This window comes from Acanthochromis polyacanthus, chromosome 12 (assembly GCF_021347895.1).
Source record: "Acanthochromis polyacanthus isolate Apoly-LR-REF ecotype Palm Island chromosome 12, KAUST_Apoly_ChrSc, whole genome shotgun sequence".
In the NCBI taxonomy this organism is placed as follows: Eukaryota; Metazoa; Chordata; class Actinopteri; family Pomacentridae; genus Acanthochromis; species Acanthochromis polyacanthus.
Genome location: NC_067124.1, coordinates 1,099,907 through 1,241,129, shown reverse-complemented (window position 1 = coordinate 1,241,129; position 141,223 = coordinate 1,099,907). Strand labels below are relative to the sequence as shown.

Below are 141,223 nucleotides of genomic sequence, written 5' to 3'. Positions count from 1 at the left end.
GGCCTAAAGATCAGCGGCTGAATGCTGAAGGTCACGGAGGTCAAGACATGGAGGCCGCCCAGAGCTGCTGACTCTAACAAGAGCTTCGGTGTCCACACTGTCCTCCACAGCCCGTCTGAGGAGGGACCTGACGGCTCACCGCGAGAAATCACCCAACTGCAGGGCGATCAAATGACTTGTCAAAAGAAATAGAGAATCTCACTGAACTACAAATAGACAGACTGGAGCTAAGCAATGCAAACGACCTCAGGAGCACTTAGAATCATGTAAACACATCCATCCCTATTGAAGCGTGCCATACAGCAGCAGGACTGGCATAATGGTATGGGCAAATTGCCTTAAGAATTAAGAAATTGTAAAGTAAATGGTCTATTTTGATTATTTTTCTGCTCTCTCAAAGAAATTTTCCAACAATTGAAACATGCTGGCCTTGCTAATTCTCCACTTCTCTAAAAAATCCATTCATGAGCCATGAAGGAGGTCACACTGTGGTCTTGGGATACAAGTCTTCCTTTATCTCACTGCAAATAAAGCACACCACCGCTTCAAGGTTTGAGCCACAACAAAATTTCCAGTAGAGAAAACTATATCGAGTATAAATTCAGATACTTTTGACCATAACCAAAGATATTAGCAGATAACCTGGCAGCACTTGCAGAAAATGTGCTTCGTAGGTGGCATAGAGGTGAGAGGTGCTGAGGCTGGGCTGTGTAATCCTGAGTAAACATGTGTGAGGTGGCTCAGACGGGTTGGGGGCGTTGTTATTGTAGCCCACTGGGATTCTTTCTGGTCATTTAGTTCTGCTAATAGCCTCTCTGCCATGCCAAATCACCCATCTCTCTAAATATTCAGACACCCAACATCCCCTCAGGGGACAGAAGAAGCTCTTTAATTGATATAGTGTGCGTCCCCAAACCTTTGAGTTTGGAGGAAGAAGGAAACTGGTGTAAATAGAAGAACAAAAGGCTGTGGCTCAGAAACAAGCATTTATCTTCTTCTCTGTGTTGCTGGTGTCACACTCAGTGTCCCTGCTGCCTCAGATCTAACGCTGGCTGTGCCCTAACTAGACGTACAGTTATGGTTGACTTCATTCCTCTCAAGTTTTTATCGCCAAGCCGGAAGAAGAAGAAGAAGGAGTTCATACACTTAAAATGTGATAAGGAAAGATTGCTCCTCTTCTATCTGCTTGTATTTTTTTGACATGTGAGGAATAGAAAGCTGGCAAAGAAAACTCTGATGTACAATAAAGCAAAATCACCAGCAGGAATTAATATGCTGCATTTTTTTTTTGGGTACAGACTTTTGTTTGGCTCATCGGCTTATCTGCGACTGTTTAACGCTGCTTATTACTGGGTGGAACTGAAGCATAGAACATTCATCCCTTCAATAACCTCTGAGCCATACGAGAGGCGTTATGTCTGGAACAGAGCACAGCACGAGCACCACGACGCTCTCTCACCGCAGGTTGTTTGACTAAATGACACAAAGACTTTATTAGACTTGGATTTGGAAGCTCAGAAATAATTTAGGAAGGTCCTGGTTTTTATTTTGAAGACAGTGAAGAGAAATTTGTCTACGACTTGTAAAAACTCCTACAGAATATGATTCAAGCCAGCTGAAAATAAGATTACTACTCAAACGCGCATTAAAGATTTTATTGTATGTTTTGAAGTGATCTGTGTGATTCCTTGTAAATGATCTTGCTCTGGTAAGAAGGAATCTATTGCCTGTCTTTGAACTTGTTGAATATAATTCAATAATCACTTTGAAATCCATCCAGTGTTGTTTTCTCCTTCTATAACTTTTAATGTTTCTGTAGCCCACAATAAGCATATGGGTTTGGAGCACCTGACTAATGCATTGTAGCAGAAGTAGGTGATTTAAATACCTCTAAGATCAGTAAACTCTTCATCATTTCAGGCAGGGAGGAAAAGGAAACATCTTAAGACATATTGTTGAGCTAGTTCACAGAAAGTCTCCAAAGATTCAAAAACACTGTGTCTACTAAAGGGTAATTTTGGAGAAGTCTGAACAGAAAAAGCACAAAGCATCTCGACCATTTTCATTTGATGGAAGGTTGCATTGAGACTTTCTACTTCACAGAGCTGGAATGAGCTGGTACAGGCTGGTCTGAAGTCATGCTCGGGGCTTTTTAGCAAGAAGCAGAAAAAGTGGAACATTTAGTGGAATGCTAATTGCATTACACAAAGACAACGTGAACATGTTGAACAAGCAGCTATATTAACCTTGATCCATGTAGTTTAACACGTCAGGGCTCATTCATACTTATTAATACGCTGCAGCTGTCAACTAGCCTGATGTGAACCTCCCTGGAAAGACGAAAACCACAACAACTACAATATATATGTCCTTATATTCATTTGAACAAATATAATGCTTCTGTAAAATAAAATGTCATCTATAATAAGCTGTAACTGTATCATACAGCTCAAATAGAAGTATTCTGCCGATTTTGGTTTAGACGAAACCGGTTCCAGCATTTCAGTAATTATGAAAAAAAGTAAATAATACACTATGCTTTATTCTGCAGCTAAAATTGATGGGCATGTCTTAGTTTTGCAGCTAAGTACTGGACAAATTAAAATTCTGACATAATGGTAGCACTAGAGGAAAAGTCAATGGATCACCAAAGGGTTCATCCTCCGGGAACCACAAACGTCTGTACAAATCTTTGTTCCAAGTTAATATTACATTAAATTAAATGAAAACCTTTAACTTCTGGTGACATCACATATAAGGTCAAGAGGATGTATCCTCAGCGGACATGAATATATGTGCCACATTTCATGGTAGCCTGTCAAATACTGGTTGAGATGTTTCTCTGTTGGCCAAACTGGACTGACCAACAGTGCCAAAGAAAGCAACACTTCTAGAATTACCAAAAGGTTACAACTGCTGTGAAAGGGTTAATCTGAAGCGGGCACGCCTCTGATTTAGCATTACATCCCTGCATTGTCAGATTCACCAGAGACAGCTTTGAAAAAGAGGAAAAAATGGTGGAACAGGTGCCTACATTACCCACAATGCAACCACTGGAGATTCAGATCATCAGCTACAAAACAAACAAGTGAACTGTTGTGTCATTTATTGCAGGTCCAATCTATCTCCTCAGCTGATTCACCAGTCCAACGCATTTTTCATGTAAGCTTTGCATTCTACATTTGGAAATGATCTACAGTAACGAGTAAATAAACATGCATGATTTCCAAATTAACATATCTGAAGTTAAAACAAGTTGGACAGCATTTCCAGTTATTACGTGTACATTGTGTGGTGAGAGGTCCTCCCCCCCCCACCACACACATGACTCCTCAATATTTATTTGCCCCCTGAAGGCTGAAACAGGTCACAGTGTCAGAATGCTCATTTGAAAATCAGGGCCTGGTATATTTTTCACACTTCTCCATGAGCTGCCTAATTTACCATAATTGCCAAATTAACTGGTCAGTAATTTCATTTTAGTGATTAATGTTTTTTCACGTCTCATTCCTTCACTTGGCTCCATATTGTTAGACAGAAAGACGAGGCCTGTTTCCAGTGTCATGTTCAATAAAGCGGCCTGGGATGGGACCCAATTAATACCATGTAGCTGAACCCTCAAACAGAAAACAGGAGCCTAACAGGGACATTTCCTCAGGACATAATTGAGTCTGATTAGATCAGCTTTAATTTGAGCAATGATGCCTGCAGGGTATACGTTTGTCTTGAAGGTATGGACGTTAAACTAAGAAAAAGGGATTACTAAACATCCCAATAAAATCTGCACCTGTAAAATGATGGAAAAACATCCAAAGGCTGTAAAATTTAAAAAAAAAAAAAAGTAAATTCATCAGTGTTTATTGGCAGAGGCATCTATGGGCTAACCTGTGTCACTGATTTTTCTATTTTCTCATTTAGCTGGTTTTGGTGGCAGAAATTTCACTGTTGCTATTTCAAAACCTGATCAAATTAAAATATTTCACATGGCTCAATACCACAAAGAGAAACTGAGAAATAACAATGACCTGGAGGAATTTCTACATGTCAAGCACTACAAAATTTGGTAATGTAATTTGCTAATTATTTTTTTAAACATGAAATTTATTTTAAAACTTAGGACTTAACAGAAAAAGATGCATAATAAACCTAATGTGAGTGTGAATATGACTGCTTGAAGTATTTGACAGTATAGAAAATAATGTATAAAATTCACTGACCAACTGGTCCTATTTCTTGGTGTGTTAATATCTATGCTACTTAAGGATGACTGCATCAGAAATAATAATAATCTGATATAATATACAGATATTCGTCTTTTACTTTTTTATAGAAGTAAAGGACTGTAGTTCTTCCAGATTTGACAAAGACAACGGAGAACATGCAATAGGTAAAGTCTAAAAGATTCAAATCCTCCGTGGTTTTTTTGTAAATGTAAAAATAATGCATTACTGAAAATCTTGCACATGCATTGCTGCACATGCTGATAGGTTTCCAACCCACAGTGTTCCAGAAATTGCATGCTTTTCTGCTGTTCTTCTGCTTGCAGACCTGCAGAGTCCCAACCCCAACCCTCCACCTCTTCCTCTGTCTGTCACTCAGATACTCTAATAGCTTTTCTTCTCTCTGCTACTCTTTCCAGTATCTCTGCGCTGCGGTCCTTCCTTCGGTTCTTATTATCCAGGGCCAGTCCACACTCTTGAAATTGTAACCTTATGATCCTCCAGGCCAAACTTAATGGGACACCAGAGTCCCAACCCGCCCCAACCAGCCCAGTGGATTAGTGCTACTCGGATCTGATCATATCCTGGTCCGTCACAGAGGCGCTTCAGACCCACTAACTGCAAATCTGAGGAGGCACCTCTGGGTCCGAGACCTGCCTGAGTTTACCCATAGCCTCGGGTCAAGTGGCTTCGCTGACCAGCTTCCATGACCTCAGGGAACTGAAACAGCAGAGAGAGGAGACGACCGACCCAGAAAAACCAGCATGTCCGACACATGATGGTCACATGACGACCACTCCTGCTTTTCTGTGGGCGAAGGCCTAGACTCAAGAACATCTGGATCACATCAGGGCAAGCAGCAAGAGGCGTGTCTATGACTGAAGTAGGGCTGGTCAACAGAGGAAGAGGAGGGAATGAAAGCAAGGCAGAGACATGGACAGATAGAGAGTGAGAGGTGATTCTTTCTTAACTGTGTTTGAGCGTTGATAATGTCAGATGTGTCATTTTAAGTGCGCTCGGTAAAATGTGCCTTTTAAAAAATCCACAGAATTTACTGAACAAGTGCTCCAGTTTAGTTCAGTTTCTCACCTTTGGCCTCTGTTTCCCCTGAAATGCTTGTCAAGGTTTGAACTCTAGCAAATGGTAAATGATCTGCATAGATTCTCTTATCTAGCTCAGTGCTTCTCAAAGCACTTTACAATGTCTCTCATTCACACACACAGAGCTTGCCTGCCACTGGGAGCAACTTCAGGTTTAGTGTCTTGCCAGGAGATTGAGATTAGCGCTCACCCACCTGAGCTACAGCCATTCCCGATGTGCAGTTTACAAAGAGAATGGTAGCAGATACCACTACAAGCTCAAAAAGTTTGGAAATTGAGGGCACTAAGGGTCAGAGAAAGACAGCCAGTGTCTCTGTTGGAGTCACAGCTTTATTAGTTTATTGGACCTGGTTACTAACTCTCATTGATTCATTTTAGATCAGAAAATGATAAGAGATGGCTAATTTTGGAGATGGTTCAGAGTTAGATCGCCATCAAATGTAACACCCAGGTTCTTACCATGTTTTCTTATACAGGCTGAGAGGTGATATTTTGGGTGGTAACAGTGCTACGATGTGGAGGCCGAAGAGTAGGATGACTGTCATGTCCTCATTTAACTCATAGAAGTTATGAATCATACACTCTTTAATAACATGGAGACAGTTTGAGTCACATTACGTAGCCTGATTTAAATGTGCATCTGAGAGCTCCTTGCATCACAGAGCACTAAAGCATAAGCTACAGCTATGTTTTAGGCAAACTGTTCCAGCTGATGATCCATGTGGGATATAAGAACATTTAAAAAGCAACACTGTATTTGTATTTTAAACAGAACATCATGATATGAAGTTCACCTCAGAAAGCAACTCACATACTCACCGTAGACCCCAAACTGCTGATCAGTCCAAACAATGACCTACTGGAGAACAGTTCTCCTCTAGTCTCAACATCCACTCAGCAGTCACAAGTTTCTCTCCAGGTGTTCCATGGTCCACATTCCTGACCTCCAATCACATCAAACGGGATCTCTCCAACTTCAAATAAGTCACGAAACAGCCATCACTGCACATAGACGTGTCAGCCGGATCCACCACGTGTCCTCAGGGTCCGTCAGTTTCTCACATCCCATTCATTGTCTTTGTGAAACGCAATGCATTGCATGCTGGTTGCTTTGTGCCGCATCGCCCCAGAGTTACCTGCAGCTCATTTACATGAAATAGTTTGATTTGTATTCGATGGAAATTTTGTGCGGAGAGTGGAGGTCCGACGCCTTGCAAAACTTTCGCTAAACATCTGAACTAACTGTCATTGAACAAAGCTGTGCAGTTGCTAAATTTGTCCTCATTTTAGTTCAACAATGGCTAGTTTAGACATTTTCCAAAAGTTTCGTGAGGTGTCAGACCTCCCCTCCCTGTACTGAATGTGCATAAAGTAGAAGTCAAGTCTATTTTATGCAAATAATCTACGGGGCGACGCGACGCACAATAGCCCAAAATGCACCGCAACGCAAGCAGCATTTCATGTTGACAATGCATAGGATGTAAGAGATGTGGATCCTGTGGACACGTACCATCAGCCGCCTCTGTCGCCTCCAACTCTTGCCAGCCCTCCATGGGTTTCTTGCCGGACCATTGGACCTCTTCAGGACCAGAAACCACAACAAGAGGCCGGACTGTGGCTCATCTGCACAGCACTTTGAAGAGAAAATCCACCTCCTTCAGCCCTCCGAATACAAAATAGTTTTTTTTAGGCTGTATTCAACATCAACTCCAGCTCACTCCAAGACTCCTACGCTTCCGGCTTCCTCACCTGAACTGTCCATCTTCAGGGTTGTGAAGCCTGATGTCACAGCACTTCCACCTCCAGGTCCACAGCTAGCATTGCTAACTCCCTCTGGTAGGAACCAGGTAGTATTTGGGTAGTTTTTGGCATTTTCATTACCTGCTGGCCTGCTCCACTATATCTGAGCTTTTAATCTCACCACAACATTCTTTTCATCCCTGCACTTGCAAGCTTTCCAAAATCCCCGTGCACACACATCTTTCCATCCCATCATTCAAAATAGACCAGCCCTCAGTAGATGGCAGAACCACGCCCAGACCTGTAACTCCACAACTGAGCAGGGGACCTTAGACCGATCTTCAGTGCCAGGTTTGATTATCCTGACTTCAGCACTTGCAGAGATATCGAAACGGACATACACACATACATACTTACCCAGCCAGCCAGATACCTAAGCGAATGCAGTAACCCCACTGATGTGTACGTCAGGCGTGGTTAATAACATGGCTCCTGCTCCAGCCCTCTCTACAGCAATCCAAACGCCCCATCCAACAACCCAAAGCACCCTACCTTAGTCTAACCTCAGCTGCCTCCTCCCCCTGCATTTCCTACTTTTCTATCCTTCCCTCCCCAAACTCCCTTTCTTAAGCTCTATGTCGGATGCTCACCAACAACTACAGACTCCTCTATGTTCTCCATCTCTTTCCTTGTTGTCACCCCTCCTGTTAGGGTAAATGGAGGAGCTCAGGTGCAGGAAACGACAGACAATAAGTTTTTAAATGAATGAAATTTAATGAATCTTGCAACGAACTACAAATCCCAAAACGGGACGAGTAACAGGAAGTATCTTGTGTAACACAAAACAGAGGTTGCGCAGACTAGTGGCTCAGAGAACTAATCACCAGAGAAATAAACTCCAAACTAAATTCCTCAACAAGAATTACATACATTTCACCAACAAAGCTAATCTCCTAGCGCTTCCAATGTCACTAAATCTCAAGAATACTTATAGTGAAGTTAACACACAGAAATGAACAATACTAACTTGCTCTCTCTCAATAATGCTCTGCTCTGACAACCAGCTGTCTCATCTCAACTACTACTACGCAGGTTAACGTTACTCAACTCAGGCAAACAATTAGTTTTTCTCTCAGTACTTAACAACGGAAGAAACGGGATGCTCGGACTGGGTTCCAGGGCTGATTGATGGTTTGTAGTCGGTCGACAGTCCATATGGTTGCAGGAGCGGAGCAACCATCGATGTATTAAAGGGACGCCGAATCAACAGGAATGTGTCTGCCGAACTTCCTCAAGCAACGGCAGAAGAAACGTAGTTGGAACAAAGGCAACCATCGATGTGTGGGAGAAACGCCGGATGGCCGAAACGTCTCTGCCGAACTTCCTCAAACGAGCAGACGATACGTAGCTGGTGGCTGTGGCGAGGCAGGAACTGGGACGGCTGAACCGGTGAAGGAATGGATGTTGCTATTGCTACGATCCGGCGCTGAGGAGCAGGCAGCATCTGCTTATGAAGGAGATGGTGATGATCTGATGAGCTGCTCTCAGCTGCTTCCCCGCCCAGCGATCATGATTGAATAAAGAACACCTGTTGCCACTCCTGCCTGCTGAGCCACACCTAGAGAGAGAGAGGGAGAAAAGCATACACAACAAAACCACAGAATCATGCTCAATTAGGCCCAGCTGCTGCTGGCCTGACACCTCCATCTTCATATCCACACCTCGGGCTACCAAAGCCTTCTAAGTACTTGCCATTCCACTCTCCAAGGACAAAACCTTGGGGTGCACAGTTCCATAGAGCTTTTAGGCATCACCCTCCACTCTATCTCATTCCAGGCGTCTCTTTTAGAATCTGCTCCTCCATCTTCTAAACTTGTCCAGAATCAACATTTTCTTCTATTTGACACCAACATCCACTACCCCTTCATCTTTCATTCTCACGTGAAGGTTTACAAAAACAGGAACCTGCCCACACTGCAAAGCACTACTACTTTCGACCTTCTCAACCATTGCATCCTTACTCTACGCTCAGGTTACTATTCCCCCCCAGTCAACCTTATCTTAGAATTCGTGTCCTTTGTCGGCATCCTAAGGTGTTCTACATCAACAACAGCCATGTACAACCTGTCACTCCATCCCAGTCTGTCAGACTTCATGATCCACACTCCTAACTCTCATATTCACACTCCGCAGAAGCAAAACCGACCAACTCGGACCATCTTGTCTCATCTCCATTTTCCAACTAGACTCTTGTCTTAGCCCATTCAAAGTGCTGTTGAGATATGTTCATTCCAGATACACTGCAAACACCTCAGCTCTGGAACCACTCCTCCTCACTGAAACTGGTAAAATGACAGCCAGGCTTCGGTTCAGCAAACATTTCGGATTAATTCTTTACATCACGAGTATATCACTGGAGCACTATTCAGTCCATTCCTTCTGTATCTCTGACCAAATGATTAAAGTTCTCAGCTGCTGGTCATCCTAAGCGTAATGCTTCTAACCTCAACTATCTCCATCAAACCCATGCTTGGTTTGGCTCCATATAAACACAAATTTTGTGGTCTATAATAGGTTTCCCTATACCTGTGACAGAACCCCTATGCTGAGTGTTCCATTACCAAGCCTTTGATATTTCATCACCTCAGAGCACCCATCCAGACCATCCTCTCTATACACCCACATCCCCATCCCCATCACCCCAACACTTCCTTCTCTCATTAACCACGCCTGACGTACACATCAGCGGGGTTACTGCATTCGCTTCAGCATCTGGCTGGCTGGGTAAGTATGTATGTGTGTACGTTTAAACTTGCAATAGTCATCATTGTTGCATGACCCTTGCTAGTGAAATGCAAAAATGTAAGATGAGGCATTTATTGTCTTCCACCATAATTACATTTGAATGCTTATCATCACACAGAAACTCTAAGATGAGGACCAATGTTAAAATACAGGTATGGAAAAAACCTTAATAGATGGTAGTACCACACAAAGTCCTCTCTGCAGCTTGGCTCTAAACGTAACACTACATTAGTATTATTACTGTATCTAAAAATTTGGTTGGCCAAATATGCTAACAATTGTTGCTTATGTTACAGCAGAAACACACTGTGAAATCAGATCCTTTTAAAGCCTTTCCAAAAAGCTTCAAAAAGTGGTCCATCTCTCAGGATACTCTCCAAGCTTTTCCTCAGAGTCCAAATCTGAACTGTATTATAATCAGTGAATCATGTGCTGCTTTTCTTTATATTGCTTTCTTACCCAGAAAGAAAATTTAATCTCAGTGACAGTTTTACCTGGACACACAAAGGAAAAGAAAACAGAAAATAAGAATAGAGAGGCTGTAGCTTCATTAAAGAGGCATTTCAGAGTTCTTATTAAGGTGTTACATTTCATGAAATTGCAAAAGACAGATTAGGGTCAAAATCTGCAGAAAAGAAAACTGAAATATTCAGACTTATTTTTTGTCTTTAACATGCGTAAACTGATAAAGCTGTATCTCACGAATTCCTTAATGCAACTTGAAAGTATCTTTTTTGTTAGACACGAAAATATCCCCGTCTTTTAAACTCTCCCAGTTAATAATGCTGAAATTATACATTGTTCTTCTCATAACCAGTCAGCATGTCTGGATAAATGGTGTCTCTTAATATAAACACATGTATGTAGCATAGAATCTGTTTTAGATGTTTTGCAGCTTTGAGCCTGTTCATATAAACCGTCGTTTTGTCCGAACATTTGCGGTCCATTTCCTAACAGCTGAGCAGATGCATCCATGACATCAGACACTGCAACAACCTGCCTATGGCTCTGTATACAGGCCCGATGTACAAACAAGGATAAATCAGACTTGGTAAGAGAGAAATAAGATACATGAGGAGAGTATGGAAACCGAGAGAGCGAGACGAGGCTGAGGCTCTTCATTGCGCTTGAGAGGAAACAGAGGCACATATCTGAGTCCAATCGCAAAACTCACTTAAAGACAGCGTCAAAAGAATTAGATCCACAACATCAGAGCTCAGCGTATTGGAAGCCAACGGGTTGACAGGGAACTAGTGAATTTGTGGTGGGAGCACAGCGGCTGAAATATCCGGCAAAACTTGTATGTTGACTAGTCTTTTATCTGATTGGATTACTGTTACTTAGACCACATGCAATGAAGCATGAGTAATGCAAGGCTCTTTTTTTAGACTGACTCGCTCTCTCTCGTTGTGTCGAAGATCCTAGTGGGTGGAGGGGATGGACGAATGTAGACGCAGTGACCTATATGAAGGCTTATAAGCCTCATTTGGAACTTACAGGATTATCATATCTCTGTTTTCTCTGCCTCAAGGCTCATATTAGGGCCGCGTTGGTCAATCAACACAGGGGTTAAATACATTAGTGAGCCGATGCGTACCATTTTAAAAGCTAGTAAATCAACGCTCGCTGTGTCCATCTGATTCTGCATTTTAGATTAGATATGTTTCATATTTAATCATCCACATTTATTTAAAGATAATGAACAACATCCCACTTGAAAATGGTATTAAGAGCACCTGCAGTTTGAGAACCAGCCAAAAAAGAAAAAAACATCAGACATGTTTGAGGTTACACTCAATACTTTTGCCATTCATTTCTAGAGCATACTCCCACCTTTCAACAGATAAAGCTTTGCTTTTTAAAAGCCTACCTCCCTTTTCATCAGCTTTGTCATTGTGAGACGACATGGTCATGCTAGGCTGTGTTTTCAATTAGTTACTGGCTGTTTACAGGTATTGTGTTCGTGGCTGTTGGGCCAGTGGAGCCTGGCCTAGAGGCCATTGTGCCCATCCACAATAGATAATGAGCTATCCATCTATATGCAGCAAGCAGAAGATGGGCACACTAACACACATGCAGACATGCACACAGCATGATTTTACTAAGACAGGGACACAAACACTCAGCCAGTGTTGTCCACACTCCTCATTGATTGATCTATTCTGCTCGTATTTATTTTCTGTCCTGAAATAATCCTACCTGAGTGTTTGCAGGGAGATTTGGATCTGGAGTGGAGGGAAGTGCAGGGAGCATTCAGCACAAGGTCAAGAGCCTGATCAGGTGCTCTTCACAGGTCCGTGAGACATTCAGTGACCGACACAACAGATGATTGTTTTAAACAACCTTTGGGCTACAAAAATGTGAGACATTATACAGCTGCATCACAAACATGGCAACGGCACTGTGTGGTTTTATAGCGGGGTCCCACTGGTGAGTTTGTCTAATTGTTTTTAAACGTCTGGGCTCTGGTCTTCAGTTCAATATTACCTGAATGACTTAAACCAGCAATAGCTGAGTTTTTTTGCCACTTGGGGGCAGCTGAAACAAACTGTGTACACAACACCAGCATAGAATCATCCTGAAATGGCAAAAGAAGTTGTTAATTCACTCAACAGACAGCATTTATTTGCTTGTGGCCACCCTTCACCTTTCTTTCTATTCTGTATTTTCTTTGTACTTCATTGTTTTACATTGGGTTTTCCCAACAGCTAGCAGCAGTAACATTATTTTTGTCAAGTTAGTATTTAATTTCATTGCTTAAATAAGGCTTAAATAAGATAAGTTCCACCTGTCACTCCTCAAGGACGTTCTGATCTTTGGCAGCTGATTCTAATTTTATGGATTTAAAGTTTAAATGTGCAAATGTGTGCTGATTTTTTTCCCATTTATTTATTCATTTTAATAAAAGATTACAACAAAATGTCAGCTTTATGTGTCCTTTCTTTGAGGACATCTCTGCTCAAACGGAACCTGAAAACCATATTGTTCACTGCAGCTTTCTCCTAGATGCTCAATCAATGTCTACTTTTATGTTTTATTTTTATGATTTTAATGTATGTCTACCTTGAAATCATTTTTCTCAACGTATTTCTTTGCCATTTTCAAACATCTTGAACTGCCTTGTGCTTGAATGCCTTGCCTTTAATTTCTAAGCACTGCTTTAAAAAGGATCAAATGTTTGCTTGATCAAAGATGTTGAACTCCATTAATTGAATTTCCATAGTATGTAGTTATTGTTTTACATGCCTCTGTTTATGGTGACCATAGGTGCATGTCCTTTGTGGCTCTGTTAGGTCTACAGGGTCATCAGGGTCACTTCAGCTTGTTCAAACAATCCACAGGTCTATCACAGAAAAACAGCATTTACCCAACAAAGACGGAGTTGGGAAACGTATGACTGACTGGGATATCTGGGCTCTGTTGATTTTGATATGTGACATTAAATTACTGGACTATCCTTTTAAAATGCAACCATTAAGTTCCTTTTAAACAAGACAAACTGGCCTTAAACTCCCAGATATTAACACTAAATTGACCTCAGGTTTTCCGGCGCTCATCCTGAGCACCACTTGCACCACAATGTCAGAGGAAAGTGACGCTGCCGTCTGCACAGCACTATCCCATAGTGATCAAAAAGACAAAATACAGCCTTTGTAGGTTCTTTAATTTATCCATCAGGTAGACAAACTCAGGTGGACCCTTGAGCAGTTAAGGAGATAACACAGTAGGTGGATTTACATGCCGCAACTGATGCAAAAAAGGGACCACCTCACTGACGGTGGCCACATCAAAGGCAACCTGGTTATTAATGGGCAAGGAGAGCACTGGAGGCTGCATTACCATCACACACATTTACAAAGCCCAACACACACACTGATACGTGGACGCGCACCAAAAGCACACAAGCTAAGAGGGACAAACGACTTTCTATACCCATCACAACCAGAAGCTGTTGTTGCCGCTCACAATTAATTAGGCAACTTATTGAGCTCAAGATGCAATATGCATGTTAATTTAATGGGTTATGTCTGCTTTCAGAAAAAAAGGGAAAACGCTTTGATGTTCACAAAACTTGGCAGTAAATCACTGGCAGCAAACAATTACAGAATTAATGAAGATAGAGAAAACAATAGCAAAGGCTATTGTTGCAAATGCACGCATGTTAATATCCTAAAACACATGCATGTTAAATGTGAGTTCAGACAGAGTGTGTCTCAGAGTGTGTTCAGGTTTTTATCACTGCTCTCTTACTGGTCATGAGTGCATCAAGTGTGATGGTGGTGCATCAGCTGGATTTATTTTGGAGCAAATCCATGCTTCTTCAATGCAAACTTTCAAAACATCCATTCATCAGCTACAATTCAAATGACATAAAAAGACACACACATATGATACATAATGAATTAATTACAGGCATGTTTGTCTACCTGTCCACACAAATATGGTATTGTCATTGCTGCCTCTTATGTGGGGATGTTTAAGCTGGTAAAAATAGAAGAACAACTTCTACAGGCATACAACTAAACTAGATGTCACATTAGAGGTTACCACATGTCTTCACAAAACAAAAACGGATACATACATGATAGAATTTTGACAAAAGTGAGCTAAATGTGAGTCATACCTGTCTAATCTGAGTGTGCGCACACATGTGTTTTGAACAAAGTGACCAAAAGTTCTTCATTTCAATGTTAATATGGGAAAATATATATCGTCCAGTGCAAATGTTCCAATCCAGTGTCATTAAATAATGTCTTTGGACTGACTTGTTTGCATGGTGGAGCAGAAGTGAGTGATTTAGGTCACATGCAAATGTCTTGCTTGTAATGTTTTCAGCATGTGTTGATCCATCTGGAGCTCGAAGCAGAATAATAAGCACAAGCCTGGCTAGCATGTGCCGACATTCAAAAGGCGGCAAATACATGCTCAACCGCTAAAGGCAACATGCTGTAGAGCAGCTTAACTAAACTAGGTTAAAACATGTTACATCTCCATTCTCTTGAATTTGTAGATGCATCCTTGTAATAACAACCAAAAACCTCAACCTGTCACTTGTTGAATTCCACCAAAAATGCAGGTTCTACTCATCAAACCTACTTGTAATTTCTCACAAATGCTGCAAAGTGCCTATTTTGCGACAATGTTGTTGTTTTTTTCAGTTGTTGAGAGCTGCAGGGAGTGATGTCTGTGCGCCCCGTGTTGCAAGAAAAATTAATTAAACACGACTTTGGGTCGTGATCACACATGTCATGTTAGATTTCAGTGCAAGAATCCCCACGCTGAGCGCAAGGCCTCATCTAATTATGGAAAAATCATCAAGGCGTTGGCGCTCTCGCTTGGTATCTGCGCGTGGTACCCGCCTGAGAAACAACAGGCTGTTGGAAACCTGCGCCCACCATTGCCTCTCAGGCTAAAACCTGTGTGACGTGCAGGCCTCATGAACCGCCTGTGAAACAGACACGTCTCTTTGGATTACTGACAGAATCATTCAGGAGGACGAGGCTGCTGAGCAGAGGTGGTTTCTGGATGATAGTCCTCATTCAGTCGACCACCAGCCAGGCCGGGACCTGAATCTGCTGAGAGCCCTGCAGTTTGGTACTATTTGTGGAGTATTAAGATCACAGATAGTACCAAATTGCAGGACTCTCCACTGGGTCATGTTACTTTCCATCATATTTCTGTAAGTCCTTGCTTCTGACATGGTGGCTGCTATGAAATTTTGATTTGTTTTCACAAAGTTGTGCCTGATCAGCGAACAAAAGCAAAGTTAGCATGAATGAAGCAATTATGAACAGTGGAGAAAACTAGTCTCATTTATTTTTCCACTTTCTTATTATAGGAAGGTTTTGCACAGAGATCTTTACAAATCATGAATAAAACTAATTCAAAAGGACATAGAAAAGCTACATGCTGGCTACATCCTATTAATATTTACCGGTCGCACTCAGTCACTATGCCTAAACTTTTCATACAGCCACCTTCAGCACAGAAGCATATTGGTCTTTGAATGAGAATAAAGAGAGACATAGTGGGGCACGAGAAAATCCTTGAAGTGTAAACTGTTGTCCAGCCAAATACAGTGCTGCTTTACAATTCAAGTAGAAGATGTAAGGGGGAGGAAACAAAAACAGGTTTTCCAGACCCTCTTCCAGCTAGCTTAGACTTTCTTTAAGTGCCAAGGCTTGTGGTTCTGTCAGACTGTGGAGTTTTATTCCGTTTACTTACAGATACTTCAAGGTTTTTTTTTTTGAAAAGAAAAGGTTACTTGAAATATTTTCCTTTATTTATCCAGTTTTTGGATAACGGGTTAATATGGATCTTTTCTGAAAGATTACTAATATGAAGAAAATACATGGCACATTGCAAAACCATGTATATACACTACAATATATCAAACAACTACAGCTCACAGAGAAGTGGTGACACATTCGAAAATGTGACGGCTGTTTAAATCCAAAAGCAGGAACTGTTATTAGAAAGCTTACAAAGTGTGAAAATCTTAATTTCTACAAAACACTGACATATATTAATCTGAAAAACACCTTTTAGTCATGAAGACAAGAGTTACAACAATATGTAACAGTGTAATGTAGTCCATTTAGGTAATTATTAACAATTACAGCTTCCACATTGATTCAATTTAACCATCATAGTCTCAGCCGATAATAGGCGCTTTAATTCTGATCCACTGGCCCTATAATGCACAGAGCAGAACAATAGTTTGGTCATTATTTTACGTATATAAAGACATAGCTGGTGAAATTAGCCTGGAGTAGTGAGTGGGGTATTATTCCATTTATAGAAGTAATTATCTTGTGTCATTATTTTAATGCATTGACACTACAAGTCGCAGTGCACATACAGGAAGATGAAATGACAGCAGGAAATGTGCTGGTGAGGAGAAATGACAATATCTGCACCACAGTGGCTTTTGTGGCCTTTTTACTGATCTCTGCTCAAAGAATATATTAGACTGCCCTCTGCTGGTCCTTATTACTGTGAGCAGCTTCACTGAGTCATCTGAGGACAGTAATTATGATGTGGCTTCTTTTTTTAACGATATATTCATAGCTGGTGTCGGTCCCGGCCTGAAATATTTAACCTTCACTGCAGTCATCAGCACAGAACGCCATCAAACTAATAGCTTTCATCAAGTCATTAAAGTACAAGGCTGACTGATATGCTCAAATTAAACCAGGAAAAATTAAATATAAAGGAGAAACTGTGGGTCCTGTGAGGAATTAAAGTACTGCTGGCTGGTTGTGTTTCATGGTGAAGTGTCAGACAGGCCACTGAGAGGATGAGGGTCAACAGACTCACACAGGCGACTTTCCCTTGGGGGGGTTTACTGATTGGCTCTGATCAAAGGTCTTAGTAAGATACCATTTAATGCGAGACTGTAAACAAGGTCAAAGGGATGTTGGGTTACAGCTGCCAGTCACCCAGCAGCCTGTCTGGAACCAGCAAGGTGCCCCCCACAGGGCTGCAGGGGGAGGCGGAAATGTAGGAGTCTGACAGTAATTTTATAGCATATACGAATAAATACATCTATCCATCTATCTATCATCTATCTATCTATCTATCTATATATATATATATATATATATATATATAGATATATATATATATAGATAGATAGATAGATAGATAGATAGATAGATAGATATATGAAAAATGAATAACAACTAATTGGGTCCCGTGCAAAAATGTTCTCAATAATTGAATTTAAAATATATATGTATATATTCTATCACTCAAAGGTTTTGGGTCATCCAGGCAATTCCATGTTTTCCATGAAAACTCACACTTTCATTCCTGTGCTGACAACTGCAAAAGAGTTTTCTAATCATCAATGAGCCTTTCAACACCATTAGTTTTCATTGTTAGCTAAAATACAAAAGGTGAAATTAGCCAAATATAAATGATGGTTGAAACCTACTGCTAAAAGCAAAAACGTTCCAAATGTTTAACACTCGCTAACAGTAATTATAAAAAAATATAAAATAAATATAGCTGCATTAAATCTCCAGTAGCTACATTAAACAGTTCCGCTAACTAAAGACAATAAACACTTAAAGTTTGGAAATAAAATACGGTTGAAATAGAGAGCTAAAAGTAAAATGGTAGTTGATGCTAGCTTTAGGTATGTGATGAACAGTGAAGTAAAAAAATGTTAAAATGCATAAAAAATGTGTGAAATGCATAGCTGGGTAGTACAGCTAGCAAAACATTCATCAAAAAGCTATTCAGATAGTTAGGTAAAAGAGAGCTAAAACTAATAACTTGAGCTTGAAGTGCTTTAACTAGCTAGCTATGTGGACAAGTAGCTAAAATTGACATCTATCTAGTAGGAATATTTATCTTGTAAAATGGTACAAAAGCAATTGCTGAAGTCATACAGTTGATTTCCTTAAATTAATGGATAAATAGTTGATATGAGGTTAAAATATTTAGCTGAAACCATCTTCACCTAATCATGGTTTGGCCAAAAAGTTCAATTGTAATAATAATGTTGGAACATTTACTTTTTTAATATGCGATTTAGACTTTGTTCAAATGAACTCGTGTGGATCCTGACTGTCAACGAGTACCTGAGCTTTTCACAGCAGTAGCAGTCAGTATTTGATACCAAAACACTCATCAGGTAACACCTTCATATCAGTCTCCCCTTTAATCATTTCTGTCTATTAACCAGTCTTGTAAAGCAGAGATACATTTATTCTGATACTTGCATACACAGCGAAGGGAAGGTAAATTCTTTGTTGGAAGGATCTAACATTTATAGCCCAGACAGCTAAACTGACAACAGGATGGTGCTGACATTGAGACATATTGATCATCAGGTCAGAGCGCTGGTTGCCGGAGGCTGATTTGGGGATGTAAAGCGAGGGTGAAACAAAGAAAGTGAGCAAAACAAATGATTGTCTCTCAGAATCTGGCCTGGGGTGAGACGCTCAGCGCTGGACGCTGACTGGTTTGGTTGCTTCTCTATTGATTTCAGACTGGATGGGCTGCAGGCCAGCCAAGGCCCCTGGAACTCACTGTCTGGCTGGTGTTTGATTAAATAATGTAAAATCATCCTCTGGATAACTCAGACAGCATCAGAGGGACACAGAATACATAGTGACCCAGTAGCTGAGTGGTTATGTGGACCATCTAGACACATATGTCCTGAGCAGTTTGAGTCCTGACCGGCTGCTTATCGTCTGCTGCATCCTCTCTACATGGTTGTAACATAAGAGCTGAAAAACATAAAATACGCTGTTAAACCAGGAAGCTGTTTGATTCATAGGATGCTTTTACTGTGGCGTGCAATAGAATCTGAAATAACGCAGATTGCTGTTACTGATGAAGCTTCAAAATAGCTTAACTAGTTAATCAGATTCCTGTTCAAATCTGATAACATTCAACTTCTTAAAAACACTCAAAGTGATCATAGAGTTGATTTTAAAACCATACTAAATAAAACGCCAAAGTGTCCTGCAATGACAGCAACAGATCTGTGGAGGGAGCCACAGCACCATGAGACACATTTCAGAATCACCTTGCTGTCATATTCTCAAGATATTCAGTGTAAAGCAAACAAAAGATGAGGTATAAACACTAACAAGGCAAATCACTGGAAGACCAAGTTATTAATCTATGCGTTCTGTCCAAAAATACAGAAAGATACTACAGTGTGTCTTTGGTATAAGGATTCTGTGAGAAACTCAACAGAGGCTGCTTCAGAAAACATCTAAAATCCAAAGTCTAATACTCAGTGTGTCCTTGTTGTTATTTAGAACAGATGCAACAATCACACATGGAAAATATTAATCAAAATCATTTTTATTTGACAAAGCGCTTTTTGGATGGTAGTGGACACATTCATTAAGTAACTTCCTATTACAGTACGTGAGACGCGTTCTTTGGATATGTTGTTGTAAAATGATGTGATAACAACCGTCTGTTTTACTCTGTGTCTCCTAATTTACAAGTTTATCTCCTGTCACTGTTTTTAAACTGTAAAATCTTTTAAATTCTGTTTTTTACATTTTTTTTACCTGCTATGCTTAAACTACTAGAAAGGAAGATAACTCTACGTGTGTTGTTACCATTTATTTCACAGCAATATTAAAGAGAAAATTCTAGATTCTTTTTTATTCCAACATCATGCCTTGTGATGACATTGGATGTCAGTCGTTGAGTCGCCTCTCCAGGTCTCACTCTGTCTCTCTGTCCAGTGCATTAAAGTTTGCATGACTGCACCATCATACTGTCCTCTGGCCAGCGGTACGAGTCAACAACAAACTCATCGTAGTCGGTGCTGTAGCAGAGTGAATGAATGTGCGCTTGTTTGTCGGACGGCTCGGGGCGAAGCGTGGCCATGTTGTGCTCGTAGGCGTACTCCATGATCTGTAACACACAGGATATGGAAAATAGAGTTTCTTAATCCTCTGTCTAACAGTACTCAGATGTGATGAGCTGCTGGATAGTGATACTGTGCACTCAGTTGTCACCTTGACGGCCAGTTTGAGGGAAACGTCCCTGATGGAGCTGAGAGGAGGGTACAGCCTTCCCTCTGCCAGGTCCTTCTCTGTCACCAGGTGAGCAAGAGCCTGATGAACAGAGAACAAAGAGCTCATGTTGCAGTAGAGAACACATGGAAGTAACAAGCTGAGGAAAGCTGTGGAAGTCAGATTACTCTCAGAATGTTTTGTTCTTCATTTTATCAGTGCCTTGGAGCTAATGTTGATAAAAAACTTGCACAGGTGTACCCCTGTAGATGACCTGGTGAAGCATGAACAGTGACCAGGGTTTGATTCTGACACACGGCATGATTTGCTGCATGTCAAGCAAAAATATAGAAATTTACTATTGTAATATATAAAAGCAGGTAATGTAATATGCTTCTATGATGCCACATGATATGCAGTAAATAGCTAAAAGACTTAGAATTATAACATTCTTTCTATAATACAAAACATCTATATACACTACATGTAGAGTCACTTAGAAATGTCCTTATTTCTGAAAGAACAGCAGTTTTTTTTTTCAATGAACATAACATTAAATGAATAAAGAAATCCAGTGTAGACATAGTTAATGTGGTAAATGACTATTGTAGCTGTAAACGGCTGATTTTTAATGGAATATCTCCATAGGGGTACAGAGGAACATTTCCAGCAACCATCACTCCTGTGTTCTAATGCTACATTGTGTTAGCTAATGGTGCTGAAAGGCTCATTGATGATTAGAAAACCCTTGTGCAGTTATGTTAGCACATGGATAAAAGTGGGAGTTTACATGGAAAACAGGAAATTTCCTGAATGACCCCAAACTTTGGGACGGTGGCGTAGGTCTTTTTTTCTTCAGATTTCGAACCAAAGGAATCAGGTAGCCTTCAAGTTCTTACATTTGCAGTAAAAACAGCATAAAAAAGTAGAGGAAGGTGCGTATACGCTGTATGCTTCACCTCTGCTGCAGTAAGGAAGACCTCCTCAGTAACGTGTTGTATCGCACATGCAGTGATGCCCAAACCCACACCGGGGAAGATGTAGGCGTTGTTGCCCTGACCGGGGTAGAACGTCCTCCCATCAGGCAGGGTGACGGGGTCGAATGGGCTGCCGCTGGCAAAGATGCCACGCCCCTGCAGCACAGGGAGGTTTAGTGAAGTTTATAGCTCATGTTTTCATTAGACATGAGCAATAAAATCCTTCACAGTCATGACCTGGAATGCAGCTGTACCTCTGTGAGTGTGTAGCACTGCTCAGCGGTACATTCGGCCTTGCTGGTCGGGTTGCTGAGGGCGAAGATGATCGGGCGTTCGTTGAACGAGGCCATGTCCCTGATGATTTGCTCGGAGAAGGCTCCAGCAACAGCCGCCACACCTGAGATAGAAAACCATGAGTGGGCCACATATTTCATTTCTACATTGCTTCTTTAGAAGAGTTTCTCGTCGTGTTAACACAGTGAAATTCTGTGGATCATCTTCTGCATTTTCCATTTAACATTAAAGTCTCATTTAAGTCTGCAAATCCATCAGCGTCGTCTATGGAAGACCACGTTGTACCGATGATAGCTGTAGGTTTCAGTTCCTGGATCACATCCTCCAGTTTCTTCATGTGTGGATGATCGTGAGCAAACCTCTCCTTCTCATGGGTCAGGTGGTCTCGGCCCTACAGAAAGATCACAGATATTAACACTCAAATGCTGGACAAAGCATGTTCGTGTTTACGGTGCGCTGCTTTTTTTCTGCCTTGTTTCTACTCTACTTCATCATTCATTCTGGACATCTACAAAGCTCAGATTGCCGTATTCTTACCTGCATGTGTACATGTGTTTATCCATGTGTGTTTAGTAAGATACCTTCACAATGAGACCTTTGGAATCGACCATCCAGATTTTTTTCAAACATTCGTCTTTAGCCAGTCCTTCTTTCTCCATGGCCATCGTGATCAGCTCGGCAATCCCCATCGCTGCCTGGAGGTAAGACCACAGGGAGGGTAAAAGAGGAGTCACTTCATTACACGTTCACACCATCTTAAGCCAGGCTTAGTTTAAAATTCATCTTCTGAGCCTCTTCTTTAAAGTGAGATTGTACAACATTGAAAAGTTTTTAAAAAACGTTCCTCCTCTTCCAAATAAAAAACGACCCTGTAAGCAGTAAAATGCACTCTTGTTTAACACAGTGTAGTCTGCATCTGCTTTATTTACCCCCATAGTAAGTATGAATGAAAGAACACTCCACCTACCTCCCCTGCCCCTTGGAACACAATGGTATGGTCGCACATTTTGCTTTTTGTGATGCGGAGGGCAGCCAGGAGTCCAGCTACTGCCACAGCAGCGGTACCTGAGGACAGAGCCATGTTTACCACTTAAAGCGACTTTTAATGACATTCTCCACAGGGTTCTTAAGAACAAAGCTGTCTTGCACACTCAAGAGTGGCTAAAGACTAGAAAACAGTAGGACAAATACAGAATATGTGAGCTGAAAATGACAGGCATATGTTAAGGAAACTAATATTTTAATATTTTGTGGCAGAGTCACTTATATTCAGTCAAAATAAATGCAAAAACTAAAAAAAACTGTGCTGTCTGGTGCTGATACACACTTAGAAAGGCTAGAGCAGCCTTTATGCTTCCTAAGAGGGCAACATGAATCTACAATGCAGTCACAAAGCTTACTGACGTGACCTCATGACACTCATTTGATGTGAACTAAATAAAGTTAAACATGTCCAAGCAAATGCAGGATGTGACTATTTAGTCGCATTCTGGGACCCTTTTTGGAGGCAATGATACTAAATTTGATAAAAGGAAACACCAGGGTGACTTATAAATCTTTCTGTACTTTTGAAAAATTAATTCATAATCATTTATCAGCAAGCATATGTGCCTGTAAGTGTGTAAGTGAGACAGACTTGTGTATTTAAGCACTCGTGTTATTGTTTGGCCATTTGGTGACACTTAAACTATTGATTTGTGTTTTTAAAAGAAAGGATCATTCAAATTCTCCTGTTCCACCACATGCCAGAGGAAAAAGTAAGTCTTTGTTGACTCTAATGATAGTGAACAACAATGCAGGCTCCCCAGACCCAAAAAAAGACAACAAAAAGACCCCAAAAGTAGCTCCTGTTCATCTGATCTCCTTCAAACTTGTCACTGAACGTCCGTGGGTCTCCAGTAATGAGTCTATGCCCCCCAAGTTTGAAGTGGATCAGCTTAAAGGTTGTCCAGATATGCAAAGACCACACATACAGAGATTTTATTGTGTATTGAATCTTATCAAGAAAATGAAATGAAACACATGAAAACAATGTTTATCACAGTCTCAAGGAAGTGTGTTTGGTGTAAAGAAGACCGTCAGGCTCTCTGCTCTACTTCTATTTGTTTTTCTGCTTCTTATCGGCTACACTGATGAAATGTCACATATTTGTGTCAGTTTGCACGTGTGTGTTTCTGTTTCTGTGTGAGTTTACCTTGAATGTCATCGTTGAATGTGCAGTACTGGTTGCGGTACTTAGTCAGCAGACGGAAAGCGTTAACATTTGCAAAGTCTTCAAACTGAATCAGACAGTCCATTCCATACCTGGAAACACAAAAGCTGCATTTAAAGGGAGAAAACAAAGCTAATCGACTTAATGCTGAGGGAGAGCAGACTGCTTTCAAAAACACCATCTCAGTCCAGGTGGGGGTGCTCTCCTACTATACTACAGCTGACTGATGAGCACAACGTTACAACAATGAATGAAATTCAGGTTTTAAACATGAAAAGCTCACTGGAAATAGGAAGAAATATGTCTTTTGTTCCACATGAAGTAAAAAAAAGCAAATGAAAGCCACTGAACTGTGCCCACTTTTTTATTTCTTAGTTATCTGACAAACTGACACCTGTTTCTCCAACTTTACGACAGCAGCTCATAATGAGCTTCAATGAGGGAGGCCAAACATCTAATAAAGGAGCAGAATCACAAAAAAGTCAAATCTGAGGGAGGAGCACACAGAGGCCACCCAGTAAAACCAGCAGCGCCCCGTTTTACAAGATGCTGCTCAGACCACCTGACACATACAACCAGTACAGCCACACAGGAGCAAAAAGCTGCTACAAAAACATCGTCCAGCAGCAGCAGCGTTATGAGTCTGCAAATTAGATTTAGCAGCTACAAAACAGAAAGTTCAGGTGCTTTTGTTCAGGAATTCACTGGATGTTTGCACAGAGGCGGCTGCTGCTGTGTCTCAGATGAGAAAAAATGAATTTTAATCTGTAGGAAAAGGAAAGAATGACCTGCTGAGGGTTTTCAGGATGACAAAGCCAAAGCACGGAAAATACTGTAAATTACTGGAGACTTCTGCCACAGCTGTCACTGCAAAATATCTACCTTAGTCATTTTGTAATATTTACTGAAATCCAATTCACTGCCCATCTTCAAAGAAAATCAACTTTTGTTTTATGGCTTTTCCAATCACCTCATGCCCCTTCTGCTGTCCTGTCCCTCATCCTGAGCCTGCAGGTCACATAATTAGTTTACAATGGAAACTGGAGCAGGTTCAGGATTTCAGACAGCAGAACACTAAAGCAGGCATCTTTATTCTTCTGTCTATCCAGCAAGGAGTACACCGGTACTACTAAAAAAGTACTGTGATATATTCCCATTAGAAATACACTAAAGATACAAACTAAACTAAAACCTGTTTTACCAATACTTTAGTTGATTCGCAGTGTTTTGCTAAAAGCACCATTTCTGATAAAGTGTCACACGTGTCTGTGTGAGTTGCAGTTTTTTTCTCTCTGGCATCTTTCAAGGACCCAAGACCTAAATCAAATGTATGTATGCATATATATATATATATATATATGTATATATATATATACACATATATATATACAGTAGCTGTGTTTTTATCACTACCATGAAAAACAAATAGACCATTTTGTGTTTATTTTCACGTTACTCGTGTTCTGGAGCCGCTACAGGAGTAAAACACTTATTCAACCAAGAAGCAGGACTGTAAAAACAGGGTGATGAAATTAGATTTAAGACAATTCTTTGCACAGTTTGATCTGTCTCTATAACATCATTACTTTGGTATGCACACATATTTGACATGCATCATTACAAAGCTCCAGATCTTCGCTTTTCTTCTGATCTCTGTTGCTACAGAATAATGGGTGTGGAGACGGAGCTCTATGTAAACTCTAACTACGATTAAGTTTGAGTGCAAATTCAAAATACTTTTCCTTGTCGATGCTTCGTCACACAGACAAACAGCTGGCATCACTGGAGAGAATAAGTTGTACAGCTTCATTTGTTAAACGCTCTACAAAAAGTGAGAACGAGCCGCACCACGAGAAAGCTGGCAGCTGCTACCCTGAGCTGTCCAATGACATGAAAAGTCAGAAGTTGTAAACATGGAATTCACTTTGCTACAACGTGACGTGAGTCTTTGAAGTTACTATTAAAATTCTGTAGTTTCTGTAGATTCAGCAGCATATGTGGGTGAACTGCACTAAAGTTCTTTGAGTGATGTGAACTAAGATTAGGTACATTTATTAGGTCTATTTCACATCTATGAAAAATGGAACGATAGGCCGAGACCTTCTGAATCCTGCATTAAAAACACGTTTCATGTTTCAGTAAGTGAGTAAAGAAGAAAACTGGGGACAGGCCAAGCAAATAGACTGAAACGACCTCGACACCTGCAGCCTCGTCAGGCAACAGAGAAACAGTGAGACATGCTGAAGAGACCCACGCTTTTAAATCCCTTCTCATGAAATTGTTCTCCACAGCCAGCCATTTCACTGTCTAATAACTTTCTCTTTTTTCTGTTTCTTTTTCTGCCTTTTCATAAAACCCCACCTCAGACCTCATAAGGAAAACGATCCTTGTTTGCACTGTTATTGGACAACTCTCTAAAGCATTTCCCACTTGTTACAGTCACTGCTAAACTGCTTAGATTTTCTCCAAGAAGGAGGGTGAAGCTGAGCGGAAGCAAAGCAACAGGAAAGAAAGTACAGGATGAGAAGCGACCTGAGTTCAGCTGTAATAAAACTTAACGTCCTGATGAGCGAGTGCCATCGCTGGGTCACTGTTTATTCTTCCGTCTGCCACACTGCGAGACACAGATTCTTAATACAGAGACTGACAGCGTGGCTGACTTACTGCCAGCTCTGCAGTGGTGTTGAGGAGAGAAATGTGTTTTCTATCAAGCAGTGAGCGGCACTGAAGCACTGAGGGCCTGTGCAAAGAGGAGGAGTAATGAGGCCAAGAAGGGAGCTATAAACTTTTCATTGTGTTTGGGCTTTAGGAGACAGGAGACAGGCGAGGATGGATGTGGCTTTACCCCATCACCAGTGCAGCACCTTCTGGCATGGTTTGGTTCAAGTCACTACTGGAGGTCACACCAGTTCATGGAACCAAGCTGGTCGTGCAAATATTCCAAAGAAGTGGATCTGGGACTTTAGTCTCCTGGAAGATCAAAGTCATGCTGACATGCTGCAACTACAACTCTCACCATACAGTCAAAAGAGAGGATTATGTGGCCTGAAAAACACTGAATTGATTTTTTAAAACCAGACGAGAAGAAAGATCTTCTGGGACATTTGACATGCTTCTGAGTAGGACTGAGCTGTGAACACATCCATATTTATGGGCATCCGCTGACCGTAAACTATAGAGTGACACTGTGGTTGTGGCATTGCAGAAAGAAGGGATCATCTCCCCACTGCAGAAAGCTCTTTCGTTCCGTGGCCTGCACCAATAAAGATAGTGGGGGAGTGTTTTTGACAATATGTGTGTGTGCTTTGCCTAGAACAAAGCTCCCGTTGGAGGTTATTTGTGTTCAGTGTCCCTATTCTGCTTGGAAGTCTGCGTTCTTTCCTTGACAACCCTCTGAATGGAACGCCAAAATCTGACAATGCACCTCTATGCCAGAAAAAAAAAAGAACGCACAAAAAACTGGACACAAAGAAGCAGGATTTGCTTTTGTGTCTGTGCTCCAGTATGAAGGGCAGTAACAGAAGCAAGTCAGGGCACACCCCAGAGATGAAAAGCTGTGACCATATTCCTGACTGTGTGGAGCTGTGAAAAGTGCATTAATATCAGAGCAGCAGAACGGGAAGATGCAGAGATTTTAAGTGCACAAAACACACTGAGATTGCAATAAAAAAGTGCAGATGCTTGAACTTCTATTGCAAATCCAATGTAAATAAATGAAATACATTTCTGTTCAAAAGGTTGGGGTCACTGAGAAATGTCCTCATTTTTGAAAGAAAAGCTATTTTTTTCAATAAAGATAACATTAAATGAATGATAAATCCAGTGTAGACATAGTTAATGTGCTAAATGACTATTGTAGCTGTAAACAGCTGATTTTTAATGGAATATCTCCATAGGGGTACAGAGGAACATTTCCAGCAACCATCACTCCTGTGTTCTAATGCTACATTGTGTTAGCTAATGGTGCTGAAAGGCTCATTGATGATCAGAAAACCCTTGTTCAGTTATGTTAGCTCATGGATAAAAGTGGGAGTTTTCATGGAAAACATGGAATTGTCTGGATGACCCCAAACTTTTGAACTGTAGTGTAAGTCATTCATTCAACTCTATTAGTAACACTTCAGATAGAGCCAATAGCTGCTAGCCAAACAGCCAACTACTTAATTACTCCAGTGGCTACTTTATTAGGTCATATAAATGTCGACTCCAATGAAACTGTCTTCATTAACAACTTGCAATCGGCATCATGTGTATATTTGACAGTCACTCACTTTCACATCAAAACACGGGAGCATGATGGTGGAGAATTTTTATTTTTATATTTACAAAGCTATTCATTCCTTTAACCAGGAAGTCTCTTAAGATTAAAATATTTTTTGGATAGGAGACCTGGCCAACAAAACTGACAACAAAACCCATCATTGACTGTCCACACAGGGGACATCCTCATCGGAGAGGCGACCTCAGGAAGCACCAAAGTCAGCCAAAACTGCTGGAATTTCAGACACACAGACATTTATGGGCTGAATCAATGAATGAACTGATGAATTATCTTCATTTACACACTACAACTAGATGCATTGCAAACACACACTAAAATATACAGTGTTGTAAAACTAAACAGCAGAGAAGAAAATACAGAACAAAGATGCAAAAAAGAAGCTAGAGACAGTGAAGGTGGCAAAAAGTTAGTCAGAAGACGGCGCAGTTTTAAATCTTAACTATTCATAGACTGTGTGGGCTAAAACGCTCTAGAAACCTAATTCTCTTTTACAATAACTCACTATGTTTACAACTGGGAGGGCAAACTCATTAAAGTGTACAGTTATTAAGTGGAGTGTACTTGATGGAACAGTGGGATCAGAATGTGTCCGAAGCCATCCGGTGTGGGCTTTTATGGCCACATTTTTCTAACCCTCCTATTGCTGATAAACAATAAAAATGTAGAATCTAAGTCACTGGCTGGGAAAACTTTCACTAAGTTCAGGGCTAGATGGGAAGTCTTGAAACTTTAGACTTATCTGTGTTATGTAAAACAGAGACTTTGTTCCACATGTCATAGCTGCTATTAAAAAGAATTACAGACTGAAACCCTGCCATCTACATTTGGCAGTGAGATCACTTTCACTCTCTTTGTCCGGTGCTTTGTCAACAGCAGTGTGTGTTTAGAGAGCTCTGAGACCAAGAGCCTGGTGGGAAAACAGTCTGAGAGAACAGGTGAGAACAGGCGGAATAATCCGGCTGACCCCAAACTTTTGAACAGTTGTGTATGAAAAATCATTTTCCTTATACATGCTATGCATTCAAACCATCGGAGCTGTCAGATAAAATCTGAGCTACCATCACAATAACTGGTATCAGTTTGGTCCTGACTCTGAGTTTAGCTATGCTGGATGGGAAGAACAGAAGAATGAGGAAAATGTAAAGAAATGTTTTTGTTGAATTTACAAGAATTTGTTTTAAAGAGAGTAGATTTTTTAAAACATTTTTTAGGTGACAATTATGTGCAACTTATTAAAAAGCATGTTTGAAACAATGTAGTTATTTTCTTCATTCAGTGACTATGAAATGCTTGCAGTGTATCAATTAAAGCAGAAGACAGGAGGCAGAGGGAATGTGCAGCTGAAACACCTTTGTTTGTTTATTGCAGGTCATATTTTCATTGCTTACTTTATATGTTATTATAAATCAGATTTGCTTCATTGCATGCAGGCCTAGTCAAAACATCCTTTTCGGATTTATTTTCTGTTCAAAATGAGCTTGAATCTGTCTGCTTTGAAATGAAGTTCAGTTTGATCAAATTACTTCACCCTTTATTTTTGACATTATGCACAAGACGGCTGCACTAACTGGTTTAGCGCTGGCTAACAGCAGCATCAGGCTCTTTCACATAAAGCTGTGATAATGTTAGCACAGACAGTCTGACAGTAGCTTCCTCTGGCTGGTTGGTTCTGACAGTCACATCTATGTCTCTTCATGCTACACTGAGTACAGCTACTTCAGTCTTACTTCCTTCATAGAAGCATATTTAAATCCCACAAAAGTCACAGAAACAATCATAACCTGTTTAAACGGCGCCTCTTAAGCCACTAACTGTGTGTGCAGTGCTTGTATGGACTAACTGAATCATGAGGGTTCACTTACTGCTGTGATCAATTGAATGTTACACTTCCTCTTACTAAAAGAAAAGTAAAAAAATAATCAGCAGCTACAAATGTACAGTGATGCATGATTGTTAAGTCAGTCACCCTTCTTTTCCCATTTCAGACATGACGTGGCATCCTACGCCTTTATTCTTCTGCTGCGTTTTTAAACATGCTGGAAGACAGAATCCTAGCAGACTGACGGCGTCATCACCCTTTAAATACTGACAAATCTTCATTAGTGTTCAGAAGTGATCACTTTTTAAAATTCTGACTGAGTCGCACCCACATGGGGCCAGTAAAAAGAAAAAACAGACAGACAGACAGAAACCTCTCATGAGAAATAACCAAACTTTTCTAACTTTGAAGAGAATTTGTTCTGTTTGTGCAAGGCCACACTCTTTCATGGTAAAAACCCTGACTGAGAAAACAGATTTTCAGAGTCCATTTGAAGGTTGCGTATTAGTGTGAGCTTTGTCTGAAAGCCAGTCTCTCTTTATTCACTCACACAATATAAATTACCATATGAAAGAAGGTGTTTTGATCGATTTGAACACTGGGGACTTCCAGAAAGAGAAAAATAACCAGACCGGCAGACAAGACAGCAGTGTAACCTTTCCTACCACGGGACTGTTGAAGCCATTCGAGCCACTCTGGTAGGACAACACACAGCCCCGTTGTGCCTAACACTTTTATTTTGCTGTGATTTATGATGTGCACCAAAAAATACTGCCAGTGGAAGAAAAAAACTTTGACTTATTGTCTTCTAGAGCAGTCCTGACAGAGTCTCTTTCACTTATTGCTAAACCAGTCCCATATAATGAGAGTAAATGCTTTAAATATTTTCATCAATGCTTGAGACATGAGAAAAGAGACACTTTCCCATGTGGGGGATCACTCAGATGTTTGGTGTTATGTCTGGGAAATGAACAAGTGACCCAGCTCCTTCAGGAAACACAATCTGGCTTCATCTGTGACTTGATGAAACCTGAATCTCCAGCTAAGAGGAAATAGGTGGATGTCAAATATACCTCCAGCCCTGAAGGAGGGAGACTGACAGCAGAGCTGAAGGTATGAAGAGATTCTTTTGGTTGGATTGTATTCATGAGGACCGCAGAGAAACAGGAGGACCTCAGCAAAAAAAGGTCACAGACAAGGGTGCTCTGTCCAAACACAGCTGTCCAACCTGTGTGCATATATGTGTGTGTTTATGTACACACACACACACACACACACACACACACACACACACAGGCTGTGTGTTACCTCTGTCCCTACGGGGGCTTCATGGCTGAGGACTTAATAAATAAATCCCCAGCCGCCGCCCCCCCCCCCCCCCCCCCCACACACACACACACACACACACACACTCTCCAGAGAGGCAGCATCTCTCAGCACACATTATTTCTCAAATCCCCGAGCCGTCATTAAAGAAAGACACGTTCTGCATTCTTTCCTCCTCTCCTCTGTCATTTCTTTCATCCATTCATCCATTCATCCATCCATCCATCCATCCATCGGCCTGATCCTGATTCTCTTAGTGCCAAAAGTTTAAAATAGTTGAGGGCATTCATTGCATGCTACTCTGACAGCCTGACCTGTCAAACATTGTACAACCTTACACAACACGAGCAGCTGACAGCACGATGCCAAATGTTTCTGAGTGAATTATGTGTCTGCAAGTATATGTGCAGCATATTTTGAACACCAAAATGTACTTTAACATGCCAAAAATCTACAATGTTTAAGGTAAAAATGGTGATATTTTACATTTTTCTGAATATTAGCAATTCCCTTTATAGACCAAACTGACCAATGGCAAACCACCTCTTTATAAAGACTTCCTGTGTAGACAAAAATCACTATCGTCACCCAAAAACTGCTAAAAACACACCAGTGAACCCATCAATGCACTGGTTGTCACATTCCTTCATTGCACTACAGCATGTTTTAACTTGATTTAAAACAGGAGAGCCTAAAGTGTCTACAGCTTAAAATGGTCTCCAAAAAATGCACTGTGTACTCCTGTTTGAGTGATGTGTGCTACAAAGTACATCCAATGTTTTAAAAAATAATACAGCTACATCTCTGGAACACATGTGTAAAGAGGAGGGAACCAGAGGGCTAGTGAGTGAGCTACATAAACTGGGTGAGGAGACAGAAATTAGTGAAGGACAAACACACTGTTGTTTTATGTGATTTTTATGGGATTTGCCATAAAACACTGAACAATTCTAATTTAGTTTTTTCAAAGGAACAGCTTGGCAGTGCATGACTTGAAGTTGTTTAAGGTCTTGCCAAGACGAAGAGATCGACACAACGTCTGTCAACTAAAAACACAAACTACAGGCAGAAATGTTGCATGCATAAAGGTTGAAACAGGAAGTGTCAAGATTAAGAAAGGAAAAATAATTTTTCTTTGTTTGGTTATTATAATGCTAATAGATTAGCAACATGGTTTGACTTCTGTTGATTAGTGTGGATACTAGAAAACAAAATGGATTTGTTATGTGTCTTTTACATTACTATTTTGTAACTAAGGTATTCACATTAGTATGAAATAAATAATCAATGACAGCATTTTCAGTATATTTTAAACTTGGGACTATGTTTACCATCTGTCAAATTTATCCTATCAGTGCAGCATGTACACTACCGTTTGAAAAATGTCCTTATTTTTGAAAGAAAAACTGTTTTTTAAAAAATTAATATCACTTTAAATTAATCAGAAATCCAGTGCAGACATAGTTAATGTGATAAATGACTATTGTAGCTGTAAACGTCTGATTTCTAATGGAATATCTCCATAGGGGTACAGAGGAACATTTCCAGCAACCATCACTCCTGTGTTCTAATGCTACATTGTGTTAGCTAATGGTGTTGAAAGGCTCATTGATGGTTAGAAAACCCTTGTGCAGTTATGTTAGCACATGGATAAAAGTGGGAGTTTTACTGGAAAACATGAAATTGTCTATCTGAATCCAAACTTTTGAACAATAGTGTACACTGCATCTGTACAGAACTAGGGATATACAATAAATTATCATTACAAGTCTATTTATGATGATGCACTTGCACTCCATGGAGACTTTGGGCAGTGCACCAACATGCTAACAAGATTAGCCTTGAAGTCTGGGAAGACAATGGGCCAGTTTTATCCATCCATCTATTGTCTATACATCACTTAATCCCCATCAGGGTCGTTAGGGGCTGAAGTCTATCCCAGCTGACTGAGGATGAAGACAGGGGACACCTGGACAGGTAACAGTCTGTCACAGGGCTACACATACAGACAAACAATCACACTCACATTCACACCTACAGACAGTTTAGAATCACCAGTTAACCTCAGCATGTTTGTGGACTGTGGGAGGAAGCTGGAGAACCTGGAGAAAAGCCACAAATGTACAGGAGAACATGGAGACTCCATGCAGAAAGATCCCAGGAAGGCCGAGACACGAACCGGGGATCTTCTAGCTGCAAGGCGACAGTACGAACCACTGCACCACTGTGTAGCCCACAATTTCATGAGGAAGTGAATTATTATAATTTAGATGTGTGAATGTGAATAAGTGTGAATAAGACCATAAGTATAAACTCACACTACGGTTGAGTAGAATTTTATTTGGCCTTCTTGCACAGCCAGAATCTGCAATTTCTCTGCTCGCACTAAGCAGGTAAATACACCACCATGTAGAGTTCACAATAAACTCAATCATCAAACCCCCAGTCACTTCTTTCTAGTGGCAATTAATTTAAAAAAAACTTTATCATGGCTGTGTGCTCAGTGTTGCCAAAAACAGAGAAATGTAATGTTATACTGTGCAATTTTTAAAACTAAGATTGTAACGCCAGCTTTAACAATGGATTTAATAGATGTTTTTTTATTTTATACTTGTATACTCCAGTAAACACCTCACCCTTCTGTGAGCATGCCACATTTGAGTGTTTTGACTGTTACAGTAAAATCACAGCCAATTAGAGACATTTGAATATTGTCATTTTGTAAAACAAAAGTATAAAAAATGTTGTGCATTTTGGTAGTTTTATCTGGAGTACTGACAACTTGCTGAGTGATGATTCCAAAACTGAACAGTTACTTTTGGACAGAGTTCAGTCCTATACCCAGCTGGGAATTGTTTGGTTTAGGTTGGTTGTTGCGTTTTCTTTCCTTTTTCATTTTTGTGTGTTTATTATTATGTAAAAATGGCTGCATCACAATGACCCACTGATGTTTTAAGTTCTTACAGTGGAGATCAAAAGTTTGGGCACCCCAGGTAAAAATTTGTAGTAATGTGCATAAAGAAGCCAAGGAAAGAAGGAAAAATCTCCAAAATGCATCAAATTACAGATGAGACATTCTTATAATATGTCAAAAAAAGTTAGATTTTATTTCCATCATTTACACTTTCAAAATAACAGAAAACACAATAATGGCATCTGCAAAAGTTTGGGCACCCTGCAGAGTTAATACCTTGTACTGCCCCCTTTGGCAAGTATCACAGCTCGTAAACACGTTTTGTAGCCACCTAAGAGTCTTTCAGTTCTTCTTTGAGGTGTCTTCACCCATTCTTCCTTACAAAAGTCTTCCAGTTCTTTGAGATTTCTGGGCTGTCTGTCACGCATTGCTCTTTTAAGGTCTATCCATAGATTTTCACTTATGTTTAGGTCAGGAGGTTGTGAAGGCCGTGGCAGAACCTTTAGTTTACACCTCTTGATATAATCCACTGTGGACTTTGAGGTGTGTTTAGGATCATTATCCATTAGTAGAAGCCATCCTCTCTTTAACTTCAGCTTTTTCACAGATGGCATCAAGCTAGCGTCCAAAATTTGCTGAAATTTTATTGAATCCATTTTTCCTTCTATTCGTGAAATGTTCCCTGTGCCACTGGCTGCAATACAACCCCAAAGCATGACTGATCCACCCCCATGTTTACTGCTGGACAGAGGTTCTTTTCATTCAATTCTGTGCCCTATCTTCTCTAAACGTACCTTTGCTCATTCCAGCTAAAAAGTTCTACTTTAACCTCATCAGTCCACAGAACTCGTTTCCAAAATGCATCAGGCTTGTCTATATGTTCATTTCCAAACGTCAAACGCTGATTTCTGCGGTGAGGACGTAGAAGAGGTTTTCTTCTGATGACTCTTCCATGAGTCATTCCGTGCAAATCTCCCTCTTCGTCCTGGAACTGTGGCCTCTATATAGTGGAATAGTGCAGCACAACTCCAGTGTCTGCCAGATCTTTCTGGAGGGATCATGCAGTCAAACGTGGGTTTTCACTTGCTTGTCTCACAATCCTGCCAGCTGTTCTGTCTGATATTTTTCTTGGTCTTCCAGATCTTGCTTTAACTTCCGCTGTTCCTGATGACTGCCATTTACTACTTAGATTCCACACAGAGGATATTAGCATCTGAAAACGCTTTGCTATCTTATAGCCCAGTGGTTCTCAATCCTGTTCCTCAGGACCCCATGTCCTGCATGTTTTAGATGCTTCCCTGCTCCAACACACCTGATTCAAATGATCAGCTCGTTGTCAGGCTTCTGCAGAGGCTTGATAACGAGCTGATCATTTGAATCAGGTGTGTTGGAGCAGGGACGCATCTAAAACATGCAGGACATGGGGTCCTGAGGAACAGGGTTGAGAACCACTGTTATAGCCGTCTCCTGCTTTGTGAGCGTCAACTATGTTCAGTTTCAGTGTTCTAGACAGCTGCTTAGAAGAACCCATGGTGCTGATTGTTGGGGAAAGGTCAGATGAGTCTGGGCATTGAAAACCTTTGAGACTGACATTACCTGGTCTTTCCAGATGATGACTGTGAACAATCCATGACAGTGTCAGGTCTCAGCTTTCCAAAGGGGGTATTAACTCTGCAGGGTGCCCAAACTTTTGCAGATGCCATTATTGTGTTTTCTGTTATTTTGAAAGTGTAAATGATGGAAATAAAATCTAACTTTTTTAACATAATATAAGAATGTCTCATCTGTAATTTGATGCATTTTGGAGATTTTTCCTTCTTTCCTTGGCTTCTTTATGCACATTACTACAATTTTTTTACCTGGGGGGCCCAAACTTTCGATCCCCACTGTAAAATATGGTTGATCTGAGATGTACAAACAAAAAAGTAATGGAGTTTAATTCCTTAAATGTATCGTTAATTTTCCTGTGACAGACTGGTGACCTGTCCAGGGTGTCCCCTGCCTTCGCCTGAGTCAGCTGGGATAGACTCCAGCACCCCCCATGACTCTAGTGAGGATAAAGCGGTGTATAGAGGATGGATGGATGGATGGATCTTTAATTTTCAAATACTGTGACATTCATATATGGTTCTCAGAATGTTGAACTACTTTTACTTTCACACTATGTAGTTTTCTGACATGCACCTGGGAAGTTAATTTAAATCACAGTCCAGCTCGTCTGCACAACAGTCATTTATATGCAAATAAGACAAAAGTACCCTGTTCAGTGAGCCCTGAACAGTGTATAAAAGGAAGTTTATAACCCTCACATTGTGTAGTGGAATTCTTACAGAGAAATCGGCACACGCCAACAAAAATAAATAAAAATTTAAATGTGACAAAATGAGTGAAAATTAAAGCTCAAGGTTTCAAACCCACAGCAGAGCCTTGGCTTGTTGTTTTAGAGGTGATGTCGTTGTGTTCTTAGACAATGTGATGATTTCTTTCATTTCTGTTTGAAGACTGATCGTTCACCAGCAGCTGATTCTCTCTTTGAGATGGAAGTCTGGCCTGAAATCAAACATTGTGTTGCATCACTAACTGTGTGCCTTTAACGAAGAAGTATTTTTAAATGGTGGATTAACGAATCTCTCCAGACTTTCTTCTCATTGATGATGAGTCATCCTGGGTGTATTTTAGTAAAAGTTTAGTTTCTTAGAAAACTAAACATGAATATTACTTAAACGACTGCAGAGCTGTAATCATTCATTGAGTCTCTGAGCCCATAATTATTCATTTTCCGCCAATCTGGCTCCTTCTGGGAAAAAGCATCGCTGTTCCCTGTAGTTGAGAAGCTACCCGGTTATTAGAGTCATGGCTTCCTGTTGCCAGCTGGAGGGGGACCAGACCCAGACTTCTCCTTCTGGACTCCAGTCTCTGGGTTAGAACGAGGCCTAACCAGGCCCATGTGTGTGTGTGTGGCTGTGATGGCTCCATGGCACACCGACACAGACATGTGGGTATGCATGCTAAGCAAAGGTTTACAAAAGCAGGTCTGAGGTAAACACTAGCCCCAACAAGAAGCAATGAGTCTCTCCTAAATTCACCTCAGAAAAGTGGGAAGAAGTTCAGATCAGTCCATGCAAACCAAATAAGTGACAATATGGAACATTAAATGCCTTCCACTGTCTCCTAGTCAAAGAGGTCAAAGCTAACCGCTAACAAGGAAATGCGCATTCCCTTTGATTGAGGATGAAGTGATCAGATGCTTTCTCTGGACTGGACTACTGGAGTAAATAGAGAAAATAAAACATGTTCTTCAAATAACAATAGGTCTCTCACAATTCAAGTTCAATGCAAAATATTTTCACTGAACTTTCATTATAACTATTTACAGTTTCACTGTGCTTGAATTGCAAAATGAAGAAAAAGACAGAAAATAGCAAAGGTTGAAGAGAGGAGAGAGGCCACAGAAAGCCTCAGAAAGAGTCCAAAGGTCAGGATGTTTTTTGCTGAAAAAAAACTTTGTACAGTGTCCACTTTAAAACCAAACTATCCAAATGCAACAGCCCAATGTCACTGCTTCAGCACTGCAGCATAAAGTATCCAAGACCTGAGTCCTACAGAAGGTAATATTGACTTATGAATTTAACATAAATCAAAATGATGTGGGATGAAGGCTGGTAAAGTGCAGAGTTGAGTACGGAAGCCTTCAGATTCTGTCAACAGCAAGCAACTGACTGACTGAAGCTGACGTAACTATTAGCAATAACATAAATACAGGTCAGATCTGTCTGACACAGTGCTAAGCAAGTTCACTTCAGACCTCTTCTAGTCTGGTCTAACAGTATCAAATTGCTGCTAACAACAGATATTTTGTCACAGGTGTGGTCAGTTTTAGTATCCCTGCTCTTGGTCTAGTTGTGGTGGTACAAAATTTAAGCAATTAAAAACAATATGTTTCCTAAAACAAACCTAATTATTTATTCATTTTTAAATTTCTGTCTCATTTTCTCTTTTGGACATTTACTATTGCATTTTAATAAAGTACGAAATTTTCTTTTCCGATTCCTTCCTTAATTGATGGAATAATTTGTAGAACACCTGTAGCCATCTCTGGTTACAGGCTCAGCCCCATTCCCTAAGCACATTTCTAATTATTCTGTGTACAACCAACAAAGAAGCTCCCCTATCATACCTGAAAAAAATTAATGAGCTCCATTTCTGTGGATTAATAAGTGCTCATTTCATTGTGGTCAGTTTCAAAATAGAAGTCTACCTACAGTTCAGTCTTCCTCCAAACCGTTGCTTGTCTCTTGGTGATTTGTCTGAAGGAAACCATGCCAATTAAATTAATAGCTCTAATGGCTACCAAGGCTCTGACCACTTTTCAGTAAGCTAATTTCACCATTCGGCCGGTAAGTGCAGTTTTCATTATTATTTCTTAGCAACCAAAACTTCAAAGAAGTTCAAAGAGGGTAAAACTGAATAAGTGGTGACTTAAGTTCCAGACCTCTGAATCCCACAAATTTTGGCTGCATGCACTGCGTGCACTGACTATGCTAAACTGCTTAACATATTTCTTTTAAGAAGAAAACCGTGCACTGTCTTGCCTGAAATGACCATAGCAGACAGCAGAGAGGAAGTGGGCAAATGATGAATGGAAGGTCAATGCGATCGTACCTGTCTGATACAGCCTTCATAAATTCATCCAGCAGGTCGTCGTAGGCCTGGCCTCGCACTCTCTTATGCCTCAGTCCAATGTAGAGAGGATCCTTCAGAAGTGTCTGCAGAAGCACATGGAGGCAGAGGTCAGAGCAACACGTGAGAGACGAGCACAGAAAACCGTAGAGAGGCTGAAGCTACACACGTGGACAAAATTGTTGGTACCCCTCAGTTAAAGAAGGAAAAACCCACAATTCTCACTGAAATCACTTGAAACTCACAAAAGTAACAATAAATAAAAATTTATTGAAAATTAAATAATCAAAATCAGCCATCACTTTTGAATTGTTGATTAACATAATTATTTAAAAAAACAAACTAATGAAATAGGGCTGGACAAAAATGATGGTACCCATAACTTAATATTTTGTTGCACAACCTTTTGAGGCAATCACTGCAATTAAACGATTTCTGTATTTGTCAATGAGCGTTCTGCAGCTGTCAACAGGTATTTTGGCCCACTCCTCATGAGCAAACAGCTCCAGTTGTCTCAGGTTTGATGGGTGTCTTCTCCAAATGGCATGTTTCAGCTCCTTCCACATATGTTCAATGGGATTCAGATCTGGGCTCATAGAAGGCCACTTTAGAATAGTCCAACGCTTTTCTCTCAGCCATTCTTGGGTGTTTTTGGCTGTGTGTTTTGGATCGTTGTCCTGTTGGAAGACCCATGACCTGCGACTGAGACCAAGCTTTCTGACACTAGGCAGCACATTTCTCTCCAGAATGCCTTGATAGTCTTCAGATTTCATCGTACCTTGCACACTTTCAAGACACCCTGTGCCAGATGCAGCAAAGCAGCCCCAAAACATTACTGAGCCTCCTCCATGTTTCACCGTAGGGACAGTGTTCTTTTCTTCGTATGCTTGGTTTTTGAGTCTATGAACATAGAGTTGATGTGCCTTACCAAAAAGCTCCAGTTTGGTCTCATCTGTCCAAAGGACATTCTCCCAGAAGCTTTGTGGCTTGTCAACATGCATTTTTGCAAATTCCAGTCTGGCTTTTTTATGAGTTTTTTTCAGCAGTGGTGTCCTCCTTGGTCATCTCCCATGAAGTCCACTTTGGCTCAAACAACGACGAATGGTGCGATCTGACACTGATGTACCTTGGCCTTGGAGTTCACCTTTAATTTCTTTGGAGGTTGCTCTGGGCTCTTTGGATACAATTCCAACGATCCGTCTCTTCAATTTGTCATCAATTTTCCTCTTGCGGCCACGTCCAGGGAGGTTGGCTACTGTCCCGTGGGTCTTGAACTTCTGAATAATATGAGCCACTGTTGTCACAGGAACTTCAAGCTGTTTAGAGATGGTCTTATAGCCTTTACCTTTAAGATGTTTGTATATCATTTTTTTCGGATGTCCTGGGACAATTCTCTCCTTCGCTTTCTGTTGTCCATGTTCAGTGTGGTACACACCTTTTCACCAAACAGCAGGGTGACTACTTGTCTCCCTTTAAATAGGCAGACTGACTATGAGTTTGGAAACACCTGTGATGTCAATTAAATGACACACCTGAGTTAATCATGTCACTCTGGTCAAATAGTTTTCAATCTTTTATAGAGGTACCATCATTTTTGTCCAGGCCTGTTTCATTAGTTTGTTTTTTTAAATAATTATGTTAATCAACAATTCAAAAGTGATGGCTGTTTTTGATTATTTAATTTTCAATAAATTTTTATTTATTGTTACTTTTGTGAGTTTCAAGTGATTTCAGTGAGAATTGTGGGTTTTTCCTTCTTTAACTGAGGGGTACCAACAATTTTGTCCGCGTGTGTAGATGAGGCAACTGTGCCAAATACTGAACCTATGAGAAACTCACTTAACAATGCATTAAAATGAACTCAATAGGACAGCTTACAATAATGACACAAACTGATACAGCATATTCAGACATTGTTTTTTTTTTTTACGCTTACTTAAAAAAATAGACAACCTGACCAACAGAGGACTGGTGAGCTCTCTTCTTTCCAAACCTTTATTCAGTTTTTCAACTGGCAGTCTTGAGATAATTTACACATTTTTTTGCACAGATTCTCTTAAGCCCTTACGTAACTTTTTTCCAGCTATATGGGAGTATTCCAGTTTGTCTCTATATGTAGCCCTGTGACAGACTGTTACCTGTCCAGGTGTCCCCAGCCTTTGATCCAAGTCAGCTGGGATAGACTCCAGCCCCCCACGACCTTAATGAGGATTAAGAGGTGTATAGATGATGGATGGATGGACGGATGGATGGATGGATGGATGGATGGAGTATTTCAGTGTATCAGAATCTAGACCTTCATCATTTGAAAGTCTGTACTGATCATGTGCAGGAATCCTGAAGTTAAATTCAACACCTTTGAAGACTTTCTAACATCTCTTTCATATAATGTAAGACCTCAACAGCACAAACTTTTATTGAAATTGCTGTGTGCATCACAAAGTGTATTTTTTTTACAAGTACTGTAAATACAGGACTGGATAGCTCTGATTCCTATCAAGGTTAACATTATTGTTTTCTTACAAATCAGTCAGTCTGCCAGTTGCTGGGTCTCAGGCCTTGTTACCAGGTAATAACCAGGCCTCAGCCATGGTTTAGATTCAGTGACCTGCAGCCACCTGTCCAGGAACTTGTAACTCCCCATAGTGTTTGTTAGATTATATCCCATAAAGGGACCTTCATGTAGTGCTGACAGCACTCAGTGGGTCTTTGGAGAGAGAAAAATGTTCGGCCCTTTCACGACATCAAACTTAGATTCCTTCCACCGAGTGTATGATGCTGCATCTGCAACACGGTTGCCAACTCCGGCCTCATGCACATTTTGTAATCACCACTAGATAATTTCCAAACATAAACTCTAAGTTTTTCGATCGCTGCAAATTGATTTAATAGAAATTCTACTGGTAATTTCACCAAAGTTCCTGTGTTAAATAGACAGACGTTTGTTTAGTTGTACATTTATACATGTGAAAGTGTGTAATGTGTCAAGAGTCAATTAGACAAACAACAAGAATAAAAATTCTATTGGAAGAAATCCTTTAGAAATTATGCTTTACTTAGATATGATTAGGGTGCAAATTCATATTGGTTCTACAGAAGCCTCTCTAATAATTATTAGAAAATTACACAGCCATAACCAATGTTCTCTCTAATTTTTCATGAGTCTGAGCAAACACACAAACTCACTGAGCAGACCCTTGGACCACTGTGAGCAACATCAGACGTGTCACTGTGGTCACGCCAGCATGCCATCCATCCAAGTTACATGTTTGTTAAAAGAACCAAATTACAGCATTTACATTTCTGTTAAAACACTTTGTCAGGAGGAACCAGTTGAAGGCTGCATTGATTTTGGTGACACTACAGTGTATAAGAGTGAAGTTATTGAATATTTTAGTCTCTCTTTGCTGTTGCAGACGGTCCCTGTTCACGCCATAGACACTCGTGTTATTTCTGTTATTTCAGCTTGAAAGACAGCTACTTTTCATATAACTGGGCTTATAGCACATCCTGTGTCTTACAGCGATGGGAAAGAGGCATCGTTTATGTTTTGACAACCTATATCTAATGAGTTATTGATGCTGGAAGTCTGAATCTGTGAATATCTTTCCAACTTTACTGAACTTGGGGCCACAACTGCCCAAGGAGTAGTTTATTTAATTTTGAAAAAAGCATTTAGCCATACGTAAAGCTTTAAGTGCTTTATTAACACGGAACTAAGAATTTTGCAGTCTTTTATGATAACAGGTTATGTCTGAAAATATGTGGCATCATTTTAAACAGTAAAACCATATTAATGAAATAAAATGCAATGGCCAACCAGTGTGTAATACTGGATTCTGCAAAAACATTCTGACAACTGAATGCAGAATACTGGACAAAGAAATTCTCTACAGCTATTTTTTCATTGATATCTAAATCTTATCTTAAAACAGTTAATGTATTAACTCATTTATGTGTGTATGCACATATTTATTTATTTATTTGAGTTTTGAGTGAGTTTTTCTTTAGACAGGCAAAGGCCATTTATTGATCACATATAAGCTATTAAATAAATGTTTATTGAAAACTAAAAAGCATTTAAATAAAACTTAGGAATTTATTGAGTCACTAAAATACTGTAGAGTCTACGGCCACATCAGCATGATTATAAGCATAATGTGGTAAATTCACAAACATATACTGTAGGAAATCCAGCTAATCTCATCATGATGTTCCTTACCACATCGACTTCCGGAGATGATTAGATGATGATAAACTGTGACCTGCTGGTTGGGTTCTCTCTGTTCTCATGTTTCTTACATGTTGGTCTCCTGATGCTGCCTTACTTCAGCCAGTCCATGAGCAACAGAAAACACAGTTTTTCTTGTACCCATTGCCAGGGGTTCCAGTCTTCCCACTCAAACGTTTTTGCTTCTTTGGACGTGGTGGAGTTACGGGTGTAGACATTTTTAAACACGCAGAGCAGTGCGCAGCAGCGTCTGTAACCAGGCAACCCGCGGCAGGACCATAGAACCGGGCACAGAGAAGCATGGATATATATAGAAGACTAGATACGATAGCGCGCTGTAGCAGCTGGCTAAGGTGGCTGCACATAAGGACGTCTGTAAATGACGTTGATTAGCTGCGTAAATACAATGTGAATTACATCACTGGCTGGAGCAGCCAGTCACCGGTCACTCACTGACTCACATTGAAAAATAGCACAGAATGAATTGTTATGAATTTATTTTATTTTCAATTTAGGTTGGATTTTTTTTGTGCGCAGCGCAGATTTTCTGTGCGCTGAGACTGTGTCAGGAGTGCGCAACTGCACACGGGCACAGCTTAGAGGGAACAGTGCCCATAACAGTGTTAACCAGCTGAGATGATATTAAAAATGGGGAACTTGCGATAAATATTAAAATCTTTGTTTTCAGAAACACCCTCCAGGACCAAAGAAGAAATATACAACTGTGAGAAACACTTCCTTGTGTGTGTAATATCTTGTTTAATAGTTCTAATTTTTCCTCTCAGTCATCAACGATACGTTGGTGTACAGAAGCAAAGAAACCTGACCTCTGAGAATGAGACTGAAGAGATTTTGAAGTGATTCTAAAACAATAAATCATTCAGTTAAAAGTCCAGTCATTCAATGATAGCCATCCATGTCATGGTTATTCTAAATGCTTCAGCTGAAGACAACTGGACTTCTTTTTGGTTGTTGAAGGTGTTTCATCTCTTATCTCTTATTCTTCTTCAGTTCTGACTGTTGAAAAATCCAAGATATTTTTTCTCACCTGACTCACTTGACTCACAACCTACTAATGACACAAGTCTCAAGGAGTTGAGTTCTCAAAACACAACTTTTTGGTGCGTTTAAGACTCGGCAACACTTTTAGATGTAAACTGACTCACCTCAAGGATAAAACACCCAAACGCAAGCTGAGCAATGTTGTATCTGCAGTCCAGTCCAATGCTATAAGGAATGCCGCACAGCATCTGTGTTAAACTGGAACAGCCATTTTCAAACAGAGGAGGGGTCCATGACACCACTTACCAGGTACTTATATTGCAGTCTTTAGACCCCTTCCCAGGCAGTTTCACCACCGTTAACACCATAACTTGTGTGAACCTTGGCTCGTTAATGAGCAGTGAACCAGGTGATTTGAGGGAGAATATTAAAGAGCTGGGATTCCCTATCAGTCAGTCACAAGTGTGGAGGTCTCTTTCATGAGAGGAAAAGTCTTCCAAAACCAAAAAAGAAATCAAGTTGTCCTCTGCTGAAGCCTAGGAAAACATTTCACATTCAAGCGCATCAACCTCAGTATTTCTGACATCATACCAGCCATAATATAAGACACAATAGATGGCAGTCCAAGAACATGAATAAAGAATGCAGATGTGTGACTGAGGATAACAAGCATCAACTAATCAGTCCTTCAAAGCTGCACTTGAACTTTGACCTTTGCACTCCAGTGTTTTGGAGAATGAGAGGGATACAGCACTGAAGTAAGAAAATTAGGACAGCAGTCGATGGGAAGTTGTGTGTGGCAGAGAGGCATAGAGAAAGAATGGGAGAGAGAGAGAGAGAGAGAGAGAGAGAGAGAGAGACTGTGATGAATTAGGCGGACAACAATCCCGTCTAACAGTGATGGATTGCCTACAGGCTTTGTTTTGACGTGTTAGCACATATTTCACCTGATCTTTGACATCATGCACCTGCCAGACACCAGCAGTGTCTCAACATAGAACAACCAAAGATTATAAGTAAATCTAAATGTGCTGCACATGTTGACTTATGCCCCTTTCAGAAATGCACTCCTTTCCAGTAATCTGACAGCAACTGAACGTGTTCTCTGTAAATGGTGCGACAGCAATCTCACTCGGTCGGATCTAGTAACATTTCTGTAATGAGTGCAATCTGAGCACATGAACAGAAAGGCATGCACAAGACAACAGCATACTTTGAGTTGTGTGAAGCTGTTTGGGGGAGGGTTTTTTCCACATTTCAGCACTAATAGTGCTCCAAAAAACATCAAAGTAAGTACAAAAGAACCACTTGGTGGATGGTGTTGTAGCCAACCCCTCATGTAAGACAAACATCCCAGGACTGTGGCTCACTCCATCACTGTGCTGGGTATGTCTGTATGAATCCATGAGGAACATTAACCGAAAAGTGACCGATGTCTGAATGAGAGATTGAGGTCACTTTGACAAACTGATGAAGCCAGCAAAGTTATGCATCCCATGTCTGAAGAGGGCTTCAAAGAGGAGTTTGAACCCAAAGGTTGAGGAACTGATCCGCAGTACTGTCATGCCTCACTGGGACCGCCGACCTTTACTTCTAGGGATGGATAATTAGAGGGTGCCACTACGATGAGCGCGGCTTGGAGAAGGGAGAAGCCACCTTTCCATGGCAGGGTCAACATTCGGCATGTCCAAGAACAGCTCTCAAAGCTTATTCAAGGCACCATTTATCTGAAGTTGACAAATTTCCTGGCAAGCCTTTGGCTAGTAATTGGAAGGAGGTGACCAAGTTCAACTGTAACCAAAAAAACCTAAAAAAAAACCCACAAAAAACAAAACCATTTTTATGTGATCCAGCACAGAAGCAGACTGATATCAGCGAGAGATTTTGGCAGTAAGTTCATCAAATGTAACAAATGGAAAAAAAGAAGTCGAGTGATTTTTGAGTGGTCTGATGTCGCTGACACTGTGCTGAACTGTTGACATGAGTCGTCTTTCTGTCCCAGATTATCTGCTGTTCATTGACTAAGCTCTCCTTTGTGTTATACAGACCCTCTTCTCTCAGGAGGGATTAGTCCTTGTGTATGGCTTTACAGTCCATGCTCGCAAGAGACACACAATGCATTCGTAACGGCTTCCTAACTTTTGGTGTACAAAACATTGATTAAAAAGATATATTTAACTGCCTTGCTGTGCTGGAGGGAGGTCAGTTTAATACATAACTTTTAGTGTCAAAAATGGAAGTGCAGCCTTTGTGGAAAGATAAACTTTAAAAAGTGGAACAAGGCCAGAGATCAACAACAGCCTCAACCTGTCTGAGGTAAAAGACAGCCAGCATTGAACTTGTGACAGCCCACCCAGGACACACACAAACAGCATATTGTCCAGAAAGACCTCACACTCTCCTTTTAGCATGAGTCACGGTGTGTTGAGGCTCCTCCTGGAGAAATAAGGCCCAGGAATACACAGACAGAAACACTCCAGGGAGATAACAGGGTTATCCAGTAAAAACTGAGCTCCCTGACAACATATTTACACTTCCTCAGGCTGTCTTTCTGTACCTCTGTCCCTGCAGATATGAACACGTCATTTGTGTGTACTGAATGTGAGCAAGAGATAAGAGCTGTCCAGATGGTGAGATTTTATTGCTGTTTTAACATGAGATTACACAGCGTCCACAGTCTGCTACAGAAAAGAAGAAACTACATACCTGCACAACCTGCTCATGCTGTGATCGATCAATTAGTTTAATACGAAGCTAATTCCAGAGGCTGATTAGCTTAACTTAGTATAACTACTAGAAATGCAGAAGCAGAATTTTATTTTTACACTTAGATTTTTATACAGATTAAATTAAAAAAGATGTTAAATATTGATCTTTTAAATGCTGGTAGGTGGATTTTGTTGCCTTCGGACAGAGCCAGTCCTGTGGTAGGCTATGCTAGCCGACTGTTGGCTCAAATGTCATATTTACTGTACAGATATGAGCAGGGTACTAATCTTCTCATCTAACTCTTGGCAAGAAAGCAAATAAGCCTATGTCCCAAAATGCATAACCACTGGTTTAAAGAAAAAACAAAGGTATGCTTCGGTCTGCCTGCTTCACTCTTTGGATGTCTGCCTCCCTGCCTCTCTCTCTACCCCCACATCCACTCAAGGACAAATATAATCCCATAATAACAGTCATTTTAATAATTAGCCAGAGCTACCACTACCTCACGGCCTCCCACCCCCATCTGCTCCCATCATGCCTAGAGAGTCGGGGCTGCAGAGGGTTACTGAGGGGCAGCAGCCGAGCCTCCCTCCCATATGAGTCCAGTCCAGAAGAACTACACATGTACACACACAGCCGGTCCATTTACCCCATTACATCTCATTTAGCCTGTCATCTCTTTAGAATAAGGGGAAAATGGAAAAGTCGGACACGGTCAGACTACAGTAAAATCTCTTTTATAGCTACTTATGAGTTGCATAAGCAGTAATATGTGTGTGTGCATGTGATAGCAGGCAGGTTTGTCCCTGTTTACATGTGTGTGTAAAACACTTCCTGATGGACCACTAATCATTAATGCTTGTGTCTGTTATAACATCAAAGGAATGTGTCTCAAAAATAAGCTAGTTGGCTTTATTTTTTAAAAGTTAGGAAGGCTGATGTATTTCTCATATCAATTGTTGGACAAGCTACTAAAAATGGAATAAATTACTTAGTGCATGTTGCTCAAACAGTTTGCGGCCGAGTGTGAAGTGGCAGGGATGTGGATCAGCACCTCCAAGTCCGAGGACATAGCTCTCTGCCCGAAACCTTTGGATTGATCCCTCCGAGTTGGGTTGGAGTTGCTTCCCCAAGCAAAGGAATTCAAGTATGTCAGGATCTTGTTCATGAGTGATGGGGAAAATGGAGCATGAGATGGACGGAGGATTGGTGCAGCGTCAGCAGTAATGTGGACGTTGTACCGAACTGTCGTGGTGAAGATGGAGCTGAGCCGCAAGCTAAAGCTCTTGATTTACCATCCATCTATGTTCCAGCCATCACCTATGATCATGAGCTCTGGGTAGTGACCCAAAGAATGAGATTGTGGGTACAAGCCACCAAAATGAGCTTCCTCCTGGCTGGGCTCAGCCTTACAGATAGGTTGAGAAGATCAAACATCTGCAGGGAGCTCCGAGTAGAGTCGCTGCTCTTTCACCTCTGAAGGAACCAGGTGAGGTGGTTTGGAAATTTGATTCGGATCCTCCAAGGAGACTTCCTTTGGAGGTTTTCTGAACACATCTGCTTTGGAGGAGACCCTGGGGTAGACCCAGAATCCGCTGGTGGGATTTTGTAACTCATCTGGGGCCTCATTTATAAAGCTTGCGTAAGCACAAAACAGGGCTAGAAAGTTATGTACGCCACTTTCTATGCAAAGATTGTGATTTATAAAAACAAACTTAGCGTGAGAATGTGCGCACCGGTGCGCCAACCTTGATGCTTGCTATAGCACATTTTGGAGACAGAGGGAACGGCAGTGCCGGAGGGTGAAGTGGTGAATTGAAACCAGATTGATCTCAAACCTTTATTGTTATCACATATTAGACTTGTAGAGTCGGATAATCATAAACCCTCATTGTTGTAGATGTTCCTACAGTGGGACATTCGGCTGACGACTGTATTTGCAGAACTATGTTCATATATCAAACATCTTCAAATGATATAGAGCGGTGAGTGGCACTGATTGATTATTAATTTGGAAAAGGCCTGTGACAATCAGTCCAATCGCTGATCAAGTGGATAAATAGCGGGTGACAGCCGTGCGTAATGTGGCACAATGGATGCACTGGAATTACTGGAAGATCACGTTAAGAATGGAGAGAGATTTTAGGATCACGGGGATTTGCCCATGACGATGACTGGCTAATAAGCAGATTCAGATTCCCGAGAGCAGTGCTCTTGGATCTATGTGCTGAACTGGGCCGTCTTAGACCGACCCCCCCGCACAAACCACGCCATCCCGGTACAGACACAGGAGCTGACGACTCGGGGGTTTCTGTTGACACCTGCTCCTTCCAGCGTTAAGTGGCCGACAGGTATGTGTTTTATATGAAGAATATATGAGGTTACATTTGTTGTCTAAATCCTATCTGGGTCTGATATACAGTTAAATGATGTCCTTTAGGTCTGGGATATCACAACCATCCCTCAGCGCAATAATGCCAGCTGCTTTGGATGACATTCTAAACATGACCAGTCAATACATCAGGTTTCCTTACACTGTGGGTGAACAGGCCAACATTAAACGGCAATTTGCAGCGATGTCCGGTTTCCCAAATGTAATCGGCGTAACTGACTGCACTCATGTAGCTGTAAGGGCTCCAAGTGAAGATGAATTTGTCTGTGTGAACCGAAAAAATGTACATTCAATCAGTGTACAAATTATTTGTACATCAGACATGATCATAACAAATTTAGTGGCAGGGTGGCCTGGGTCAACACATGATTCATTCATCCTGACGCACAGCAGAGAAAAGACTGCAGGGGGCGCTGCGTAAAATGCCGTGGATCAGCAGCTTATTCTTTACAGATACATTCATGAGTTACTTTGCATTGACCATTCATGGTAAAATGTGGGCGTGTTGTGGGCGGAATGTGAGGTGGATCCACCTGTGCAATCTTCCAGCTGGTGTGTGATTTATAAAGGGGAAATTGCATGCAGCTGTGTGTACGCACAGTTTTATAAATCAGAATATTTTTTGGCATACGCCCATTTCAGATTTTCGCCGTAGTCAAACTTTTAGTATGGATCCTACGCAATGTTTTATAAATGAGGCCCCAGGTCTGGGAATGAAGGAGTTTCTTGGATGAGAGGTGAAACGTCTTCAACAACCTAGAAGAGAAGCTCCTCTACCCAGACATACTCCTCACTGATTAACACTGAATAGTAAAACAATAGAAGCAGGGGGAAACAGTTGGCTACATGGCTGTTTTCAAACTTTAAGACTTCTCCTGTTAGCACCTGAAGGTAATTAATGAACATTTTAACTCTCATTTGCTTAAACAGAAAATGAAATTCCATCCAAAAATCATGTGTTTTTATAGGAAAACTATGTGCTATAATTATTTTTGGTCGAATAACACGTCATCTACTTCAACGGAGCACTTCCAAGTTAAACCTATTTGGACAGAAGCAGGCCTTTTCCATTCTCTGTGCTAAGCTAGGCTAAAGGCCTTGCAGTTCATGAGTGTGGTCGCCAACTTCACATCAAATCTTTGGGAAGAAGTTGAGTATTTTTACATCTGAACATATTTCACATATTACATAAGGACTTAAGCTAAGATTTAAGTGTAACTGGGAGAGTCCAATTGTTGCAGACTAACCATCCACAAACTCCTTGGTTATGCTCCGTGAGAAACACTTACACAAGGTAGAAGTATTTCTCTTCTTTTGAGTTTAACTGCAGGTATGAAGCCATTTTGGGACACGTGCATGTATGGATATAGCTTGTTAAAGTTGTGTTGTGATGCCCATAAATGTCTGAAAGTGCTTCAGTGCACCCTAGAATCTGCAGATGGGATTGTCACCCTAAACCAAACTCATTCAAACAGAGCAGGAGATTCAATGTCGAAACTTAGAATGAATGAAGATGCCAGGACAGGGACAGGTCAAAAGGTAGAGCTGTAGAAAGTAGGTCTATAAAGATAAAAAGGTGAGGTTGAGGCCTTGGCAGAATGAGACACAATTTTAGTTCTAATGGCAAGAAAAGGACTAATGTAGCAAAGAAATATCTTTTATGAGCTTTCTGGGAAGTCAGCAGAGTTTCAGTTATTTTAATGCAGTTTGTCTTTGAGCCTAAGGACTTTGATGAAGTGTGTGTTGGCAGGATGCTGTCAGAAAGTAACTCCAGTCCTTTAAAGATGACATCACCTGCACGACCTCCAAGTTCTTCTTCATCTCTCTCCAGTCTAACGTCTCTTCAAATTTCTTTCTGCTACCTAACATTTGTTGTTCACTTTTACTTGCAAACGCATCTAACCTCTGAAACACCTCTCATCCTTAATCCACTTGAGACATCTGCTTGGAATGAACCTGAGCTCCAGGAACTGAGTCATCTGAAGACTGTCTTGGAAAAGGAAGGACAGCTTCTGACAGACGGAGCTCAGCTGTGTCAGGCACACACACATCTGAGGCTGCCACGCCCTTGGCCGTGACCAGGAGCTGTGTATATATAGAAGTGCACACAGACTATTCTTAGTGTGTTTAAGGCTGCAGACACACGAGTTTGGATCATCTCTCAGAGACGCTGACATGCAGAACTGGGACCACAGGTGAATGACTGCAGCTCTGTTGGCTGCTACTTTCACAGGTTGGCAGAGGGGAGAGGTGCTTTCCCAACTGGCATCCATCAATGGAGCTGCTTACCTCACTTATGTAGAGGGTGTTTCCTAGTTGTAAAGATTTGTTTTCTTTTTGTTGGCTGATTTCTGAGGACCTACATGGCTTGGGTGGATTAACCACTTCATCCCTACACCATTTGCTTTGAATTTCTGCCTTAAAAACTGAGCCAAATTCCCGCAGCAACAGCTCCACAACTGTAAGGCCAAAATGAACAACACTGGGCTCCATGGATTTTGATGTTTAATAAAACTACTTCTCCCCATCACCAGGGAGAGATTTGAAAATGTTCAGCAAGATTAGATTCCAAAATAAAGGGTAAATATCACTCTATAACAAGGTGTCAGTGTCCATGATATATTTTATATCTGTTCTAAAATTTCTAAAACTGTTGCTCCCAAAGTGGATGCAACAGAAATGAAGCACATCAGCGCTGCATTCATTTTAGTCAGAGCTGCCTCTCTATCTTTGCCATGTGGAGCGCCAAGTGTAACAAGTAGGTTCTCTGTCTCTTTGTAGCAATGATACTTAAGACCCTCTTTCCTGAAAATAAACTTTTTTACCTCGTGAACATGTCCATATGATGTTCTCTATATGCTGTCAGACAAATCATACATAAACTAGACAGTCAATGTCTTAGTTGAGTATTTCCACAATAAAACTGCAGCGTATTGATTACAGTCACAAAAACACAGACTTTCAGTGTTTCAAAAGCAACGAACCTAAGAAAACTTGGGGGAGGGGTTTTCTCCATCATTGCTCTCCGTGTTTGTGGTTTGAAAATGCATGTGAGCTCGTTAGCTGCAGTGAGCAGCTATGGGGTGGCTGGAGACAGAGGTAGGGACTTCACAGAGTCAGATATTTTAAAATAGGCAATGTATAGGGTGACATCCAACCCAGTTTCAGTCAAGAAGGGATTATTTTCATGGGGAAAAAACATTCTAAGTCTTTAAGGGTAAATCAATGACTGGAGAGGGAGAGGAAAAATCATCTTTAGATTTCCTTGATACAATGCTCTGCACATAATACATCCTTCAGGCATTTTGTTTTTGACCAGGAAACCAACTTACAAAATAGTTCAATCTGATTAGTGACATTAAAACTACATGAACTACATAAAGACTATTCAATGATAAACACTAATGTTCAAAAGTTTGGAGTCTCTTCGAAATGTCCTTATTTTTGAAAAAAAACATTTTTTTAATGAAGATGACATTAAATGAATAAATCCAGTGTAGACATTGTTAATGTAATAAATGACTATTCTAGCTGGAAATATCTCCATAGGGATACAGAGGAACATTTCCAGCAACCTATTTGTCTGTATAAGACACTACTGCACTTCTGCTGTCTGTCTAAATGTTGCATTTAATAAGTTCAGAGTTTAGACTCCGGCAAACAACCGAAAGTAACTAACAAAACATCAGCTCCTGCAAACTCATCATCAAACCCAGATTATATTTATTACCCACCAATAATGCTTCAAACCTTTTACTGACTCCGTCTTTATCGTAGTAAAGTTACATTTTAATTCACACCACGTTTGACACTGTAGAGCGAAATGAATCAGGCAAAACTTAACATACAAAAAAAGTGTTTTGTGATCTTAGAGAGGTCAGTGTGGTTGTCCATCAAGTAGAACACAAACTGTGTCTTGTGTGCTCTCTGTAATATGGACAGGTGAATATTAGTGGTGAAATGTCTGATGTTCACATTGTATCCTGTGTGCAGAAAAAAGCCAGGGCAACATATGCAACAGTTTTCCATGAAGAAAGGGTTCCTCTTATTTGGCAGAGATTTGTTTGGGCAGCGTGAGAAAGATCCTGAAAGCGGATGTTGACATGACAGCCTGAGTTAATGCTGCATGCTGCTGACGTGCTTTGCAAATGTTTGATGTTTAAAGTTTGCATTCACTCAGTGAGCTGAGTTTCTCCTGTGAATGTCGAACTACAGAGCAGCTCATACAGTGTGGCAGGGCATTCCTTTCTTTGCCATATTTCATTCACAAAAACTGCTTGTGAGCCATACCTGTTGGAAAGAGCAGGTCTGCCTTTTTCAACATCAGATTAACTCCTCATCTGAACTGTGCTTATCAAACACTTCAGAATGCAGTGACACAGGAGGATTGGAGTGATCTAGTTTGACAGTTGGTTTCATTGTCATCAAAGAACGAAGTGGATCAAGAGTACTTCTGGACTGGATGCAGGAAGATGACATGCTGTTCACAAAGTTCCACTGATGTGAAAATACAATTGATTGATTTTTTAAAAAAAAGACGGCTGTCATATTTCCAAGTTTTAGGAGAACTATCTCCAAAAATCAGTCTTAACAAGCAGTTTAATGACGACAGTTCATACCTCATTGTCTGTGCCCACGTCCAGCATGACAGGTAGGCACTGCTGTGGCGGCATCCCTCCACAGGCTGTGTAGAGGGCCAGCTTTCCAACGGGGATGCCCATGCCATAGCAGCCCAGGTCTCCCAGCCCCAGGATCCTCTCTCCATCTGTCACGCACACTGCCTGTCAATCGATACAACAGTCAGCTAGACAGCAGAGCAGAAATATCAGCAAAGACAATCACTTTTTGGATTTCTACATTTGTAATAACTTAGTTAGATTTCATTTAATTTGAAAATAAATAGAGCAGCAGTCCAAATATCCCCCAGCTCATCCCTTCTTCATCAAAACAAGTCCACCCTGCTACAAAGAAACATGTTTTTTCCCCTCAGTGTAAGCCAGGCACTCCTCCTACACCCTACTGGCTTTCCACTCACTAGTCACTGTACTCATTCAGCGATAAGTTCCTCCTCTGGGCTGATTCCACAGCATGAAACTAATCAATTGTGTAATACTTAATATCAACAACAGAAGAGTTTAATGCAAAACGTTTCCAATTCCGACAGTTTTCCACCATTAGTCTGATGCAAAAACCCCTGGCACAACGGTTTAACAGTCGAGTTCCTCTCACATTCTGACAGGTTTAAAGAGTGCCGTTGGGCTGAATGCTTAAAATGCATACCAACTATACTTAGCACCATTAGCAGCTAGCATTTTTTCCATCACTTGTTAATTTGTGACAGAGAAGCTGCCAAAGCTTATCGGTGGATGACTACCTTGGCTCCCATTTGCCCTGTCTCCACTGAAATGCTAAAAGTAGGGCATATTAGGTGAGTTTATGATAAGACCACCCCGGCAAAGAGAAACGGCATGTCAGCGCTGGGGTAAATGCCCTGCTGTTGACAGCTGAGAACAGGTGGCTGAGGCTGCAGGTATATTCGACATGCCAGGAATGCCTGCTGGTGTCGTCATTCTAAATATGGCCAGATTATGACTTGCACATAGTTGCACCATACACAAGATTAATGGAATAATTCAGGTTTTTGGGAAATCGGCAGTCTGGCAGGTCGAGAGAATCCAAAGTAAAATCTTCCATCACAGACCACTGGATTTAAAGCAGTGATTGGTTTAGTCAGAGCATTTTAATCTATAGGAAATATCAAGTATAGTTCACGTTATTGTGACACAGTATTAAATGGATAACCATGTATGCAACAAGTCTAAAAAAATAAGACTATGGCTTGCACAGTCTTATTTTTAGTATATTTTAAAAATGAGTACTTCAGTACTTCAGAATCATATTCTGTGTAAAATGTCAACCAAAATCAAACAAAACAATAATGCTAAGCTATTTTAGTGCGAGTATGTCTTTAAGGATTGCATACTGACAATACAATGATAATTACCAGGAACTGCTTTCACTCATACTTTACCTAAAAGTTGAGAAACTAGTTGTAATAATCTCTTTAGGGAGTGGAGCTGCACAGAGGTAATCTATGTCTTCCTACATTCCATTAATATGTCTTCAATATGTGTCCTACTTTTTGTCTTTTCTCTCTTTTTGCCAGCAAATATTTTGAAGCTTGGTGTTGTATTTCAGTCTAAATTCTACAAAAGCGCAAAAACAAAAACACATTAGTCCACACTGAGTACTGACACGTAAAGGCCTGAAACCTATTAATTTATAGTTAAATTGGTTTTTCAAAAGACATATTTTTTCTAAAAGAGAAGGTCACAGTAGGTTTTTGCAAACCTGACTCAAACAGGAGAAAGTAGCTTTAATTTTCAGGAATCCTTTCCATTTTCCATCGTTTGCATTAATTTATGCCACCAACATCATATATTAGATAGGATCAAAAGTTGTTGTCCAAGGCAACAGCGTGTAGACTATTAGAAAAACAGCATAAGAAGAAATTCACCACGCCTGACATACGTCAGCGGGGTTACTGCATTCGCTTCGGTATCTGGCTGGCTAAGTATGTATGTGGGTATGTCCTGTCAGATATCTCTGCAAGTGCTGAAGTCAGGATAATCAAACTTGGCACTGAAGGTCAGTCTAAGGTCCCCTGCTCACTTGTGGAGTTACAAGTCAGCAGATCAAGTAGGAAGGGAGATACGTAGGATGATCAAAATTGATACAGAGTATAATGCATGGCAGGGTTTTTGCCAGTAGAGGGCATGGTTCTGCCCTCTACTGAGGGCTCGTCTAGTTATACATCAAGAATGGACTGCAGTGGAACCCAAAAGCTAATTATTAATGTGGCATTATTTTTGTATCTGTGCCCTCATAACTCTACTAATGTTATCTGACAATGACACAGAAATCTTTAACTAATCCGTGGATCCAGACTATAAGCCGCCTCACTGTCAAAATCTAATCACTTGGTTCTTATGTCATTTCTGACCTTCCTTGAAATTTTCATCCAAATCCATTGGTCTGTTATTGAGTATTGTTGCTAACAGACAGGCAGACAGACACCCATTGTCACATGACTCCGCTGAAGCTCTGCCTCCTTGGTGGAGTAATAGCAATGGAATAATTGAAATTTTCATCTAAATCCGTCTGTTTTTGAGTAATGCTGCTAACGGACAGGCAGACAGACAGACAGACAGACAGACGCTAATCATCACATAACTCCACCGCGTTCCTTGGCAGAGTAATGAATGACATCGAAGAAGGAGCTGAAGCCACTGTCTGTGTAGTGCTACTTACCCTGATGTCCTTTTCCGGCCAGTTCTGGAGCACTGAAGCAATGTGGCCACGATCATGAATAGTGATGAACAGCCCCCTGGAACACAGGAAAACAGAAGCCCGTAAGTTGCAGATGAAAGACACATTTTTTACATATGAGATATCAGTCAGTTTACCAGAACAGATCCTGTGCTCTTCTTCTTCCACACTCCTCAAATTTAATGTCAAGCTCAACTCTAATAAAGCAAAATGTCACTAAAATAATCTTGGCAAAACAAAGGCAACACATCAACACTTTGTACTTTAAAAAAATCTTATCTAAGATTTGAAAGGAAAACAGCTCTAAGCTGTAGCTCAGAGACTGTTTGAAGTTAAGCTGCTATTTCTTTTCTGCCTTTCTTTATTGAATTTTGATGGCACCTGTGACTTTAATGTTGAGCCCAGAGCTTCAGCAGGGACTTTGCTTTGGACCCTTGAGGCTCTCCAAAAATTCATTCTTCTCCCTATCACCCCAGCTCCAACCAAACCTCCCCCCTTTTCTTGCTCACTGGCATCAGTGTCCTTTGACCTGTGACAATCCCAGGATAAAAAGATCATCTCAATGTGTGGGCTCCAGCTGCAGCCTCCCTTCAACCCAACACATGCATCTGGTTATAGTACTGAGGGCAACGACCCCTTTATCAGCCAGCAACAGTAAAAATGTCACTTTTATCAAGAATCTATTCATAAACTTACAGTATTTCTTAAGTCTGTGCTGGAGGAGGAAAAAACAGAGGAATGGACACACATCAAGAATGGCCTCAAAATACTCAGTGAAAGAATAATTTACAGGAACGGCTGGGTCTGCAAAGACTTTAACGTAACCAGTAAAAAGATTTAGCTCCTCCCCAAAACATTAATGTGAAACTGTCAGCTTTTGGGAAACACTTTAGAAACCATTCACAGCAGCATGATTAAAACAAGAGACTAGCCTTCTGAAACCTGAAAGAACAGTTGGTTAATTTAGCATTTAGTTGATTTCCCAAAAACAAGTAAAACTATTCTACTGGTATTTAAATTATCTACAATTTTTGGGGAGACATTATTTCTGTTTTTTGTTTTAAGTTGGTCACCCACATGTTTGTAGCTGAATATTCAGAAAAAAATCCAATTTAGGAAAGTACATCAAAACATCATCTGCTGGAATATACTGACATTTACCTGTAGACACCTGTGGCTATTATTTGTTCTGTTAAATATAAAAAGAAGTCAGAAATGGAGTCCTGTCATGTACCTCCTCAAAATCAATTCATCATATAGAAAATTACAATTATTTTGGGGGATGTTTACCAACAGAATTTTTTTATGATATTAATTTCAATTTCCAATCAGTGTCTGGTTTCAACTTTTCCAGTATCAGGACTCGATGCTTACATCAGTGAAAACTTAACGTTTGCAGATTTTATCAGTTGTCCATGATCCAACAAAATATTTTTTTAAAAAATCAACAAGTGATGTGTAAATGAAAACAATTAAAAAATTTTTTTTTTTATTTAACCTTAATTTTTCCAGGTAAGTTAGTAGAAAACTGGTTCTCAGTTACATTAACGACCTGGTCAAGAGGCAACAAGATGAAGAAAAACAGATCTTTAGCTGCTACCCTACAAGAAAAAAGGAGATGGAGGGATAGAAGATGAAGAAATAGAGCATGACTGACGGATGGAAAGCCTTTGAAGGCGACATGGTCCTCCAGATGCAAAAAGCTCTCCAGGTCATATAAAGGTCACCAAGCCACAGACATCTGGCATTCTAAACACTTTCAGTTTTTCTGGCAACATAATGAAGCACATATGTGCACATCTACACATCAGCACAAGTGTGAAAGTGCTGGCTGAAACACACCATGGACAGATCATTTAAAGAGTCAGAAAAATGTCTGCAGCTGTAAGGGACTGCAGGGAAGTGAGACAAGGAGTGCCTGCTGTGTCTTTATCTGAAGCCAGGAGCACATTAGCCACCGCCAGCAACGGGATTTTAGGGGAAAGAACGAAGCTGAAAGGTTGACCCCACAATATGACTGCTGGAAAACAACTTTACATAATTAAGAAATGCAGACAAGCCGACTGGCAGCAATTATTAATCTCTGTCAACTTAAAGGTTATCAAAAACATTTAGTGTTCCATTATTCCCCTTCTCCTACAATTCTAATTTTCTGCCTCTCTGTACTTTCAGAGCAGCTTTTGCCCTCATTACCTCGGAGCCCGGGTCACTCCTTTGGGGAGGACTACAGGCCTCAACCAGCTAAGAATCTACAGTATCTCATGATGCTAGAAGTCACACTGTTTTAAATCCATCATCACTCTGTAAAGATAAGGATCTTTTCAGAGCAGGAATTTTGCAATGGAAGAAAACAATTAAAGGAGCATTGACAGTATAGAACAGCTGTAAAGGGGATGAGCATCACATGGAAGCTTTTAGTCCACAATCCATAAAGATCAGTGTTCGCTCAGCTCTATGTATGGGTGGAACGAGAGAGAAATGAAGAATAAAAGAGATGTGTTTTACATATCTGTGTGAGAACACTGCTGCAGAATGAAGTCATCTCGTCTAGATTTTTTAAAGGGGTTATTGGTAGTTTGGGGTTGGAATTTGGGTTGAGGATTAAAGGAAAATTACACCCGCTGACACTAAAACAGTTGTTCAGCTAACATAAAAGAAAAACCAGAATATGTTCTGCATCCCTTCTAGTCTATAAAGACTGCTGTTGAAGGAAACACTAGTATGTCTTCAATTTCTGTTAACTGTGTTTCCAGACTTCTTTTGCACCCACTGCTCTGTCAGATGAACTCAATACCTCTTTATATTTGCAACCAAAACAGTTGCTAGTTATGCACTACTGTTAGCACAGCTATTTCAACCCTCTAGCTCTTGCACTTATGTAAATTACAACATGCATTTAGTACTTTAGTAGCTGCAAAATCTATTTTATCCATCACATTTAGCTAACTGTTTCTATTAACTAATTATCTGAACAGTTTATTTCTTTAAGCCAGCTATTTGAACGGAATATTCATACTTTATGATCTTTTATGAACAGTTTGTCTTCTTAACCATTAATCTATTATATTTTATATCTTTAATTTCTCCGCCAAGGAACACGACGGCGTTATGTGACAACTGGTGTGCATCTGTCTGTCTGTCAGCAACATTACTCAAAACTGGACGGATTTGACTCAAGGACCAAGTGATCAGATTTTAGCAGTGATGCAGCTTATAGTCTGGATCCACGGATTTGTTAAAGATTTCTGTATCATTGTGAGATAGCAGCACGGCATTACTGTAACCATGACAACCAGTGAACACTACATCAGCTGATTGTGATCCTACTACAAATCCACCACTGAGGACTTATCAGGACTTATCCATCAGAAATGATCCAAGGAACAACTGATTAAATTGTGGGGGTGTTTCTGAGTCCCATCAGTTCCCACCACTCGCTACATATTAAAATCACATGATTTGGTGTCCCTACATAACATACACATGCAGAACATACGCCTGTGCTCAGTGCAAGGTCATTTTTATTAAAGACTTCATCCGTCAGAATGATACAAAGACTGAGCAGCCTTGACTGAGTACTGTGCTCTCTGAGTGCTTTTCTTGTTTAGTTTTTGCAAACTATTTCAACCATTATTTTTAGCTAACGAACTGAACTACGTATTAACTCTTTAGCTATTCCATCTTTTGCATGGAGCCGCTTCACTTTCACTATTTATCCTTTAATCTTTAGTGTTATTACATTTGGATTCCTATTTTAACTGCTTATACCTTTCAGCCATCTTATTTAACACTGTCTTCATCACTTAGCTAACTACATGAAACATGTCCAAGCTAACTATTAATCAGTGTTTTAGCAGACTGTTTATTAGTTATATTTAACTCTCTCCTACCTTCTTTCCTTGCTTGATAAATAGTTTCCACTTTCTCAGTGAGTGTTCAGGTGTTGCTGCTGAATCATTGTGTATTTTCTGATTCAAATCACACCACCTATTTTTTCAAACTGGCTGAGCCCCTCAGTAATCCTGCAGCAGTCGTCCAAAACAACCTGGTTCATAATCACATTTTTCTCCCCATACTGATGCTCTGAATAGTTTTCATGCGCGTGTGTGTGCATGTGTCTCACTGCTGCAGATGAAATAACCACAGTGAATGCAGACGCCTCATTTTCTAGATGAGAGGAGAGCCACAAAGCGCTGAGCCGCCGTGTCTGGCTCCTCCTGGAAGAGTGTGGCAAGAACACAGAGGGTAAAGAAAACAACCTGATAGCCTGAAACAGCACAACCGCTGACCTGCAGCCCCACACAAAACACACCCCCGGGATTGCGGAAAGGCTGCTGGGAGCTGGCAGGAGGAAAGGCTGCTTTCCACACCATGACCCCAAAACACACTCTGAGCCCCACAAGGAAAGCAGCCTCCGATCACTGACCCGTGTCCACACAAAACACCACTAGTCACCATTCTCCCCCCCCAGCCACATAACCTTAATCTTCACTGAGCTGGACGCCCTCAGCTAGCGAGCCACATAAGGTTCAGCTGACACAGTGGACACAAATCACTGAGAAAAGAGTGTGAAAACAGTGTTAAAGGTCACAGCCACGCACTATGAGATTTCTCTAACTAATTAAGCTCCAAATCTGCCATGACAGACATGTTTCTGTGGTTGGTGTGTGTCCCCTGGGAATAATGATGACAGAGGGTTGGTAAAAGTTAGTCCAAAAGGGTCAAACTGGAGTCGAATGGAGCCAACATCTCTTCCAAATGTCAAAAAAGTGAAGAGGATAATTCCTGTTTTGAGACTTGCACTGTTTGACTTTGAAAAAAACAACAAACAAAAAATAAATTCTGCTTTTGAAAGCTTCTGAAATGTAACTTTAACAGAGAAGAAAGGTAGACAGCAGTGGGTTAAATAAAGCCTACATGACTTTCATCGACCTCAAAGTATTCTTCCACTGTCTTCTTTTCAATTTATTTATTAAAAAGGATTAGAAGATTTTTAGGTTTTCAAAGTTAGGCCCATTTACTCCTTCACTATATATGAAAAGGAAAAAAACTCTTCACTTTGAATGGTTTTTAAAAGCCAGATAAGGCATTGTGTAAAAAAGAAAACTGTTAGAAAGTAGAAAAACAGACTTTTGTGTAGCTGAAGTATTTTTTCCTCTCTCTTATGTCGATAATCAACCTGTGACCCCTTGCTTGTTGAACGTTTAAATGCGTGGTTTTTATCGTTACAGAATGAGACTACATCTTCTGTGCCTTTTCTCACCTCTTTCAGGTTCAAATGAATATCTGAAATGGAGTTTCCTCTTTAAATCACTTTTTCAAAGTGCTCTTGTGTGTTTCTGCCTGCCATCTGGTCTAACCCATTCCTTTCACACAGACAAACAGAAAGCCACTTCTCCTCACTCAACGATGATATAAAACGAACGGCAGGGTTTCTATGACAACTTCAGGCTGTTTCTTTATACAGTTTTATCTACTTTTCTCTGTTCTTTGGCACAAATATGCATTCAGACAAACCTGTACCTGTAAAATAGAGGAAATGCACAGATACAGGCTGAGAGCCACTTGAGACAAATATCCTGTAACCTTGTGGTCTTTTATATACCGACATCTCTATGGTACTCATTGCTACTTGTGGTAAAAGGTCTTAGTTGATGTACTGTCACTGCAAGTGATAAGAGGCAGTGCTTTACACTGTCGTTAAAGAGCTAAGAGGTGCTATTAGACATGATGCGAAGCAGAAATAAACCCTGGAAGCTGTTTTAAAATCACTGTGAAGCACTGCACTGAGTGGCTTATTGCTTTCAGAAAGTGATTAAATTATTCCATTGCTATTACTCCGCCAAGGAGGCGGAGCTTCAGCGGAGTCATGTGACAATGGGTGGATGTCTGTCTGTCTGTCTGTTTGCAACGTTACTCAAAAACAGACTAACGGATTTGGATGCAATTTTCAGGGAAGGTCAGAAATTAAACATGAACCACCTCATTAGATTTTAGCAGTGATGCAGCTTCTTGTCTGGATCCACGGATTTGTTTAAGATTTCTGTATCATTGTGAGATAGCAGCACGGCGTCACTGTAACCATGACAACCAGTGAACACTATGTGAGCTGTCTGCTGACGATCACAGGACTGTGATCTACTACAAATCCACTGCTGAGGACTTATCGGGACTTATCTATCGGAAATGATACCACGACAGAGCAGGATTCATTAGAATGACTGTATTGGAGTCTTATTAAAATGCAGTCTGTGTCTCTGTCCATTAATCACATATTCTTTGATGGTGAATCTTGTATTTATTATATTATCCAGTTTATACTGTTCAATGTAAAACTTAATATTTGTCAAATCCTGTAACCACAGCAAAAATGGGATTTTTAGGCAAAGACTTTAAAAAAAAGCCTTTAGTTTTCATTCAACTACATCATATGCAGTTACAAACAGAATAAGAACTGTCAAACATCACATTTTATTTGGAGGTGACATTGCACTGGAAATAAATAGTCCTGTGGTGTATAGTTTATCCATCCCTGTACCAGCTGGAGCTGTTATGGACCCAGAAAACTGTTATTGCACAAATGACATACTCATTTCCAAAAAGCTGCTGCCATCGCTGGCATGCTGAAACTTAAGGGTTATGTAATGAAGCTGTGTGCCTCTCAGATGTTGGTATGATGGTAACTGTACACCTACAGTCTCACACACAGTGATGTTATGTCACCCATGCTGCTGTCATGGATGTCAGCGCTGCTACACATGCTCTCAATTAGCAACGACAACATCACATCGAGATTTTCACTGTACATGTTAAAATTGTGCTGTAAGCATGAAGTGAGTATTTACTAAACTGTGGCTTCCAGCACAGTATGAAACGTATGGTATATAAAAGCAGAGAGTTATCCAAGATTCAGTCTGCTTTTAATAGTAGAACAAACACATTTATTCAATGCGAGAACTTCCTCGTGGAGATGTGTGGCCTTTCAAAACAGGTTCAAACAGAAGCATCTCTCCAAAATGAACACACCGGATCCCTCTGCCAGACCAGCTGCTGGGATATTTGGAGTGTAATTTCATTAGAGCTGGGAAGTTCAACAGGCCTCCACAGAAACAAAAACACGCAGCTTCCAATAACCAGAGATTAAAGTGTAGAATTTCATTAGAACAGATTAATCAACTGGACACTTGGTCTGAGTTCAAACAGTCACAAACAGAGAATGGAGTTAAAAACACAGCAATAAACCGCAGATTTGAATGTGCTGCAATCTGACACCAGAAATGTGCTGATTGTCAGACCAAGAGTAAAATCTGACAAAGTCTAATGAATATATTCTTCTCATCTTACGATATTAACTAGCAAAAGAAATTCAGAAAAGCAATTCTTGCAGTCCCTTAGCACAGAATTTGGTCTTACAGAGCTGCAGAAACACAAACAGAGACTTCAGAACCCAGTTCTTTTTAAAAATAGTTTTTAACACATCATGACCTCAAAAATCATCACTTTCTACTCCCTCCTGCACTGAGTTGGGTTTTGGGTTTTCTTTGTGGGGAGAATTTGGACACAAAATATTAACACTGTAACATTGTATTCTACATTTATATAACAGTCCGTTTCACATGAGTTGGATGACTAAACTAAGTTCCCTTAAAATAAATCAAACAAAGAGATACAGACACTTATTTGGTCAAAAATTGAGATTTTGACCCAATGGTGATGCTAGACGATAGGTGAAAGTTCACTGGAAGTCATCTTGAGGAACATGAATCTGTACCCAATTCCAAAGCACTAAGTTTCATGGCAACACACTAGTTTTACAATTTCACTAAAAAACAAAAATGCTGGATGAAACATGAAACAGTCAGATTCATCCATCATTCTGTAACCAGTACCTGATGAATTATTGTAGTCTGGACCAACTAACAGTCGACCATTCACGAAGCCACGCTGCACACAGTCAGTCCTCTCTAGTCTCTTAATTTGCATTAGTCATAGTTCTTCGGGCGTGTGCACTTTATACCATGAAGATGAACCACCAACACTTTTATTACACCTTGGTTTCCTGAGAGCTGAAAAAGGAACAAACAAAGACATGAAGGCTTTCCAGACTTCAGCTCCTCATCAGCCACTCTGGAGTCTTGGTTAAATCTGTCAACGTAAACCAAACATTTCAGCCATGGCCTTGGACTTTTCTTGAAGTTTTATTCTGACTCAACATTAGTTTTCTACATCCTACTATATGAAGTGAAGAACTACACACCAACACACAGAGAACGCTCATGAGGAGACAGTCATTTCTGTGACTGGATGTGGTATCTGACCACAAGCTGTAGAAAAGGACTGACAGCACAATATTTAAGCAATAAGACCGCTGGTTTCAACTTTCTTGCTTCCTTTGCTGAGAGGTATTTAATAACTTAATGGCTTTCCATGGAAAGTGAATACTTTATTTTTATTTTTTTGTGGAGTAGATTATTGTATAGTAGAGGTTGGACTCCACTTCTTGACCATTTGCATGTATTTTTTTGCCCTGAGCGCCATCTTAGTTCCTGTACCCACACAGTACTAACAGGAAAACAGGAAGGCAACTCTGATCTTTTTAGCTTAGCTTGAACTGGTATTTTTGTTCATTGTGGTCATTTTTAAGGCAATTAGAGAAGAGAAGCCAAAAGGAGTGAAGCTGTTGGCATTATGAGTAACACACCCATACTCCCGCACATTAAGCAGCCAAGAAACTGACTAAAGTAATAGAGCAGAAGAAGAAAACTCAGTGGGAACTGGGGGTCTGGCAGTGCCAATCAATACCCATGTTCCTGCTGCAGTCTGAGCTGACGCAAACTAAGCCCAGTTTAAAAATAACCAACTGCAATGGAAAAGATGATGGTCAATAAAACGAAATATGCAACAGAGCGCTGGGAGGAGGTAAACGTGCTCTGTGAACAGAAAAGGGGGAAAAAATTGAAATTGGATCCAGATAGTAGGTGAATAATCAGGCATCAGCTCAACAAACACAATTATCCAGCTCAAAATCCATCGCTCCATCTCTGTCTGAGCACATCTAAGCCTCCCTGTTATGTTCAATCAGAAAAAAACACAAAATTTTTGTTCCGTCTGAAGGGAGTGTCATGTCTGTGTTGCTTCAAGGAATTCATCACAGCCGTAACAGAACTTACAGAGCCTTTTTTTCAACACAGAGCTCTCATCACTGGGAAATGAAACGTGACGGGCAGGAATTCTCTTTCCAGTCCCTTCACACCCTCTCTCTCCAGACAACATGACTCTGAAGACAATGCACTCTCTTCTTCTTCTTCTTCTTCTTCTTTGTTGACAGGATTCCATCACATTATGAGTATTCAACACATTCGCTGAATCACTCCGTCTCTCTTTGCACAAGTGAGAACCAGTTCCAGTCCCTTGCCTCAGAAAACCCGCCCTCACCTCATTCCACTGCAGCCCACTGAAGTCAGACCGGGCTTCCACACAACTAATCTACGCTCGTGAAGGTTTTCCAGACTTGGCCAAGAGGGTTAATTCTGCAGAATCAAGGGCCAAAATGAACACAGTTTAACCAATCTGACCTGCCTTTCACCACCTCAGGTTACACGCAGCAAAACAAAAAGACAAGGAATGTTTGACGCAGGCCAACCTGCAGGTGATGAAAATAGCAACCAGACAGAGTGAGGTTCTGGGCTTTCAGGGCCTGATGTCTACTGTAGCTGTCCGCTTCAAGATTAGAGGCGCTCAAGTGTCGAGACAACTGCTGTGGATGTCCAGTTTCTCTCTCAGTCGACCTTACATAACTCATGGGACGAGAAACAGCAGGAAAAATCCCTTTCCAGCACAAAGGCCCTGCTAAAGGAATCAGAGGCACAGACCTGATGAACCCAGCTGGCTACTAGATGAGACTCAGCTCTGTGCAACCAGCTTTTCCGTTCATTCGCCTTTTCACACAGATTCTGACATTTGAGGCATGCCAATGACGTTTTGTGTGGGGTGCAAAGTCACATTCAAAGGCAACTGGTTTCGCCTCCGCTCGACACTGTCCGAGTCCAAACTGTACTGTGTTTGTTTGCAAATGCTGCTTTGTGTTAGCAACAGTGGTCAAGACTGAATCACATGATGGATATGCAGGAAAACTTAAATCATCTGAGACTCAAACAGGTAAACTTCGCATGAAAAACAGATGTACAGATTACAGACAATAGGAAACAAGTGGAAAGACTAAAATCGCATAGGGGAGACAGTGATGTATGGCCTATTGTATTTTCTTTGACGTTCATAGAAAATGTGGATTCCATGTAGAGATGTCGAGGGTGGTGGCAGATGGAAAAGTGCTTTAAGAGGATTAAATTCTTCATGGCTTATAGCTGAGAAGATGATTCATGTATTATATGACACAAAGTGAGAAGTTAAAACGATTGTATTTTACAGTATAGCTTAGGTTCATTCTAATAAAAAATCTCTATATGTTTATGGTCTCAAGGCCATTTATGTATGCTGAAAATGATTCAGGGTTTTCAGTTTTACACTGATATTCAATTATCATTTGGAATACTCAGGTAGTCCATAAACTTGGATAAATGTCTAGTTATGGAGAACCTAAATAAAGTGGTATTTTGCAACAGGTCACCTTGAGAATAAGGCTCATGTGGTGGTAGTTGGCAGTGTTCATGTACTAATAGTTTGAAGATGTGAATATGCACTGCTTAAAATTAGGTTAGTTTCAGGTACATAACCAAGTTTGATAATGTTTTTTTAAAGCAAAAATAACTACTTTGTAATGGTTGACGGTGCTTCGTCATCATGGTTACAATAATAACCATGTAGGCAACAGAAGTGTACTATCACCATCATTCAAGATGCAAATGGAAAAGCATGCTGCCACTGGAGGACCTTAGCATCACACTTACAGTCATTCACTATATTTAAATAATAATTCATTGCACTATCATAAAAATAACCACAGCATTTCTGCGTGGATTGGTAAATGCTATCCATTCATCTATTGTTTAAACAGCGCTTTATCCTCATTGGGGTCGTGGGTTCCCAGCTGAGTTAGGGTGAAGACAGGGGACACCTTGACAGGTAACAGTCTGTCACAGGTTCACCTGGACAGGTAACAGTCTGTCACAGGGCTACATATAGAGACAAACTCACATTCACACCTACAGACAATTTAGAATCACTTGTTAATCTCAGCATGTTTGTGGACTGTGGGAGGAAGATGGAGAATCTGGAGAAAACAGGAAGAACATGCAAACTCCATGCAGAAAGATCCCAGACCCAGGCCATGAAGTGAACTGGGGATGTTTTAGCTGCAAGGCGAAGAAGAATGTGTGACCTGTCAGTATATAACTGCACTGAAGGTGACATTTTTCAGCTTTCTAATAAGGAAACTGGAGCTGGAGCTCTGACTGATGTAATGCTGAGCCCTAAATCAACGTGAACGTTCAGGGTTCCAGGGGATGGGGTCAAGTTGGACATAAAAATAAGAGATCAAAGAAAGTCAAAAAGGACCACCTGGGGTCAAACCTCATTCCTGTAGAGGTCAGAGAGGCTACTAGAGAGTTCATCTACATCACTACCCAGAATTTTACAGAGAATATTCATTATAAATAGTAGGTCAAAGCACAGGTTCATTCATGGTCACGTCGTGCAAATAACACACTGAAACCAACACGCTTACATATAGGTATATCCTCAGTAGTCACATGTCACAGTTTCTCTGACAGTTTATATAACAAACACTCCACATCACACGACAGTTCAAAATTTGATCTCAGACAGCGTTACGCACAAGTGGAAATATGAATGCTATGAAACAACATGACGGTTTCAGAGGACGTACTCCGAGTCAGCCCTGCCAAAATACACACTATGTAAATCATGTCATGTATGTTTACAAGACATGTCATTTCTATTTACAACAATATAATGTAATAACAGTACAACACACTGGCTGTGACCAAACAGATTTTTAGCAAGAAAGAAAAAGCTTCATTGTTTATTTGACATAAAAATAAGCTAAATTCTAACAGGCAAGATGGAACAAACTGTGAAGCAGATTTATACAGGCACTTAAATACATTAAACATTCAGATTTATTTTGTGTTTTTGCAATATTGCACAGCGAAAGTGCAGTACCCAGCACCATTCCTGTAAAAATCTGATTGGATTAGGAATTATTTTACGCAATTTAGATTTTCAAACACAGGAGTCCTCAAGTCCTTTCTTTGTAAAAGAAGCTGGCATGTCAGGCATGAAAGTTATGCAGGTGTCAGTTGTGCAAAGTATGCAATTTTATCAGAATACTGTCAGTAGTGGTTTGTCAGAGTTTTAATGTATCTGAATACTGCATATTTTTAGCAGAATCCACCGTTCTGTCCACAGTCCTCGGTATTAATTAATCTCTGATTTCCACGGCTTGGGAGTACCAGAGGATGTGAGATCAGGTGTTCTGCTGACACCGGTTACTGCAATGACATGGTTGATTTCCCAAGAGTTGCATTTAAGGCTGTGTTTATAATAAGAATATACAATGCTCTATAATATAAGCACCAGAGGAACTAGCAAGGACAGTTCATGAAGGTCAGTTGATGTTCATGGCAGGTTTCCCACTGAGCAACAAATCCCAAAGTTTGGACAGACTGATGCATTTTACAGGCTTCAATCAAACTAAGGAACATTCAATTAGACAGTGTTCTGATTGTCCTGAAGTAAAATACCCCAAACCACAAAACGTCTCATGTCCCCCTAAAATCACAAGTCTTCATCACTACATGTTAAATGTATGAAAAGTATTTTGAAGTTATTTGATTGATTCTGCAGCTAATACAGCCTGAGAGCGCAGATGGGTATCTTCAAGTTAGGAGTTCCTAACCTCGGGCCAAAACTCTGACAGGACTACAAGTGTTCACAGCCAAAGCTGAGCTGAGCACTGATGGAGCTGTCAAAACACAGAGAAACTCGCTCTTAGAGCTTTCTCACCACATCCAGTAACTAAGGAGGGGCGATTGTTAAACTGACAAATAACAAGCAGAGCTGTTCAGACATATTAGATCTCATATTTCCAGAAGTACTTCTTATCTAAGGGCAGAAATGAAAGCAGTGATTAATGAGCTCTTAAGGGCAGTAAGGAGTGTCCCATGTCAACAGAAGGCTGACCTAGATTCAGACACGGGTTCCAGTGAAGCTCAGGTTCTTTCAGATCTTCTAAAGTTCCCCAAACTAAATAGCTAAAATACTTCGCTTGTCAAATCCCTTAGTGTTTTCTATTTTGTTTCCATTTCGAATGAATCCCAAATTGGTTAGGATTAAGGAATGATACTTGTTTGGGTCTAAGTCTATGGAATTATTATCATGGTTAAACATTCTTGGCTAAAATAACAGTTTGACGTTTTGAGGACATGCTTTCTAGATAAAAAGTTCAACTACACACTATTTTCTTATCTGTATAATTAGTGAACTGGAGACAGAGGCCAGTTAGGGTAACATCAGGACTGGAATGACATTTTTGTACATTAATTTTGTTTTCATGCTAACAGAATATACAGTAAACGCAGCCTCCATCTAAATACAGTACTTGGCACACAGACCTGACATGTGTGGGAGACTAAAACCACATAAGCTAATCTAAGTAATGGAAAAATGGGTATTGCTCTGAAACATACACAAAAGCATATAAGTGATTTTGCCCTATATGTTTGATTTATAATTTTCCCCAAGTAAATGTCATATTTCTTCCTTTTCATTTTAATTTACCACTACACTGGTAGACAGAAAGTAATTTAAAGTCCATGTAATGTGTCAAGTGTTCCTTAGTTTCTGCTCAGCTCCCACACTCCCACAGTAGTTGTTGGTAACAGAAAAAATAGAGTTGCATCTGTAACCAAGACTCTGCTACACCTGGAAAAACAGGCATCACAGTGAATCAAACAGGCACTTGGGCTCAGTGACCACAAACTGCCAAGCCCCATCATCCTCACTAATCCACACGGTGCAAACAGTTCCATCAGCCAGTTACTGAAGTTATATTGTGGCAGGATGTTTGCATTTAATGAACTGGTGTTTCAGAATATTTGCATCACTCCGTTTGGGAACATGTGAGCTTCACACCAGAATTAAAAGGGAAACAGCACACCAGAGAAAGACAAACGGAACACCAGAGAAAGACAAAGTGCCACCAAGGTTGGACTGTGACTGTGGGAAATTTCAACTCAGTCCAAGGGGGGGTTTCCGCCTAATCCAAGCAGAAACAAAGCTGAATTCAACAAACTTGTATTCAGGCTTTTTACCATGTATGCTGGAAAAAGTTTGTCTGTAATAGATTATAAATGTAACACTGATCCGTCCACATTTCACACTCATATGACTAGTCTTTGTCCTGTGACTCTAATTAAAACCGTCTGTGTTGAAGAATCCCTATTTTTCCACATATGTGTAATGACTGAGAACTCACCACTTGTCTCTTGACACTTTACATTCTACATATTACACAACACTGTTTTTCTCTCGTGTATTTTGCTGTAGGTAGTGTCTACAGATACGGACCCGTACCCGTACCCTGTGGGCTACGGATACGGCACTTTCCATTTGCCAGACAGATACGGACCCGTACGCGAGTCTCGCGAGTCAAGAAGCTGCGAACCACTGCAAACTGTTGAAAGGTAAGCAAAGGTTAAGGTTAGGGTTAGTGTTAGGGTCAGGTTTAGGGTCCGTACCTGTAGTACCGAAGCTACGGGTCCGTACCTCCAGCGTCTACCGGGAGTCACGTGACCAGATCTCGCGTATCTGATTGGCAAATGGAAAGTACAGGTCCGTACCTCTAGCAACTACCTTTGCTGTAATTTAACCATGCTAGTGTAACATTGCAGGACATACTATCCCTGCCTTGTTTGTGTTGTTATTATGCAACAGTTTACATCCATCAAATGAGGGGTTCAAACAAAACCCACAGCCATGAATTAGTTTCAGGTCTCCTGTATTAAAGGGGAACTTTGTTTTTTTTCAACCTGGGGTCTGTTTTCATGTCATTTTATACATGAGAGTGATGGAGGAATGAATTTTCGAAATAGCTCCAGTATTTAGCCAGGCAGGCAGCTTAGCAGCTCAGCTAGCAGCTCAGCTAGCAAAAAGTATGGGGCAGCTGGCCCCCCCGCGTCAAAGTCCGCCCTAACGTGCTTTTGCCCCACACTGACCGGCTCAGATAGTCTCAACGAGTGTCCCACAACATACTAGAGATGAGAAGTGAACGAAAACCTCCACATTACCTGGCGATCGCTCTTTGTTGTGGTCTGTATCCAAAGCTCAGGACGCTAGAACGCAAATCTGGTTCCAAAATCGCGCGAGAGCTCGCGCCAAAAAAACGGTGTTTTGGCGCGAGCTCTCGCGCGATTTTGGAACCAGATTTGCGTTCTAGCGTCCTGAGCTTTGGATACAGACCACAACAAAGAGCGATCGCCAGGTAATGTGGAGGTTTTCGTTCACTTCTCATCTCTAGTATGTTGTGGGACACTCGTTGAGACTATCTGAGCCGGTCAGTGTGGGGCAAAAGCACGTTAGGGCGGACTTTGACGCGGGGGGGCCAGCTGCCCCATACTTTTTGCTAGCTGAGCTGCTAGCTGAGCTGTTAAGCTGCCTGCCTGGCTAAATACTGGAGCTATTTCGAAAATTCATTTCTCCATCACTCACATGTATGAAATTACATATGGAAACAGACCCCAGGTTGAAAAAAAACAAAGTTCCCCTTTAAGCTACAGGTCACATGTGGTTTCATTGGTTGTTCCTTTGTTCATACTTGACTTTCTTTGTTCCTGTGTTCTGACAACATGCAGGATTAGTGTTTGGGAGGAGGCTGCCCACAACTTCCTGGATTCATGGTATTGGTCATGCCAGAGTGACATCACTGGGCCAGACCAAGTCTTTTTTTGATCAGCATTTATTTTGTATTAAACAGCATCATTCAGTAATGACTTTAAATGTTTAGCTCTAAGGGAGACATTTAGAAATGCCAACAAGTTTGTAGTGTGGACAGTGATGTTTGCAGTTTTGTCTGGATCCAGGTTATACAGGGTCTCCCTGAAATCTGGTCACAGAGGAAATATCATTAATTATCTTTTTTGTTGCCTCTGCAGATTAAATATGGATTTGTTGAATGAAAAAGGAGTTGAACTGGTACTTCTCAGTGGACATGAAGGATGGACATATGGAAAAACAGCAGATGAATTTAATGCACGTCATCCAAGGAGGATTCCACTTGGTTTTTCCACGCTGGTGATGGTGGTCGAAAAGTTTAAAGAAACGGACAGTGTCATGGACAAAGCCTGTTCTGGACGACCAAATTTGTCAGCTGAAACTAAAGAATTGGTCATGACTAAAAATCATGCAAGCCCTAAAAATCACTTCCCTAACCCTAACCCTATCTTTCCATACGTCCATCCTTCACATCCACTGACAAGTACCAGTTCAACTCTTTCTTCTTTAAACAAAGCCATGTTTAATCTGTGGAGGCAAAATAATGATAGTTATTGTGATTTCCTATGTGTCCAGACTGTAGGGACTCCCTGCACAGTAGGTCACCCTGCTGTTTGATGGTAGAGCTGAACTGATGAAGGTGTGAATTGAGCTCCGTATATAAAGAGAAGAGATTCTGATCCTCAGAGGAGAGAGGTGAGGTTGTGCGGCCAGACTGTGCTTTTTATTTTGGGTTCATCTTGATTTTCTTTTTTCCTTTTAAATTATTTTTTTGTAATCTTTTTTCACTTTAAGTCGCACATGAATGGAGAAGGGCTGTAAAATAAAATCTTCAGCTCTTTTTCCGGGTCTGCCTGCTTACTTACCTTCTTTACCTTTTGAACAGACAATCAACCAGGAGGCAGGCTAGTAAGGGATACATGATATTGATGTAGCTATCCAGATAATTTCCAAAAACTGTCCATACTTGGCCGACTTCCGACCTGTGACATTACACATGTCTGTCCAGTTGACATGGATTACATGCCTGTACCATATTACATCACACACACCCATCTGGCAGTCACATGCTTACACAGGAAGGAGGCCAGTGCAGGTCAGTGGTGTGAAATGACTCTGCTGAGGCACTGGCAACCTTCCTACACTAGCCATGGGAAAGCCACCCACAACATCTGTTTTGGCATCCTAGCAATGCACACACATGTTAGCCCTGACAGGTGTAATAAAGAAATTATATAGCTTTGTTTCAATTTGCTGTCTCTTTGCCGGTTTATAGGGCCCCTGCAGCAGTAACAGTGGAGAAAGGATAACATTGTTAAAACATACGGAGCACGTAAGTAGAACGTGGTGGAAGTGGCCAACGTTTCAAAACACGGGGCTATTCCATGAGGCATCGTTTTTAACCCGCCAACCTCTCCCACTTTGGAGTTTTATAGTTTGACCACATTTTCCCAAAGCAGACAGATGAAAGGTATGAAGCTGAAGGCGTATGTGATCAGCTTTTTTGAATCGCTGTCATCAAATACATTTCTCTAACTTATTCCTCATGTCCCAGTGCTTTGTGAAATTCACGTTAAAGCCATTAGAGAAGATCGGCCCTTGTTGCCAACTTATATGACTTATGCTGAATACGTTTTCTGCTGCATGCTGCTAAGACACCTGGGGGTTTGTCTTAAAACTGCAAATCAGTATTTTCCAGCGTGGGATGGATGAAATATCACTGCTGTGCACAAGAATTTGACCAGTGGAGATGGTGTGGGGACAGCAGCCCTTCTTGCAGACGGAGGGTCTTGGGTTAAAGCGTCATTCAGCAGCTTCAGTACTGTCCAACTGAAATCACATTATTAAAAGAAGAAAAGTCTGTGGGAAAATATTAGAAATGTTCTTTTGTGTCAACGGCTTGAAGTTTCGTGCCACTGTACACTTTTGATGGATTGCAAGCTGGCAGACTGAACACTCACAAAAGACTCTTGACAATCTGCTATAACCTGCAAGGCCAGAATGACATACGGAAACAACAGAGATGAGATGACGCAATCGCTGAGCGGTTAAGATGTACGGCATATGAGCTAAAATGTCCTTAGCAGCACAGTCCCAGGTTTGATTCCACCAAAATAAGTTCATCCTTGAGTCCAAGCAAACATTTGTGCCAAATTTGAAGAAATTTCCTTCCAAAGGCTTTCAACAAATATTGTGCTCACAAGAATGGGACGGACAGACGGACCATCAGAAAATATAGTGACCGGCCACAACTGTCTGCAGCTTTGGTATAAAAATTGCACAGACTTTAAAGCAATCTCACGGGACTCAAACAGATAAATGCAGGCATCATAACGATGGTGACAACGATGCCAATCTGCCTAATGCTACTTTAATGACATTCACATTCATATCATGCACTGGCAGCCTCCTGTCTCTTCTTTACTGTGTCCTGCCTGCCAAGCGTAAGGTTTATGTAATGTTAACCATAGCAGTTGCCAAAATTTGAAATCTTAACCTGACTGACAGCGGATTATTTGACAAAGCTGGGACCTGACAACCAGTGAGTTCACCGACCTTGACTGGATCTACACCAGCAGAGAGCGTGACTGAAGCCAAACCTGTCTAAGGCGAGATGTGAACAAAAGCCTTTAGGCTGATAGCCATTAGCTCACCCAGAAACCAAAATGAATATGTTTGGAATGATTTCATGGTGGTTTCCTAGAAACACAATGGAACAAAACTTTTTTCTTCTCCTAAGCAGCTCAATCCAACCACTTGGTTCTGCAGGCTGCAGCACGCTCAGTCAGGAAAAGTAATGGAAGTTTGAATTAGCACTGGTCCCTGGTACTGCAGGTCACAGACAATTCATACAGGTACTTTTAGTCAACAGAACAGTTATTCAAAGCATATATTTAGTTTGATTACTTTCCATGTTTACACACTAAATTGTGGCACTGCTGTGGATTTAAATTGGGTACTAAATGAGATATCATTTATTATACTAAGGGATACTGCTGGAAAACTAAAGTTCCGTCTACTTTGCCCCACAATTTCTCTGCTTTCACCGGCTGAAAAATGTCCTCGAACATGAGCTCTATATTGTTATGCAAGGTCCTCAAAGTCCAGAGGGTAATTATTTCCAAATGTTTGCCACATTCTTCATGAGCTCAATGTAATTCCAAACCATTTCTCTCCTCCTCCACTTCTTCATTCCTCCTCCCATTCAAACACAGCATAATCTGAGTTTCTCTCCTGGTCCACAAAAGAGCAAAAATTCAGTCAATACATACATCTGCAGAAGTTATGGAATTTGTTCTGATCAGACCACAAATTCTCCTTGGACTTGAGTTATGTGGGGTGAGTAATTGTTTGTCATTCCTGGTTGTAAGCCGGTCATCACGGTTCAATAATCTTGTGTGGATTAATGACTCTGAAGGTGAGGGTATATTGTACTCGCCCTGGATGCTCATCAATCCAAATGAAGTAGTTTCTCCCGCACACTTGTTGTATAACACTGTGTGTGGGCCTGAATAGTGAGAGATCACAGCTTAAAAGCCACTAATCTGCCAGTTCAGAACACCTCATCAAGCAGCACGTGTCCCTTACAGGTGGCACCTTCAGCCGATGCCTTTCATTAGGCCTTTATAACTTCCTGCAGTTCACCCTCTGGTTTAATCAAAGCCCCGATCCTTAACACTGCAGTGTGGCTATACTCAAGACATGCTATAATTAGAAATAAAACTGCATTATATCTGTATGGTTTTATATCTGTCAGTCTCAAACAGATACATTCATGATCTGCGGTATAAACTGGTCTGCACTGACTGGTCATTTTTGTGACATTCATCAATCTCCTCCACACAGCATCGCCTATACACTGACGCAGTGAACACACATGGTATTTTATTCTCACTAAATCCCACATACACTCTGCTGTTGCTGGAAACAGAGAGCACTAAATCTTCTTTGAGTCATGTGTTCTTGTTGCACAAGTTTGGGCGGAATACAAGGTAGAGACATGGTAGAGAAATCAGAGGTACTGAGGGGATTAATGCAGGAATAAAAACATAGACCATTCAAATAGCTCTTTACAATGTTCAGAGAGTTGGTAAAAACAAGGCGTGATTTACTTCAAATTCAACATGTAATGCTGATGATTGTTATCCTCATTTGAACTCCTGGCCATACAGTAGTAGTTTCTAGTTGCCAATCTTTGTCAAATCTCAGTGAATGCCTTCTACACTACACTACTAAAATTATTTCAAATTGTTTCAGCCCCTTTTCAAATTGGAAATAGTAGTTTAAATAATGCAGACACACTTGATCTCTAGTCAAACAAGCAGTAAGACCCAGAGCTTTGACACAGCAACAGTGGCAGAAGAAAAAGACAGCATCTGGACCTCAACCTAAGAGATCTCCAGGGAGTTCAAGAATTCCTGCGTCTTACTTCCCAGCTCCTGACAGACTGACAGCTGTAGTAGCACAGAGGTACCAAGCCTTCACGCTCAGCCAGGAATCCCCTAATGGACTACCAATGATCATTTATCTCCATCAACAAGATGGACTGGTTCATGTCATTTACCTTGAGAGTACCATGAGCACTGTCTCTTATTTTAAAAGTGCTTATTAAGAGTCTATTTAGACGCTCCACAGCAGAGAACCACAGAGGGTGAGGTGACACTGGAAAGACTGAACTAAATCTAATTACTTTCATGTGATACTTAGGGTCATTTTTCTGCTACTAAACATTATCATTTGTCACAAGTGAGTGCTCTCAGCTGTCAAACAAAGCACACAACGCACATTTATGGTGAAAACAGAAACAAACTTTGTGTGATGAAGACAGAGTAACTTTCTCTGCTAAACGCTGTGCCCATTCAGGAGCTGACAAACCAACAAAAGTAAGCATGTCCACTAATCTTCTGATGATGTGAATGTGCTCCTTTCTCCAGCTCTCCTTCCTGCCTCTGGCCCATCTGAAGATCAGCCTTGTTTTGACACCTAATGGTGCTTGACCTTCAGCCTCTGGTGCAGAGCCTGGTGTCGGAGTGTTTAGTCTCCATGAGGCAGATTAGCTGGTAGAGTCAGGCAAGACGACGAGAGGCTGCTGCTTCCACACAGAAACTCTTTATACCTGAGAGCCGGTGATTAGAGACCTAATCTGCTGCTATGGTGGTCCAGCTGAAAACATGCATGCATGCACACATATGCACGCAGGGGCGTCAGTAATCCAGGAGGAGGATTTATAGAAGATGCTCGTGAGTGAAAAGTAAAAATAGGTAAAGAACAGGATCTCAGACTACAGGAATACACAGCAGAAACGCTTGGATGCTTAAAGGTCATACAAAACTGCAGCGAAAATGGCACCTATGTGTATTCAGACATAGTGTGACGCTAGTTTTACAGGTGGTGCAATTGCATACATTTAAGTCAAGTTAATGTACTTAGGGTGCTTTCACACCTGTTAGTCCGTTAGAGTGGTTCGTTTGGACCCAAAAGTTGTTACAATGTTGCTAATTTCAACTGGTTCAGTTCGCATTCACACCAGTGTTTTCGCAGTTGAACCAACAACGATGAATGTTATATCTCCCCCCAGTCATTTGGCGGCGCTGTTCACAAAAATAATGACGTAGTGAACGCTGATTGGCGCAGCATGTGAAGAGGGAAAAATCCCGGAAGAAAACAACAGGCTGTTTATTCCATGGATCGAGGTTTATTCGTAAACAATGAACTATGCTCTCCTGTTCCTTCTTGTTGCCATATATTCGTATCATTGCTTTATGCAGCAAGCACAAATACTGCTGTTGTTCCAGCATGAAGCTCGCATTCGGTACGAGAACATTACACAGTCGTTTTTGGCACGGAGAAGATGCATTGCAAGACGTTATCGTTATCCCAAAATTCCCTGTGCAGGCTGCTACGGAAGCTCCCGTAGACCAAAAAGTCTGCTGTGCCATCAAGCCGGTCTGAATGGAGACAGGTTTGTGTTCTCACCAGGAGCGAACCGAACTGGAGTTCACATAGAACCGGACCGAGACGGTTCTTGAGTCCGCACCAAAAACATCTGGTCTGCTTTCACACCAGCCCAAACGAACCGTACTTGCTGGTGTTGTGGACTCCAGTCCGCTTTAAGCGGACCAAAAGTCGTATGTGTGAAAGCACCCTTAGACTCAGATCTGCATCATTACCATCTTTAGACTTTGGATACATGGCATCATATCTGCCAATCTAGAGTTTTTATCCAATGAAATGACTTGTCTCTTTCTACTACAACCATAACTTCTACTACTCACAGCAATCATCGGTTTAAGCTTCGGCAGATGTTTGTGAATCTTGCTGACAATGTTTAAGGTGCACTGCTTCAAATCTGTTCATGTGTGATCTATGAAGGTCATGGGTTATGACAAAGGAAGGGACAGAAATTCTCTTCACATTTTCTGCAGGATTTTACAGGCTGTATACACCACCGTTCAAAAGTTTGGGGTCATCCAGACAATTTCATGTTTTACATTAAACTCCCACTTTTATCCATGTGCTAACATAACTGTACAAGGGTTTTCTAATCATCAATGAGCCTTTCAACACCATTAGCTAACACAATGTAGCATTAGAACACAGGAGTGATGGTTGCTGGAAATGTTCCTCTGTACCCCTATGGAGATATTCCATTAAACATCAGCTGTTTACAGCTACAACAGTCATTTACCACATTAACTGTGTTTACACTGGATTTATCATTCATTTGATGTTATCTTTACTGAAAAAAATGACATTTCTAAGTGACCCCAAACTTTCAAATGTTAGTGTATGTTGCCTTGGAGGAAGCGCTGCCTTCAAGGCTAAAGTGTCTGTGTGAAGTACACACAACAGATTACATGAAAGAGTGCAACATAAATAAGTACAGCCTTATTCTGCAAGATCTGTGCTGGCACTTAGTGTATGTGTGACTATTTTCTACATCATGTGGCATTAGATACGACATAAAACAATTCAGGTTCAGCAAAGTCTGTTTACTTCATCTTCTCTGAACTGTGAATGTCTTTATTTCACAGAAACCCTTCCAATAGGTATTTAAGTCTGCTCCAAAGCGATGGGCCAGCAGGCTGACAATGGCATGGCTGGAACCATGCCACTAAAATGACTATAAAACAGAGACTATTCATAATGCAGATTTATGTGCATCATGGTCCTTTTCTCAGGCATGCTCAGCACAGAGAAACAACCTAACTGAAATACCGGCCAGGTTGCAAATCTGTTAAAGACCGTCGGCTTTGTCCCCACTGTATTGTACTAACTGACCCCCTGATGCACATTTCTTAGAGGCCCAGCTCCCAACCCTGGGGCTCTGGCAGCAGGTCCTGGCCCACAGTGCTGTGAGACAGAGTGAGTGTATAAAATGACTCCTCCAGCCAGCTCAGTGTGAGAAGAAGGGAAGCATGCTAGGAATATTTTCCACATAGTTCTGCAGGGAAAGGGCAACGGGGAGCTGGTTGGGTAACAGTTATGTGAGAATTTGGGTTTCCAAGCATCTTAAATGTACCCACGGTAAGCATTTATAATAAAACTGATGCAACACAATTAGGTTTCACACATAATCGAAAGCATCGGAGGAGGTAGTATAAATGAAGCCATCACTGAGTTAGGTAACATTATAGCCCTGCTGCAGAGTGGATACGTGATAGGTGAAAATACCAAGCAAACCTCTAGAGCTACGTGGTATCTTTGTAAAACAGGAACCATTAGGTATGAGCTTTAGCATGCTAAACCATACTAACTGTCAAAGTGCAGCTTGTGTGTTGATTTCTATCCAACTTGAGATGTCCCCTTAAGTTACATGCTTGTTGGCAACCTTTAAGTTCTTTAAATAAGTCTGTAATTACAGTTGTAACAGCAATAAGTGAGCTTAAGAGCCACTGAGGACCATGGACCAGGGTGGTCTGTCTCCTATCAGTCATTAGAGTGAAAATAAACCCAACACTCTTAACCACCTGAATAAGGTTAAATGTAGGGAGGAAGATCCAAGTAAAACAGAGCGTGGCCCTGAATGCAGCACCGAGAATGCAAACAGTATCAACTCAATATCTATTAGTAACTGCTCAGGGAGTTCTGCTGTCAGATAGCGAGAGGCTTGGACCTGACGAACCTGTTTGAGGGAAAACAGATACTAGCAAAGAGATTTGTGTGTGTGTGTGTGTGTGTGTGTGTGTGTGTGTGTGTGTGTGTGTGTGTGTGTGTGCTTGTACTTGCTACATGGTGAGTACCATTTTCTGCATTTAACTATCAAAGTGAGGACATTTTTACAAAGTGAGGACATTTTGGCCGGTCCTCACTTTGAAACAGCCATGTTTGAGGGTGAAGACTTGTTTTTAGAGAACAGGTATGAATTGAGGTTTGGTTAAGGTTAGGGTAAGGATTAAGTTTAGGCAATCAGTTGTGATAGTTAAGGTTAGGGTAAGGATTAAGTTTAGGCAATCAGTTGTGATAGTTAAGGTTAGGGTAAGGCTCTAGGAAATGCATTACGCCTATGGAAGTCCTCACTAAGATAGAAGTACAAACATGTGTGTGTGTGTGTGTGTTTACAGTAAAGAAGGAGAGGAAACCATAAGTGTCTGTCTTCTAGGAGCAAAGCCAGACCCACACAAGGTGAACCTGGAGGTGATTTCAGCAGCTTACAGCGGTTTGCCTCGAACTGAGCTGTCCAACCGAACGCCAGCTGAAGGAGCAACCGCAACCTCCAAATTTGGTTCAGATTTTATGGCATCAAAGCAACCAGATCCAGCGTAACATACACATGCTTTAAGCATCCCTGAGCTTCTGGTTTTGTCGCAATACATCCAATCATTTGACACTTTGTGGCTTACATGCTTGAAGTCCTACATGGTTTTTAGGTTTACCAGCTCCATACAGCCTTGGGTGAAATAACAGCCCAAAAAGCTGAGTTAATTCCAGCCTGTCAAATCAAAGCAGAATCAGCCAACAAGCCTATATTTGCCTGTCAAGCTACATATCACATAGAGAAATCCACTGCCTGGTGCATGCCTTCAGAGCAGTAGCAGAACAAACAGGTGAAATGTGGTCATTTACAGCTGAAAAGATGTTTAGCTGTCTGTTAAAACTGGACTAAACAGACCTTTATTTGAATGACATTCTGAAGAGCATATTTTAACAGGTCATGGTTCTACTGGTACGAATCGCATACTGCTCACAATTCTTGGTAAAACTCAACTGTTCATAACAGAAGTTAAGCAGCAGTGTCACTTAGTTCAAATGTAAGATCTATTTTATAACATTTGTGAAAGAAAATAGCAATTAATGTCCATCTATCACTGTAATGCAAACATGGTTCATAGAGAAAACAGTTAGCGGTGCTAATTCTCCACTCGTGCCATTAAACCACGACAAAAAGGGGCGCAACAAAATGATGGAAAAGCAAGGGAAAGAGGTGGGAATATGGTATTTCTGTTGGTTTTGAAATGTTAATGCGAGGAAGGTCATGGTCTCCTCATGAAGCCACACAGATCTGAGGTCTTCATTTGCTGTTACTTTTCATTTTTCCACTGCATGTTTAAGTCACATTCTTCAAATACGTCACGATTTCTGTTGCATTTTGCCTTTATCAGTATATGAACTTTCTGAGTTTAGTGAAGCATAAAAACATGTTTGCGGTATTTCAACCACTGGACTCTGTGGTACGTCACTGACTGATGGCTGTTAGCAGACAGTCCTCTCCAGTGAGACAAGTCAGCCTGAATCAGTGGAATATTGATACCACATGGCAGCAGTAGAAAGAAATAGCTTCTGATACCAATTACAAAACCAATAAAACAACCAATACCATAAAACACTACGCTGTGGAAGAGGGACTGAGCAGAAACAGAGAGGAAACAACCTCATCCGTTTCTTTATAGAGCTGTTCACAGCAGTGGGGAAGTGAGAAGGAACAGATCATGATGCTAACTGGCTTTATTTGCTTGGGAATGTTCCGTACTATAAATCAACATGGAGGAAAACACTGAGAGCTTGACTCACCTTGGTCTTCTGAATATGAGGCCATACTGCTGGCAGGCCAGGCCCACGGTGGGAGTGTAAATGATGGGCATAAACCTTTCAACGTCTGACAGCAGCACCCGATAGAAGAGCTTCTCGTTGCGATCCTGGAGCCCCATCAGGAACACATATCTGGGAGTGATAAGGAGGAGCAAGGAGGAAAACAGCCCATTAATCTATAACATCTTGAGGACTTGTACCTGCTGAATAAAAAAGCTGTTTATCAAAGTCAGATGTTCAATGTTTGTGAGTGAGGCGTACCAGGGAGATCAGAGGAACTGAAAAGCAAAGGTTAAGACTGTGATTATGACATTATTGTCATGGTCCCACTCCTGCTCCTGCCCTTTTTCCTCTTTTCCCTCCTGTCTCTCTCTCTCCCGGTCGCTCGCCCTCTGGCTGCCAGCTGATTGCTGCTGGGTGTCAGCTGCAGGCAATCAATCCAAACTCCACTCACCTGTTCCCCTCCGCTATATAAGCCCTCTGCTTCTCTCAGTCTGTGCTGGATCATTGTTCGACAGACCCACATGCTGTCCCTGACTCTGTCCCCCACAAACGCAATCCCCTCTGGACTGCATCAGGTTTGGACTCTTCTGCTTTCCCCCTGTGTGGACTGCCCAATCTTGGACTCTGCGTTTTTGGATTATTCTCAGCCTGTTCGCTCCCTTGATTGTTAGCTTCCCTCGTTGAGTGAGTACCTCTCAGGACCTCTGAGTTTTTGTTTCATAGCGCTAGTATTGTTTGGCTTGCTCTGCCTCCACAGTCCTGTCCTTAGTTGTCCAGTCGTTTTTTTGATTCAATAAACCTTTTTCCCTAACACCCGTCTGCCCGTCTTTTGTTGGTCTGCGCTTGGGTTCTCCAGTCCCCATAATCCTAACAATTATGTCCATATGGATTCTATATTAAATGGATATAATACTGCACAACACAGTGAGCACAAAAACACAGAATTTATGAAAATGTGAGAAAGTAGGAAAAGAAAAAAATAATTCTGCTGTGCTGTAGAATTTGTAAAGACATTTTTGCTTATGTTCCAAATGACTGAAAAATACACCAAATAAGAAGCAGCTCTCAGATAGCCTACACAAGCTCTCCGTTCTGACTGCAGATTGACCGGGAACCCAGCGTTTGCATATGACCCAAATTAAGTCGAGCACGCCAGAAACGGCTCTATTCCTAATCAGCGAAGTTTCCATAAAGCTAAGAGCACAAGGTGCCTCTTGTTGAAGGAATAAAAAGCATGGACGCCCTCTCTGCTATAGGTTAGGCCACGGCAGCTGCACAATGCGCGGTGGTGACAGTTGCTCTTGAAGTGAACACTTTTCATATTGGGGAGCCCAATTAGCTTCTGCCACATGCAATCTATCACAAAAAGGTTTCTGTAGGGCATATGATATCAAGGTGAAATCAGTTTTTCCTTAGACACATATTTGCTTAAAACCTTCATGTGTTACTGTTGACTTTCTTTTCTCAGTGGAAGATCCATCCTAACAGTATTTTCCAGTGCTCTGAATCACATGTTGAACTCCAGAGAGATAAACTGTTTTCTCCTCAAATATCAAGGAGATAAGTCATGTGTTGAAACCACAGACAGTATGTATAAAAGATGGAGGTAGCCACAGTGAAGTCACATATTGGTTTGTGGACTAGTATTTTGAAGTCTGGAGTTTGAAGTTGGGTCACTTTTGGTTTGTGAGACTAGACATTACAAACATTGAGGACACCATGCAGAGGAATACTGTAGTGACTTGTCATTCACACAGTGGCCACACCATAAAACATATCCTGCTTTATCATCCATATTTCTCTAAATGGGAGCATAATTTACAAACAGAACATCGTACCGTATTAAAGAAGACTTGAGACTAGCGACTGAGACATTAAACTTATTGGAGAAGTGTTTACTGGGGTAGCAAGCAAATCAAGTGAGAAATAGGTTCACTTTGTCAGATACTTCTATACAGTTAAACTTTTAAGGCATTTAGTCATTTTATATCGCTACTAGGAAAGTGAACATTTATAGGCATTAATTGGCCATTTCCTTTCACAGAGAAAGTGTGAATCTGTGTGAATTGATAAGCAAGCCTGTTATGGTACAGTACAGACCCTACATAAAGGGGAGAAAAAACAAGCTGCAGAGTAAGGAACATGCTTTTTGAAAAGTGGATTCTGTAGATGGTGAAACTGAAACTGAGGCAATTAGTCCATATTCCATGATGCAATTAACAAACAGTGTATGAATTACTCAAGATATCAAGTAAGCATTTTGATCATCAAAGAATCATTTAAGTACATTTTCATGCAAAAAAGGCAATTAGCTTCCCCTTGTCTTGCATTATGTAAACTGTAAACATGACGCTACCTTACAGTAAACTGAATGTAGAGAGGTGTTAAAGACAGTCACACATAAATGACATTTGGTGATCTCAACGTAGACCTTTGTAGAAGGTGCTTTTACAGGAGCCGTGTTGTTACAAGTGAGCTGATCTTCGTGTGTAAAATAGGTGGAATGGAAAAGTAAAGAAAGATGTAACAGAGACAAAGTTTAAACTGTGTTGACAGCTGGCTTCAATTCAGCACAAGAATAAACATTTTACATTTTTCTTTTACATTCTGATGACTTCACTCGTCATCGTCATTCATCAAACAAAATGAAAATTACATCTCCACAACAAATGTGCATCATGCTGTTGATTGATTTAATGCTGGCAAACATTAAGAGAGATTACTTTCTCCATTCTTAACCTTAAAAGGCGTTGACTACTTGCACCCTGTAAACAAGAATATTTAGAGTACACGCTGCTGTGTGAAGCTGTATCCCTGCTGATTGAGTGCAGGGTTTCCTTTAAAGTCTACCTAGTGAGGCAGCCAGGACATCATCTATCTCTATCTCAATCTGTCTTAGCACGAGTGATCAGCTAGCTCTGCTCTCTAGGGCTCATTTTCAGCCTCTTACTGTTGTCTAACAACCTCACTGGATGTGAGAGTATAGTTTATAGTTTGTACTGTGCAATGCATGTACTGTCTCTGTCTTGTTATTTTGTTTAATGATTAGGACCCCTCGAAAACGAGATGATTCATCTCAAGGGGTTATCCTGTGAATAAAAAATAAAGAATAAAGAAGAGTTCCCTTTAGCTGTACCATTTTATATACTGCAGTATTTTAGTTGGCAGCACCTTTGAACATCCATTTCCTCTGCAGAACAGTCACAGTCGGTACTTAAGTCACTCCATCATCTCAGATCTTAAACGCATGTGCTTGCAGCGCTGTTCCCTTTGCCGTCATTTGTAAAAAAAAAAATCAAACCAGAGACAAATTCCATAAAAAAAAAAATAACACGGGGGAGTCTAGATAACCGATTAAAATAGAATGGGAAGTAATGAAAGTTTTGAGTAATGGTGATAAAAAATAAATGTCAGTGTCTGGGAGCAAATACCAAAGAAGGATTGAGAGTTGGGAGCAGACTGTACGCAAACACAGCAGAGTCCTTAATCCACAGGACCATAGACCAAAGCTGGAACACACTGGAGCCCCAGAGACAGATTGTCAGTGACATCGATAGGGCATGGGAATAGCAATGACAAGTTTATAATGACTGTTTTTAGATGGTAATGCTGGGATGCTGCCATGGTGGAAAATCAGGCAACTGTTTAGAAGCTGTCTGCTGGCTGTTGACTCTGAATCCGTTCTCACAGGCAAAAGTCACTCATCTCTGACTTTAGGAGTGACAGCTGATGGAACGGTTAACTGACAGATGACCACCGGAACAAGAATTAATTTTACTGACAGATGCCATTCAGCACACTGGAGACAATTCAAAACAGCAAACCAGACGATGAGTTCAGTTCATCGAACAGCCCAAAGTGAAATATTAGCGTGTGGTACATTCACTGCATAACACTAACAACTACAAGGCCTGTGTGTCCAATGAGGCGTGCAAAACTGAAGTGAAATTTTCGTTTGGGGGCTGTGGAGGTTATAAAAATAAGGAGAAGAGGGAGGAGATGGAGAAATGGAAAAAGAGAGCAGTGTGGAGATTTGTTAAGTAAAATCTATGGTGTTAGGGGATGGATGTAGATCTCAGAGAGCTGATGGCTAATCTGCCTCTCATGTTTTGAAGGTTTCCAGATGTAGGAGCTCTGCATGCACAGAGGATCAGCTGCAATTCAACTCTAGAAGGACTGCTGATTTAAAGCTGATAGAAGATAAGGACCTAACAGATTTCTGTCTGTGTCAGAATGCGAGTCTCACCTGTCCAGGTCGTCTCTCTTCATGTCATAGTTCTTGAGCACTCGGAGCAGCTGGACGTCCTGACTGATGAAGCAAGGAGGCAGCAGGCCGTGGATCCCCAGCTGGAGACGCTCCTCCAGGGAGAAAGCCATGCCCTAGGGAACACACAAAGCTCCATCAGCCTCCAATATCCACCAATACAGTACACTATACACAGCTTTACTGTAGCACCTGGTCTTTCACACAGTTGCCACACCTTAAAATATATCCTGCTTTATCATCTATTTTGCTCTAAATGGGACCAAAATGTACATAAACACGCTCTGCTTAAAACATCCCCCGCCTTATATCTAGTACCTCTAAGTGCAAGAAATAATAATATATACTGGACGATACACCTACAAAATGATACATCTTCACTACAATAAAAAAAAACAGTCAAGTTAAGGTCATACACCCCAAAAGGCACATCTACATTACCAACAATATGAATGAAATCCCTCAACTAGTTTCTGAGATATGATCCGGAAACCAAAAAATATTTGAAGTGCCTCACTATGACCTTGAAAATCAGGTCAAGGTCATACACCCCAAAAGGCACATCTATACTATATAGAGATGGCCTGGGTGCAATATGAATGAAATCTCTCAAGTAGTTTCAGAGATATGCTCTGGAAACGAAATGCGGACGTACGGACATACGGACATACGGACATACGGACGGACGTGCCCACGCCAATATCCCCCTCCGTGCCTACGGCAACATCATGCTGTAATGAAAAAAACCTGTAACTAGTGATTGACACCATAAATTCATGTGAAAGACATTTACTGAGGTAGCAAATCAAGTGAGAAGCAGTGTGATTTTGTCATTAAACTTCTTCCAGCCACCCTAGCTTTAACCCCCTGCTAGCCATTAGAGAAAACACAGGCCTTATGCACATTGATTCCACTTTTCAGACCTGGAGCTTATGTGCATCCTTTACACACGTTCAAACTTTATTATCCAACACCATAATAACACATACAAGCACATCCAGAGTGTGTAAAAAAACACATTATTATCGTCAACCATAGCTGGTTCTCAGTGGTTACTGCTGGAAAAGTTGAAAATTCTGTGTTTGCAGTAGATTTATGTCAGAGCTTTCGGTCAGTGAGGGCATTTACAGGGAAATGAGCATCCCAGTTAGGTAACCCCGGATAACGCTTTTTCTAAAACACTGTATGTTGGTGGGAAAAGCAAGATTCTGGTGCATTCATACATCTTCACACAATCAGGTGCAGCTTTAGCCAAGTAGAGCTGCAAGAAACAACAATCTGCATATTTTCTCGATTAATTAATCACTTGTTCGCTCTGTATGGTGTCAAAAAAAGCCTAAGATGATGTCTTCAAATGTCTTGTTTAATACACAACCCAAAAAAAATTATTTCACAGCCAAAGAGGGGTAGCCTAGTCGCGCTAGACCCATGTTCTGAAGACGCAAGGGTCTGGGCACGCTCGACAGGGAGGGAGTCGGGCTAAAAGGTTGTCTTTCAAACCAATCTGCAGCAATTGGGTAGGTATACAACCAATCAGCGCAACAAATAGGCTGACGTAGTTCCTAGAGCGCCGGCGGATTGTGGCTAAGTCCCATTAGCTTCCCAACCAGCGGAGCCAACTGGTATACAGTGTTGTTTTCGTTAACGATGACGATGACAAAATTATTTCGTTGACGCCCCTTTTTTTCATGACGAAAACGAAACGATGACAAAATAAACGTGGCTCTCTGATGACCAAAACATGATGAGATGTGTGCTAGTTTTCGTTCAAGAGACGAGACTGGATGAAAACGTTAATGGATGGTTTCGATCAACTGGTGATATTCAGTGAGCGAGGCTGTTAACACGGCAATGCACAGCATAGGTGACTGTACCGATGCCTGTTCAAAACACACAGACGTCAATAAACTGTTCCGAAATGTTCTTCTTGTCAGCTTTAGCATTGTCGTTATTGCTCTGTTGGGACTCACGGCTGTTCCGTCTACCAGTAAAATTCTCGGTTTAATGAGGACCTCCACCTAACGGAGTGGAAATATCGCTTCACTGCGGCAGAGTGTGACGATCATATTAACTGGTGACAGTCTGTGGCCTCAGTCCGACGGTCAGACAGAAACAGCAAGAGAAGTTCTAATACCGTTTTCAAAGCTTACTGCGATAAAGCAGTTGGATCTGAGTTGTTCTACTTTTAAATAGATTTTAAGTAAAACAATAACATCATATAAACCATCTGACCACATTCTAACCAGAGATTTCACATTCCAGCCTTCAGAACGTCCATATGCTTCATCTAATTGTTCCCCCGTTATTCAGGATTTATTTATTTTACTGGGGCATTGCAAGTTAATCAACATTGTATTCTATGGAATCAATGCATTGTAAATTAAATGCACTGACTTTACAGAACACAGAATTACAGGTATTTTTTTTATTTCTAACGACGTAGAACAATAATAGAGACGAGGATATTTATTCTACAAAACCTTAACCTTAACATACTACTCTAAACTGACAAAAAGTGGAACATTGATTCCACTGTCATTTTGTCAGTGAGGTTAATAATACGTAATTTGTTAAAAGGCTAATACGTCTAGACTAAAACTAGACTAAAACCTTTTGAGTTTTCGAATAAAACTATCACTTATAGAAATGACTAAATTGTGACTAAATAGAATAAGGATTTCGTCCAAAAGACTAAAACTAAGACTAAATCTAAATTGGCTGCCAAAAACAACACTGCTGGTATATTAAGGATTTGCCATATCCCGTCGGCATAAGTCCAAATACGTCTTTCTTCTCAATGAAACACTTCAGTGCCGTCCTTTGTTTATCTTTCAAGTTGAATTTTAGCTTCAAATCTTTAAGGGCTGTGGCCAAAGCCGAGTCGAAAGATAACTGTTTATTGTTTCCGGTTGTTTCTGTCAGAATCGTCACGCCTCTGTCGTCACTTAGTTACGCCCGCCTTCTGACTCTACACTTCATGGTGATTGGTCCGGCCAGTTTTAGGAGAATCCAGCCTCGAGCCTTATGGAGGGTAACTAGACCCACCCTGGCAGCGAATTAAATTCATTGCCGTGGGTTGTCTAGTGCAGCTAGGCTAAAAGAGGGGTAAAGAAATCACAAAATATTTCACTTTAACTAACGAGAATTGAGACTTCTGCTCTAAAAAAATCTGTGAAAGCAGCTAATCAGTTATTGAAATTGTTGCAGACTGATTTAATAGTAAAAAAGAAGAAAAAAGCAGTTGATTAAGTGATTAAATGTTGCTATGAAAGAAACACAAACAATGCCAGCAGAATTTTAAATACATACAGTGGAACAAGTAAGATAAATGATCAAACTGATTTAAGGAATACAGAACTGTCAGATTTATTATTTCAAATGTTTGGTTTGTGTTGGTAAAAATCTCTCTCTCTCACACACACACACACACACACACACACACACACACACACACACACACACACACACACACACACACACACAGATGCATGTCTGGTTCTTATATCCCCATGGAGACTTACCATTGACTCCCATTCATATCTAACCCTAACCCTAACCCTAACCTTAACCCTAACCTTAACCCAGACCAAAACAATGCCTAACCCTAAAGAAACGTTTTTGCACTTTTACTTTTTTCAGTAACAACAACATGGCCAAGAAAACACTGTTTAAACTTGTGGGGACCTCATTTTTGGTACCCACCGTGACGCGAGTCACCACCGAGATAGCAGAAACAAGTACACACATCACACACACACACACACACACACACACACACACACACACACACACACACACACACACACACACACACACACACACACACACACACACACACACACACACACACACCAGATTCCTCCAATATGTCCAAATCCTGGACCAGCCCCATAAGAGGGATTCTCATGTCTATTTAAACACAGTTCAGGCACATACACGCCTGTTTTATGAAGCTCTTGGCCTCTGACTCCCCATGACTGGCAGGTTGACATATCACGGCATCATGGAATTTTCTTAATGAGTCTTCAGACCAGAGCGGTCTCACACCTAAACTTCAGATTTAAAACAATCTGCATCAAAGAAAATCACAACTTCCTGTTCTCACTGCACGGTCAGTCACTTTCATTTGAAATTAAGGATGGATAGTAAAGATGATTCAACAGTAATTAAATGCATGTATGAACGCAACATTTCCAGATACTAATCACTGTCAATGATGTAATGTCTGTATTTAGTTTGAATGGGGCATGAATAAAATATTTAGAAAAATATTCAGCAATCCTTTCAGCTCAGGCATTCCTGAGTGATGAGAGAGGTGACAGATCACACATGTCCTCTGCTCTGGCTGCTGTTCGCTCTCCCTCTCAGTCAGTCTGTCTTCACACTCCACCGTTAGCTCACATTCTAGTGGGATGTCCGCTCAAAAACACACACAACAAGGCCCAGACTAATAACCTGCTGCACTTTGGGCCTCACCCTTCACCTCTGCATGGACATATGGAAAAACATGCACACGTGTAGTGTCAAAGCTGCAACCCCGAGGAGTGTGACCTCTGACTAATACAAAGAGAAGACAAGGATTTCACTGAGGAGAAGTAATGCACATTCAGGAGACACCAGAAATCAGCGACAGTGTGCGACTGAGGCACATTAGCAACAGTACGGCTCCTCTGATATAAGAGGGGGGGGTTGGTCTCCAAAGCACCCAAAACAAGCGCCAGGTCCATTTTTAAAACTGGAACAGCATCCTCTACTATTCTCTGCAAATCAGGCATGATACGGCGGGCATTTTCAATCCGTTTTCCATCCGTGAAAGTTCAGCGACCTGGTGAAACTACAGCCTCACCATGCCAGCTACTGTTGCTGACTAGTGAGACAGAAGCGAGGGCGGGCTGTAAGCGTCTGCTTTGGATGCCATCCATGGATGCTTGGCCCGGCCACCACCATTTACAGCCTTTCCAAGCCACCAGCGCTTTCTATGTATCTGGTTGTGTTAAAACAGTTCTGTGGTGGCAAAAAAAAGAAAAAAATTGCACTTGATGACACGACACACTGCTAGTGAGAAGTAGAAAAGCATACGACACAGAATACAGCATTTGGAATAAAATCTGATGATCCTGACGTCAGACAAACCGTCAGTGCCGACCACGGACACACTTCCAAATTCTTATTAGCCTCGAATTATGTGAATAAAAACAGCTTTCCAAACTGTTGATTTTAGATTTGATCTCAGTGATTCTTGGGAGTAACGAGGGGAAGGAAACATGCCATTTCCTTTCTGGCTGGACATCTAAAAGAAAATGGGTTTTGTGTTTTCTTACTGTCTACTACTAAAACAGAAGTTGCTGCATGTCGCTACACAAGTTAACTGCACGTAAACGTCAGTTCAAACAAACAGTCCTCGTCTTTTAGCTGACAGTGCTAAATCTAAGGATGACTGGAAAAAGGGCATCAGTTATTTGAGATACTAAAATACAAGTCCCGATCCGCCTGTCACTGGCTGAGGCTCGGTGCAGTCTGTACTTAACGGCCCTCAAATAGACAGAAGCAGCTCTGAATTACAACCTTCCCCAATTATCAAAAAAGATTTTCTTTTTTTCTGAGAGCCAGCTGTTCACATCAGACTGTGTGTGCCTTTGGAACAGCAGCTGCCCCACGTTGCACCGCTGCTCCGCTGTCTGCAGCAGCTGACCATGAGGGACGTGAGTTTTAAAATATATGAGGCAAACGGAGCTTAATATGAGGCTATAAAACGAGATTCAGTCCTCACACTGCTCTTTCATTAGCTGAGATACACTCACAGCAGCACTCACTGCATGCTGACTTTCTCTGTGTAGTGAAGGATTGGCTGCTTCTGACATTTTTGGACATAGAAATAAAACACACACACACACACACACACACACACACACACACACACACACACACACACACACACACACACAGACACACAGGAGCCTCTAATTAGCCCAAACACATTTTATTTATGTCGCTTATACTTCCTTTGGGACAAACAAACCTGTTTGTACAAATTAACTGAACAGATCTGCACACATGCAGCTCTAAAATTAGCCCACACAATGTTGTGCTTTGGTTGAAACTTTCTGATACTTTCACTACTTTTTCCAGAATTTCTTTTCACTTCTCCTTACAGATTTTACACTCAGAATGGGTTAGAAAAATGGAATCTACCCTAAATAATGAGTGATTTTAAAATGTAAAATGAGTCAAAAAGTGCACATCTGGTAAAAATGCTCATGGAGGATCGTCTATCAAGTTTCTTCTTTGAGTGACGCCTGGATGGACTTGCTGCTGTCAACATCAAATTCAATTTAAAATATGTAATTTATATTTTCAGACCACTTTCAAACCGATAAACATCTGTTGTTCTCACTAGAGGTTTTTGATATAAATTCATTTTAATGACATTTTTTTGCCAGTGGCTCATCTTTTCTGTGGATCATATAACCAGTTAGAAATTTGCTTTCTGTCCTCAACACATTTATATTTGGTTGCTTGTTTCTTTCCATCACAATAAAGGTTAGTATTCACCACGTCGCTTTTTCTGATAGACTTAGGCTACGTTCACACTGCAGGCTAAAGTGACCCAAATACGATTTTTTTGCCCCTATGGGACCTGTATCTGATCTTTTCATGACAGTCTGAACGACACAGATCAGATTTTTTCAAATGCGACCCAGGCCACTTGGACATGTGGTCCTCATTCTGATACGTATCGGATCTTTTTCCATGCGACTTCAGTCTGAACGTCCAGGTCACATTTATCCGACCTATACGTCATTGGTACACGACAAACGTCACTAATCTGCATTCAAGCAAAACACGTCTGGGGGCTGCTGAAGATGTGTTTCCTGCCGTGAGAGTGTTAAAAAGAGGCGCTCACATATGTAGGTAAAGGTCGCCGTTGTCATTCTAAAATTCTGAATGAAGTCTGCATCTGTGAAGCCTCTCACATCACTATCCACCACTCCTGGCTGTGACTCCACACCCACACAGTTCTCTGGACAGACGTTGCTGCCACTGCCCCACAAAACACCAGGGCCAAAATCCTGGCTCTCTTCCTTCTTGACCTTCTCCTTAAAACGATTAAGTTATAAATATGCAGGCTCCGGCTGGACAACAACTTTAAAATGGCCAGACATGCTCTGCTGTTAGCGTCCATGTTTACTTCTGTAAACACTGAACACGCTCTCTGTGTGTCGTTGTTGTGTCCTCTTCTGCGCATGCGGGACACTTTTGGGTCATGTGAGGTTCACACAGGAGATCACATACAAGTCGCATTTAATTGGAAATGTGAACGAACTCGCAAAAAAAATCGGATTTCACAAAAAAATCAGAATTGAGCATTAAGCCCTGCAGTGTGAACGTAGCCTAACACTTCAGCAAAGTCACTGTGAACAGCCTTGCATGTTGACTTTGTACTGACTTTGTTACAAGTTCTTTATGTGATAGGTTTGGGAATGGGTTTCTGTAAATCAATTTACTTTAGGTCAGGTGGTTTAAAGAAGAAGAAAAAGACAGAAAACTACAACAGTAACACGACAGAAATGGAGAATTAAATATGAACTGCAGCACTATCACAGCTCCAAATGGGAATGAAAGCAGGCTTGAAAGTGTCCCATGCCTCATTAGGAATAATTACCAACACAGCTCAAAGGCTGCCAGTGTTACATGTGAAATAGATGCCCTCCGTGGAGTCTGGCCCAGAATGACCAATTAACATCCCCAACAAAGGACCCGGCAGCTTGTTTGTACAGAGCAGGAAACCCTGTGCCACTGAGTGACTTTATGATTGAAGTTAGGGCTTGTTTGGTTGTGGCCTGGCGTTGGTGACGGAGGGAGAAAAGGGCAGGGGTGATGGAGGGTACTTCAAGAAAGATTAGCAGTGCACGGTTCATAGAGTTTGGCCTGGAAAGCGTGGGAACCGCTGACGCCAGTTTTGACATTTCTTTGACTTTTGACTGGAATATTGGCTTTGCAACGCCCTTATCCTCAGCATGTAAATAGAACTGCCAATCTCTTTAATTCCAAAGTCTGTTTGTCTTTCACTCAACTGGTCCTTCAGCCGACCTTCTAAAGCATAAAGGACGTTCTCTCAACACAAGCCAGGGTAAACACTCTGCAAGAATAGTGATCCAGCATGGTGCAGGGCAAGCTTTCATCTTAGTGTTGTCTTAAAGTTAGGGCAGCCTCACACCAAAAGCATTTGAAAACATGCATTCAAACTCCTGTGTGTTCCCTACTTCAGTTAAAAAAAAGTTAGCAAAAATTTCTAACCTGTTACTCATATGTGTACTTATCACTCCTTGATAATTGTGTTAACAGCCTCTGGTTGGCTTGTAATTGGAAAGTGTGAACCTAAATGAGGCAGACATGCCAGCAGATATAAATAGAACAAATACAAACATTTTCTTTGACTGTATCTTTTGTTTGTGTTCTTAAAAACCAAAATATGGTTACACACACACACACACACACACACACACACACACACACACACACACACACACACACACACACACACACACACACACACACACACACACCGTGCATGTACACCAACTATCCCTGTGTTTGTTTGTCTGAATACAGGATTCCCAGTGTTTGGCTGCTGTAATGCCAGCGCTCTCTCTCCTCTAGAAGCCCTAAACTGGGCTGGGCAGGATAAACCCCAGAAAGCTTCCACATGTCCCTGACCACATCTGAAGGGCCCGCACCCTGTGCCAACACATGTGATGCCCGCAGCTCCGTGTTCCAGAAGCCGTGGTAACAACCTAAACCTGTAATCTACCCTGTGGGCAGTGCCAACCCTTAACCTCGGACGGCTGCCATGCCCACCCCAAAACAGTGAGTGGAGAGGAAACAGCTAATTAGTTCACCAGATGGCCAAACAAGAAAGATGAAAGTACAAGCTCTTTGAAACTGATAAAATGCCTTTCTGTTCGTCCGAGGGAGTTCAAAGGGTGGGTTCGCTGCAACTCTCCAGCGTGAAGGTTTAGAAACCTAAACATTCTGCTACCTCAACCTTTTAATTTCCCTCTGTCACAACCACACACAGCTCTGTCTGACAGCGAGGTTGTAAGGAGGCTGACAGCGAAGCCACTCCCTTCATTACAGTTCAAGTTTACCCTCATCTAGAAATTCCTTTATACCACAAAAGGAGAGGGCTCCTTATCACAGTAATAACACTGTTCTGAAACCTTTCTCACACCCTATTGCCCCATGATACGTCTAATACTTCACTCTGTGTGAGAAGCATGAAGTGAATGTGATGGAATTTCCTTCAACATGGAGTGACAAATGGCAAACATGAGTGAAACAAAAGTCAGACCCTGTACTGAAATAAAAATAACAGTTCTCCTGACCTGTCATTGAGTCTGACATTAAAGGGTCATACAGTTCAGTCTCCTCGTTGGCCTATGACAACAGCTGTGTTTTCTGGGGATTCTAGGGCAGCTTTTAAATAGTGAGAAATTAACCCCTAATGAGGTCATCAAGGTTCTCTTAGTGCATCCTGCAGACCTCAACTGTAAACTGAAAGACTAGGATACAAACTGGAGACATGGAGGTTGAAAATGGACACTTGCCAGGGCAGTGGCAGTCTTTTTCCAGATTATGTCAAGTTATATTATGACAAATGAAGAACGTGATCATTTCTGACCCACAGTACAGACAAAAATCTGCTTCTAGAGCCTCGATTTTGACCATTCCTTTTTTATCTGTCGCCGGCAAGTCTGCCAACTTTGTGGGAGTGTAGTAAAAAACTGGAGGATCCTTTTTAGTCAAAACTGCTGATTTTCAATGGCAAACATAGCAACTGTAAACATATCTGTGTATTTATACAGCTAAATATATTGCTTTGTCTCTGGAAACTCAGTGAGGAAATCATTTATAGACATAATGACGCAGCAACATGTAATTTTGGCTAATCAAGTGACTTAAGTACATGAAAAAATCAAAGCAGTTTCATCACACAAAAATCCTTTAATTTCAACAATTCTAGTTGCCTTATAGAAATGTGGGTCCCTAGCCTCTGATGAACAGCATCCTCAGTTGCCATGGTTACAATATCAAATATGCAGTTTAGGTTGTGAAACAGCCATGATCTCCCATTTTAAAGTCCAGTGTTTGGTTTATCCATACACCCAAACCTCCTCTTAATGGAGACTTTCACTTCTTGGTTTCATTCCATCATAATTATTACATCCTCTAGAGGGCGCTGTCACTGAAACCTGAAAATGTGTCATAAACAACTTGTAGTGTTGCATGTTAACGGGAGGGTCACTATAAAACAGACAAATTCAACAATAAAAGCCTGGTTTGGTAACTTACTTTAGAACCATTTTAACAGCTATTTATTTTCTGTGAACTGTGCATTTTGCAGTATTTTGTCTGTAACTTATCATGTTGCTGTATTAGCCAGAGCTTCTTTGTAAATGTGGTTTTCAATTACCCTTTCATGCTAAAACACAGGTTACCTGTAGCTCGAAATTAAAGGGAAATTTACATCCATATAAAGTGTATGATGCTAACTAATCTGACAAATCTAAAGCATGTCAAATGTCATGTATACGCATAGATTTTAAATTAGCCAACGTCATTTCCAATCCATCAAAGATGACTAAAATATTAAGGATCACACAAGGTCACAAACTGCCACATGTGTCTGTGGTACAAACGCCAGTGGCCTCACTGTGGAAATGTTCCGTCTTCAACTCTTATTTTTCTCTCATTTCTTACAAAAATATGGTTTGGAGGTTTCACTTATGAGACTAAATAACTGGTTTAGATGCACAGTTTTGTCAGTGTGCTGACAAAGAAAAACTTGAACCAAAAAATTAAACCCTTAAAACCCCTGCAACTTTCTGGGAAAACTTCAGAATGATGTAATTCCACACAAAGCCACGACTATTCGGCTTGCGAGATTCCCCGATAAGACAAGAGAGGGGAAACTCAATCTCACACCCATCTACCCTCCAACACACAAATCCTATTTCCAAATATAAGCCTGTCAGGCAGGTTGGATGCTGCTTCGCTTCACTGTTTTATCCTTGAGCTTCAATGGAAATGCCCTCTGTTCTAGGAGAAACAGCCCCTATTGAAAGAGACCTGAGCCGAACACGACAGGGAGGCCTTTCCCCATTGAGCCTCTCTCAACCGCAGTCGCAGATCAGACACGGAGACAAAAGCCTGCAGGCCTTCAACAGGGAGAGGGCTCAAATGTTTGGCACTGAGATACGACCTGGCAGAGATGTGTGTGTCCACAGAGCACTTCTGTATTCAGTGTTTTGTGGGAGAGGAGAGCTTTCCTTTCATAAGAGGCAGAGCCGAGCCACTGCACAATATGGCCTTCTTGTACAACTTGTTTATCAGTTAAACCACTCGCTGAAAGTGATGCATAGTGATAGCCATCGTAACCCCGCTTGCTCTCGTTTATCAGCATTGCATTCACAATGCACCTTTTCAAAAACGTTGTTCAGAATGTTGAACTTAATGATTCATGCTAAGTCAACAGTACGCCTGAGGTGTGCAAATACAAAGTCGACCGCAGCGATTCATGAGGTAAAAAAACAGAACAAAGACAAAGTAAATGGGCTTGCTCATTACATTAACAGCAGGTGAACCACATCAGTCGCACTGAAAAGCTATAAAAGAAATAAAGAGTTTTAAAAGGTGCTAATACGGGCCTTTTATCAACAGGAAATTGAAACTGTGGTGTGAAGGCCAGTCAAGTAGGTGCAAATTGACTTCTTGCTGACAGCTAATATTGACTATATTTAATACTGAGTATTTATTATATATATCTATGACATATTATTTGTCAAAAGCAGCTTAAAGTACTCTAAATCATTGTTTCCATAAAGCCCAGACTGCCCTCTGTCCTCCAGCTGGCTGCTTCAGAGGCTATAAAACTTCTTTTCATTAGTATTTGTGACCAGCTACTCCAGCTGACAGCAGGTGTTGCTCCTTGTTCACCTCCAGCCAACTGGAATACAGCCGAGAGAATAACACAATAAGCAGTATTACGTTTCCCTACACCTCATCCCTACTGAAAATAATGGACTGGAGACCAAAGATCATATATAGCAGTCATATAGAGCAGCAGTGTGGACTGCGAGGAAAATGCTGTTGCACAGCTGAAGCTTCAGCAGGATGTTTCAGAATAGTAGCATCTACATTACAACAGCTGAGAATCATTCACTGAAAAGGAAGGGAACATTTTCTCCATTACTGATGTCAGTTCTCATCATCTGTTCGGCTAAAGACAAAGATGTTTTAGTTGCTTAACAACCAGCCACAGCAGACTTCCAATGTCCTGCTTTACTCGTCATCTTGAACTGCTGAACTACAGGCCGCAATTATGCCCAAAATCAAACCGCAGAGATAGAATTTCATGGTTTTTAATTTTCAAATTACGACACAGCAAACCTAATAGTCTCCATCTAACGACCCATGTCAAGTTACATCAAGTCCACATTTCTGCTAGAGAATCATCTTTAGTTTTAGGCATTAGGGTGATGGAAAAGCTTTACAAAATAAAAATGCAGGTGCTTCAAGAACATGCATGTTTGCAAGAACTCAAAAATGCTTCAAAAACAACAAAAGATACTAAATAATGTGTTACTCATCTACGACGCGCTGGCTGTGGTTTAAAGGTTTAATGAGCTGTAATGGACTGCATTAAAAAACTATCAGAAAGTAAATTAAATAACCGTCTTAATTAAAAGAAAAACATCATTTTTCTAATCTTGTTCCATTTACATTACTCAGAATTATTATGTTTAATCTACTCCATGTGAGCTGCTTTATCTGCCTGTACTACAGTGTGTGAGAGAGAGACAATGGTAATATGTCGTGTGTCATCAGAACCTGGAAGGCAGGGAGCAGAAAATCTTTGTACTGGCATTGAAAAGAAGCATTTCTTCAATGGCTGCCAATACAAAAGTTGACTTTGAGTAAACCTGAAATGCAGCCGTGGGGGGCGAACATTTGCACAACGTTTAACAGGACTGTGAGAAAGTCATCTACAGCGGTTGAGTTCACCCACATTGTTGTTACTCCATAAAGCAGCATATCTGGATTCACTTCTGCCGGTGATGTCAGAGCTCCTCAGACCAGCAACCTCTCTGCAGCTGACCAAACAGGGAACAGAGGACTGCTGAGGTTGTTCCCATAAACACCGGCACCAGCGCCATCTACTCTACCCCGCTATTACTGCCACGTGTTCTCCTCAGACTGCAGCTCAGACTGTACAGCTGACAGTAGCACCTCAGTTAATCAGATCAATGCATGCAATCAGTGAAAACAGAATGCTATCTATGCAGCGGAAGCAATAAGATGGGGATTTGGACTTCTTTCTTGCCTTGAGGCTTCAGACAGGCCCACGTAAACATCTCTGTTCTTAACCCTCGACATGATTTGTGCCCCAGACGTGCAAAGTAAGCCCATTTGGAAACCAAAGCACATGCAGGAGACTGGTAAATACTGAGAGTCAGCACAGACTGAATTAGAAACTTGCTATCACAGGAACCGTGCTGGTGAGTTCACTGGGCTGGCTGACGGTGACCCGCACTGGGAGAGACTTTGGCCAACAGCTGGAGGAAAGACTGAGTCATCCTCCATCACTGCTGCAGTGTTTATAAACACACATACATGCATGCACACACGTACACACAAGAATACTGATGTTAATGCAGCGTTAAGAAGTCTCCATAAACACACAGAGCCCTGTGCTCATGCATGCAGACACAGAGAGTACACACAGGTACTCTGGGATGCTTCATAAACGCACACACACTGCACACAAAGCTGCCCTAAACCCTGATTCACAACACAGAAATATGAGCGGTGAGTCTATTTAATCCTGCTGCAGAAGAAGAACCACACTCCACGACGTCCTCATTGTCCTGCAGCGCACCGTGCCGTCCTCTTGTTTTATCAATAGCGGCATGTGTGTCTAGACGCTGTAAAAACAGGTGGTGGGGGTAAGAGAGTGGATATCCCTGTGGAATGAAAGACTTATCCCACAGTTATCATAGCTGGGATTAGAGGATAGAATCCAAAGATGGGAAAAACGGCAGGGCGAAGAATGACAAAGAAAGTGGGAGGCTCGGCCGCTCTCTTATAAAGTCAAAGACAAACTGATCAGCGTCTGGCCGGTGGGTTGACTGGCTCACTGGATGCAACGGACGACTGAGACCAGGCCAGTATTCACAGCTCTTTAAGTCTGTGATCAGCCAGCCGACCAGGATCGTTATATAACAGCAAAACTACCAAACCACTAACCAGCACCACAGTAAGCTCAGCCTCTCTCTGGTGCTGCCACGTAGAAAAACAGACACAAAGAGCAAGCATGCAGCCTCTCTATCAGAAGCTGTGCCCTGGAAACTTTTAAAGCTGAGATTGTTTGGTAAAGTGACGTTTGTTTGAGTTGTCAAATTCTGGGATTCATTCACAAAAGACCACAATCTGATCCAATCCACCACAGAGGAAGGTCACTGTTGTAGCTCGAATCAACTCTCTTGAACTTCAGTTTCAGTTTGTAAGTCAGTCATTATTTATTCATATACCACTTTTCCAACCCATAGCGACAAGGTGTTTGACAGTGGGAAAAGGAAAACAACATTTTTGTATAACAGAGAACACCTCATCCCCCCTTTGAAGAAAGAAACCCCACAGAGAGTGAACTGAATGACCCTGAACTGATCATTATGGAACACAAAGGAGGGAAGGACAGAGACTGACACCTTAACACACAAACACAATAACACCACAGTGGGCTGGTTGACACTGGAGGACCTGTACCGGTAGTTCTGCTGTATGTTTAGGGTTGCTCTGGATGTCCACCACCAATGATACAGGAACAAACGGTGGGAGTCTGAATGGACCCAGCTGGTTTTATTGTACAAAACAACAACAAGGAGCTGCTATTCTAGTGGAAGTGCAGAACGTTTCAAAAGATTCTGGTTTGTGTCAGCAATCAAAGTGCAAAAACGGCAAGACTGCTGAAGAAATCCAGAGATTTCACTATGGAGTGGTACTTGATAGATGACTGTAAATTGAAAAGGCCCAGGAGAGTTTTACTGGAGTCCTGACACCAACCAGATCCACCTCCAGTTTGTGTGACTGTAGGAGTGAAGCTTCAGCTCACCAGACCCCCGCTAAGTGTTTTAACTCCAACAGCCAGCTCAGGGCTGCTGTACTGCTGTTTTCACCCAGAGGCAGCAGGAGGGTTTGGACAGCCCGCTCACGGATTACCGTAAAACATTACATATTTTTGATTCCATCATGGCAGCTATGAGGAGGTGACGGAGTGAGAAGTGTGAAAGTGTGAGAGAGAGGAAGGGTTTAGGAGAGCATGGAGGGAGTCGGTGGGAATCTGGAGGAGAAAGGAAGAAACATTTACAAAAGGAAATCAGAAGAAAATAATTAGGATTTGGTAAATGTACAGGGCATGTGGCTCTTATAATGACTACAGTCGGTGAGCATCACAGCGAGCTGGAGGTCAAACAACACATCAGTGGTTCCCAAACTTTGGTGAACTGAAGGAATCTGTCATCTCTAACACTAATGATCCACCAGTGGTCACTGGAGTTTTAACTAGATAGTACGCAACTAGTGGTGGGATGTGCTTCAAAAAAGGAATCTGATTAATTAGAGGCTTTGTAATTAATCACAATTAATCACATATTTGTCAAATAGCAATATCTGACACTATAAGCAAAGTTAATCAATTCAGATAAACTGTGGTTGACGACTGAATGGATGAATAGACAAATACGTGAACTTCTCAACAAAAATGTTTGTTTCATTTCTATTTATCTGCATTTTTCATCTGTCTGTTACATTCACAGATTACTGCAAACTGAAAATGCAATTATAGCGATTATATTCAACATTTTAAGGCTTTTTGGAAACTCAAGCACTTTCAGTGTCTTTAAAAGTGGTCTATTATGGGATGGCTACACTGTTTGCCTGTACCAGGACTGTCCTAGCTAACGTTAGCTCTGATGCTAACAGCAACATGTTTTGCATTGAGGTCATACCATCAGCATAAAGTGCTGTGGTGATCAGAAAACTCTTTGCTGCCTAATTTGCACACAACCAGGCTTTTATCCAAGCTGACATTGGTAAGATTTTTAAAAGAATACTTTCCACTCAACAAGCTCAATGTGGTCTGGTCGTCGTTCACTGTTCACCAAACCTTCTTGTGCACTGACATCACTCAGTGCATCCTGTGCATCTTTTTGTGGCTGGGAAACGGACTTTAGGTTTAATACCACCCCCTACTGGGCCGGAGTGCTCTTCTGTGTTACACGTGTGCCAGAAACTAGGGAACTGAGAAAGGTGTGATTCAATGCATTATTTTTTTCTGTGATTAATTAAATGAAATTAACACATTACAGTCCCAGCCCTTACACAACACTATTACCTGTATAAAAGTTGGCATTCTTACACTTGTTTTCATACACCTGATTAGTTAATGTTAAAGTTCACATTAGCCAAACTAGCGGCTAAAGCTAGGTGTTTTGACCATTCCTTTTAGCTCTCTATTTCAAGATTTTATTTATTTTTTAGGCTACTTCTAGTTAACAATTTCAACAGTTAGTTTTAATAATCTACTTTAGCTGGTCTAGGGAAACTATTTTTCCATTACCGTTAACAACTTCACGATTTATCAGTTAGTGCTAGCTGACTATTTGAACTGTTTATTTACTATTTCATCTGTTCATCATATTAAGCTTTCCTTTTTGGTGACTGTTTCTACTGGTAGTTTTAGCGATCTATTTTTAGCTGGTGCAGCTGTTTCCCCATCACTTTAAACTGTTTTATTATTTGTCTGTTATTATATGCTGTTGTTTATTTAATTATTTAATCTATTTCATCCATTTATCCAGTAGTTCTTGACATTTGAAACTATTTATCAGTTACTTTTTGATAACTATGTGAACAGTTAGTTTTAACTGTCTATTTTTTGGTCAGTGTAACCAAAACTCCGAACTGTTTCATTATTTATCCATACGTTTTGATTTATTACTTTTCGCTTTAACTATTTCATACAATTGTTCAGTAGTTCTCTGCAATTCAAACTGCTTATCCATTACTTTTAGCTAATTATTTCCCTAATGTTTTTCCAATGCAGAAACAAACTAGTTAAATTTGATTTATTTAATAACTTTCATCACAATCTGAGGTGTTCAGGTGTTGGACCTGTCTCAATATGTAGATATATACTATATATTTTATAAGCTAATCATTTTTAAAAAGAATATTCTAATTTTAAATTGTTGAGCTGGTATAATCTTTCCACGTACTGCTGGAAACAGCTACAGTAACCCTGGTTAGGGAATCAGAGTATTAAACCAACATCACTAGTTTGGTGCAGCATTTTTTCTGTATTATTTATGCTATTTATGATTCTTTTGGAGTACTTTTCTTGTGCAACTTCCATCTTAAATATTGCCCTTGGCCTTCACACCCTCTTTCTGGTCACAGTCCTGAGTAGACGGTGAAAGACAGAGAATGAAAGCAGGTGTTAAACCTCTATAGTGCTGTCTTAAGCGGTTTCCGGTGCACAGCGGAGGCAGCCAACCGACCCGGTACAGTGACGTTAGATGTGTTTTCATGTACTTTATTACATTTTGCATTACATTGAGTGGGTAAGTGTGTGTTAGATGAGTGATAAAAGGGAAGGAAGAGAAAAAGAGGTATTGAATGTGGTCAGTCTTGCCAATGTGTGCATGCATGTGTGTGTTTATGCTCAGTCTCAACATTTAAACTCCAAAACATACACACAACAGATGCCATGAATCTGAATGGAGGTGAACCTCGGACTGGTTCTTTTCCAACACAAATATTGACCCTCATACTCAAACTAATGACCCGTCCCCTTCAACTCTCTCCAGGCTTCCCAGAAAAATTTGTTCTCCTCACTCATAACTCCTCTTTTGCCTCCCACCCATCTCATCTCTCATTTCTAGAAACCACTTAGAAAGAAAAGGAGGAGGGAGTGAGCGTATGTGCTTGAGAGGAGGCTTTCAGTCATGTAGCTGCTGCACTGAATGATGGGATGTCTCTCATGCTATGGGGTGTCTCAGGATCAGTGTCCATGCCAATCATTGAAATTGTGCACCCATATGGGGTCTGTCTTCAAATGTTCTGGGGTTTCAAAAAGGCCAATTCTGCAGATTTCATGGTAAACCTAAACCAGCTACATATTGGGCCCACACTTCACAGGAATGTATTTCCTGATTTTGAGGAAGCGCGTCTACTGGCATCACTGCGCTCATTGTTCCAAATGGCTATAGCAGTCATCCTACGCTGTATAAAGTCTATAGGCATCATCAATCAAGTGGAAACAGAGGCAATATTAGAAGACCACATATCCTGAAACGGAGTCATCCTGCTGTGGCTACAGAGCATCTCCCATATACCATCAGAGGAACGTGACTGAAGCTGTGTCTGTTGGATGCCACAAACTGTTTGAAACCAGACTTTAGTGTGTTCACAAAATAGCAGTAATTTTTTTTTTACTTTTTATCATCACATACAGCAGACTACAGGATGTACTAAACTATTCACTCACAGAGATGGCATTGTTCATGTTTAATGGAGGAGGCTGGTATTGTTCTTTAGTCTTTATTGAAATAAAGTTGCAGCAATAAAACGGTCTTCCTTTAAAACTGTGATGAAAATATCTTTAATTTCCTGAAGGAGCTGAGAAGAGCACAGATCCTGTTAACAACTGAATCACTAAGTTTGTTGTTCTTTCAAATATCGTGTCATTTAATAGGAACGTAAAACATTAGATTTTAGTCTGAAAGACAGCAATGTCATCAGGGTGAGACAGCATTTTCTCAAATTTTATCTTAGAATGTAAGATACTTTTCTTTGTAAGGGTGAGTGCTTTGTGCACACACATGGGCTCCATGGTCCAGTGGTCAACCACATGAACCCTGAGCCCATAAATTCAAGTTTGTACCTCAGCAAACACTAAGTATTTCATTTGTTGCAGGGTCGAACACATTTGTCTGGCATGGAGCTCATTGGTCTAGTGTGATCCTCTCTTAAGGTGTGAGAGTTTCTAGGTTCAAATCCTGCCTTTTGTAGGAAAAAAATGTGAAAAGACATTGTCTCTATAAATGATCTGTCTTATTCTCACTGTATATGCTCCCACATGTTCACGTAGAAGACACAAAGTTGTGTATGCTAATTAAGACAGCAACGCTATTACCAATTCCACCTTAAGAAACTGCTTAGCAGACATAAAGAATACATGACTGCAAACCTAATTCAATTAAATTCTGATTAAACAGTTGTTTAAATTAAAGTGAGCATCTTCTTAAATATTCCACAGAGACATATTTCACCATCGAAACATTTCAAAGCTGCATCCATTCAAACTGTCGTTAAAAACTCATCTTCAACATTTGCCACTTGAGAGTATGACGAGTGAATTGACAAGTTACATAACATACGGTCAGAGATCCCCAAATAACTTTTTCTGTCCTGGCCTTCCACATCTAACACGTGTATAAACTTTAATGTCTCAAAGGGAAATTCACCTATTGGAGCCAAGCTGCCGTGCCCTTGGAGTTAGTGGAGGTTAAGTCATTTCCTGAGAGTTCTTTAGCAGGACAACAACCTGGACCCTTCAGCTGGGAGCTAACCAACCAACCAGTTCTGCTGCCAGCATGACTGAACCCTCTGAGCCCTGGGCTATTTTTACTGTGATTTCATACCATTTACTTTTAAGCTCTTATTTTGGTCTACACAGATCTTCTCCAGATTACTGGATTTGCTAATACTTCCAGATTGTTTGCATTGGCCTTTATAGCATGGAAAAAACACATTTCATATCATAAAATTGTTCTGCTTTTATAAAATGCAGCAGAAATATCTTTGTCAACATCAGAACCATGACTGTGAGATATATATGACTTAAAAATGGGGAAAAATGTGTGTTTAGTGTGTAACAGAAACAACTGTCATTATTTTACTTACTGAAAGGTTCACATACAGTAGCCTACCTGTAGGGTGGCAAACCACACCCCCCAAAAAGGTGGCCCCCACTGACCCCATTGCTTGGACCCCTTAAGAACCTAGTAACACCACTGTGTTTATTTTTCATATAAGCGGGATGTAGTGTCACCAATGTTAAAACTGATATTTGTGCTACACCTCGCTGCAATAAATAGTTTAAGAGCAGTTCAGCTGGGAAGAAGGGACTATGGGAAAAGAAGGAATATGAATTTGGACACAAACAGCGTCGACTCTGAGGGTTAACTTTATGGTCAACATCTCCCCATCCAGCTGTGCTCACTTCTCTGACCCAACAAAGTCCCGTGCTTATGGTCCTGGCTGGTCCTATATTGCAGGAAAAAAGCTCAATCAGGGATTACGCTGAAAGTGGAGCCAGGAGAGCATGTCATATTATTTAGAGGAGCAGGCGGAACAGCTTGACTGACACACGGTTAGCACATGTGCACTGGAAGCCTGACAGAGCGGGTCAAAACAAACGACTTTCTAAATGCTTGTAAATTTTTGAGAATGTACACAATGTGTCAGAAGTCCATTTAGTTTGACAGAAACATAAATATATTTAAGTGAAAACAAATCAGAAGATACCAAGCTAAACTGGAAGTCTTCACAACCTAAAGACAGAACGAAGGATATGATGTGATCGTAAAGGCAAGAGATGTTTGTGATCATTTTCTATGTACGTACACTACCAGTGCAACGTTTGGACACACCTCATTCAGTGGTTTTTATTTAATTATTTCATACATTGTAGATTAATACTGAAGACATCAAAACTATAAAAGAATACATATGGAATTATGCTGTAAACAAAAAATGTTGATCTTTAGTATTAATCTACAATGTAGAAAATAATATAAATATATTTTAAAAAAACATTGAATAAGAAGGTGTGTCCAACGCTTTGACTGGTGGTGTAGATAATAATAAATAAACCTGATGCCAATATAATGCAACCAAACTGTTTAAGTATAGAAAAAAAATATTTTAGAGAAAAAAACCTGACTAAAGCAATAATTTGTCATCTCAAAAGTAAAAGCTTGGTGTTTTCCTTTCTTTCTAATCAGATTTTTATCTTTACGTTACACTTCCTTCGCTCTCTTAGGTACTTCCTGGCTTTCAGTTCTGACACAAACTTCTTGCGTAGGCAGCTTTTCTCAGGGGTGTATTCCCACTGGCTAATGGGTCCTGTTTCTAATGTGACTGGTTTTCTGTTCAACACATGGCAGGTGCAGTCGTCTTTGAGGACCACTAAAGTGTGTACGAGCGAAGGCTTTCTTAAATGGATCTAATTATGTGCAAAGAGTGAATAGGAGGTTTATTTGTGGCTTCTGCCTTGTGCTTGCAGGTGTAGCACTGATGAATGGAAAACTCGGCACAGCCTGGTATAAATTAGCGTGTACGTGCACGCTCGTAGGCGTGACCACACGTGCACAAATTTGCATGCGTGTAAGAGAATGTGAGAGGGAGCATTTGTGTCCACTTGGCATACTGAGGGGAATCTTGAAATACTCCAGAGATGCTTTGAGGCTGGTCTACTTAGTGTTACAGGGGAAGTTCCCTCTTTGGTGGAATTTCCATTGCAAATGACCACAATCAGTCCCCTGAAAGGACCTCACAGTAATACCAACGTTTGCTCATGTGCACAAAGACCACCGTATGAAAGTAAGAAAGTGGAGAGTGATGACATTTTCGTTTCTCCTGTTCATCCACCTTCTTTACCCTGTGTGGGTGTTGATGATGAAACATGACAGACTGGGGATTTGGTGAAGTAGCATGTTTTCAACACAGGTCCTTAGTAGTCTGAAAAAAATGTCTGAAAAGCTGTTCCTACAGAGACACAAGGAAGTTGCAAAATAGATTCTATAGCAAACAACCTGAAGCAGCTAAATGGAGTTCAGAATCTCTGCATTTTATTATTTACAACTTCACTTTTCCGACTGTGACACAAAATACACTGATCAGCTACAACACTTAAACCACTGACAAGAAAAATACATTTTATGCATGTAATAATACAATGCAACGTTCTGCTGGGACACCTTGCATCCTGGCACTCATGTAGACGTTACTTTGACACGTCTAAACAGTGGGTCCACACCATTACCCCACCAGGACATGCAGTGGTACAGTGGTAGGTAGAGTCTGTATGCCACTAAAAATCTGTCTCAGCTGGCACATATGATGGATGCGCTGCCCAATTTAAGGGAAAGCTTAAAGTTAATGCACAAATATATCTGCCTTTACCACATGGCATAGACAAACACAACATAATTAGTCCTGATGCCCTAAAGGGCAACAGCAGTGGTCTCCTGTAGCCGGTCAGTGTGCCCCGCCACACCACTGAAACTGTTCAGGTAAGACTCTGGTTCTTCAAATTCCCCACATTCTAGTCTGATCAAATCAATTTAATTCTGGTCCAACATCCACAGGGATACACAGAGTCCTCACTCTGCGACCTACAGGACGCTGATCCACTGCCAGAGTCCAAGTGTAGGACAGGAGAAGCCCATATGTCCGGTGATGGCTCAGAGCTTTTGGGTGGCAGGAATCACAATTTAGAGTATGGCTCGTTGGTCTAGGGGTATGATTCTTGCTTTGGGTGTGAGAGGTCCTGGGTTCAAATCCCAGATGAGCCCAGCACATGGCATCTTCACCAGATTGAGACATGGTTCAGTAACTAGGAAATTATGTTATACTGGAATTGTGTTGAAATACTGTATAAACTCTGGCTGCACAGTGATGTAGTGGTTAGCATTTTCGCCTTGCAGCAAGAAGATCCCCGGTTCAAATCCCGGCCTGGGCCTGGGATCTTTCTGCATGGAGTCTGCATGTTCTCCCTGTGCATGCGTGGGTTTTCTCCGGGTACTCCGGCTTCCTCCCACAGTCCAAAAACATGCTGAGGTTAATTGGTTACTCTAAATTGTCCGTAGGTGTGAATGTGTGTCTGTATATGTAGCCCTGTGACAGACTGGTGACCTGTCCAGGGTGTCCCCTGCCTTCATCCGAGTCAGCTGGGTTGGACTCCAGCACCCCCCATGACCTTAGTGAGGATAAAGTGGTGTATAGAGGATGGATGGATGGATGGATGTATAAACACTAGTGACATTAGTTAATTTCAGAGAGGAAATCCAAACTTATTGTTTACGAAAAATCCACATTTTAATAAGCAAACCTTCAGTGTTGACAATGCGAGTTAGCCATCTGTGTTTTCTTCGTGATACTTTCAGGTAACCACAGGGCTTGTTGGTCTAGGCGTATGATTCTTGCTTCGGGTGTGAGAGGTCCCGGGTTCAAATCCCGGACAAGCCCTTCATTATATAGAAACTGATTATAATGCATTTGAATTCATGTATAATAAAGGCTTGTTAATTTAGTTCTTGCTCAGTTTAGAAATGTCGCATCACAGGAGACTTTCTGATTTGTCATAGCAGCAAAAGCAGAGGTAAAAAACATTTCATTAGGAATGGTAAAGGGAATTAATCAACGAACATACAAATGATCAGTCCTCAGAGTACAGAGCGCTGAATGATGCATTCCATGCAGATGACACACGGTTATACGTAGCGGTTAAGCCTGACAATGCTATTAGCATTTCTACCTTAAGAAGCTGTTAAACAGATATAAAAATATAAAGTCTAGCCTGCTTTCCACTTGGTTTCCTCATGGGTTTTGGATTGATTTGATGACTGTATTTGTTGCATTTAGAGATCTTTACCACTTATCCTGAAATCACATCTCCAGATAACTGCCCCCATATCAGCCTGCAAAAAGCCCTGCCTCAGGACCTCCTGGCTGTTCCTAGTACTGTACCAACTTAAGACACTGCTCAGGCCTTCTATTATTGAAAGACCTCAGACTTGAAGCTGCTTTTGAAAGCTCATTTTATCATAATGCTTTCTTGGAGTCTTTATTTGTATCTCTTGTTAATATTACATCTATGACCATGTGTGACACTCTTTCTACTTTCTGATTTAAATTCATGCTGTATAAATGAACTTATTGGCAGTTTTAGTTAGATGGCTTTACACAGCAGTAAATGGGCTCATCCGGGATTTGAACCCAGGACCTCTCACACCCAAAGCGAGAATCATACCCCTAGACCAATGAGCCCCACATGAAGACAGAATGGGTCCTTTGCTGTTCATTACATCAGTGCTAAATGTTGATATCCTCATGCTAACATGTACACAGTAGTGATGTTAACATGAGCAGCATTTTCTCCACAGTAGCTTTTTCCAAAGACTACGAGACGTTTAAAGGACTTATTCCTCTACCTGCTTCTCCACCAGAGGAGTTAAGGTGTACATGAAGTTCCAGAGAGATTGTTTAACCACCTCAAAAAAAAAGAGGGGGGGGGGAGGTGTGAATTTTATTATAGCACTTTTTTAACCTCAGCAGTCATATGAAGTACCTGAGAATGTGTCTCTATTCCCCATTTGCCATGCATGTGGAGAGGTCAGCGATAACCAGTGAACCCCCTCAAACACCTGAGCCACGGCCACAGACTCTAAGCTGAGGTTTTAGTTTATTTTAAAGGTTCAGAATCTTTGACTTGCATGGCGGTAAAAATCTCTGATGTTTCACTTCTAAAAAGTACATATTAGACAATCTTCTCTGCTTCCCCAACAGCATTGCTGTATTTCAAACAACATGATACAACAATTCACACTATTCTCAATTTAGCTTCAAACTGAACAGACACCTATTTAAAAAATAAAACATTTTGGTATTTGAATTAAATTAGTCAAAGTGAAAGAGCGACTCTTGAACATAAAAATCTATCAACATGTGCTCATGTCTAAATTAAAAACGAATACAGTAGGTCCTCGGTCTACGACGTCCTCGACCTCCAGCGCTTCGTGGTTATCTCTCATAAATGTATTATGAAAGTCTTGTTCCACCATTCCGATGTATGGTGTTTGTGATGTTAAAACAAACATTGTGCAGGAACTAAAGGAACGGATGAATACGTCGTCACGCGGCGCTGTACGAGGAACACGGCTTTGGTCACATTCGCCGGTTGTATGCCATATTGGATTGTGCTACATTCGCTTTCTTTCATTTGTGTTGTTTTTTGGAAACTAGAAACTTTTACTGTGCAGTGTTTTTATGTTATAGATTAGGATTTTATCACTGTGTTAGCGTAGGTCAGTGAAATATGTACGTATGTATATGTGAGTTCCAACTTACGGTGAAAATTGCGTTACGTCGCGCCGCAAGAATGGAATTCCAACTTAAGTCGACACCCCCTGTACTCCAGTTGCACTCATTTTTTTCATTCAATAGATCCATGCTTTTCAATTTTTTTTGGTTGCAGTGTAGATGTTGGTTTAACTTCTCCATCCGGTAGTTTTAGTCAGAAATGGTGATGTTGCCAAGACTACAGTGGCTCGGGGTAAGAGGATGTATGTAATCTGGAGTTCTTTTAGAGAAAATGCAGATTTTTAGCAAGCATTTTACACTTGCTTAATAATGCAATAACCTGCACTTGGATTTAAGCTCAATAATGTGGGCTTGTCTGAAATTTGAACCCAGGACCACTCACACCCAAAGCAGGAATCATACCTCTAGACCAACAAGCCTGGTGAAGATTCTTCCTTTGTGGAAAACAATAGATGAAATAGATAATAATAAGCTTTACCTGTTGCATTAAGGGATTCTGGACTTGCTGTAGGACTTCTCTTAGAAAATGTATTTTTTTCACTTTGAAAAAGTAAGGAAGGGATGAAGACATGATAACTGCCTTTATTCATTAAACCTGTCATGTTCTATAAGAAATATAAACATTAAAGGAGGCTGTGTGTGGCTTGTTGGTCTCAGGTTATGGTTGTAGCTTTTCATGTGAGATGTCCAGCTTTCAAATCCACCATGAGCCCTCTGTGTAGAACCTCCATCTGCATTTCAATTCAGTGTGTAGCTAATGTGAACAAGTTAGAATTCATATTCAAGGTTCCATTAGTTTATACTCACCTGTAACTACAAATGGTTGCAGTTTTCTTGGCTTTAAATGACCTTTCATATTGGCGCGAGTTCTCCTTCACAGAACCCACCATGTTATGCTGCCACGTTTTTACAGTACCCAAGAACAAACTAAACACTGGCTTTCAGAGGGCCTTTTACCTTAAAGTACATCCACGTAGGTTCTCCTCATGTGGGATAGTTGCTTCCAGTCTGTAACCTCACCTGTTTATACACACTGGTCCTTTAAATGGTTCTTTCAACTCTCAGGTAAACTGATCTGAACTGAAACCCTTCATTTCGTCATCAGGATGGGCCAGCAAATATTTTGGATTTGTACCACCAGCAATCACTGTGGTTGTACACACTTGTTTTGTGATTTTGGCATCAATTTCTTGGATCTTAATTTGTATTTAATCTACTAAAATAGCAATAACAGACAAACACAATGCATGTAACTACATTATATAACTGCAGATATACATTCTCTCTCTCTCTATACACCACTTCATCCTCACTAGGGGTGCTGGAGTCTATCCCAGTTGACTCGGGTGAAGGCAGGGGACACCCTGGACAGGTCACCAGTCTGTCACAGGGCTACATATACAGACACACAGTCACACTCACATTCACAGCTACGGACAATTTAGAGTAACCAATTAACCTCAGCATGTTTTTGTACTGTGGGAGGAAGCCGGAGTACCCGGAGAAAACCCACGCATGCACAGGGAGAACATGCAGACTCCATGCAGAAAGATCCCAGGAAAGCCGGGATTTGAACCGGGGATCTTCTTGCTGCAAGGCAACAGTGCTAACCACTACTACACTGTGCAGCCCTGCAGATATACAGCAGATTATTATTACTATCTGTTTCAGTATCTGCTACTGTAGCATGTCTTGTCTTGTTTTTCCCTCTTCCATAACGACGTAGAGTATTAACCTGTGCCCTGTAGTGGCTTACAGACATTCAGAGACAGCTCGTTATTGCCTGTCTTTGTGATGTTCGTATTACTGATCATCAGTGCTCAGTGATGGACAGGACTGCACACTGAACCCAATAAACCTGTCAGAGGGAGAAACATCAGACTACACGCATAAAAAACCAGACAAATGGGTCATTGAGGATGATGATCATAACCAGAAAAGTCTGACAGTGTACACTGAACAAATAGTCCGGTGTTGTAAAGTTTTGTTGTTTTAAACACACAATCCCATACATTTAAATCAATGTCCAACTGTGGGGTCAACACAAACCTACAGTAAATCCTCTGTTTATGATTTGATCCTCTTGTAAGAAGTTTGCTACAGGATGGCTGTAATTTATAATCCATGTCTAATCTTTACATACGCTACATGTCCATCTCTCATAAAACGGCAGAGTAAAACCTGCAGGAATGGAAAGGGCATGGATGTCCCATGAAACACACAAAGAGACTGTTAATGATTTGTGGAGTGGAATAGAAACAATGCAGTAATGTAAAGACTGTACGATGGCGCGTGAAATGGATTAGTAAATATTTGCCTTCAAGAGCGGATACAGTAGATAACGCACAATGGCACAACTTAATCTACTTCTGTAGGAAGATAAAGATGCAGCAGAAGGCCATGTGCTGCTGAATGTCTGAAGGTAAGTGGTAAGGAATGAAATGAAAGACGGGATACTGATCAATTTGAAACTGCATGACTTTCATCAGTGCCATTTATTTGTCCGTGTAAGCTCTCTCTTTAAATTTTAGTATTCAGTGTGAAGCTGTAGTGTGGCAAGTTGCTCTACTGCACCCAAAGACTGCAGATTTTCCTTCAGCAAAAGCCAGATGCCCCCCATCTGTTTCCTGGTAAAATGGCAGCCGTAGCAGGGTTCAAGAGGATTGCCCTCAGAATAAAGCCTTTCAAATCCATCCCTTCCTTTCAGGAGGAAGAGAAAGGGCTCACATCAGCTCCTATTCGTCTCCTCTCAGGATCCTACAGCCTGACTCAGCTTTTCCCAATGAATGCCTCCCAACAAATGTGCCATGTAAGGAATGTGTGTACACTCTCATTCCTAAACAAATTTGAACATTAGCAGTCAAACTTTGTTCACGGGGCCAAATGCATTAATCAGGAAGGTAAGTGTTTTCTCTATCAGCATCTCTGCACCATGCTGCTAATAATCCTGTCACATAGAAGCAATGAGGAGCTCTGCCTTTAAAATCACATTTTTTTTTCTCACATATCTCACTGTTTGTTTGTCTAAATCACATGTCTTTTTCTTCTAAAAGAAAATATTTCTCTGAACTGAATCCATAATTTAACAGGAACCTGAGTTTGACTCGTATCAACAAACGCTGCTTTCTCGTCACCAGACAGCTCAACACGCCTGCTGCCACTTTCCTTGTGCTACTGCTTGTCATTCCAGCTCTCTTTATCAATAACCACAAACAAAGGAAAATAGAAAGACACAAACCTTAGCCACATATCATCAAAGAACATCAGATACTGTCAATGGATACTATACGGGTCTGGCTGTTTTTCTACAACATTTGGCAGAGTGTGTGCAATATAGTGCTATAACTATTACATTTCAGTGTTTATATATCTTGAATAACAGATTTCAGCGAGAAGTGAGAGGTCCATATTTGCTTATCGAGCATTTCCATACTTTTGTGGCAAAATGGATCTAGTAAAGCTTTCAGTTAAAAAAAAAACACTAAAGCGCTCTTTATAGGCAGGATATTGGTAATTACAGTATCAGACTCAGATATGAGCAGATATGACTTGAATGCAGGTACAAGTGTTCACTTTTTTAATTTACCTGGATTATATTTCAGTTGCAATAAACATGGCAGAAATACTGAACAAAATAACACAAACTGGAGACACCACAAAGACTGTTTAAAGTTCTGTGCGTCAGTTCCCCTGGCTTCACTACCGCTTTCTAAAAAGCTTTGAAAATTGAATACAGCAGCACATCTTTTGTCCAAATATGCACTTAAGGAGCAGGCAAAACATGCCTCTCATTCCCTTCTCACTTTCATGAGTCACGATCTCCACCTAGCAACACCGACTTCTAAGACTGACCAGGAGGATGGTCTTAAATTCCCCATCTCAAGCAAATATGCAAGCGCAGCGCTCCTTAAATCAAGAGGTGTCAACTTGTGAATGTACAGACACGCTTGTTGGTCAAACAGCCTTGAAAACCAAGCTGCTGTTGACTTAGGGAGGGCAGCCTTAAAGTGGGGGAGGAAGCAGACATGTAGGGCTCTTCAAACACATCCAGCTCCTTTCATGCAGCACAGTCCAGGTCCCTCAGGAGCCCGAGTGTTGCCAGGAAAATGTCCCCTTAAGAAATCAGGAGTCTGTGAAGTCCTTGAGTCAAATATTCATTTTTTGGCTTCTGCAATCATCACCAGTGTTAAGGTGGCAGTACAGCCATGTCTGACTATACAGGTGTTTTTCTGTCTTCTCTTGAAAACTCAATAGTACTGTCCTTTTTCTGTAGCAACAACCAAGGAATACTCTACAGCTGAGTCATTAACCTCTTAAGCCCGGTCGGCCCACAGGTGGGCCGAAGAAATCCCGGAAGTAATACACACAGTAAAAACAGTAGTAAAACAGGACAACTGTGTTTACTTTCAATTGTTGATCAAAGTTTATACTCTAATGGTCACAAAATAAGCTCAGATGTGCATTTGAGTGCAAACGTTAGCATTTACAGATGATTTTAAACCTTGATGGTGTGAAATCCGCGGATTTCACACCATCTATGCCAACGTGTTATCCTCTGTCAAATAGGGGGGGACATCAGGCGAGGATAGAAATTTCACATTTCTCCTCTGGTTTATTCCAATTTACTCAGGCATAGTGACAGACACAACATTTTTTACACCAGGAATACATTCTCTGAAGTCCCTAGATGTTCAAGGACACCAAGAACATGCATATGAACTTTTTTATAGTGGAGTAATTCTTCATTTACTTTGGGTATGTCTTTTTAGGCATTTTTTCTAAAAATATGGCCAGGGCTTAAGAGGTTAAAGGAAACCGACAAGCAACCCTTATCACTAACACAAGTACCCAGACAGAGCGCCAAACGCTGCAGATGCCTCTTCTTGAGCGGTGAAGTGTCCACTGGTTGAACTGTCTTAAGAGAACAGGAAATCTCCAATTAATCTCTTTGTGGTCCCACAGAGTGCAAATCCAATTTCAGAGGCTGTCTGAAAATAAGCGTGTAACTCTGTCGTCAGAAGGAACAACACGGGTATTTTAAAATCAGCTTTTGCCGTGGCTCTCTTTCTGCACTGTGTCACGGAGTCAAGCAGCCTCTCTCACCTCTTCAGTTACAACATCGTTAATGCTACAATGTGAATGTGTCAAGTCAATGCAAGGGCCCCACTGAAATGTGTTTTCCTGTTGTCACTGCTGGTTTCTGTGATGACAGAAATGTATGCAGTCCCAGTGGCCACCTACATGCCAGCTGGCCCAGTAAATGTAGTGTGACAGTAAAAAATGTGAAAGAAAGGAACTTGTCTCTTGACTGAGCAAATACTCCTACTGGTAAAAAAGGCTGTAACGCTGTCATCCATAATGCAGTCGCTCATGGTCAGTGGTAAAAGGCACAGCTCTTCACTTAGAAAAGTAACAGTCTGCCAGTTTTTAAATACCGTGTTTGTGCTGGATGTGTCATTAATAGGAGGTGTCGGGATACGATGGGAGGGGGTGCTGTGCTAACCACTCATACACTAGCCAGCCAATTACAGCAGCCATAACAGCTATTTTCTCTCCTCTGCTTTTAATTTAGAACTGGAGACCATTTCCTTTAATTAACGGGATCCATCAAGGGGAAAGTACAGTTCTTTGAGCTGGCGAGGGTGCTAACTGTCATTACTAAATGTCTTAATATTTATTTATTTATTGTTTTTCTATTTATTAACTTGTGTTGTCTTTTTTAATGATGCACTGACTGTCTGGCACTTTTAAATTTCGTTGTACTGGCTACAATGACAATAAAGGACTATTCTATTCTAATAGCAGCCATGATAAATACATAACAATATAATTTCACACAGTTTATTGAAAACACAAATCAGTAGCATGGATTCCTGCTTTATGACTGTCTGCAAACCATTCCTGTTGTGTGCAGCAGTTTATACTGTGACAGTAGAGGGTGAATAAAAGTGACTGGTGCACCAAAGCTATCAGCTTCCTGCATTTTAAACTCACTCACTGTGCCTCTCCTCTAAAGACAGTCCACTACTGGTGGATTTGCATTGTTATCAATTTGTGTCTATATCTCTAAATTCATACAAGCTGGAACGATTTTGCTCTTCTGAGTAAATTCAGTGATCACATCAGTTCCATCGCACTGAATTTTCCTGCACAATTTCATCCATCCATTAACTTTACACTGCTTAATTCTCATTAGGGTCATGGGGGGCTGGGGTCTATCCGAGCTGACTGAGGGTGAAGGGAGGGGACACCTGGACAGGTAATAAGAGTGCTAACTACCTAGCCACTCCCTGTACAATTTCACTGTTCTCAATGCAGCTATGACCAGCTCTTTAGCCTTTTAACTCCAGCCCATTATTACTAACCACCTCCTTTTTAGTGAAGCTTCAGCTTCACAGAAGCTGTCAGTCTGCACAGGATCACCCATAATGTTGGCCATCTCTCCAGCCTCGCAATAACATTCACATATAATGGTCAAACATCCACATGCTGCAGAATGTTGAAACAGAATACTGCCTTTAAGTTTTCTCTGATATAGCTTTGTTAAGACATGACAAGACCTCCAGTACTCCAATATAACAGACAAAAGCAGCATTGAGGAGGAGAGGAGGCTAAAATGACAGACTGAAAGAGGTGGGATGCTTGAGATGAGCTTCATAGGAAGGTGATGAGGCTCAGACAGCCTCCCTCTTTCTGTCTGGGACGAGCTAATGGCTTCTCCGTTGTGCTCACATGAATGAGAACCCATCTTACAAAAAACACAAAAGTGGTCTGAGGAGGTAGGGCTGTTTGGAAGGACTTGCTGCTGAATAAACACAGCATCAGACGTGCATGTGTGTGCACAGACGGTTGAACTGACAGTCTGATCATATTACACTCAGTTTATTTGAGCCAACCCTGAAGAAAACACTGATAAAAGCACTTGGGGCTGCAGGTTAACAGCACATGAATGTGTGTGTGTGTGTAAAGCTCAGGTTAGCTGGTTGGTCACCGGAGGGGAACGAAGGTGCACTTTCTGCCTGTCTGGCCGATCCACTCCAGGCTATCAGAGGAATGTCTGCTCACCAGCACTGCGTGCGGTCGACCCGAAACACCTGGCCACACCTGGGACAACCGACACACACGTACATGATAGGACACACAGATCCACTGAGCTCTGTGGTCCACCTAGTGAGGAGGATTGACAAGTACAGCTGCTCTCAATGAAGTCTGAACAGAGGAAGGCTTGTCCAATTTTCACCGCTCAGTTAAACGAAGGCTTGTAATCTGCCAGAATCATCGAGTTCAACCTCTCATAACCACTGTCTCCCACTTCTACACAGCCTGTAAAACACACACACACACACACACACACACTGTGTTTTTCTATCATTGTGGGGACATACCATTGACTCCCATTCATATCTAACCCTTACCTTAACCCAGACCAAGACAATGGCTAACCCTAAAGAAACGTTTTTGCACTTTTACTTTTTTCAGTAACAACAACATGGCCAAGAAAACACTGTTTCCCTCCGTGGGGACCTCATTTTTGGTCCTCACCGTGACACGAGTCACCACCGAGATAGCAGAAAGAGGTACACACACACACACACACACACACACACACACACACACACACACACACACACACACACACACACACAAGCACAAGCTCTAATGGCATACAGGTTTTGGTTGAAGATTTGGAAGTTTGGTAGTTTACTAGAATTAATAGAATTTGGGAAACATGCTTTTACCCTTTCTTGAAAATTGGAACCAGCAGATGGTTAGCTTAGCAAACAGCTCTGTCAAAGACCAAATGTCAGAAACAAAAGCCTAAAATTTGTGCAGCTGAAGCCTATGGGATTACCACTAGCTTTACAGTTATACGTATCACAAAGTTAAGTACAAGAACATGTTTGACCTGATGACGGCTGTGGTTCAAAAAAAAGTCAACATCCTCAAAGCTGTCATTGCTACCGGTCTTTATGCTAAGCTAGGCTTGTCGCTCACCAGATCCTGCACCTTATTCATTGCCTATATTTGAGTGTGGTATCAATCTTCTCATCTAACTCTGAACAGGAAAGCAATTAAGTGGATTTCTCATAATGTAAAACTCTGTCACGCCCCTCTTGCTGCAGCGAGCCAGCTCATCAGTCTGATGACGAGCGGCTGTGCGGAGATCACAGCAGACACAAATGAACAATCAGTGCGGCATTTAAGCCTGACTCTTTGCACAGCCTGACGCTGCGTCATTGATTCATCCTCCCCGCTGTACAACGCACCATGCCATATGCGAGACGCCATCCACCATCTTCTGCACGTCACCCCCTGGACTCTGCTTCTCCCCTGGATAACCTCTGCTACGCCCCCGCTCCTCGAACCCCGTCGCCCCTCCCGGATGAAATTACCTGTTTCCCCGCCATCGCCACACTCCCCGACCGGCACTGTCAGCTCTGACACTCTGGACAATCCGTAAGCCACTTCCCCTTTGATTTTTTTAGTTTAGTTTTATGTTTGGTTTTACCTCGGCCTTTGGGTCCGCCCTTGGTTTAGTTCAGTTTAGTTCTCCTTTCTGCTTTTCCCCTCCTGCTTCATGTATTAAGAGTTTTCTGTTTGTCTCCTTGGTTAATTCAATTAAATCATTATTAATTCACCCTCCCGTCTGTGCCTGCTGCTTGGGTTCTACTCTGTTGCGTGACAAACTCAAGGACACATTAAGAAAAACTTGATATTTATCAGAATTATCACCATTAACTGCTCAGCTTATTCTTGGTTTTGTCAAGTCAAGAGATTCAAGAGATTGTGTACAAAGCAGTGATCTAATATGTCAAATATAAGAGGATTTCCCCACCGATGCAAAATGTTGATTGTACAATGGACAGATGCCAAATAGTCTGGAGAGGGATAGACGCTGAAAAATGACTAATGTCCATTGCAGTAAGACTCTAACCAACACAGAGAACTGTCGACACAAAGCTTTCATAAGTCATGACTGAGCAGAAAACAGACTGGTGTCCTTTTGATACGGTGACTCAGTAGGAATCATAGTCTAGAATGCACTGGCTAAAATCAATGCCAGCTCTTGACAGTATTTTCTCACTGGTACCTTCAAAGCATTGTGACATAACTCTGTTAGTTCATACACTTTTATAAAATACTTTATCAGGCCTCGATATGGACACAGACCAGCTGGAGCACATTATGCCTCCCATGGAAAACTCTAATCAGTCACTGCAGAGTAACCAACAAAGCATGACACATACCCAAAGGAGAGGATCTAGAGCCACAGCACAACAAAAATATTTCCACTTCGGAATTAAAAGCAAGTGATATTTGTTTTCATTTGTTTGTTTGTTGCTAAATTTATTGATGTCATTCTCAGTTAAATGAAAATTCAAACCTGGTGGAAGAAGCAAGATATTTCTCCCAGCAGAAGTCACTGATCGTATAGCTGCCAAACCAGAGCAATTCTAACATGAGAGTCTAATAACTTCCAGTTGCTACTGAGAGTTATCAGGACTGTCGCCATTTGGCATCCCAGCACATCTTCAGTGCACAATCAGATACACCACCGTTCAGCGCTCTCCAAAAACAGAGATTCTTAATTTTAGTCTTTCATCTGAAAGCCTATCTTGGAACGTCACATGTGGAGCCTGTGGTTACAAATGGGGCATCCAATAGCAGCGCTGTCTGGACATGGGCTTTTCCATTTCATCCAGCATTCATAGACTGAACTGACAGATAATGTGAGCGATTTTGTAAACCTCAGTAAACATTCATCCATTATCTATACACTGTTTAATCCTCATTAGAGTTGCAGGCGGGGCTGGAGCCTATCCCAGCTGACTTATGGTGCCTTTCCACCAGCACCTACTCGGCTCGACTCCATTCAGTTTGTGAGGTTTTCCATCAGGACGTAGTTCCTGGTACCACCTACTATTTTAGTACTTACTGGGCAGGGGTTCCCAGCGAGCTGAGTAGAGCTGATAATGTGACATCTACAGAGTGCAGGCCACTGATTGGACAGGGAGTGATGACACACGAGAGCGACTCCTTCACCAAAACCAAACCCACCATTTTTTTTAAAAGACTGGCAACAGCGACAGTGGGTATTGCTCTTCACAGAACTTGTCCAAATTTGAATATAACAACTAGACCTGTACCGTGGGTGAATGAAGAGGTCAAGACTTTTCTGTCTTTGGTGGCGGACCAAAGAATACAGAGGGCGCTGGACGATGCGACTCGGAACAACGCTAGGGGACTTCCAGGCCACCGTGCTACGACGACTCCACCCACAATGAAGTGGTGCTCAACTGTAATGGAAAACGACCTAAACCGAGTCAAGTAGAGTCAAGCCGAGTAGGTGCTAGTGGAAAAGCACCATTAGGGTGAAGACAGGGGACACCTGGACAGGTAACAGTCTATCACAGGGCTACACATACAGACAAACAATCACACTCACATTCACACCTACAGACAGTTTAGAATCACCAGTTAACCTCAGCATGTTTGTGGACTGTGGGAGGAAGCTGGAGAACCTGGAGAAAAGCCACACATGTACAGGAAGAAAAAATAATTTAATTTAATCAAGGAAATCAGTTTGAGTTTAATGCAATTTAGAGCAAATAGCATGAATAACAGAAGAATCTCTCGTTCAGGAGCCTACAGCAAATTTAGTATTCATTAGTACCTGTTTTGATTATTTTGTGCAAACAGGCAAAATGTGAAAAAAGCTCACTAACAGGAGCAGCAGATCTTATTCTCCTCACAGTTTACGACTGACTGCACTTGTTCTAGTGACCTTCACCTATAGTGCAGCTGCAGTGAATGGGCATCTGTTGGCCGCTGACACACCGACCGCTCAGTTCACTGTTGGAGGTGAAACAGCATCCCAGATTGGGTGCTAAGAGGGTTTTTAAGAAGGTTGTTGTTGTTGTTGTTTTTCAAGGCAACGGCAGGCGGAACCAGCGTCAGAGAGACGTACTGAGGGCCGGGATTCACACAGATGCCTCATTAAGGTGTGATCAAGCAGAAGGACAGAGGACTTCTGTGGAGCGTGGCCAGCGCTCTTTTCACCGCCACAGAGAAGCCTTTCTGCACCTCACACCCCACTTCATCTCTTTATTGCACGGTGAGCGCATACAAAACACACCTATAATATCCGGTTCCACCTCTGGAGAGGGAGGAGGGAGCGCGAAGGTAAAGCTGTGTGGGTCCATACATCTGCTGCTCAGCAACACATGCATGTGTGGAGAGATTAAAAGGAAATCGAAGCCTGTCGATGTGAGGACAGGCGACTTTCAGCGCGCCGTCCCTCAGCATCAATTAGCAGGCTGTGCAGTGACTGGCTCCTGTTAGAGGTGAAGTGGGCCAGCTGAGGGAGGTAAACACACCTCATCCCCAGGGCTCGCTCAAATCAGAAGCAGGCCAACAGCATGCCGCTGCCTGAGCCACAGAAGCCTAACTGTGCCGGGCCGCTAACGCGCTTTAGCAGTCATTTCCTACCTTCTCCTCCAATTTCCTTGAGCCGGTGCATGTAAGGGGTTGAGAGTGGATGTCTCACCGAGCTGCATAAGAAACCTTTTTTTCTGCTATTACTCTATCCTGCTTGTGTTTGTGTTTGGGGTAACTTTAGCCAAATGATGAGAGGCTCAGGTTGATCAGATATACAACCACCAGCCACCACTATGTATAGCACAATAACCACAATATAAGACATGAGTAACAGCCTACCATGGTGGCACTCTAAAACAGTCTGTTCAGTAGCCTGACTGAACAACCTTCTGTGCTGAGTGTAAGCAGCCACAACAGGATCCTCTGCTGGAAGATTTTGTACTCGCATAATTAATCTTATTAAACCGTGTTTTATTCCAAACAACATAACAAATTGTGAGCTCGTTCAGGATGGCCTGCTTTAAAGTGAGATGAAACACCACCCTGTAAAATGAAGAACAAAAGACTGCAGCTCTCATAACATTCACTCTTAACACCACTCAGAAGAAAGAGTGGAGAAAGGGAAAAGAAAAACGCAAAAGTCCACAGATTTGAATGTCTGACACCGAGCTTTAGACAGACCATGATTAAAACAGACAAAACATAGTGTAACAAGCTAAGTGGAAGAGCGCTCGTGCCTCCACATGAATTTAGGTCAACCTATATTGCCCTCTTTAAGAGCCCTCTTGTACACTGGGTCCATTCAGGGTCCCCAAAGTGTAAATTGAGATGTAAACAAACAGTTTACTGGGCCAGGTCGACGCACCAGAGCTACAGGCCTCCGATTGACCTCAGTCACAGTCACCCTCTTAGTTTAAGGAGAGGCTTTAAATAGAAACTCACTTTATCAGTAGATTTAGGTAACAATGCTACCTGGTTAAGTTTAGGAAAACATCTTTGTTTCATTTAAAAAATGACATTTTCACAATATGTTTCAAATTTCTTCACATTTGACGAGTGCCATATGTAATGTATCACTGGTTGGCTAAAAAGGAGTGACAGGATGAATGTGACTTCCTTATGTGTATTAGTGACTGTGACAACAGAAAATAGGCTTCTCAGAATGTAACTGAGAATGCAGTGTATTTGTATGAGAATGTCATTTCTGTGAGACAGGGCTGAAACAAACCAGTCAGACAAATTTCCTCTGAAGAAGGCAAAATTCCCAAAACAGAAAATTAAAGGTCACCGGTGTGTTTTCTTGAGCAACGTCCCACCTACAGCTCCATCCATGGCTTCTATTGGTTACACGTCATGAATAACAGCCAACACTGAGGGAGAAATGTTCAAAAGTTCTCTTTTAATTAAAACATATGTTTTGAAAGATACATAAACAGACGTTTCAACAAAATTTTGCGCTAGAGTTTGCATTATTCTAAATTTTGATGCCAAAGTTTTCATTTTAACTGCAAATTTGGTTTCAGACATTAGGTCTAGGTCTCCATGAATGCTAATATTCTGTATTGGCTGGACTGACTACCCCTGCTTTATCGCCATGACTGGAACAGACTAACACAAGCAACATCTGTACCCTGAAGCCTCATCCTGCACAGGTTACATGCTGCCAGGACAGACATGAACTTAATCATTTTTAAAAGCAGTCAGACAACACATTGACCATTAGACTCTTGCTTAGGTAGCAGGTATATCATGTGACTAGACTTGCCAAAATTTGTCAGCAGCTGACTGTACAGATGTTTGTGCAAATATATGGTTGTTTGGAAAGCAGCTGAACAGATCATGGCTAACCTCTTAAAACTGATGATAAATGCAGTCCTTTGCTGTGAATGTTCCAGTCGCATACGGAAAAACTGAATGACCACAAAAGAACAGATCACTGACACCGAATGATGAATCTTCACAGTGAGAGACAACAGCCACCCTTTGAAGAACAAATTGAAAACACCGGAGAGAACAGTGCATGAACAAACTGGACTGCCCGTGCAACCTCAGAATAAAGCAAAAAGACATCAGAGACAGACTCAGCATAACATGCTCTGTAATGCTGGTTGCACTCAGACTGGACATTGCAGCACCACTGTGACTACAAATCAGGGCGACATTTCCCACAAACCCTATTGCTTGCTGCCATTATTTTTTATTGATTCATTTAGTTGATCAGGGACCATGCAATTAACATCGAACACATCTGATGTATTACATACAGAGTGTATAGCATTAAGCTCATTTTGAACTCCTGTCGATGGTTGAGCTTTTCAGTAAAAGTAGTCAGAGGACCAATAACACCAAAAAGAGGAAGTTGCTATATTTTTGCTGCAACAACAGAATTTCTTTTGCGCTATAGTACAGTTTGGTTAACTTCCCATTAAGCATTACAAAGCATAAAATGTGATGTGTTTGTTTTTTCAATGACAGTCTGGTTCATTTTATCAGGCATGTTCCAAAAATAATGCTTTCTATAAACATGTCATTTACACTGTCATTCAAAAGTTTGGGGCCACTCAGACAATTTCATGTTTTCCATGAAAACTCCCACTTTTATCCATGTGCTAACATAACTGCACAAGGGTTTTCTGATCATCAATGAGTCTTTCAACACCATTAGCTAACACAATGTAGCATTAGAACACAGGAGTGATGGTTGCTGGAAATGTTCCTCTGTACCCCTATGGAGATATTACATTAAAAATCAGCTGTTTCCAGCTACAATAGTCATTTACCACATTAACTATGTCTACACTGGATTTATCATTCATTTAATGTGATCTTCATTGAAAAAAACAGATTTTCTTTCGAAAATAAGGACATTTCTAAGTGACCCCAAACTCCTGAACAGTAGTGTATATGGATGGTTAAACTAACACAATCGATTCCTTAATTCTATCTTTCACAGTTCCTGCAAATCCCCACAGAACATGATATTTATGTTCCTGCTTGGGCACACCTCCATCACAAACGGTGCCCTGATTTGTTCTTATTAGTCATATTGTGTATACACCAGTCACCTCACCCCATCATGCTATGCACACTTACACACAGAAAAACAAACACTAAGGCCTGATGTGCAGCACTTGGTGCACTCAGGAGGGGAGTCATTGACCTGCCTAACAAACAGTCTTCTGTGCAGCCACCAGCTCACCACCCCTCACCCCTCAGACACCGCTCTGTAGCACTTCACTATCTCACTTATCTGCTCTCTGGCTGGCAGCTCCTGCAACTGACTGCAACCTTTATCAGCCAGGAACAGCTTCTATTCTGAAAACATGCAGTGATGGTACTCTGTGCGTGCAGTTTGGATATTGCACCTGAGAATTTATAGGGGATAGTTCAAAGATTAGCTGTGGACAGGGCTGGAGTATTTAGTGTGGCCCTGCAGTGAAACACGTTTGGCCACTGAGAGGACTAGAAAACAGCTCAGAGGGAAAAAATAGACTCTACAAGAGCTCTAAAATTAGCCTGACCTTGAGAAAACGCAGGCGGGTCTGTGTTTGCAGGGCACACTTGACATAAGAGTGACCCTGGATTCAACCATTTGTTTTGAAGGTCACTCAGCACCATGGACAGAGACCCTGTGGGACCCCGGGGCCCCATCCAGGAGAAAACCCTGGAACGGCTCAAAGGCTGCACAGGCTCATTGTTCACGGAGAATAAATATGTCAGGATAACGCAGCAGCACAGGCTCACCATTAGAACCATATTAGAAATCTCAGCCCTGACAGACGTTTTATTTTCCTGCAATAACAAGTGAAAGCATCGCTCTGCCTCGTGATTTACAAGGAAGCTGCTCAGCATTATTTATGCCATGATTAGGCAACTTCCAAAAGAGCCTGGTTCTGCATTTTATTCAAGAAACGAAAGTAAAGTGAAGCTTTAGTGTTAAATATTTGTGGACTTTATCTTGACATCAGCTAATGGTAACAGATGCTGAATCAACACAGAGAGAGACTGCCTGGTTTTATTGTGTTACTGCCACAGTGTGGGGCAATGCGTGACAGGGCAATCCTAACAAAAGCCCCTCTCTGTGTGACAGCAGCGTTTGGTCTCTTTAAATCTAAATATAACCGCTTCTAAAGCTGATACCTAAACCTCCTGGCTGATGCTGCGTTCACTGTCCCCTCTGTGACTCCCCTGAGGGTCCATACCTCTAAAAGAAGGCTGGTAAATTAGAAAATACACACCTCATATCTGAAATATTCACGGTGGCTGTCGCTTTTGTTGCGAAGAGACACGACACTAATTAGCCCATGTAGCAAACAAGTTAGTAGGCTAGGTGTGAATATTTCCGTTAGAAATGCAGCTACTCATTAGCATAGCGTCGCTCTGGGCAACGTTGAGGACATACTCCTGTCCAAAGTTAGCTAAACTTAATGGTTTTATTTTTATTATAAATTTCAGGAATCTCTCCTCGGTTCTATTTATACTTGAGGATGAACGCTGCCGCTCTGTATGCGGTTATCATATTTCCCACAGCGCTTGAAGGCAGCAGCTAACTTGTCAACCTTGTCGTCCATTGAAACTAACTGAAAACTCGCACGGACGCGTTTCCGGACTCACCTTGTTCAGGTTGGGGTTTCTGGTCACATCGTAGCCCCTCTTCTTGGTGTACACAAAGTTTTTCTGTTTGTCCTCGGACTTGTGCATCTCCGTTTCCACCGACTCCCGTCTGACCAGTCCGTGTGCCATGCCGTTGCCTCTTTAAATAGAGCGGCTCCGGTGAACTGTTGTGAACTCAACAAGTGGATGAGCAGGTCCCGATGCACAGCTCCGGTCTGCCGTTAGTCACTGTGTTCAAGAAGAGACGCACTTTTCTTATCAGAGAGGCTCATTTATTGTTCCCAACATCTCTGATGGCCCTGAGACCAGCAGAGTTCCTCCCTGTGGTGTGATCTTACAGGAATACAGTTACGGATCCTAAACGCGCCATTTAGTCCCTGTATACCTGAATATAAAAAGTACAGTTTTACATTGTCGAGCTTCCTATCAGTGGGTTAGTTTCTGTATGTGGATTAGGCTGCTGGATTGTCAACATTTTATTATAATCCAATAAAGTATGCCTGACTGAGCCTCAATATTGGTCCTTTAAATACTGTTATCAATTTATTTAAAACTAGAAAAGCACTCAGAGAGCACAATACTAAACCAGAGCTGATCATTCCCATCTGGCATTGTCAAAAATGCAGCATTTTATTTTATTTTATTTTTAGAAATGCAGCAGTTGTTTTTAGGTATTGATGATCAGAAATACCAGCAGCAAAATGTTAATAATGATAATAATTATTTGTATAGCACCTTTCAGAAGAACATTCACAAAGTGCTTTGACAGGTAGAACATAATGATAAAAGAGAAATAAAAGGGAACTTTTTAGGAACGCGAGTCCATAGAAGTGGATTTCAAGAAGTGAGAATAGAACATAGAATGTGTCCATTTAATATAGATGTACCCGCATAAAAAATGTCTTTGTGGTGAGGACATGAATGTGATCCTTGGATCATTTCTGATGGATAAGTCCTGATAAGTCCTCAGGGGTGGATTTGTTGTAGGATCACAATCAGCTGATGTAGTGTTCACTGGTTGTCATGGTTACAGTGCTATCTCACAATGATACAGAAATCTTTAACTAATCTGTGGATCCAGACTATAAGCTGCATCACTACCAAAATGTAATCACTTGGTCCTTGAGTCATTTCTGATCTTCCCTGAAAATTTCATCCAAATCCCGTAGTCTGTTTTTGAGTAATGTTGCTGACAGACAGACAAACAGACAGACGGACAGACAGGCAGACAGACAGACAGACAGACAGACAGACAGACAGACAGACAGACTAACGCTGATCGTCACATAACTCCGCCGCGTTCCTTGGTGGAGTAAAAAAAAAAAAAAAAAACCTGCAAGGCTAAACCTAAATTACCTCACATGTCACTGTCTTTAAAGTGCCTACAAAAAAACATTCACCCTCCCTTGGAAGTTTCCCCTTTTTCACATCGAAGCACAGTCATAATATAGGTCCTGCGAAGTAATGTCAATTCCTGAAAAACAAAATGGAAAATGAATGATTGCACATGTATTCATCCTCTTCAAGGCACTGTTTATGCTGCACACTATTTTACACGTTACCAAACAATCACTGCGCTGCCATTGTACTTCACTCCTCTCTACAAAACTGCATACGCTCATTCAGGTTGCAACTGGATTAAGGTTCACAGCATTTCTTTCTATCTTTGCCTGTATGAATCAGTTTATCGTCTTACTGGATCTGGAGAACTTGTCAACATCATGATACTGCCACCATCATGCCTCATGGGGTGTTTGGGATGATGTACAACATATTTAGTGTCCACTAAACATAATGTCTAGTCTGATGTCTATCAGGCCAAAGGACCAATCTTCCAGTCGACTTCAGAGTCTTTCACATGCATTTTTTCAACAGTGGCTCTCTCTTTGCCAGACTTTGACTGTTGAGGAGCTACAGCTACCGTTATTGTGTGCAAAGTTTCTCCCATCTCAGCCACTGAAGCCTGTAACTCCATAGGTGTCCTGCTGAAAGTTTATATGATGTTTGCAGCGCGCACTGATAACGAAGTTGTTTAGCAGCATTCTCAGCTGATACACATATACTACATGTTCATACATTACAGTGAGGTTTAAATTCCCCAAAAATCTCTAAAATCTGAGGCTGCTAACAGTGTAACAAAAACTGTTTGTGAAGTTTTCAAGTATTCAAGACTCAGAAGTTGTGCTCAACCTGAGTTCTTCTGCTGTCTATTCTGCAGACATGCAGAAGATAACTTTATCAGCCTGATGATCTTTATACCTGACATAAAATCTGACTTTAGTCGGACAACACCCAGAGTTTACTCTCTCTTTATCTCACTATCACACACACACTGGCAGCCAGACAGGCTGAACAGACTGAATTGTAAAATAAAACATAAACTAAAATACAGCATCTGTGTTAAATGCATATTACTCCTGTAAACCCAGCCTGAGTAGAGTTCACTGATCTAGACAAGTCAGTTGATTCTGATTTCTGTGGATTTGTGGACCATCAACATGAGACACATGGGCTGAGGGTTGAATAACCTCTCTCACCCCCATATTAGAAGGATATTCCTGAATATCTGACTTCACTGCTGCTTACTGTTGCAAAACTGTCCTGCTGTAACTGTGTGAAGGCTGGAGGTTGACCTTAATCAAAATTTATTTATGGAGCACTTTACAACACTCAGGGTGACTAAAGGGCTTTCTAGTTAAAATACACAATTGATAAAATAAAACATACAATTGGTTCCACATTTAGTCGACTAAACTCAACTTCTAATCTCAAAACAGAAAATTGATCTAATTAGATGGAGGTAATTATATATATATATATATATATATATATATATATATATATATTTATGTGTATATATATATATATATACATATATATATATATATATATACATATACATATATGGCATGCCGTTTAGGAAATTATATATATAATGAAAGTCGATATATATATAATGAAACTTGATATATATATAATGAAAGTTGATATATATATAATGAAAGTCGATATATATATAATGAAACTTGATATATATATATAATGAAAGTCGATATATATATAATGAAACTTGATATATATATAATGAAAGTCGATATATATATAATGAAACTTGATATATATATAATGAAACTTGATATATATATAATGAAACTTGATATATATATAATGAAAGTCGATATATATATAATGAAACTTGATATATATATATAATGAAACTTGATATATATATAATGAAAGTCGATATATATATAATGAAACTTGATATATATATAATGAAACTTGATATATATATAATGAAAGTCGATATATATATAATGAAACTTGATATATATATAATGAAACTTGATATATATATAATGAAAGTTGATATATATATAATGAAAGTTGAGATATATATATAATGAAAGTCGGAATATAGAATGTTCAGATTTTCATTCCATCTATTCAAAGTTTCATTCCATATATTCAGACTTTTTCCTACTGAGCTCTGGAAGGACATGGCAAACAAAAACAGGAACCTTATTGGACATTTGCTCTTCAGATGAGCTCTTCTGTGATTATCTGTCTTCATGGTTGTCACAGGGAACGGCGACTACGTTTGAGAAAACAGGTAATTTTTAGAGATGTTTTGATTCTGAACACTGAACGTGTTAGCATTAGCTTAGCTACTTAGCTTCGACTACATTTGCATCCCTACATAGCTTAAAGGTTAAACACATGCACCATATGTTGATGATAATGATAATATCTATGTTTATCTTTATAGCTGGTCTTAAGGCTAATTACGAGGCAGAGGTCAGCTGCTGCCTGGACACATCCATGATCACGCCACTGGTGGGACACAATTGTACTGGATTTCAGCTGAAGGCTGCTGTTCTGTCCAAACTGAGACATTTTTATTGTGACATACCCTCCACTGTTGTTAGCTTTTGATTCAATAAATTTTTTTGAGATGAGGAAATCACTATTGCATGTTTCTAGTTAAATACCCTATTTTTATGATATATCACTAAAGCATGCACTTTTTATATTTTCCATCAATTTCACCCAAAAGTTGAATAACTATTTGTGAGCAGTGTATGTAGACACATAATAGAAGCACATTTCAATAATATGTCTGCTGCAGTAGTGCAGTTTATCTACCTAGATTGGTGTAACAGTAAAAAAAAACATATGCTACTGATGTTTCTGACTAAAATCTGCTTGAAAAGCACAACTGCTTATCTGTCAAAATGTGTGTAACAAAAGTGTGCACTGAACACTGAATAAAGTCTCTGTAGATTATAGACAAAATTTGCATCTCTCATCACAAATTTCTGTTTATTCACCCAAAGTGCATGAGTAAAATACAAAACAGGTGAAGTACTAAAAAAGATTTATTTTCTAGAAAAGCCAATAGTCAACAATGCAGTTTAATTCTGGGACAGTTGCTCCAGCACCGACGCCATGCGTCCCATCAGTGCAACCAAGGTTTTCATTCATCTTCTGGATGTTCTGGAGAATGGCAGAGGTCACGTCTTGGTGTCTTCCGATCTGTTCCAAGAACCGTTCCTCTGACCTCTCCAGATACTGCAGAGGATCCAAAGCAGCTTCCTGGTTCCCCTTTCCTGCATAAAAGCACCAAAAAGTACTAGTTGTCAGTAATTATTTTCTATTTTCATAAACACAGTTAACTTAAAGTAAATGTTCTATTTTGTGATTTTAGGATGGGTCAAAAGATAACATACTGATCATGTTGATGTCTGCATAGTCTAAACAGATCTTACTTGATTTGGTCTGTAGAGAGGAGGACGGCGTGGAGGAGCTGCAGGACGGAACCAGTAAGCTGCAGACTAGTGCTCCTGGTAACTGGACCTCATCATCCAAGGCCGACAACTAAATAAAATGAACAAGACATGCTGTTGATAGCATCTGTAATACAAATGATTTTATCCATTAACTGATTTATTGCTTTGTCCATACAATGTTAGAAAGTGTTACAAATAATACCTGTAATAATTTCCAACAGTGATAAATGCCTTGTTTTATTTTACAACAAAAAACACCAAAAGCATCTGTGTATAAGAAATCAGTGCATTGGATTTCCACATCTGCAAAGCTAGAAAATCACACATCAGAATTTTACCTTGAAATTATGAAAATAGCTGCAGATTACCAGTACTCTTTACTTCATTGTGTTAACTTGATCATTTGAATCAGTTTTTTAGACTTGTATTACTGATACGAAACATAATCAACACATAAATTAAAATGTGTTCGCAAAGAGTTCACTGGTTCTTCAAGGAAAATTTCAATGATAACCATATAGTTCAGTAATATGATTAATGGGTCATTGTGTAACAGCGTGGGAGGTTCTGAATACAGGTGTTGGACTGAAATATTGCTGCTGCTTTCCTCCGGTTTTATAAGGAGTTGTTTCATAGCTTGTTAGCTTACCAGCGGCTAACTGGCTGGCAAACAATAGTTCAACGCCAACCTCTAATCAGTGATCCGGTGTCCGGACCGCGTTAGCTGGCGGAACGTTCATAATACTGATGTGGGACTGTTGTAGCTAGCGTATTCATAGTAGGATAACAGCAGGATGTTGGAGAAATAAAACTTACCATTATCAGGATCGCTGGTCTGCATGGCAGACTCTTAGCGCATCGCACTGCTTGAATGTCTGTGTATTTCAGGCCGATTTCAAAATAAAACTCAATAAAATTCTCGTCCGGGTGAGTGTCCTTCATTGTCGCTTCGCCATACGGACATGTCCCTTCCGGGGCTCGGTAGGAAAAAAGATTTGATATATATATAATGAAAGTTGATATATATATATATATAATGAAAGTCGATATATATATATAATGAAACTTGATATATATATAATGAAAGTTGATATATATATAATGAAACTTGATATATATATAATGAAAGTTGATATATATATAATGAAAGTTGATATATATATAATGAAACTTGATATATATATAATGAAACTTGATATATATATATAATGAAAGTCGATATATATATATAATGAAACTTGATATATATATAATGAAACTTGATATATATATAATGAAAGTCGATATATATATATATATATATATATATATATATATCAAGTTTCATTATATATATATCAAGTTTCATTATATATATATCGACTTTCATTATATATATATATCAAGTTTCATTATATATATATCAAGTTTCATTATATATATATCGACTTTCATTATATATATATCAAGTTTCATTATATATATATCAAGTTTCGTTATATATATATCGACTTTCATTATATATATATCAAGTTTCATTATATATATATCAAGTTTCATTATATATATAATTTCCTAAACGGCATGCCATATACATAAATATATATATATATATATATATATATATATATATATACACATAAATATATATATATATATATATATATTTATGTGTATATATATATATATACATATATATATATATACATATACATAAATATATATATATATATATATATATATACACATAAATATATATATATATATAAATATATATATATATATATATATATATATATATATATATATATATATATACACATGTGTATATATGTATATATATATACACATAAATATATATATATATATATATATATATATATATATTTATATATATATATATATATATATATATATATATATATATAAACAAGGTTTATTTAATAGAACTGAATAAAGGACCTTTGGGTTTCCTGTGAAATCTATCTGCAGTGTTTCAACAATACTCTGAAAGGAGAGAACATTGACATAAATCAGTTCAGTCACACTGCTATTAGAGGAAATATTAATTGATGAGTTTCTTCTCTGCACGGCTGAACACAGAACAGCAGATACACAAGGAATCCTGGGCTATCACCTTTAAAGTGTCTTCATGCTCTAACCTTTTCCATTAATATATTCAGTTTCACCTGCAGTAAAAATGAAGTTTTCTCTACATTACATCTGGAAAGCTGTCTGCAGACATCAGAAAGAGGCCGCTCCTACAGCACCAACACATCGCTGAGGGTCACATGGGGTCACATGGTGTTTGGACTGCATGGTCATCTTTGGCAACGGGCTCTTTGGCAGACTACTCTGTCCTCAAGGCTCAGAGTCAACATCAAAGTGATGCTTCTGCCAAATGGACTGACCTGTCTGAGCTCAGTGAGCTCACTCGTGTAGTTCTCTGTATTAAAGGTGAAATATTTATAATTAAAGTTTGAAATATGAAGAGTTTAGCTCCCAGAATCTGAGCTTAGCTGCTCTATAATACCTATGTGTGTGGTGTCATAAGACTTCACTGATAGTAGAACACGACCATCACAAAAACATCCACCACCTCTCATCATGTTTTGATTTATATTATGATAATTTCTGATTGCTGTAAAGAATTAAATGATGTCACCTTTTGATTTGGTGGTGGAACAAGTTACCAAACTCTGTTAAATCTGCAGAGTCCCTCTCAGTGTTTAAGAAAAGATTAAAGACCCAGCACTTTACTGAACACCTCTGCAGTCAGGCTGCAAACAGCAAAAAAAAAAAAAAAAAAGTAAATAAAGAAACAAATAAAATAAAAGATCTATGGAGAAAATATACTTTTAGAGCCTTTAGAAGACGGATTTGAACAAAGAAAGGGTGTTTAAAGCTAATAAAAGACATTCATTCTTAATATAAGAGTTAAACAAAAATTGGCGTACCTTTCTTTCAAATATGAATGACCAAATTACTAAGTCTGAAAACCAGACCCTGATAAAATAGAAACAGTATGATTTGACTAATAATGAATGGCTGAAAGTCAGATGGAAATTCTGAAAAAGAGAGAACGGCAGCAGTCGTATCACAGACGTCAGTGTGTGATATTGATCAGTGTGTCCAGCCAAAGCTGTTCCACATGCAGCTGTATAAAAACAACCCCTGCTGATCACCTTGTTTATCAGCCTTTTATTCTCTGTTTTCTGTGAATAACTAATCTGGACGACTACAATCTGCCATCTGTTTTTGTACCAGTAGCTGGAAGTTGTTTTTGAGATTCCGGCTGGATGCCAGTTGGCGGTGGGCGGCCATGAGGAATGCGTTAAGAGTTTAGGAAGCGTCATCAGCCCTCCCATTGAAGTCAGTCACAGTCCTGAAACAACTGGCTGTTTTTGAGGAAGTGGCCCACCTGCATGTAATGTGTTTATGAATAACTGCCCACAGAATAAACAGTGTGGTTCCATTTATGATTTGTTAATAAATTGTATTTAACATCTGTCAGTACACACAAGCTATCAGTGTTGGTGCCCAGTTCTTCTTCTGTTCATTTCAGAAACAGGTGTTTGTAAAACCAAGTGTACATTAATGGCTTTCATTAGCCAGGCGCCGGTGTCATAAAAAGCAATTTACAAACCAAACAAGCAGATCAAAAATGGTGCTTCCATCTTGTTTCACAAATGATTTTCAGTCACAAATTGCATCAATATTTGTTGATCCCAAAGACCTCTCCCTTTCTCATCTATGTCTTAAAAGTAAGATGAGCTAAAAGTGACAAATACTCCATGAGAGAAGATGATGTGAGTTACAGTCAACATAAAATGTAAAGTCACAGCATGCTTTGAGCCCCCCGTTTTAGAAAGCATAACACTACATGAAAAAACCCTAAAGCTGTCAATACAAGCGTCAGTGTGAAAATTTCTACATTACAAATCTGAAATTATTGTGGCCACTAGAGGCTGGCTCCAAACTTGAGTCAGTCCATTTAGACCCCAGTGTTAAAATGTCCATCTTTTCAGCAGAAATAAACCATCTTACAGAGCGGTGGAAAGAATGATTTTGGTCTCTATTGCTAAACTGCCAGTTCCTGACAGCTATTCGGGTTGTGAATATTTATATAATTCATCTGTTTAAATTATACCAAAGCTTAAAGTTACATATATTTAAGGGCATGGACTTGTTGAATGATAGACAGGATAGTCCATGACCCAGAGATGTTTTCAAGGTAAAGTGTCTCAGCTCCACTTTACCTCTTTGCTTATTTATTTGGCCAGAACTTAGGCAAAGTCAAGGACTGCCACCATGCCCCCCCCCCCCCCCCCACACACACACACACACACACTCCCCCCTCCCCATGCTGGGCTTCAGACTTACACTTTAGAAATCCTGTGGGGGACACAGTGGAGGATTGAGTCATCTTTGCACACAGACATTGGTTCAGAAGAGTTAACACTTTTGACAGAGAGAACAAGACTGACACTTTAGAAAGATCAGAAGTATAATGACGTACAGATGCTGAAAATTCTCAAAATATAGCAAAACCTTTAAAGTTTCGCTGAGAAAGATAAGTTTGCAAAAGCAAAAAAGCTAAAGGTATACAAACTTGCAGGGCTTGTTCGGTCTGTCCAAGCTAAGATTTGTAAAGCTGTGTTAAACACAAAGTACAGCTGAGGGTGATGGGAGTGTCCTGAGCTTTACAAGTATTTGGTTATAAACTCGAGTAGTGACAATGGTACTGAAAAAGCTGAGGTAAGTAGGTGGTTATTAATGTTTGGACCAACGTTCCTGTTAACACATTTTAAGTTAAAGTTCATCAGGGTCAGGAGGATTCATCCTTTGGAAACATGAGATGTCCTGACGATCCATCTGATAGCTGCTAACATGTTTTAGTCTGGACCAAAGTGGTGAACTGACCAGCTGATTGCCAAGATTTTGGAGAGTGATAAGTATTAAACCACATCTTCAGTAATCATGGAAGCCTTAAGTGAATAACAGCCAGCTCAGACCATTATCTGAGAGTGTCAGGGATCACTGTCAGGCTGACCTTTTATACCCACACAGACTCTGCAGATAATGACAGACAATATAAATCGTAGTAATTACCTGTGATGTAATGTCAGAGAATAAATCCCCCTTCAGTGATGAACCGTTACATCACTGACAGAATGATTGGTGATTGTGCAGTAAATGTGCAGATGCATGCAGTTTACCTTTGTTTCATTTGCATCATCTCTCAACTCCTCACGACCTCTGTTGAACTAGATGTTTTATGGACATAATCTGCTGTTAAGGCCTCTTAATAACAGGTTTTAGAGGAACCGCCTTAGTATACATTTTCCGTCCATGCAGTCTGAATCATACACAGCAGCCCCTTTTTTTCCTTGTGTGTGTTTTGACTCTTGTTTATCCCTGTGGGGCTTTTCTGGTCAGGAAGAGGAGGAGGCAGCAGACAAAGACAAATACAATTACTGAGAATCAAATCACCCACAAACACATGGTTTTCTCTCTTACCGCCGTTTATTCTGCTGCATACTGACAGCACCACCTGGCCATACTTCCTGCACTGTAGCTGATGGTAAAAGATTCACAGACATGGTCATTAAATGTAATTACAGCCAGACTCTATGAAGTATGGAAATCACAGCTCCTGATTACATTGGCACCTGTTGGAGTAAACCATAGGGGAGAGATTTCAGATGGTTTCAGCTAAATGAGCGTAAGGCTGATCTCGTGAGTTAGCAGCCCTTTAAGAGAGCTGCAGCTAGAACTAGTAAACTTCAAGTTTTTAAAGGTAAGATTGCTGTTGTGGATTTCTATTCAGCTAATTAGTTTCAGATTGGTTTAGAGTGACTTTGTTCTGTGTTCTTGTGTCTGCAAACACACTTGCCTTGAAGCCAAGTTCCCTCCTGGTGTCAGTAAGGAACCTGCACCACACATGCAGTGGAAACATGATAAAAGGTCCTAAGTGCAGCAATTATCAGCAAGTTAATGAACATCAGAGAAGGAATGAACTACCAAACACCCTCTCTCCTTTGATTTTTTTTCTCTCTTTTTTGGGATGCAGTTAAAAAGTTCCAAGTCTCTTCCTAGCACACTCAAACCGAATGTAGCACCTTCAAAAGCATGCAACAGGTGTAGGTAGCCTAACTCTCATGAGTGAGGAGGCAGCACCAGGTTAAAGTCTGTAAGAATCACTGTCAGCAGACACAGACGTGATCGACTATCGTGTCGAGACAAGAGCTGGTCTACAGCTATGACCCAGAGCAACCCGGTCTCACGGGGATTCGTGAAACTGTCACGTAAGTTTTAGTTTCGGTTTCGTGCGCACCAACACGATTTCGTCATGTTTTTCATGCCGCTCACCACGAAATGTTTTTCGCTGGGGTAATCACATCTGAAAGTGGTTTATACCGGCGGATTCATGACGATCTAAGCTGTCCATCGGCGTATACTGCTTGTGTGATCGCGTTTGCGGTCGCCGGCCGCCGGACATTCTTGAAATTCCTATGCAAATTGGTAAGTGTACCACCGGCTTATGGTTAGGTTATGGTTAGGTTATGGTTAGGGACGATGTCATGCAAAATATAGCGTTGGATTCGCCGCGGTTTTACATTAAAAATATAATATACACATTCTTTTGAAATACGTTCTGAGTGGCACGAAAAGTCCGCCGTTTAAAATACATTGGTGTGCATTTCGTGGTGAGCGGCACGAAAAACATGACGAAATCGTGTTGGTGCGCACGAAGCCGAAACAAAAATTTACGTGACAGTTTCACGAATCCTCGTGAGATCGGGCTGCCCAGAGACCAAACAGCAGTGTTTACAGGTGTCAGAGAAGCTCCGCTGAGAGCTCCCACATAACATAAGAAGATATTCACCGAACCAGAAAGACACGGAGACTGTAACTTTTTACTTGCAAGGGTAACACAGCACAGTGTAACAAGACACATTAGTGCAAGCTACAAAGACTGCTCCCATACGAAGTTTATTTTATACACAAGCAGAAATGAAAACATAGCATAGGATAAGAAATAGCTCGAGTTACACAAGGGGGTGTGCTAAGCTGAAAGAGTGGAAATATACTGGGATGTGGAGACAAGGGAGAGAGAGAGAGGGAGATATGTGCAGATAGGAGTGAGTGAGTGGTATTCTATAAAAATAGTCATATAAAACACTATGCACACACAGTTAATGCTCTAAGGCTCGATTATGATAAATGTATTTACGAGTTCAACTCTAACAACAGGGGAACAACATGCAGCTTCCAAGACCAAAGAATAGCACAACAGCAGGATGCTTACTGTTTTCATCAGCATTCAAAGGGCTGTGTGCCATGAATTTGTCCCTCAGGGTTGACCTATCAACTCTGAGCTCTACTATAAGGACCTGATGCATCCGAGGGGGAACATTTGGTGCAAACAACCTGAATTCTGTTGCGACCACAGCCATGTGCTTGATCATGACAACATACCTGCTCACAGTGTGTTGGTTTTTTAACTGCACCAAGACATTCATAGCTTCACATTCAGCTCCTTGTGACTTCTTCCTCCAACTCCTCCCCAAAATGAAATTTAAGCTGATGGGTTTTGACACAGTGGAGGAGACCAAGCACCTGTAGCAGATGTGCCTGTGTCACGGGGACTGGAGGTTCGAACCCAAAGCGCAGGCACACACACGTAGCAAACAGGTCAGGTAAATCAAGGATATTTATTGAATAATAAAATTAAACAAAGCAGGACATTAACTGATAAATGAAACCAAAACTTCATACACAACTAAGGATTCAGGAAGGAAGACAAAACGTACATCTTCAGGCAGCAGGGAAGCTCAACTTCCAACTGAAAACCAAACTGAAACAACTCGAGGGGCCAACTCACGCGAGCCAACACAGTGCAGCGGAGAGCAGACAGACTGGCTTGGCGGGTCGGCGTCCGGCACACACTGGTGCAGGGAAGAATTGAGTGGGGCTAGGTTCCGTGGGGGGAACGAGCCAGTGGCGGCTTGAAAGACTGCAGACGGGCAGGAGCCACTACGCGGCTGGAGCGCCGGGAAAAGATAGCGCACGAAGGCTGGGCTCCGAGGGGCGAGCTAGTGGTGACTCGATAGGCGGGCAGGCGGGAGAACAGAAGCCGCTGCGGCGGCCAGGAAGCTGAGGACAGGCGGCTGGCAGGATTGCTGGCTGACAGGCAGAGGGAGGAACAGACCAGCAATGAGCTTCCGTGTGACGGGCGTTGTGATCTGGCAGGGAGGAGACGGAGCTTTATCCACCGCTGATTGAAATCACATCAGCTCCAAGGAAGAACACAGCTGGAGCCAATGAGCCACGGCCAGTGGCACAGCCAGAGGCGCAGCACAGAGAGGGGTGGGACTGAGAGGGAGAGCAGGAGAGTACCCTACCCTCTACGTACACCTCCTTGCGCACAACTGGGC

General features: G+C 40.9%; 1 protein-coding gene, 1 long non-coding RNA gene and 2 other non-coding genes across 4 annotated transcripts; 2 read left to right on the top strand and 2 right to left on the bottom strand.

Moving 5' to 3' along the window:
- Positions 1-19,675: 19,675 nt before the first annotated feature.
- Positions 19,676-128,232, bottom strand: me1 (malic enzyme 1, NADP(+)-dependent, cytosolic). The gene is made up of 14 exons (XM_022204918.2): positions 128,014-128,232; positions 86,776-86,909; positions 82,509-82,658; positions 56,511-56,586; positions 53,819-53,980; positions 38,848-38,951; positions 23,827-23,936; positions 22,600-22,697; positions 22,214-22,327; positions 21,918-22,023; positions 21,593-21,735; positions 21,321-21,494; positions 20,365-20,463; positions 19,676-20,260 (listed from the first exon to the last, which is right to left on the bottom strand). Exons 1-14 carry the CDS (start codon positions 128,140-128,142, stop codon positions 20,093-20,095), a joined length of 1,767 nt encoding a protein of 588 aa, XP_022060610.1. The 5' UTR covers positions 128,143-128,232; the 3' UTR covers positions 19,676-20,092.
- On the top strand, positions 109,422-109,493 carry trnap-ugg (transfer RNA proline (anticodon UGG)). Its single transcript has one exon. It is a non-coding gene; the product is annotated as a tRNA-Pro (tRNA).
- trnap-ugg (transfer RNA proline (anticodon UGG)) lies at positions 110,896-110,967 on the bottom strand. Its single transcript has one exon. It is a non-coding gene; the product is annotated as a tRNA-Pro (tRNA).
- A 3,029-nt stretch (positions 128,233-131,261) lies between the features above and the next one.
- LOC127536402 (uncharacterized) lies at positions 131,262-132,236 on the top strand. The gene is made up of 2 exons (XR_007945398.1): positions 131,262-131,626; positions 131,783-132,236. It is a non-coding gene; the product is annotated as an uncharacterized LOC127536402 (long non-coding RNA).
- Positions 132,237-141,223: the final 8,987 nt, after the last annotated feature.

Coding starts and splice junctions, on each gene's coding strand:
- me1 (XM_022204918.2), bottom strand. CDS start 128,142: ATGGCACACGGACTGGTCAGACGGGAGTCGGTGGAAACGGAGATGCAC. Junction 22,698..23,826: donor ATTCAACGATGACATTCAAG/GTAAACTCACAC, acceptor CTCTGTCCTCAG/GTACCGCTGCTGTGGCAGTA. Junction 20,261..20,364: donor CCCTCAAACTGGCCGTCAAG/GTGACAACTGAG, acceptor TGTGTGTTACAG/ATCATGGAGTACGCCTACGA.